Source organism: Hippoglossus stenolepis, chromosome 16 (genome assembly GCF_022539355.2).
Source record: "Hippoglossus stenolepis isolate QCI-W04-F060 chromosome 16, HSTE1.2, whole genome shotgun sequence".
NCBI lineage: Eukaryota > Metazoa > Chordata > Actinopteri > Pleuronectiformes > Pleuronectidae > Hippoglossus > Hippoglossus stenolepis.
The window spans coordinates 6,687,048-6,789,879 of record NC_061498.1 but is presented as its reverse complement, the minus strand read 5'-3'; the positions used below and the strand labels follow the sequence as shown (position 1 = coordinate 6,789,879).

Sequence of the window (102,832 nt, the reverse complement as noted above, 5' to 3'; positions counted from 1 at the left end):
CAGACTGGTTCAGTCAGTGGGACAGTGACACCCTCAGTTTGAAAGAAAAGAATAATGCCACAGTCACTTCCTGCAGGGGGATATTTTACAGCATTTTTGGCCACTTGGGGGCAGTGGAACCTGCAAACGCATGAAGCCATTATCACCTTTTAGGTTGAAGAGTCACGATTATTAGCGATTAGTTGCTTATTCACACATCCTCCACTTGCAAAGGATGAACCTTTGGAGGCTATGTCGTCATCTGTTAGTTTGTGTATTTGTTACTGCCATGAAACTTGGTGGACGGATGGGTCAGAGAGGAACCCATCAAATTTAGGCGTGGGTCCGGACAAGGGGCTCCAGAATTGTTTTTTTCTTGAGATCTTGATGAAAACAATCAGGCACATTTACATTTGTCATTGTGTTTCAGTTAACCCAACAAATCTATGTCCATTTATCTTGGTTTTTGGTCTTTATCAAATCCTGAGGGAAACATCTGACTCCGCTACACATCCAGCTAGTTGCTAAATGTGTCTAATGTTTGGTGTTGAGCTTTATCTGCTGCTGGAATAGGTCTAAATAACTCTCTGTAGTTTGATCACAATCATTACTTGATACAGTGTAATTTAAAAAATGCTTTAAAGGTGCAGTTTGATGGATTCAAAAGAGACAGATATTGGTTGGTTTTTCATGAATGTCTTCCTTTGTGTATGATCACCTGAATCTTAGATGGGTGCATTCAACACCTTAGAATATGCCCTTTATATCATTAATGGGAGAAGATCCTCAACTGTGTTTCTACAGATGTCCAGATAGGACAAACCAAACACTGGCTCCTGAAAAGGCCTTTCATGTTTAAATGGCCACCGTAGCTTCACTTACACACTGGGAAGAGAACAGCGAGGCCGAGGGTATTTAGTTGGTTGCAGTTTGCGAAGTTACTGCTCGATACTTTCCTGTTTTGCCAGTAAACCTAAGTTCCACAACATTTGTTTACCTCCCTGATCCATACTTTAGTCCTCGTGCTTTTCATTCTTTCTCACAGAGCGGTGAATATAATAAGAGGATTTCTTACGAATACCAAGGGGGAGTTTTGCCAACCTTTAAAATTGTTTTGAGGAGAGAAAGATTGTCCTAAAGTCAAACAAGGACGTGACAGCTTGAACTGGGATTTTATATCAGTCTGCTGAGAAAAAAAAATAAAATACAGCTGCAAAGCCGAAGCTGCACTTTGAATAAATCGTTCAAAGCATAAACCGGTGGCTCGATATTGTTAGTGTATTATTTTTCACCATAATCTTACAAAACAGCAGGCCAGGTGTTGGGAAAAGCAGTCAATCATTCATCATGATGAAAGCGCAGCCAGGCTGAGACTCGCAGCGTCAGCACTGCTCCCAATCTCATGGATTCAGCTGTCACAGCTTCTTTCTCTGCTGTTACGTTGCAGAGGTAAAGCAGGAGACACGGGGAGAAGAGGGGGAACACTGATATGCACAGGATGTTAAAAGTTCGTAAGCTGCCCATTTGAATTGATGCAGACAGGATGAAATGTGTTTACTGCGTCGGCTTAAATCATCCCCCGAAGTCAAAGAAGGAAGAAAGGGAAAGAAACCAGGCGTCTCTATGTGTGAGAGTGAGAGGGGGGAAGAGAGGGGGAGCAAACAACAAAGAAACACTTAAATCAGGAAAATAGTCCATGGAACCATATGAAATATCATCTGGAGATTGACAGACATTTTCCCCTAATAATATATGGTCGGCTCATTTCAGCAGCATCTCATTTATCCTTTTGTTGTGCCACATTCATAGCCCGCCTTTATCCGCCTCTCTGTCCCCGGGGGCCGGGATACAGTCGATGGGGCCTGGACACCTCCCTGGACATTTAGCCCTGACGGCTGACAGGAGCTGGAGTCCACACTGTGGCGGGGATGTACAGTATGTGTGTGTGAGGAGAGACTCAGGCATTTCATGGACTGAAATAAATGCAGGGGAGTGAAAGAAGATAAGCTAACATCCTCATTCTTACTGTTTTAACCCGTTAACATCAGAAAACCACTCATGAATCGTTCATTTCTAGTTCGTCCAAGTTCACTGACCTTTCGATTGGCTGTGTCCCAATTCAGGGTCCGCCTCCTTCAAATGCGGCTGACAAATGCGTCCTTTCATCCCCGGGCCACCAAGGCTCCAACGGGTGGATCCTTCATGGGATCAACCTATTCCATGAATCATGTGCTTCAGTGATGACCCGTTTTCAAAGAGGTAATGGCGGCGGCAAGCAACGAAACCAAACCATCACACGCTTAGACTTTTAAATGCAACTATCAGGCTTCAACTCAACCGCACAGCTCATGCTAAACGAGGGCGTTAAGACTTTCTCGAAGGCCGCCTACTCCGTGGGCCGCGATGACTGCAGCCTCCCTGAATTGGGACGCAGCTAATTTGTTTCCTCAGAGCGTGTTGCATCCACATCACGGGATCATGGCCCATGCTCCCTGCTCATAGCGGCACCCAGGCCACCTCTCCACACATCAAAGACACTCATTAGGTGACCAGGCGCCTGAAACAACTCGTGATTTACTCACTTTCCGACTACAAAGCTTCGCAGCTCCCTCAGGAAATGAAAAACTCATCCACAGTAAGAAAACAAGTTGTTGTTAAAAGTTTTCAGTTCCTCCCTTTTGGGCTCAGAGACAAACAGTAATGAGATGCATCTGTTTTTCCAGTTTGGACTTTTTTGACAAAACTCTACATTTAGCTTGATTTTCCAGACCTGACATTTGTGCCACATGAAGCTGCCCCATGAGGAATAATGACAATTTCAAATTTCTGTAGCTACTGGAAGTTGCAGGTAACAGTCAGATACAGAGGATTGTTGCGAACGGTTGTAACTTTAGAGTTTATATCAGCTCAATATGGATTGAGTTCAAATGCAGATAGTTTTATCTTGAAATTGTCACTTGACAGGTTCAGCACCCCACATGGGGCTCGAACCCATGACCTTGAGTTTAAAAGTCTACCATCTGAGCTTTTTTCACATAAACCATCACAGAGTAACAGCTGACATACGCATCCACTAACTAATTTCAATTGATCACATTGTCTATAGTCTTGTGATTGCTTTGTACCTTTAGGCTCCATAGGCTCAGGTGTATCCTCATGGTCCAGGTCAAATTCATCTGCAGATCCTCTTCTTGACTGATTCAAGCCCTTGTGTTCCACATTTTGGAATATCTCTCCTCTGAAACCTTACATTGTCCAACGCTTAGACCCTGAGACTAAGATTGTCATGCTTTACGCAGTGAGGCAGCCACATCACCTCTAAACAGAAAAACACTGCTCAGATGACACATTTATCGAAGTGAGTATGATGCTTTTCACCAGGACACAATCCAGGAGATCCATGATTCTAAAGAGAAAAAGGAGAGACTCAACTAAACAAAGCTCACAATTTCAATTGATCACATTGTCTGCTACTAATGTAGTGGTCTACAACCGGGATTAAAGAACACAGGGTGTGTCTTCTTACACATTGAGGACAACTGGAAGCAGCGAGTAACAGTTGCAGGAGCTCATTGCAATGTAATTGGCGTGTACCTTTAGATCTCATAGGCTCGTATGTGGATTACATTCGGATGCAAACACTCTGTGACTCTATAATCTTGCCTAAATCTCTAATTTAACTACCGACTGAGCTAGCTGGGCTTAAAAACAGTTAAATAATCAATCAGTGACAGGTGACATGCTTTTCAAACATCATTTATAATCGTACAGTGTGAAAACCAGCTCCTGTTAAAAGTTTTCAGTTTCTCCCTTTTGGGCCCAGAGATAAACATTAATGAGACACTAGACACATTAGTTTCGACTTTTGGACTTTTAACATTTCCCTAAATTTTCTGTGGCAGAGTAAAACAGACAAGATGAGGAATTATTTCTTGGAAATTAAGCCTAACCCACTTAGATTCAACTTATCCAACTTACCCTAATAAGGTTATAGCCGAGACAAAACAAGCAGATTTCCAGGTGAGATGAAAAAATGATCTAGTTACCCAAGAGGCTTTGGAGTCTGAGGACACTTTGTGCATTGCTATGGGGGCTAATCACTCAAATCATCACACGAGCCCCCAGAGGCTTATTGGACATTAACGTTTGGAGTTTATGTTGCAAGACCCAGATGTGGTGGAAGGGAAAGCAGAGGTAAAGCCCAACAATTTCAGACAACAGAACGCTTATATCCACTCACACATACTTGTTTGCATCAACCCTCGCACAAATGCACTCACATGCACGCTTAGCGCACACACCACACACACCTCCCGCCCCCCGTGGTGACAGTTGAGGGACGGCAGCCTGCAGGGAGAGCTGGTTTTTGAGAGGTTAGACGAGGTGGAGGGCTCTGCTGGTTTGGGGAGTGTGAGGTAAACAACACCTCCGAGTTCAGCGTGCATGCCTAATGTGCTCTCTCGCACTGATGGCTCTGCTGGGCAAGGCTGCCCGATGACAAGCTGTCTCAAGAAGTCTCCCGCTCCTGCAGCATCTCACCGCGGCAGCCTCTCACAATGCTGGCTTCACTCTGTCCAGCTGTCCGCGTCAACTCTGTGCACTTTCGGCTTTTTGTGTCCCTGTTGTGTCTCTGGCTTTCTTGTTCCCTGCTTTAAACTCGCCTGACTCAACCTCCTGCTGTCATATCAGATACGTATTCTAATATACATCACATGGCATCGAGATGAGAACTGAACCGCAGCCTCTTATGTCAACTAATGTGAAGGTTGTGCTGGAAGAAAAAAACTCTTCTTTTCCTTTTTTGGGGCTTGAACTGATTATTATTTTAGTGGTTTCAAATCATCAGTCAAAAAACACTGAATCATTCCCTTTAACTTTGTACAATTTTATGAAATGCATACTAATGATATAATCATGGTCACTGGCAGCAATGCATACATGCAGATCAGAATACAAAGATATGTACAAATGTGAATTGTACACCCTTAAGGTCTGTTCAGACCGAACACAAAGCAAATTTCAGAGGCAGCAAACACATTGCATACAAATTCAATGTGGGGGGTGCACACGGGTTTGCTCAAGGCAGCGTGACTTGAAGCATAAATGCGTCCGCACATGTTGAAAATACTGGACATAATGAGTTATCCCCAGCTGTTGAACTCCACTCCACAAAACTTACAGAGACAAGGCGGTTGGGGGGGTGGGGGTGGGGGTGGTGGAGGAAGTCAAATGATGGAAAAACAGCTTGAGCTCCCGGTCCGTTTTGTCAGAGCTACAGCACAATAACTGTACAAAGGCACGCTCTGCTCACACACCCAGTCGGTGCATTGTTAGCTAACATGTGGTGCGCTGGCTGTTCTCTGGCGTTCGAGTTCGGAGCACAGAAACACTCCAGCGGTCAAATTTGTGCGAATAAAAGCGAGGTGAACATTTGCTTTGCATTCCGTCTGAGCACACCTTTACAACTGTCTTAAAAACTTTAATAGTGGTTTTTACCCCCCGACCTGAGTTCAATAACCTAATTTGTTCATGCCGTCCAATTGCAACCCATCTCTCTACTGATTGGTCTCCGAGAGGGCACAAGTGCTTTTTCTCATTGGTTGTGAGTTCAGACGTGTAGAAGCAAAAGCAGACAGCAACGAATACTGTTGTATTCCGAGGAGATAAAAATCACATTGACATCATTTACTCAGGGCATACACATAGAACATTTATTGCTGTATAGTCAAGCTTTTGCCTTTGATGCCATATTCATTGACACAAGGATTTGTCTCGGAAAGATCGGAGGACACATCTTTGAAGCTAAAACAGCCCTTGGTTGCTCTGTGTTTTCCCTCTTCATCTTTTTAATCTCAGGTGTCTTTACCGACGCAACAGGACACTTCAGGGAAAGGCGTTCGCTTCACCTGAAGTCATGAACACACACGCACACATACGCACACGTAGCTGTCTTTAACCCACGCATCACTAACCCAACGTCTTGTGATAAAACATAGTCATTAAAGTGATTTTGCATGATAAAAAAGGTCAAACCCTTGGATTTTCTCACATCACCTCATTCTTATAGAGAAATAAAGAAAAAGTAAGGTAATGTTAAAAAATACGACGGGTACAACAGTCTACCTCTAGAAAATCAGGCTTGAACATGACCTTTTTTGGATGGAGCGATTAGTCAAGTGGCCGAAGCCAAAATAACTTTGCACTAAAAGATGCAAAAGTTTTGTTCTTTGTTACAGTGTCAGCTTTTGATATCAAACTATGGTGTGTGTTGCTACAACATACTGTGTGTGAGAGGAGATGGGGGAAGAGAAGATGAGTGCATTAGGAAAAAAAATCTGTATTGCAATCCCAGAACCATGCTCAAGGAACACAAATGTGTCCATAATCGATATGTTGTGGTGTAACACTCAAATTAAAGCTTTGACAGAGATGGTTTTCGCTATTCGTGGATTTTAGCAGAGGAGGCTGAAAAGCAAACAAAGCTCCCTGTGTGCAGCCGGTAATGTCTGTGAGCTAGAGCGATCCTCATGTGCTAAGTGAATATGGCTGTCCCCATCTCCGGTTGTCCTCTGGGACTCCCAACATCTGAAAAAAAAAAAAAACCTACAAGGAACCAATGTTCCCAAAGAGAAATGTGCTGGAGGGAACAATCACTTCAGCGCACAAAGTTCGTTTGAAATTTTTTGCTTCGTTGTTTATACACTGTCCAAACCTTTAAAAAATGGTATAAAACTGGAAGCCACTGGCAGACAAAAAGTCCTAGAAAACAAGTCAAAGACCAGATGGGTTAAATTAAGTTGGGACAAAGTAACGGCAACACTTGCACGTGCCTATTCTCTTTTTTTCTACAAAAATAGTGGAATAGAAATCACATGGTTATCACCCAACATTGACATCTTGATACACTTCTGTATATAGATAAAACTCTTGGTTAAATGCAAGTCCATCATGCAGTCAAGGTCCCTCGCGACTCTTGTGGTGTCGTCTGTTCATTTCAAATCCTTAAGCCTGTTGATAGGAGGTGCTGTCAAACGGGAGTGTGCTCAAAGTCCCACTTTATTAACCATGCGTTGGTGCACACAAGGCTGCCTCAAGGAATCCGTTATTGTTTCCCCGGATGGGGTTTGTAAAGCTCCATCTATCCACGCCATTTTTCACACTCACTTCTTCATGTCTGAGCGATTGAAAGAAAAATAACCAATTTCACGAACCAGTCCATGCAATCATTTCTTTTCATTTTTCCACTGCCACTCAAGACCAAGTTGACAGAGGCACAAAGCTTTGATCAGTCAATACCTATCCCCTTTTCCCAAAAAAATACAGAGGTATGGTGAGGTGATGATAAGGATTTAAGTCATGCCTTGGATACCTGAGGCAGTGCTCTCACACACAAGCACACACTGTGAGCACACACTCTTGAACTCTCCTCCACCTCACATATCTGAACCCAGCAGAAGGTCCTGTGCCGGAGTGAGTAGGACCTGTTGTTTCCGTCTGCCAGAGCAGATGGACATTAGATCCGCTTTCTGCTTTCCCAGCCAAACAAATGACCTGCCTTCTCCGTTCCCAGGCTTACTTCCACCTTTATATATTCCTCCATCTCTGAGCCTCCGCCCACTTGCATGCTGCACTGCCTCTGAGACATAAACGAATCAAAGCAGTCTCTGTTGGCGTTGATAGCTGTTTCAGTTTGGGTGCTTCTGTTTTTGCATTTTAAACCTCGGTGAACCGACATGGAGGAGAGGTAACTACAGTCGAGCAACAACAAGGCTCTTTCTTGCGTCTTCCAATGTGAGGCAGAACCTTCCACAGCCTCCTCCATAGGTACAGCCGCTAAGATGATATCAGGACCGATCTTCAGCGATTGGGCCTCAACTCCGCAGGCCACTTTCTCATCAGCAGATCGCAACCGAGGCCACTCCCCTAGGCAGCTCAAAATGGGACATGGGCTTGTCACAAATGTATAGAAAGGGGTTGAAGGGGCAGGATGAGGGTTGGGTTTTGGAACACGGGACATCATGTGTCATCGAGCCTCTCTCTCACTGAGGAGAGCAGAGAGAGTGAGAGGGACGGCAATGGGTTTAGATCCAAGGAATGGAGAGACAAAGGAGGAGCTTACAGCAGGTTTCATCTGTTTTTTCGACAAGGCCCCACGGTTGTTTGGCTTGAGCTCTTCCCTTTGAATCCTTCTTCTCCAACTCCTATTTCCACACTTCCGTCTCCTCTTCTTTTATCGACTAATGCCCCTGTCCAGGGATTGGCCAAGAAGCCCTGGGGGTCCATAAGCTCCAGGCCTAGAATCTCCCTGCGGCCATCCTTGCCCCGGGATGACAGCAACACCCCCCCTTGGTCCAGGCTGCCTGTGCTGTTGCACTTCTTCACTGCTCCTCCAGGGTACACCAGGGAGCTGGGGGACAGCAGTGATGTCAGTGACAAGCTGCTCAGTGTCTCTGACAAGTGTTCACTGTTGCCCGCTTGGCTGGAGCCACAACCACCAATTGACGATCCAATGCCTATACCTAGGTCTTCATCTGAAGGGTCAATGGAGTCGTCGCGGGTGTAGCATGGGCTGGTGCTACCTCGCCCGCTGCTCTGGCTCCGCTGGTGGCCCCTGGTGGCCTGAAGGGTTAAAGCTGACGAGGGACTGGACCTTGGTCTCAGGGTCTGGACCGGGGAGGAGAGGATAGTCCTATCTTCAGGCAATGGGAGAGGGCACACAAGTGGTAAGGGAGCTGTTGGCAGTGGCAGCTCCAAGTTCTGTGGCGGAGAGATGCTGAAGCTCAGTCCCTCTTCCAGGGTGGTCTGGAGGCTACCTTCAGAGCTGCCTGTAGCAAGGGACGAGTCACTGTGGGACGGGAACTGAAGAGACAAGGGAGAAAGGGGGTGAGACAAGAAAGAGAAGCACATTAATCCAACTCGTTTCATTTCAGTTCATCCTGTTTCATTTACACATATTATCATCTGTTGTTGGAGATCAAACTTCAGGCCATTTCTCATTCACATGAGTACAAATATAAATATCTTTCGCTTTAGTGATAACATCAAATTATGTAATTGTTCAAGCTCAAACCTCAATGAAACCTCATAACCATTTTTTTTGTTTCCACTGTAGATTGTGTTCTTCCCTGGCTCTCCCCTCCCCCTACCTGTGTACAGAGCATCTCTCTATGGGCTCCCGGGGAGCGGAGTGAAGCCCAGGAGGCTGGGGAAGTCAGCTTATGGCTCCTTGTCAACCTTAGGCTCCTACTGCGGGGAGGCGCTGGGATGATTACTCCTGCGGGGTGGAAGAACTCTGCAGGCAGATGGAAGAGAGGAGAAATGCCTCTGTCTCCTCCTGCTCCTTCTTTGTTTCTGTCCTTGTTGCTGCTCCTTGAAACGCCACCTTGAGGAGGGAGTACAGTCTTTCCATTTCTATCCTGATGTCAATTCATCTATTGTTTCTACTTCCCCATTGAAAATGACTTGTATGAGAGGGATATTTTTATCAAGTTATTCATGTTTATATATATATAAATACATTTTTTTATCATTTATATGAAGCAAAAGTAGTTAAGAAGCTACTATGACAGCAAGTCAAATGGGTGGATGTTGTGAGTGAATGATGATGCAGAACTAGCTGTTAATGCTAACATAGAAATAGCCCAAACTAGTCTACCTATGTTACTTCAATTCAACAGATTTTAGATACGTGTTGATACCATTTCGGCATTTGATGATGGAGTCTAATCAAATTAATTTGAAAAAATGAACAGTAATAGCTGGTTGCACCCGTACAACAACACAGATGCCATGTAAACACAATTTTGACAATCTATTGGTTGAGGTTCATGTGCTGCTTGTAGTCAACCAAGGTAGATTTTTATCTTATCTAATTCTTAATTTGACCCTTTCAATTGGTCGATTGGTTGGTTGATATGCTCTCGTCCAACCAAATTGTCATTGGTCGGACAATCTCTTGTGTTACTTTCATAGGGAGAAAAATGCTACTTTAGTCTAGGATGCGTACATTATTTGTCTTAGTAAAAACACAATTTTTAATCTTTACATTTTTGTTATTTTCTTTGAAAATGAACCTGGTTATAAAGAGAAATCAACTTTTCTAGATTTACTCACCGGGGCTGCAGTGAGGTGAACGCATGTGTGCTTGGTGTGTTTGCAGGTCCATCTCCTGAAGAGTGGTGTCCATCTCAGAACCAGTGCAGAGGGCCCTGCAGGGCTGACCCAGCCCCTGCACCTGACTCTGCACCACGGTTCGAGTCTGGTGGCCTCCACCTCCGGCCTCCTCAGAGTCACTGCTGCTACTTCCCTGGAAGAGAACAGAACGGAGAAGTTCTCTTATTCAGGATGGATGCATCTGTGATTTTCCCCACATTTAAAAAAGAAAATAAATTAAACATGTAGAGGTTGGTTAATTGAAAAAATGAAAAAAGGGTACCTCGCAGCAGGTGCTAGTTTATAGGAGCCTACAGCGAATATTTTAAATTAAGCCTATGTTGAAAAGTGACAATTCCTGGTTCAGAACAAGCCTGATAGAAAAGGATTGTTATATAAAATCAGACCCTCCGGCGTGCAGGAATCAAACATGGCCTCTAATTCACATCATCCCTCGGGCTTTCCATTTCAGTGAGAGTGTAAGGGTGAGAGCTGATCATGAGAAAAAAGAGCCTGCTATTGTCATGTTAATGTTATATATGGTAAAGATAAATGCTTGGTTATGAACGTGTTAGTGTGTGTGATGGCTGCTGGAGCAGGAGGCAGATTAAGGCTGGAGTTAAAGCTTTGTGAGCTCTTACCTTGTTCCGTTTAACTAACATCATGTTGGGACTGCACAATCATCTAGTGTGTGTATATGTGGCCACACTTTTTGATTCCTTCATTAGTGTACCTCATTCAGTCATTCAGGCCGAGCCCCTGAACAGCCAAACACCCAACCACCCACCCCCACACAGCCTTGCCACCCTCACTCACCAAACAACTCTTAAAATCCTTAACCTGAAATCCCTTCTCACCTTCTGTCTTCCCCTCTTTCTCTATCCCTCTCTTTTTCCCATCCACTAATGAGCAGGTTCTCAGCCATGCTCGGCGACTGCAGGCTTATCTGGCTATCCAGCTCCAAGGAGCATTACCCCCGTTACAGAGGAGAGATATCTAGGAAAGGACAGATGATAAGGGATGGAGATAGAGAGGGCCTGGAGGGAGGTGCAGAGAAGGTGTGCAATTACCAGAGGGGGTAACGGTGAGAGAGAGGAGAAGAACGAGCGATAAAGACGAAGAGGGGGAGAGCAGGTGCAGGGGAGGGAGGCATGAGGGCCACAGAGGGAGAGCCTGGTGGAAAGATTTATTCACGAGGTCCGTGGTGGATAGAGACTGTGGATTCTTCAAAGACAAGATAGTTGCCACTGATACACAGAGGGAAAGAAATAGAGCCGCATGTGGAACCCAAGGTTTATAACAGTAATTCACAAGAGGGCTTACAGCACGGCCGGGAAAAATGATTTTATTATGGTCATTTGTTTTTGAGCTTCCTGCAATGGATAGGAAAAAAAAATCATCAGTGAGCCTCTGGCATTGTTTGCTGGTTACTCTCTTGGGGCGCGTCAAGTGCAAAGAGGAGCGCGTACTGGAATCTAACCACTGAATTCCAGGTGCAATTGCTGCTGTAGTGCTCAGTGGGTTTTCTTTCTCTGCAGCTGTTTCCACACAGAATGTTGCAGAGGATCTGATCTGGGTTGAAACGCTGTGAGAGGAGGACACGCAGGTGTAAACTAAGTTCTCCTGGCACTGAATCAGGTGCGTTTTCTATCAAACACACACAGGCACACACTGTTCTGTGCACAGTGGGGAGTTAAGTCCAAGTAAAAACAATATCTTTGTATTTATACATTATTACCACTGATCAAGGCTCACATCCAACTTTTTCTACCAGTGCATGTACAGTACACGTGTGCAATGATCAGTGCTGTGCATGTTCTGCTCTATGAGGGGTGGAAGCAATAAAGTTTTAAATATAATTCCAATCAAATAAAATAACAATATATCACTCATTTTCATCACCTCCATTTTTTTGTTATCTTTTGTTACTTCCACCCTTGAGGCTACTTTTCCTAGATGATGAATCGTGTTTTGTGAAGGATAAATGATGAATGTAAAAAAAAATCATTCCATTCAAAACAGCTTTAAATTCATCAAATCACTTGATATAACATCCCTCAATTTATCATTTCGCCTTAATTTCTACCGCTCCATTTTTCACTGCACGTGCATTTTCATTACCTCCATTTGTATCAGTCAGTTTTTCTCTCCTCCACCCCTCACACTATACACTTGAGGCTGCACACCCACCTTGCCCCCTCGCGCCAGCAGCTGGTAGGAAGTGTTCTCGTCCAGGCTCAGGTCGTCTGGCAGCGCAGGGGACGAAGACTTGTCCGACAGCTGCTCTGATTTCAGAGACGCCTGCTCAATCTCTGCCATCCTGATCTGCTGCAAGGAAGTGACCTCAGTTATTCACATCTTACAACGACAGGTAGTGGGAACAGCGGCAGTTGAACACTTCCTGTGGTGCTGTCTCATTAACACTCAGGCTAATGATTCGTGATATTTTTCTACAGTTAATAACAATCATGACTTCAGTATCGCACATATTTGTACATATACATAAAGGTGACATTTATGAAGGATCTGCTCCGAGCACATCTTGCATTATTTATATAGAGCTGCATCACGGAGAGATGGGTAAAACCTCCACCAAGCCTCGATATGCTTCACCAGATGTTGCCAATTCAATGTGGCCATAATGCCGAGGCACCTGTCGGCAAAGAGAGCAGGGTGAGAGATTTCACAAAGTAATAAAATGATTTCGTCTGCATCAACTGGACGAATGTTTCCCCAGGGCCACAGTAATATGCGACGAGGGCGGCTGAATGAAAGGCAAACTGCAGATATCCAAGCGGTGCATATGCAGCAGGTACGGCGTGTGGGAATGGTTTTGTGTATGTGCATGCATCCGCAGAATCTGTATGTGTACGACACGGTGCTGTGGTGGCACCGGAAACCTCCCAATTCTGCAGCCAGAGGTGAAAGGTTGTTGCTGCATGTCTGCTGATGGTGTCGGTCGTACTCTCACACCAGCACAGCAAATACGAATGAGACAACATTACCGAGCACAGAATAATTGGGAAGTGAGAACACTTCACTACCTCCCTCTCACATTTGTTCAAACATCGGCTCCAGCTACGTTTGTTTCATCTGGGCTGCAGGTGCCTCTGCCCATATGGGCTATTGAGCTGGTTTTGAACCATCACTGCATGAGCCCCCCCTGTAAGCTCCAACCTCTCCTCTACCCCCTCTCTCCGCATGCAGCACAATTTCAAAAAAGATACAGCTGACGGCGAACTGGAGGGGGAATTTCAGAGGTCTGTGGGTGGTACAATGCGCTCAAGCAGTGTTTCTCTAAAGAGTCACAGCAATAAATGGCCAGAGAGAGAACACTTAAAGTGATATTCAATGGAGCGAGCCCTCGTAGAGATATATTAACACGTGCCTGTAGATGAGAAAGACAAAGAGGTGCATACAGGAAGATTCATGGCTGATATGCAGCAGTAAATTACCACTGCCGGGGGCCCCAAGGAGGGAGAGAGAGACAGAGAGAAAGAGAGAGAAACAGATATAGAGGTGGATTTAGGCAATGAGAGGAAGCGAAGCAGAAGCAGAGCAAATCTTTGATTTAAATCTGTTTTTCTCTTTTACCTCCATGCATCAACTCTCACTAACACTGCTACAGTATGTGACAGCACTATAGAAGCTGCCGGGCTCAGTGTCTCAGGGGTGGGCTGCAAATATCCTAAAAAAAAAGGTCCCTGCGAGTCATTGGTTGGTTAATTTATCGACAGGTAATGGAAACAGTGAAAAAGGTCGAATCGGCAGAGGGAGAGTTTCTACACTGCTGCTTCCGAGGCAACTTCCTCACTAAAAAGACAGAATCCGGTTAAAGAAGTCGTGGTTATTGAGCATCGCTGGGAGGCAATGAGAGGAGCAGATAGTGTAACTGAGCAAGAACATAAGCATGACGAGTATCTCATGGCCACATCACATGAATCATGCTTGTCTGGACACAGCGAGCGTAGGCAATGTAATTTATGCTACATACAAAGCGAGAGCAAGACAAGACAACAAGCGTACAGGCAGTCAGATGATCATTTTACACCAAACTTACATCTGCTAACTGAGAGGTGGGAGCCACCGGAGCCAAAAGTGTTACAATCACTCACATGAATCCTTCAAGTGATTTGAAGTATTTTAATGTTTTTTCATAACGGCATCCACAGAATTGTTTTTGCCAGGGTATTAAACATTTGGGCTTATCTTACGAAAAATGAAATGAGGTGTGAAAGATGCATCGTACCTTGACGCAGTATAAAAGTGATTGCACTTCTGACCAACAGAACCTGGTCTGAAGTCAGTCACTGTTGTTTTAAGGTTGTGGTATTAAGATACAGTAGTTTATAAGATAGTAGCCTTATATGCATCTATATCAGCAGGTGTTCAACTCGTGCATACTTCTACTGTCACACGCCCCTGCAGGGTCACGAGATGCTGAGGAGGGGCGACGACACGATCTCCAGAAAACAAATAGCATTTTTATTAAACACTTGTTTTTTAGTTACAAAAGATTACATTTAAATTTCAAATTAGAACCATTAATTTGTTCCCGCATGACCTCTGAGGTCAATGTGACTCACAGCAGGTGAGTGGCGACACCAACGGCTGCAGGAGAAAAATTACGTGACCAGATTTTAGGTTGATTTATTTTGTGGAGTAGTTTAAATCCGATGTTTCAAACCCGTAACTCATTTTCCTTCATTTTCAATCAAGTCTATGCTGAGTGTGCTTTGCTACAGTTTGGCACATTCATATTCAGGTAATTTACAGAATGATACTTTCAAGAAACCTTCTGAAACTCTGATGCCGCCTCTAAAGATGGTGCCCTTCCTAAAACCCTGTCGTGTAGATATTGTGTTCGTGAATGCTTGAGGATTTAGAGCAACTACATGACTGGCACAGGCCTTCACTGCTCCACTGAAGTGTTCTCGACAGACTAAGAACTCAAGTCCTTGTTAGGCAGCTACTTGTTGAATGTTTTGAATATTTCCACTGTCACACACACACACACACACACACACACACACACACACACACACACACACACACACACACACACACACACACACACTGCACGGAAAACACAACCATTCTGCACATAGCTCCCACCAGTCAAAGTCTCATCTGTCTGAAAGTTGCACACCCCCACACAAGCTCTCTCCCACACAAACAAACAGCCACAATGCACAAGTTTGATGGTCGCAGAACATGGGAAATTTGAAGGGGAACAACAGTGGATCAGATACAGTGAATCAGAGAGGGATCCAGCGAAAGCCGTCAGAGCACGGGGACAGACGGAGAGAAGAAGCAAGTAAAAGAGAGAGAGAGAGAGAAGATTGATGGTTTGACAGCATCTGCAGACAGGCAGAGAGCCAGACTGACAGGTGAGGAGGTGCAGAGCCCAGTTATTGCCTCCTCTGTGCTGACCCGCTGCACTTTGTCATTGTGATCGACAACACTGGCACATGACAGTAGATTTGTGAGCGTGTGTTTTGAGCAGTGAGTATCTGTGCACGATGCATGCATATCCGGAATGGTCGCATTCGAGTGTGTGTAGCCATGCAGGGGGCCTCATTAATCAACATGTCTGTGCATATGGAAAGTTGATGTCTTGTGTTGATATTGTGTTTAATTAAGAATCTCCATTATACTGTAACATAATGGCACATTTAGCAGTTGACACGCTTCACAAAGCATGAAACATTTTTCACTCAGACTCTTGGTGATGAATGAAGCCCAGTGTGTGTGTGTGTGTGTGTGTGTGTCTATTAAAGTGTGTTCCTATTGCAAATCCACATGCATGCATGCAATCTGGCTAACAACACCAGTTGTCTTTCTCCCTCTCTAATTATTTGTATCTGTGCACAAAGGCGTGTGTGTGCATGTGTATGTGTGTGCGTGTGTATGTGTGTGTGTGTATGTGTGTGTGTGTGTGTGTGTGTGTGTGTGTGTGTGTGTGTGTGTGTGTGTGTGTGTGTGTGTGTGTGTGTGTGTGTGTGTGTTTGTATCTAATATTTTGGGTTTTCTAATAACATTGAATCAGGCCAAACTTAGTTTTTCCACATCACACATATACTGGTGTATCCTGTTACATGTAGATTTTTGGACATGTCCACATATGTATGCTGAGGAAGGGCAGATTTTTATCGGTCTCATATTTTTGAATTCACAACTTTTGGATCTGTGAAGACTTAAACTACCACAGTGAGAAAAACCACAGCATTTTAAAATACTCTGGAGGTATTCTGATTCAGTTCGGCTGCAGATTTGACTCTCCTCAAAGTAAAGTATTACATTTGCTCTAAAGTTATTAGATTTGTTGTGAAGTTAGGTTAAAATAACCTGATGACATGTTGGATAAATATGGACCTTATTGGGTGCAGCCTGTCACTAACAATGTCCATTGTAATGTGTGTGTGTGTGTGTGTGTGTGTGTGTGTGTGTGTGTGTGTGTGTGTGTGTGTGTGTGTGTGTGTTACGTGTGTGCACGTGGTGTTCAGGGTGGTACCTCTTGCGGGTGGCTCTTGCAGTCTTTGCAGATGGGTGCAGGGGAGGAGTAGTGGTGGAAGACAGAGCCAGAGAGGTTGTCGATCATCAGCATCTCCCCCTCTAGCGTGTCCTTGATCAGGAGAGAAACGCTGTCCAGCCACTGGCTCTCCTGGAACACATACACATGCGCACACACAGACACACACACACACACACGGAGACACACACACGAGACGCAGGCCGGCAGACCAGTATTGCACGCAGGCACAAACATGTGCACATGCGGACATGCGAGGACAAAGAACACGCAGGGAAATGCATACACCATTGTAAGGGTTATAAAAATGTTCGAGTGCACACGCAGGTATGTTTTTACACTTTCATATGTTCTCACTCACAAAAGTCACATGTGCACATTCACTCACACACATATGTCGATTTCAAATAGAGTCACACTCTTTCTTTGAGAGAGCGCAGAGCAAATTAATCATAATTTTTTGGCCTTCAGGGCAAAAAACACTGTTCCTCAATATTATGACTCCAAACCTTCATTAACAAGTGACACAGAATGTTTCTATCAAAGCCCTGAGCAGCGAGAGTGGTGCAATTACATTTGATGTATCGCCTCAATTAGACTGTTCAATACCTTGTTGAAACAATTTAAGAGTTAAGCGTTTGCTTTGTGCGCTCGGTATTATTAGGATTAAAGCAATTTAGACTGAATCACTCAGGGCTTTTCTGCGACTTAAATGATCCCCCCCCTTGCTTGAATTTCAGATTGGTTTCTAGGAAAAACCAATCCGGCAGAAAAGGAGGAAACTATAGTGACAGGAAAAAGTGATTTCTGTGTGATTTCTTGGCAGGGTGCTGCACTTCACCGTGAATTGTATGCACTGTGCCTGCAGCACATTTATAACAGCCAAAATAACTGTATTACATCAGCAGATACAGCCCAGAAGACACTGTGAAACAGGGTCACTCCTCCTCAATCCCCACACAAGCCTATTTCCATCGCACATTTCCACAACATTGCTTATAGGACTAACATCAGTTATGCAAACGCACATTTTCTGACTCACACCGTTCTATTACCATCACTCACGGCTCATACTTTGAAAATGAGGGGGCTTCGAATTCAAGAAGCAGGTTACTGTACTGTACCCCCAGCGTTATAAATACTAATAAATAAACCTGCATCATGATGGTTTATGAAACAGTCCCACATTTTGGCCCAATGACAAACTGACTCTGCAGCTTCTTTTTATACACAAAAACGACACGTCCTCTCTTCTTTCTCTCACACCCTCACAGGCTGCCCAGTCCCAAGAGACTTCATTGTGTGTAGGTGGAGAGCTTGATATATAATGTATGATTGACTGCGTTGGCCTATGTGCTGCCCTCCATTTATAACTGTATTAGAGGACAACAATAGGGCCAGTCGACGGGGAATGGAAGTTTTTGAGAGAGAGGACAGCGCTGAAATTAATTACTGCCTCTATCTGACTGTCGCTGGCTCAGTTATTATCTCTCCTCTCTTATCCCTTTACTCTCTCTCCCTCTGTGTGTGCCGACTTTCTACAGCGTCTCCTCTGATCCCCGTGAAAGTCTTCACTAGTCTCTCGCTATACACTCAAACGGCACTTGTTAATTGTATAATATAGCACATTAGAGGACCGACGAGTTGTAGCTGCAGTCTTTTGAAACACAGTCTCTGTCTGAACACTATCATTTTTAAATCCGTCACGATTATGGGTGACATTTGAGATAATAAAAAAACTGTTTTTGTGTCTGTTAAAAAATACACAAAACCCCAAAAAAGAGAATTTAATTAACTGGAAAATCAATAGACTTTATATGAAGATGAATGAAGCGTCTCCACTTCCCATTCTCCAGAAAAGACTAAATATTTAATACGAACTCTGCTTTCTTCAATTGGTGTGTATTTTGACATTTTAGTTTGGCCCCTAACCCGTCCACCAACATGGAGAAGGTTTTACGCCCTGTAATGCACCCAGCCACCAGGGGGCGATCAAAATGCTTTGACTTCACTTCATATGCTGTCTATGGGAAAATCTATAAACTTGGAACGAAACTCATCAAAGGTGTCAAAGTGTTGTCACAAGGTGTTCTTCACACGAGCCTCATTCAAGTGCACACACACACACACACACACACACACACACACACACACACACACACACACACACACACACACACACACACACACACACACACACACACACACACCAGGACTTGTGTTGTGCAAATCCTTTATTGCGTCACTCTTTTTTTTTTTATGGCAGAGAATGAGAGAGAGGGATCTCGAGATAGATGGGAGATGGAGTGGGTGGTGGGGGAGGGGCTGCAGCCAGTGATTTCTCTCTGGTCTGCACCGACTTCCTTCGTCAGCCAACGCCGAACTGAAATATCTCTACAAAAGGTGAAAACCGGGCTTTGTTTAGCTGCGGTGATGATTTAACGGATTTGGTCATCGTCTCGCTGACTGTAACATCGACGCCTCTCCCTTTCCAACTCCTGCTCGAGGCGCGGCGACTCTGTGCAGTCTTCTCCTTGACATTAGGTGTCGCCACTGAGAAAAATACAACCAGGAAAAGACCGGCTCGTTTCCTCCGGTAGCTCCACTTTGGGCTCGTACGCGCTTCTTTGCCTTGTCAAAGAGTTCGTGGATGTTTTTCCTTAGTTTCCTGCAGCCTCATCTTTACCAACAGTCTCTGCAATAACCCTCATCTATATCCTACCTTCTTAATGACATGGGCTTTATGTAAAACAAGTATTTTCTGCCCCCACTCCCTTTCCACCATCTTTACCACGGACCCTGGGCTTTTCAACTCTGCTTTTACATTCAGAAAAGAGGAAAAACTGAAAAAGCATAATTTGTTTCTTTTAAAGTTGCCTGGCTCTCCTTGCTGACATCATGGGTTGCTATGACTACAGTAAAGAAAGAAAAAGACATGCTCTCAAAAGGTATAATCTAAATATATGACCGAGCCTTTACTACTTTATATTACTTTGGTAGATTTGTCTCATTTCGGAAAATATTTCCAGTCCCGTTTCCCCCCCATTTGCCGATTCGAACCAATTGCAGCAAAACTTTAAAAGCATCACAGACTTGAAAATTGAAGCTAAACCAATATTAAATTTTTCTTTTGGCCCAAACTATTTTCAATCCCTGGCTGGCACATCCCAGACTCTGCTGGCCACTGCCGATATCACTGCTGTTCACATGCTTACACTTCACTGTTTAAGGCAACGGTTCCAATGGTTTTAAAGAAGCATAACAGAGCATTACAGCTAAGCTGCAGTTAGGTTACAATAAAGATCAGAAATTGTTCTAGATCTTGATCGGCCTGATCCTGATCCCACTAATCTGGTTTGAGACACAATGCACACACCCTCCACACACACACACACACACACAAACACCAGTCATACAGGATAGGCCTCTCTCTCACCAGCATCACATCCACACACACATATATGCACATGCTTACTTGTGCTGGTGAGTAAAGGGTCCGACTGGAGCTGCGGGAGTTGTACAGTCCTTGGTGTGCAGTGGCTGCTGCATGCCTCATCTTCCTCCCTGCTTCTCCTCGGCCGTCTCCTCTCTCCCGGCCTCCTGCCGGGCCTCCGGGCCCTGATCCTGCGACGACCAGTCCCTTCTCCACCCCCCCACCCCCGCAACTGGGGGCGCCCATGCAACAGAGGGTGCCCTGGGCCAGCTCCAGCTCAATTTCTGCATCCATCTCCGCCTCCTCTTGGGCCTCCTTGTTGGAGTCGTCCAGGTGCTTCATCAGCACAGCCACCACCACATTGATGAGCACGAACTGGGCGGTGAGCACGAAGGAGACAAAATACATGGGCGAGATAAACTGAAGGCTCGGATTGCAGGCGTAGTCCATGTCGGTGCCGTGGTCGGGCGGGCACTCCCGCAATGTGTCCTGGCGTCACAGAGGCAGATTGTGAGGAGAGAGGAGAGGAGAGGGTTTGTCAGGAGGAGACGAAACAAGAAACAAAGACAGATTAATTGATGAATACTGCAACAATACAATAATTATATTTTGTAAAATTGATTCATTCAAATATGACATTATTCGATGGTGGGAAAAAATGCAATAAACTTGTCTCATCATCACACATTTAATTGTTTTGCTTCTTTGCAAAGCAACAGGGGCTTTTTTTTTCTTTCCTCCTTGATAATTTTTCCGGTGCGTTTCCTCTCCGGTTAACTCGTTCACAGCAGAGTTCAGTCAGAGCAGAACCAAAGTGACAAGTGTTTTCTGGAGGAAATACACATATCTCACCCAGGCAGTGACCACACATAACAATTTCATCCCTCTGAGCTGGAGCTGGTCTTTTATACCTAACTTGGCATGACATTCACACACTGTGCACCTTCACACAACATCTCCCTTTTCTGCCCTCACTCCCTTTCCACCGTATTTATTTACATAGTTTTGTTCTCTCCTCATCCAAATCTCCATTTTCGCACCCCCCCCCCTCTCTCCTGCTGCGTACTCCATTTTTGCTGTGCTTTCCTGGAAGAGAGGATAAAGCATAATGACTGGCCACTACTTTAAATCCTCTCCCTTCCCTTCATCCGTCTCGTAATACAATTCGATGCTGTTTGCTTTATTCCCCACTGCCCTATTACCCATCGTCCTCTGCCTCATTATTTCCTCTCGACTCTATCGTCACCGCACGACTAATTATCGCTCTGCCTTACCCGCTTCTTACCAAACCAAAGCAGGTCTCTCCCTCTCACAGCCCAGGCAGTAATTTAATGGCTAAAATGACAGAGATTTACTCTGAGAGGAAGCATCTGCCGCCCGCTGGCTCACTTCATGGCCCACTAGCAACCGGGCTGCCTGTATACCCAGTGTGTGTTTAATGGTCCACGCCAGACATGCTCCGGCGTAATCCCTATTCCCACGCACAGCCTAGGTGTGCGGAGGAGTGGTCCTAGCTGCCGGTGTGTAGTAGAAGTGTGTTCAGGGGAAATTGTTGCTTTGTGTGTGCTCGTGCATTGAGGCACAGGCAGTCCCTTTTCCCATCAGTACGGAAATCTGCACTCCCAGTGCTGAGCAAGCACAATTCCTTATCATCAGCGACTACCACTAGAGCGAGAGATGGGATGCATGGGAGGAATAAAGGAAAGTTTATCTCGTCTCTCCTGGAAATCTATTCAGTCAATGGTTTAATTTATTTTCGAACACAAACTCTTATCTGTATGAGGAATTATCTTACTTTAAACACCAGATTAGGGCAATGCACTGTTTTAGAAAACAATAATCTGAGTTTACCTGACTACATTCAATAATACATAGACTGTAAATAAAGAGGGATGACGTGTCTACACTTCCTCTCGCCATCCAGAAATGAAGCCAAAAATATCCTGGACACAAACGCAGCCATTTTGCATTTGGAATCAAAGTCTGCACATGAACCATGTTAGTGACGTCCTGCCGATACAAGTGCTCGACCAATCGTGAGTCAGTCTCAGTTGTCAATCATGATGTTTCACCCCAATATTATAGCATCAAATAACTAAATAAAAACAAACTTATAGAGAAAATGAACATTTGAACAAAAATCTGTGTGATTCAAACTAGCTACAATCACAGAAACCATCTTTGAGAAGAAAAGAAAAAAAGATGTGTACTTTGACATTTTGGGACTTTGGGGAATTTATGACCTTTACAGCAGCCAGCCACCAGGTGCTGATCAAGACGCGTTGGTTTCCCTTTAGGGAGCACTCATGTCGTCCATCTTCACATAAAGTCTGTGATTCACACATTCAATTCGCATTATATCCCAGCAAACGAACATCCAGTTGAGCTGTGTACCTTCATGATGCCATTCCAGTTGTCGCCCGTGGAGACTTGAAACAAGGTAAGGAAGGCCATGCCAAAGTTCTCAAAAGTAGCGTGACGACTCATACCCTCACATGGGTAGTCCGCATTGCAAACTGAGGAAGAGAGGAAGGGGGTGGGTGGAGGGAGAGGAGAAGTGGTTGGGTCACAGATAAGACAAGAGGTGAGGGGAGAAGAGAAATCGAAGGAATGTAAGATCTTAGGTTTAACAAGTCATTGCTTCCAAAGGTTGCAGAAGCATCAACCATTTGTGTCACTAAGCTGCTTGGATGATTGTCCAAACAAGCCAACTCCGTGTAGACACAGTTATCAAATGAGCAGCATTGGGACAAAACCCTATTTGTCTTTGAGCTTACATCCCAAGATAATCTCTGAAAACTGCCTCAAGAAAAGAGACACTTGCATTTGCCACTAATCCGTTCCAGGCTCCAATAGGAAGCAGCGCTGCAGCTGCAGCAAACAAGGGGAACGTGACAGCTTGGAAGACGCATCTTCCAAATTCAATGTGGGTATTTTAGGACAGTACTTATGTACCAGAATACTGCGGAGTGGGTAGATTCCCTAATGGCTGTCTGACTGCAGGAGAGAGAACTGATAACACACAGAAGACAGGATGGAAGGGAAATAAGGAGATTTTCATGGTAAAGACAATACAAGTCTGTGTACTTTTATCTGCACTAGTGTAGTAAAATTAGTGTACAAATACTTAAAGCCACACTTTTATTTACGTATTCATACCTGAATGGTCTGATGAGGATGGACATATCTCTTTTCCCTGAGGTTGAGAATATTCTTATACTGTTTCCTATTCTTATATTTATGCTTGTACTAACACATGACAGTTAATTCCTCGTCTTCACACACACCAGATCTCAACCGACAGGATTTGGAGCTGACGTGTCAGACAGCGCTCTCGACCTCATTCCCTCATCAAATAAGAGAATATATTTCAGAAGACAGTGTCTGCTCTGGTGTCACATTACTTCCTAAGACACTTACTGTAGGGTTTTTCCTTTGTCACCTGTCAGCAGGTTGACTTCCCACTGCTTTACACAGTGATGGTGTGTGGACATTAGGCTCTTGGACTACACTTGGTATAATCCTGTCATCACACTACTACATATATGTGATGGCAGGATTAATCCAAGTAGGGAATGAGATTATGTACATTATCACACATATGGTGCGTATTTAGTTCCGTGCCAGAAACGGGATAATACACATCTTCTTTAAGGTTTTCCGATTAGCATTGAGATCAAAGCCTAGCCCATCACATGTCAACACAGAAACTGTCCGAAAGTAAAAATCTTTGAAGTAATTCTTTTGAAGACAATTCCCCTTTGAAAGCCTCAAGCAAGCATTTTTTTTTTTTTTGTCGTTTGATATATGTAAAAACAACACCGCACATATCTTATATAACTCGCTTAACATAATTTATATTAGGTTTAATGTGAGATGGTTTTCCATTGTAGCATCCGACTTACCTAGTTCTCCGAAAAGCTCTACTCCTAAGGCGGCGTAGATGAAAAACAGCAGCATGAAGAGCAAGCCCAGGTTACCCACCTGCAGAACACACACACACACAAATGGAGACACACACCCACACACACACACACACAGAGAAAAACCTCTTACCAAGCATATGTCACAAACCATCTGACAGCATTCAAGCATCTGAGACATTAAACTGCTCCCTAAACAACTCAGTGACGAGGTTTCATGCACCGGTTCCATTATAAAGTCAAAATCTGACGTACAACACATTGGTGCTAGTTTCTTGTCTGTAAAAAAAATGAAGTTGAACACATCAGCAGGAAACATAATACAAATAATGAATGTGCACGAAAGTGGTCACACAGGATTACAACTTATTTACAGTGCGCGGCTGCTTGGCTCCGCAAACACCCGCAGAGACTTTGCTAAAACCGAACCCCCGGTGCCGTGGGGAATTTTCAAGTTTGGCTCCATTCCACCGCAAAACAGGACACTGTTCCCACAACTTAATGGTGATGATGATATTGCACGATAAACACTCAGGGCAAATTCTAATCCCATTACAGGGATACAGAGCCCAGTCTCCTATTCACTGTTTTTAATACTCTGCTAACAACACTGCTCCACTGGGAACGAGGACATGCACCGAGAAGTAGTTACTATAAATACACTCCATGTTTTCTGAGGAGAGGTTTAGATTAGGTCATCTGTTTTTCAGGGAAAACATTATTCAAAGAACATTTTAAGTTCAATTAAGGAAAAATTTATTAACTTTATGCCAGTTACAGAACTTGCTTAAAGAGGTTTTGTGATGCAAATAAAGTTTATTACAAGATGTTGAGGTATTTGCAGCAGAGGCTTTTTGGCTGTATTTGAATGGGGTTGGCAGAGCTATAAAGATCTAGCTGCAGGTAAACAGGAGACAAGTTACACGCTTGTGACCATGATTGAAGTTAAATGACATCAAACTGAACTACAACCATAATCCAGATTTAGTGAGAGAAAAAACGTTGCAGATATTTTTGCTTGTGTCTTACTCTCATTAAAATAATTAATTTCCCTCTGACCTATTAAGCTTATTTAGTGTAAGTATATGGATTGCTCATTACGTCTGTCACAGCCTATTAAATATATGAACTCCTTGTGGAGCTTGTTAAGTATTCACATCACGTTTGATATTATAAATTATTATTCGAGCAGAAATCTACCCCTGTGTGTTATGAAGTCATTATTTATATATTCCTGGCTTCTTTGTTCCTCCTCCTGAAGCCATTGTTGAAATGTCAATATTCAATGGGATGTAATGGGGAAAAAAAGTGTTGGCAGCTTGCCACTTCATTTTCACAGTGAAATGAAGAGTAATATCGCCTCAGATTAAATATCTCGGCAGGTGCAACAGTTGCCCGCTGTCGTTCTTTCCGTACCTGAATATGCACTCGCACACATATACACTGGCAGAGACCTCCTGAAACTGTTTAATTAGCCCGAGTTTTAATTACCTCGCCTGCTGCCCTCGGGATGGAGCAAAGGGCTCAGTGTTAATGAGAGGGGGATCAATAGAAAAGAAAAGACAAGGAATCTGTTCTCCCTCACCTCTGCCTGCACTCCTTTCTCCACACCACCTGTTTCCCTCTGTTTGCTTCGTCTTACTTTTCTTGGTCAATGGGTCAGACTATGTGTGTGTGTGTGTGTGTGTGTGTGTGTGTGTGTGTGTGTGTGTGTGTGTGTGTGTGTGTGTGTGTGTGTGTGTGTGTGCCTGCATGTCCATAAATAAAGCTGTGTGTTTGTCCTTGCACCTGCATGTCTAAAAGATTGCTTTTTGGCTTAGTTTTTATTCAAACAGAGTAGGTTTTGTACGGATTAAAACAAAACCACACAACCACGATGCCCACCATTCAGTGTCACACTCCTCAGTCCTCTCCCTGCCTGTGTTTCTTAAGCTAAGCTAACCAGCTGCTGCCTCCAGACACATAAATACAGATGTGGGAGTAGCATCGGCAAAACAGTAAATACGCATAATCCAAAAACCATCGCTTTAAGTTTTCACAGGTAAAACAATTTGCCAAAGTTTATAGATACACCTAAATATTACATATACAAAACAACTTTTTATCTTTGTCTCATTGTCAAATTGTTTCTATAGAATCAGTCTGAGTGTCTGAACCAGAGACGGTTTGAGGAGCAACTTCTGTTTCTAGCACACTGTGGTGGGAGTCCGAGTGCTCTCCATGGTCCTGAAAGCGAAAACACTTAAGATTCCCATCGAACACTACTGGAACTGAAAGGGCCATTTGGGTCGACATGAGCTGACATGTCACAGTAGGAGAAGCAAAGGTGTAAATGATAAAATGAATGATGTCTGGATTGCATTTTGCTGCTCAAGCAAGAGGGTAAAGGTATCGAACATTCTGGCTCGTTGTCTCACTGTCAGGTCTTATCTGAACTGAACGGGCCATTAAGTTTTGCTTTCTATGTCAAAATGTCTGTTGTATTTTGAGACTTTTGAGTTAAAGTTTAAAAGATGACTATCACACAAGTTTACAAGATTTACTTTGTGGTAATTAAATGTGGATTTCTTTGAACGCACGCAATTTTCAAACAACAAACGTGGAACATGTTCGACTGACTTCAGATTGATTATTAAAACAGCTCTGTCTACATGTCTTGTCTAGCTTTTTGTTAAAAGAGATAAACTAACATGATGACCAGAGAGTTGTGTAGGAGAAAAGCCATTTTGAGAAAAGAGAAACAAAATCGATCAGAGCCATTGCACAAACATTGGACGTAGCCAGACAATAATTTGGAATGTCCTGAAAAATAAAGAAACTGCTGGTGCACTGAGCATCTGACATCGAACAGGTCGGTCGAGGACAACAACAGCAGTTTAATGATAGAAACCTAGTTAGAGCTTTGAAGAAAAAACCCCCCAAACAACAGTCAGTGACACCACAGGGCAGCGGTGAACATATCACAATCCACTTAGAGCAGAAATAAAGAGGTAAGATTCTGAACTCTCGTCTCATATTAATCTGACAGACGTCTTCAAAGCCGTTCCACAGGTTTACAAAAGAGATTGTTTGTATATGCTCTAACACGGGTGTGTGTGTGTGTGTGTGTGTGTGTCAGTCCACCAGTTTGTGGTATGAATGAGTCGTCTTTATTAGAGCTGCCTAAGGGAGCTGAATATTGAGAGAGATCGGCCAACTCCCAGGTGGACATTGTGCGAGTGGTTGTGCATGTGTGTGTGTGTGTGTGTGTGTGTACCTGAGGCAGGGCTTGGACCACCGTATCCAACAGGGCCCTCATTCCTGTCGCCATCTTCAGCAGCTTTAGCACTGTGTGTGTGTGTGTGTGTGTGTGTGTGTGTGTGTGTGTGTGTGTGTGTGTGTGTGAACAAGAGAGAGAGAGAGAAACAGAGAGAGAGATATTTTAAGAGTGGGGATTTAGGGGGAAAATCCCTCAGGTTCAATTACAGACTAAATGAGAAACATTAAACTGTGGAAAGGTCAGTTCTTCATTTACACGCCATGTTACACACACACACACACACACACACACACACACACACACACACACACACACACACACACACACACACACACACACACACACACACACACACACACACACAGTAGACATGAGCTATGCTACAGCTAACAGATATGCAAAAGTTGTTTAAGGTTTCATTTCACTCATAAGACCAAATCAATATTCTCTGTTCCTAAAAAGGACGCACAGGAAGTTCAGCAGAATTCGTGAGCGAGTTTGTGTGAGTGTTTCTCACGAGTGGAGTTAACGTACCTCGTGCTATCCTCAGTACTCTCATGATTCTGATGATGGTGGGGTTGATGGGCAGAGCGGAGCTGATCTCAATCTCCTCCAGAATGATGCCCATCACGGACAGAAGCACAATGGCCAGGTCCAACTGGTTCCACCTGGCACACACACACACACACACACACACATACACACACTGTCAAAGTCACACTTAAAAAGCCGGAGCTGTTCCCTTGTTGGCACTTATTACATTAAATGCAGTTCTGCTGGTGGCACGTGTGTTTGTAAGCTACCTTCTACTCCGATAACCCAGTTGTAGAGCTGGCCTGAGAATCACCCCGGATTATAAATCACACTATGCACAATGACTGCTCGCGGCTTTGCTGACACTACATAAAAAGAGACAAAGTGCCAGCTGATAACAGTGTGATAAATTCTCTCTATATCCGTCCATCTCTTTCTCATTTCATCACTCTTTTATCCTGGTCTGTCTTTGTCTTTGATCAGTCCAGCTTCCCTTCCCATATATTTTACCATCTGTCTCTCTCCCTCTCTCCCCTTATCTGTCTCTCTCCCTCTCTCACCTTATCTGTCTCTCTCCCTCTCTCACCTGATCTGTCTCTCTCCCTCTCTCACCTTATCTGTCTCTCTCCCTCTCTCACCTTATCTGTCTCCCTCCCTCCTCTTTCACTTCACGGACTAAAATAGGTCAATGACATTAAACTACCATCAGTGTAATATAAGCTCCTAAATCTGTATCTGCCTTTAATAAGTCACTGCATATCCCTGAAAGAATAAGACGTCTCATCCCCGTGCACATTCAGGTGAGTGACAAATCAATTAGTCTGGGCTCTGAGTGAGGGATTGTGCTGAGGTGTGTGTCCTGCAGAGGTCACACAAAGTACAGTACAAGTTCAGTGGTATCACATGCAGAGAACTAATAAAGAACTAAGACACCTCTGGGCCAAACAGTCCCCTTATGAAACCACATTTAAAATTCACTCGATCCAGATTTTTATTTGAATCGGCACCAAATTGCACACACACGCATATAACAGTTCCCCTTAACATGCATGATTACTGTCATCAATATACATAAATTTTTCTCTGAGAAATCATTGAAAAATATTAAAAAAACACACAATCTTGCAATGTTAGAAAGTGGAAAAAGTTTAAACAAAATTAAATGGAAGTTTTGTTTTAATCAGTCGTTTCAGTGTAATCCTGCTAACTAACAGACCGAGAGACAGACAACTGCAGATGAAAACATGAACTCCACGGCGGAGGTAATTAGTTTTTGTTCAACCGAATAAAGTCTTTTTTTTCCATTTAGACCGAGGTCATTTAATTCAAACTAATATGATAAAATAAAACTCTCCTCATCAAAGGCTGTTACATTCACACGAAATGAAAGTTTGATTTAATCAATGTAATTAATTGTAAATTAATTAAAGTTTTTTTTTAAGCATCATAGGATGACTCAATGTAATAAGGGAAGTTATAAAAAAAAAAGAAAACCATAAACTTTGAACTTGCTTCTGAAAGAGGACACTTCTGTTTTCTTTCATAAAACTGCTGATGTGTGGTAATAGTCATGAAATCTGTATGAGCACCAGAGAACGGATTAGTCAACTTAACAACAGAACACATGAGAGCCAGCTCACATGCTCACAAGCATATTTCATAATCCTCTATAATATCATCATTCGGTCCATTTATAATGATCAAAGCAAAAGGCGGATTTGTTCAGCTATTACACTTTGAGCTAAATAACTGTTGTTGCGGCACTATTTATATTATATGTTCATTCAAGAGATTATGGCATGTGCCTGGAGCCGTGTTATTTATTTTAACGTCTAATTTTCCTCCACATCATATACAGGATAAGTGACTTCGCTAAACAGACAAAGGCATACTGTAATTTTAGTGACACTAAATCTCCAACTGTCTTGAAATATAAAGCTTATTTTTTTGCAGCAGCTAATCCAAGGGGGTGCTTGCGTTTTCAGGCAGGACATTAAAAAAAGGCCCAGAAGAGAAGCTGATACGTTCACTTACACGCAGACACACAGGGGGGGGGGACTCTCACACACAATCACACTGTCAACACGCCAGGTATAAACACACACTGTACCTTTCTTTGAAGAAGCGTCGAAAGCCGAAGGCGATGAGTTTGAGCACAGACTCCAAAACAAAAGTGGAGGTGAAGAAATAGTTGCAGTACTTCAGGGCGAGATCCAGAGACTGGAAAGAGAGGGTTTAAAAAGTGTGTGTTTTCGTGTGCGTTTGTGTGTGTGTGATGGTGCGGTGTGGCTTATCCACAGCATCGGCAGGGAGACACTGCAGTGTGCCTATTGTTTGCAGAGTGAAATCAAGCACGCCGGAGGCAAACACAGAGCATCCTCACATTATGTCGCCCAACAAACACATATTTTTTAAGCTAAACTGTTGTATTTGTCTTCAACGTTCAGTCCAGCTCCCTGTTACTGCAGAGGCTGGATCGTATTTCTAACTGCTCTCTACTCTAAAAGAGAAAAACAGACCTGTAGCCTGTAGCAAGGGGGAGGAGGCCAAATGTCAGGACCAACAGCTGACAAGTGCAGCCGAGACCTGAGATATTTATCTGATGCTCGGCCAGTTGTTGGAGGGAAGCTCGCTCCGCTTTAAAGGTCAAACTGGCATCTTATCTGAAGAATAATCACCTCACTCTCCCTCGCGAAAAATAAAAAATAAAACGCCATCAGGCTTTTCAGCGTCCATTCATCCCGACTGAATGGGCAGATACACGCACGGTGCGGCTAACACCTCTCTGACAGCGGCCCGCGTCAAATCAGCAGCGCAATCACGGCTCCTTTGTGGCGACTGCAGCTACTCACAACACGGGCTGCAGAGTCTGGACGCAGTTTCACGGTGGTGGAGCAGTCAGTGGTATCACTGTGTCTTTTTGGAGAGGAGGGGGATTTATCAGACTGCATGAAACCAGCATTAATTCCATTTACTGATGAGGAGCTTGAAGGAATCTGTTGAAGAAGCTTGGGTTTGTTTTCGTCAAGTCACTCAGTTTTTAACCACAGACTCTATATAAAGATGGATGACATGATAGATAAAGTGTCTCGATCATCGCCCCCTGGTGGTTGGCTGTAGCCCAGGTCATAAACTCCACTTCCTCAATGTTAGTGAATGGGACAATCCAAAGTATACATCAAAGAAACTGATGGTTTTGGTTACTTCAGCTAGTTCACACTTGTTTAAGTGCAATTTCTTCCAGTAAGTTTGGTTTGAATTAGTTATTTGTTGCTATACAAACGAGGTGAAATGTTATGATTGACAGCTGAGACTGACTCACGACTGGTGGCGTGCCTGTATCTACGTGACCTCGACCCTGGCTCCACATGCGCTAGATGGCAACATTCGTATCCAGGATATTTTGACTTCGCTAGTGGGAGGAAGTGGAGACGCATCGTCCATCTTTATACACATTCTATGATTTCAACGTATTTCCTTTTTTTCAAATGAACATATTTTGGAGTGGGGACTAGCGGCATCTCATGTGCATTTACCAACAGTCTACGTGTGAGGTGTTTAGGGGACAACTGTAAATTGTAGCTTCACAAAAATAACTTTGGGTCACACTCCCCCCTCTTCATGCACATCGGTCACGTGGCGACCCACGGACAAGTCAACGCTCAGCCTGTGGGAAACCCTGTCTTTGCACAGACAGGTAGACACTCCTTCTTACGTGAGGTTGATTGAAGTGCTCGAGGGACATGGTGATGACGTTGATGCAGATGATGAAGGTGATGATGAGGTCCAGGTAGTGGTTTGTGCACAGTGTGTGGATCATCAGGCGCACGTTGCAGTAGCTGGCGTAGTACGGCAGCTTGTGGGCTTCTGTTGGTGGAAAAATACACGAATGAAGCTTTGAAACATTACCAATTTGTACTTGTATTTTTTCGTTTCAGTTGAAGAAAGTAAATGTTACAATGTACAACAAGTAGATCTCACATTATATATAAGTTAGTTCAAAACAAACTGCTATGATCTCTATCGTGTGGAGCAGAGGATTTTTCCACAGAAGATCTGCTGTCTGTCACCACTTAGATCTGCATTTCTGAGGTACAATTTTATCATTTTTTACAAACTCTCTCTCTCTCTCTCTCTCTCTTACTCCTCCTCTTCTTTTCCATGCGCCGCTGACGCTTCTCCTCTCGCCTCTTGGCCTCCTCCACCTCCTGGTGCTGGCGGCACTTGTGGAAGTTCTCCACCACCACGCCGACAAACATGTTCAGGACGAAGAAGCTGACGATGAGCAGGAAGGAGATGAAATACAGCAGCATCCACGGGTTGTTGTTGGTCACCGGCTGGGGTTGGAGTGGTGAATTTGTTCACGTAGAATTATGTGACAGGAAATGAAGGAAGTGAGAAACAAACACAGAGATGAGAGGAAAGGAAAGAAGAGTTTGTCAGATCAAAAAATATAAGATTTACATTTTGGATTGTGAAGATTGTGCTGCAAGGTTTTTTATGAAATATAAGTTTTGTGCAGGTTATATGCGGGTACCTGTTGGTCCACAGCAACAGCATCCAGGCCGTGATACATGATGTTAACCCAGCCGTCTTTGGAGGCAAGGACAAACAGGGACATCAGAGCCTAGACAACAGAAGCCGGAGAAACAGAAAGGAAAACTGAAATTCTTATTTTATGGAGAAAAGTGTTTTTTTCTGCTTGCAGATAAAAAGCATAACGCTCACACAAATAGCAGAGAGCACTAACCTGTCCCAGGTTGTCAAAGTTGTACTTGTGGTGAACCCACTTGTAGTTGGCTTGCAGACAGTCAGACTTGTTGGTAATGTTCTTGACGTCGGGGCCGAAGCAGTAGAAGAACTTGCCTTTAAACAGCTGTCGGTAAAAGAACAGGGACATCTATCTGTTAATGCTGTTACTCATAAAGAAACAGAGGAATAAGCCTTCAAAGGGCCCGACGGAGACATGAAAAGATGCTCTTGAGTGAAATAATGAGCTGGTCAGAGATCAGCGCAGCTGACAATTTTCTGCAGTGATGAAAGAAGAGGGAAGACAATGAAAGTTAACTGAAAAGAGAGAGAGATGTAGAATAGCTTGTGCGCTTCAAAGAGACGGAAGAGAGGGAATTAGAGTTTTTCAAAAAAGCTCATAATGGGGAGAAAAACAGTGCACACAAATAGGTTATTTGGAAAAAGTTAACATGCAATTAATTTGCTTTCTACCTGTACACCGAGAATACCAAAGATGATGAAGAAAGCACAGCAGATGAGGACGATGTTGCCAATGGGCTTGAGGGAAGTGATGAGGGTCTCCACCACCAGCTTCAGACCCGGAGCTCTGCTGATCACCCTGCAGAAAGAAGACAACAAAAACAGAGATTAGAATCATTGTGTCTGTGCATTGTACGCACAGACTGTGAATAAAGATGGACGACACGCCTCGTCTAACATGTGTGTGGCTGCTCCATTTTAGCATCTATAAAATAGCACTGATGTTATTCCTGGGGGGAACATATTAGATTTTTTCTTTGACTTCTATATATTTAGTACAAACTGTGTGACCAGAAGGAAACTTGAGAAAGAGAATTTAAGTTCCCTGTCTGCTCTTGAAAAATAACAGTAAAAAAAAGTTGTTTAAAAAACAACCCTCGTCCAAACCTGAGAGGACGCAATGTCCTGAGCAACCTGAGGACTCGAAGCACCCCCAGGATCTTGGCCCCACCCGCCATGGACACAACGATGTCGATCAAAGACACAAACACCAGGAAGCCATCCAGGACGTTCCAGCTGCTCCGCAGGTAAGCCTGGTCACCCACATACAGACCCATGGAGACCACCTGAAGATGAGAGGAGACAGAGATGAAGAGCAGGGACTACACTTAGTTCACAGCTGCGTAAACACAATTAGAAGATATAAAGTATGTGTATTGTTAGTTTCTGAATCAACTCTGTAAAGTAAACTGTCAAATTTAAAACCCAAAAATCGAATATGTGGCACGAAATAAAAAAAGGTGAAACTAAATTATCTAGATGATCGGCAGAAGATTGGTGTTTGACAAAAAAAACGTGTGTAACATGTCTCGTTAGTATCAAACACAAACGCACTAAAAACATGTTCTTATCTGGCTGTTGAAACAACACACACACACACACACACACACACACACACACACACACACACACACACACACACACACACACACACACACACACACACACACACAGAACTCTTCAAACAACACCTGCTTTTTGAGAGCAGAGCCCCTAGAGCAGATGTTGACTTTATCTGACATACACATACAGTAGGGCACCCACACGCACGAGGGCACACACACACACACACACACACAAACACACCACTCATACAGATTAATAATAACATACACACCCTTGAAACACATGCAAACTGACACACTATCCAAAGGGAGTACACGGGTACCAGTGTGTTTGATATCTGGTGGTAGAGTAATAATGTTGCACTGCCTGTGAATCCATTTGTCACACGATGGTACTTAATTCTGCTGTGAGTTAAAACAGTGAGAGACACATGTGTCACAGGCACCGCGTTACTCATGCACAACCTGAGCAGTGGAAGCCTTGTGTCTGACATTTGAATCTGTTTGCCAAGTGTCCGGCGAGGCTTCAGGGGGATTGTGGGGGTTAGAGTACAAACATTTCAAGATGTTTGAAAGATCAGTGTCTGGCAAACATAGCGGGTCTGAATGCTAAAAAGTCAAGTGAATGTACAGCACAAGGCTGCGGTGTGTTTGCAGCTTGACCAATTCGTCAGTCCTGCTGTGCTGTGCTTTTTATTTAGTCTTGCACCCAACAACAAACTGTGTTGGAGTCCTAATGAGGGATGAAAGCTACACAATCAAACGCTCAACAAAACACACAATGGAGACACACAAGGCTCAGACAGAGACATGGAGGGAGACGTGTACGGCTCAGCCAGGGTTCTGACAAGCCTGTAGCTCATTGACGGGCTGTGATTGGTTAATAATTGATTGCGGGGGTGCATAATTGATGGTCCACTTGTCCCGGAGCCCTTTGCAGAGGGTGTAAAGACAATGGCAAAGAGAGGGAGAGCAAATAAATGAGAAGGAACTTGAAAGAGTCTGAAAAGGGACTGATGAGAACAGAGGGAGGTGAAAACCGACTTGAAGAAGAAGCAGCTGGAGACTGGCCGCATCCATAAGAGAAGACTTGCCACTAATTAATGACATTGTTTAATTGCACTATCCTCCAAAGGAACATGGAAACTGCAATGAGAGGAGGGAAAGCACTGAGGCGAAGTCAACTCAATGTGAGAGACAAAACACTGGAAGACAAGGGACAGACAGACAAAACTAAAAATACCCCATTGCAGTTTCATGCCTCCACCAACGAGAAGTGTTTCAGGCTCCATTCTATTTTGCAGAGTCATATCACCGTGACCTTTGACATTTAACTGCCCAAATCTTATCAGTAAATTTGTGAGTCTCAACATTTGTACCAAATTTTGAAAGAATTCCCTTGAGGTGTTTCTGAGAAATGTGTTTTGTGTTGTCGCAGTGACCTTGACCTTGAAACCATCTGAGCGTTTGGACCGAATTTGAAGAGACGGGCGGACGGACAACGCGTAAACAAAAAGCCTCCAGCGGCCGCTGGCTGTCGCCGGCGCGGAGGCATAAGGAGTGTGACTCTGTGTAGTACGGCCACACACGACTCTTTGGACTCATCGGCGGAGGGAGACAGGCTGTAAAATGTTACCTTGAGAGTCATCTCGCTCACGAAGATGGCCGTAAAGATGTAGTTGGAGATGGTGAGAAAGACTCTTTCCTGGATAGGGAGAGAGAGAGAGAGAGAGAGAGAGAGAGAGAGAGAGAGAGAGAGAGAGAGAGAGAGAGAGAGAGAGAAGATGGGGCAGTTAGGGCTAGTAAAAGTTTACTCACTGATCCTTTTAGATAGTAAAACTGAATTTATCCTCAGAGAATAGAAAAAGCAGCCGTGCAAAAACGGCACATGCACACAAACACTCACACACACACACACACACACACACACACACACACACACACACACACACACACACACACACACACACACACACACAGAGAGACAGACACACTGGCGATGGACTTACCAAGCTGCCCTGTAATATCTTGGGCCTCTCCAGAGCTACCGTGATGCAGTTGGAGAAGATGAAGGCCAGCACCACATAGTCAAACAGCTTATGGGCTATAATCGACTGGCATATCTGCCTGAACCTGGAGGGAGAGGAGAGGAGAGGAGAGGAGAGGAGAGGAGAGGAGGAGAAAGGAAATTAGACAGCGAAAAAGTTAAAATCCTCATTTCAAAAGTGCCTGAAAAATGGGGGGGGGACACTGCAGATGTCTGGCTACACTCTGTCCAAAACAAAATGCAACACTCTCTTCCATCCAATCAGAATGGGAGCCAAGTTCCCTCACAGCGTACGGGAGCTCCCTCGCATCTTGGCGAGTAAATAGCCTCATTCAGCCCCTGTTTACATTGCTCCTAATTCAAAACAAATTATATTAACAACACTCTCAGAGGCAACAGACTCCTGAGTGCGCTGCTCTGCTGGGATAACAGAAGAGGGAGATAAGAGAGGAACAAACGGAAAGAGAGATAGAGAGATGGGACACACAAATACTGAATATGTATTTCTAAAACTTCACATGTGACACTGCGTCCTGCCAAAAAGCAATTAACTACCTCCACTGCAGTGTTTACTGGAACAGATGAGAAGACACCGAATGAATCAAGTAATGGAGGCATCAAATTTATTCTAAACTATTTTGGAACACATGGACACATTTCAGTGTCTTTTATTTAAGACTCGACTGAGTGTCTTCCTCTGACGCGCTCCTGCCAAATTTAATGAATTGCCTATGGTAATGCGTATAACCCCCGGGGCACGTTTCGTTCTCTAACAGGAGGGGGCAGTGTTGAAAATATCCCTTCGTTATTAACAAGGTGGTGATCGATTCTCTTAATGTAGTCCTTCTCTGTGGAAGCCTGGCAACCTGTCCTTCGTATTGATGAGATGGGGAACAGGAGCTTCCCACCCATCCCTGATTATGCTCTGGTGAGACGCTGTATGACAACTGATAAAGTGTTTGTGTGTGTGTGTGTGTGTGTGTGTGTGTGTGTGTGTGTGTGTGTGTGTGTGTGTGTGTGTGTGTGTGTGTGTGTGTGTGTGTGTGTGTGTGTGTGTGAGGCAGTGGGTATAAGAGAGCATTTTAATTCAACGCACAGTCGATGCACTTGATAAATTAACATACCTGCCAACATTTGGCTGTGAAAAAGAGGGAGATTTTTCCACTTTTACCCGTAAAGACCACGTGATGGTTGATAACGTGGCTTGGGGTTAAGAAATTTAAGGTCTTGCTCCAATCTGACTGATATTTCGATGCGCATTTCTTCCTCTTCTGGAAGTGTGGTTGAAAAAATGCACATATGCCACACAGAAACCAAGAAACACCCATTTGATTTTACTAAGAAATCTGGAGATAACAGGAGAAATGATCAATCAGGAGCACAGCGGGAGAAAAGGTTATAAATAGGGAGACTCCTGCAAAAAATCAGGAGCGCTGGCAGATATGCAACAGGGGAAAAAGGACGATGGCGACTCACTTGTTCTGTGGGGAGAACAGGAAGACGGACCAGTCCTCTCTGCTCTCACACCAGTCCGGTCTGTACGCCTCTAACATCTTCTGGATGCGGAAGCACAAGCTCTGCAACAAACACATGTGTCAGCTCACAACGCGGCTCATACACCACGCACAGCAGTAAACACAAAAACACACCGAGAAACTTCCTGTTTGGACTCGCGTTCTGAATTATTTACAAAAGTGAAACACGTCCATAGCAACAGCTCGGAGCATCTTCCAACGCCGCCATCTGCAACGCTCTCTCCCCCGCTGTCTAAATAGTCCTTTCTAATTAACCTTGTTTCTCTTGTACACAGGCTTGTTTACAATGAAAACAATGGGGCTCCCATGAGTGCAGGCTTTACACAAAGTACTCGAAGATCCTACACGAGACAGCAGGAGATTATTGTATGTGTGAAATCCTGAGCTTGAACATAAAAGCTAATGATTCGGTTACTGGGAATCACAAGGATAGATTGTGTTTCTCTATCTGTTACATACTGGTATAGTGATGGTAGATGACTATAACATTACTTCACTTTCTCACCATCTTGTCCTAATGCTGTTACTGTTTGATTCCCTCCCTCCCTCCCTCGCTCACACAAACACAAAACAGGAACCTACATATTCGATGTCATCATCCAGGTCCTCCCGGTCCTTGCTGCGCGCGTTCACCTGGGGGAAGACGTCAGTCATCAGCTGGCTCTGGGGGTCCGCCCCTCCGGCCTGCTCGGTCTGGTGTCTAGTTGGGGGCTGGAGAAGCTGAGACAGCGGCGTCTTCCCGTTACAGTCCTGGTGGACCCCCCCTAACCCACCCAGACTGTCGAGGCCACCGCCACCACCTGCGCTGATTATCATCCCACCAGAGACGCTCTTCTTCCTGTGGAGTGCCATGGGGGGCGGTAGGTGGTGTGGCGGCGGCGGCAGTGGTGGAGGGTGTGGGGGTCCCGGCACCTGCAGCAGGTGGGGCAGCTCCAGTGATAGAGCTCTGCGGTCCCTCCTGGGTACAAAGTGACCTGGGAGCATAGGGTGGGGGAGGTGAAGAGAGTGGGAAGCAACAGCGGGAGGAGAGAGCAGAGCCTCCTCCTCGTCTGGGTGGACGCCATGGAAGTGTCGGTGCGGGGATGACGAGGCACGGGGACCACGGATACGCAGGCTCCCTCCAACCAACCCTCCCAGACCACCTAGGCCGTAGCCATAGAAGGGCCTTGCGGAAGTGGGAGTGAAGGATGGACTGGCGCAGGGAGATGAGGAAGAACAAGGCCGGCCGCCTCCCAGGCTGTTCCAGCTGGAACGACGGGCCCACAGGGCCTGAGGGTGGTGAGGCAGCGTGCGTCCCCAGTTGTGGTAACGCCGACAGGGATACTGAGGGAGAAAGAGACAGACAGAGAACCATGTCCAGACTGGATCAGCTTTGACCCTCTGGTTTACTAACAATAATAAATAGAGATCCACACATATCTGATAATAATAAAGAAGAATAAAGCAACATAATCATATGCTACTGATTACAAAAAATGTGTGAGAGCAGCCCATACTTAAATTTGTAGTCAATTAAGTAGCGTGGCATTTAATGAGAACTTGCTGATGCATAATATCGTCCTTCAAACCAATAAAGCATTAAAAAATGATTTGAAATACCCCTTAAAAATACAGACATGACCCAAAACGAAAGCAATCACCCACAATATTTCTCTCACACAGTTTCAGAGGAGTCAAAATGAAATGACCAGTCAACAACTAACAAACAGCAGCTATGTGTTTTCCAGCCTGTCTCTCATTACGGCCATTTCCACTCACCAAAGCCCTCTGCTCCAGGTTGGCCCTGCCAAGAGAAATAGCGCTATTCTTCCTGGAGCCAAGAGCAAAGGTCAACCTCTCTCCTGGAAACAGACCAGCAGGCAGGGAGGACAAGTCCATGTGCCCATTGGGGGTCAGCGTACAGATCTTTGGGTCTGAAGGACAGAGGGAGTGGAAAGAAGAAGACATAAGGGGAATAATGAGGAGGGAAAGAAAGAGGAGTGGTGGGAGGGATGGACAACACTCAGTAGAGAGCCTTCCTCCACAGTCCCCTTATGAAGAAGTCATCTCCCTTTGTTTGTTCTTCTCTGTTGCTGTCACACGAACAAAACTTTGTATTCTTCATCAGCCGGCACCATAAACATCCTGAAACAAGGTTACGCGCGGCTCAGAGAGACAGAGGAAGGATTCATTTACACTAAACCAACTCACAGGAGTCGGAGAGGAGAAGTGGTTCCCATTAATTACCAAGACTGTGGCGGCCCGCCATTGTCCAATTTGTCCTGCCACAGAGTCATAATGATCCACTCTTTTTTCCCAAACATTTCTCATAATAACACAAATGATCTGTTTTGTGCTGCGGCTTCATTGCAGCGCTCTTTGCCCCCTCTCTCGGGAAGGTATTTCTTTCGCTGTGCGCATTGCAGTCCTCAGCAGGCAAACACGCCAGCCCTCTCTGTGCACCGCGTGCGTGTAATAATGTACTGCATGCGTGTTCACAGGGCAATCATCAACCCCCCGCGCCTGCACCCCGCAACCCAGCAGCTACCGACATAGATTGAATCACATTCTGTGGGAAACACTGGAGGAGACTTGTAAGAAGTGTAAGAAGAACATCTGCCAGCGGTTTGTCCTTCCTCAACATATTCATAATGTGTTTGATTGTACTTGAATGGAACAAAGTAAACTGACATTTAAAAGGTATTTTTGGGTTCAGGAGAACAGCGAGCCCCCCCTGGAGTGCAGCTAAATGCTGCTCTACCCTACGCTGCTCAACAGCATGATGCTTTGGAGAGTTCACTTTTGTTATGCCCACAGGGAGAGTAGAGGAGGGGGATGGATGGAGAACTGGCATCAGGCATGCATTATTAAAAGTGTGAGCAGCTTACATTTCAGACTGTTGCTCGGCAATGTTTGTTGAAATCGGGCAACATGTCTGACGCCCGGGGCACAACAAAACAACCTGAATGCTGAAAGGTTGGAAGATTGGGTTCCTCTTTAGCCAATCAGATGTGACTATTTACTAAGGAAACAGTGTGAGATAATGATTAGTCTACAATAAATATTTAATGCAACAATTCTGTGTGTTTGTGTTTCTTTTATAATAGACCCCTTTTTTCACAGCTGCCACAATCTAATCAGTTCACGCTCGAGTCCTAATTTGAGGAAATTCCCTCGAGGCGTTTCCTGAGAAAAGAGGTGGACGGATGGACAAATCAAAAAACGCCTCCAGTCAGACCTGAGAGCTGCAGAGAGTCTTTCTGCTTTTCAGTCTCCTCAAAATTACAGGAGGACCTGTCATCTTCCGAGTAGGAGCGGTTTGCGTCGCCCTGTATCCAGGAAAGTGACAGAGAGAGAAAAAGAAGGAGAAAGAGATGCAGAGGGAGGCAGAGAAGGAGAGGGAGCCCATGGGAGGAGGTGAGGAAACAAAGAGTGGGAGAATAAGCAAGGGTAGAAAAGTCAAACAAATTTCAACGTTTGATTCATACTTTTTTATTTTGCTCACTGCTAATGCCCTAAATCTGAGGATAAGAAAAAAAGGTCTCACCTCAGCTTGGAAGCCCTCAACCAAGATGGCGACCAGTAAGTTGAAGAGCACATAGTTTCCAAACGTCATGAGAGCCACAAAATAGAGAGCAGCACAGGGGGAGGTGGAGGCCATGCCGTTGTAGAGCACCATGTTCCAGTCCTCCTGAGTCAGAATCTGCAGGAAATAGACACACAGTGTGGAGCAGGGACACACACACACACACACACACACACACGTGGATAGAGGTAGAAAGAATGTGCATGCCCTCACAAGCACATCTGTACAGGTTGTGATATGAAAGTGTGTGTGTGTCATTTGTACCTGAAAGACAGTGACAATGGCCCAGAGCAGGGAGTCAAAGTTCTTCCTGTCGGGCACCGTGTCTCCGGCCTCTGTCTTCAGACTGAACTTGCAGCCAAATATATGCATCCCCAGGATACTGCAACACACAGGAGAGATTTTAACATAATAGATTCAGCTGCACATCCTGTCGTAGGAATAAGAAGAGAGTGCATTCATGCTGTTAAGTTGCATGTCAGTGTTTCCCATTAATTACCAAGAGTAGGACGGCCTGCTTCTTTGATAATAAACCATTTTTTACACCTCTCCTAAAAACAAAACACAGCACGAAACTCTACATTAGAGATAAAAGATCGCTAATGTAGTGTTTTGTGCTGTTGCTTTTTTTTGCAGATCTGTCGGCAGCACATCACTTTAACTTATTCTTGCCCTACTTCCACTTTCAGTCTCACGAACACATACAGATCTGTCTGAGCAATCTGGATGAATCCAAGAGAGTTATTACCGTTTTTTTGCCATATCTCTGATTCTGTCAATCCAAACACTAACTTTATGCCTTTTAAGACAATATGCTTCAGACCATAAACTGAAGACAAACACAGAAACAGACAAACACACATCAAATCAGCATAACCAGGGCAATTGTCTCTTCAAGTTTTATTCTAGCATTTGTTTCCTTTCAGTGTCGACCATCAGTTTGCTGGTGTCACTGTGAAACCCAGTCGGCGCCGTTCATATTCTCATCCGTCACTTTCTCTGGAGTGATTATGAAGAGGTTTTAAATGTCGCAGCTGAGAGGTACTTTGCATTAACTGCCCCAAAAAGCACCAGTTGCTCAGGATGGCATTAGCAGACTAAAAAGCTCTGATGCCATCTGTCTGTACGTGTCAAGAGGCAGGTTTGCAGGGACGCGTATATACACACATACACACACACACATTCGCACTCTGTGTAACTAAGATTTTACTGGTATGGTTCTTTACTGGATTCAGGTAAAGCTAAAGCATTGCTAATGGTGTATTACTTCTAAAACAACATATATTCATGCTAAACTAAAATCATCACTGTGCAATTTGAGCCCAGTCTCTAGGTGTCACTTTGAGAGCTGCGGTTTATTCTTATCACTGTTCTTTGGCCCAAAGCCTATCTGTCATATTTAATGGAATTTCAAATGTTTCATGCACTGAAGTAATGTTGGAGAAGAAGACAGGTTAACGAGATAATCCCTGACATAGATGGGAAAGCAAGAATGTGTGTGTGTGAAGGGGGGAAGGGGGTTCAGCCATAGCTTTCAGCAGCCTGCGCAGAGTTCATCTATTGATAATCGATCGTCTTAGGCTATAAACTATCATTGCACTGTACCTCACAGTGCATACACAGTATTTACATACAGTACGTACAGCTACTAAACACCACAGTCTCTCTTCTCTCTCACTTTTTATCCACACTTCTCTGCCCTCTTATTTTTTTATTTCCTTTCTCTGAGTCACACTCCACATAAATCTGTGCCCCCCCCCCCGGTTACCTGAAGATGAAGATGAACAGCATGAGCAGCATACAGAAGGTGGCCACGTTGTCCATCGTCTTCATCAGCACCACCAGCTGCCGCCTCAGTGCAGGCATGAACCTCACCAGCTTAATGACCCTCAGCAGCCGGAAGGTCCTCAGCACTGACAGGCCGCCGTCTGCTTGGCCGATGATTTCACACACACTGGGATGTGTCATATGGGAGAAAGTGAGAAATTGGAGAATTGGAGAAGAATATGAAAATGGTAGAGAAAAACATGTGTATTGTTACAACCGGGGAGTTAGATTTAAAAAATGAAAATCAATGTAAAGGAGGGACAGACCAGATAAGAGAAGATTAAATAAGCGGACAAGGCGGTAACACTACTGCACATTCTAAAGAGGCAGAGAATCCATACTGGTGATAAGAAATATTTCTGACGTTAACATATTTTATCCCCATGCTGCAGGACATTTCCTATATTTATCATTTCAAAAGAACAGTGTAATGCAAAGCTTCATGTGGAATCATGAATATACGCATTGGAAGAAAGTTAACGTTCTCCACACGAGGGGAAATCTTCAAACTGCATTTGGATGCAATTTATTCAGTCAGTACACGTTGTGACAGCTGATGGTATTTTTTCAGAGAGGAGACATTTGAAGCTGCATACGACAGCTTTGAATTCGGTTTTGGGACTTTACTATAGAGTTGAAACAATAACTTGATCAGTTGATTGATTGAATATTAATCTGCGACTATTCTCCACATCCCAGCTTTGCTATAGAGATGATTTTCTATGTTTCTCAGTTTTGTATCATAGTAGATTAAACAGTATTAGTTTTGGAATTATAAATCGGACCATGCAGATGTTTATAACATCAATTTGATATTATAAAAGGAAATGCTCAATCTTTTCTGACGTTTTTGGGACAAAACATGCATTTAACTAATTCTAAAGCAGATTACAGACCTGATGATAACAATGATGCCATCAAATATGTTGTAGGGGTTCCTCAGGTACTCAAAGAAGCCGAACGCAGTCAGCTTGAGGATCATCTCCAGCGTGAACATGCTGGTGAAGACGATGTTGCAGATCTCCAGGACGTTGGTCAGCTCCTCGGGCTGGGTGGAGGTGGGTAAAGGGGTGGAGGGGGGTCAAAGAAACGGCAAAACAAAAATAAAACAGCAGGTGAGATGTGGGCTAGAGGTGTAAACTTTCTTAAAAGCAGAGAACTGAGAGAGACACAGACATAAACACATAGTCGATATTAAACCACTGCTTTGCAATCACAGCTACGGCAACAAAAGATGCGGGAGGACTGTGGAGAAAACGACTATGTACCCGTCACCTTCCTCCGCCTGTGTTTAAAAAAGCTGTCACTCAGACTGTCAGTCACTCACAAAGAGAAATCTCTTGTAACCTGGCAAATAGAATCAGCACACAGAGGAAATAGAGAGAGAGAGAGAGAGAGGCATGAGAGCGAACTATAAAGGTTAAAAATCTTGTTTTTTATAGAGTCAGACCGATATGGATTTTCGGTGGCCGATGCTGATATTGACGTGGATATATAAAATATCCAGTACTGATATATCCGCCGATAAAAAAACAATTGGCACTGATTCCTAAGGAGTTGCCATCAAAACTTTATAAAAAGGAAGGCTCAATATTTCACAGGTTAACCATAAACTTGATCATAAATGACTATAAATAAAAGTTGAGTCTTTATTTTACATAAAATAATATACCTATATATCAGTGAAAGGCTCATATCGGTTGCTTTTCATTGACCAGCCAATGGCTCCTGTTTTTTTTTTTTGTTTTATCACAGATGTTTAAGTGAAACTTAGAAGAAGAAAAAAAAACTCTCATTTGCAAATATGAACAGTAAAATGAGAAATAGGACGGAGAGGGTAGAGGGTCACACAACTTGGTGGCTGAATAGGAGGATGTTATCTGGAACCGGGAGAGGATACCCAAACACATAAAAACCACTCACACACAAAAGAAACACAAACTCATCCTCCGGTCAATCCCGGGTTTATTTCCATTTGTATGTGCGCGTGCGTGTGAGACTGAATGTGTGTGATGCACGATATGGATCAGATGCTTTCACTGATACCCCCTGTGAATTTCGGTTTCAAAGCCAGAGGAGAAATAGCCAGTTAGCCCTGCCAAAGTTAGCAAACCATGTCAGAGAAAAACCCACTCTCAATCCTCCCCTCCTCTAATCCGCTTTCTCTCTCAGTCTATCTCCACCAGCCCCCTGGATCCATCCATTTTTCTTTCTCTTTCGGAGTCTCATTATCAGGCAGGGCCATCTATTCCCAATCAATATCCTGCTGTCCATCAGGGGAGGGTGAACGGGATGGGAAGATCCCGGCCGACGGAGAAGGAAAAGTGGAGTAGGCGGAGGGATTATTTGGGAGGAGATGATGACATGATGGGAGAGGAGGAGAGGAGAGGAGAGGAGAGAATAATACTTGATCGGAGGTGAGAATGAGGAAGAATGTAAAAGGGACGGAAATGGAAATAATCTGACAAAACCAGCATAAATCTCTTGAGCTAGGTTTTAACTGGAAGATTTCAGTCTGAGACTCAGGAACTGGGAGCTGGACAGATCGGCAGACGACAGGTTGGTTTAGGTAATGACACGACATCTAGAATTAACACCTCATTGCTGTTTGCCTCCTCCACCACCAGTAACCTTGAACTTTGGTCTTTGTCGACCAAAGCAAATCTCCTTTGAGTCCAAGTGAGTGTTTCTGCCAAATTTCAAGAAATCCGCTCCAGGCTTTCGTGCACAGCATAAAAATCTATATGTCATCGAACTGATATTTAAAAAGGTGCTAACTGTGGTGGGGAATGCAGAGCGAAGGGATGAACGTGCACAGACACAAACAAGTTTCCTCCCTCCGCTGTTGGCTCTAACCTTGACCTATGTCCAGAGCTCTCTCACCAGTCGACAGGACAATCACAGGATATGAGATTTATTGCTATTGACAGAACCATCACATCCCCTGACATCACACTTTAACTCAGACAAAATACCATCATTCCACCCTCCCCTCGCTCTCTCCCTCCTCGCTGCTTCCCTTCTTCTTGCCCCATTACCTTTTATTCCCTCGCCGTGTTTCTCCTCATGTCCTCGCGCCTGCTTTCTCCCATGCTGCTTCAAAACCTGCTCCGTCACTATCCATCACCTGAATAGTATTTCATACTTTATCCGGCCAAACAAATGTCCTCCCTCGTATTCTCAGTGCCCGCAGCGAGTGCACGTTGCTCACATATGAAATATGAATGGATGAGCTTCAACTTTGCCAGCCCTGGATTCTAATGTGCCAATTTCTTTTCCACAAACAGACATGGACACAGTTAAAGTAATCTCAAATAGTTTGTCTTCAATGTTAGTGTGTTGCATCCAACGTGATTATGACCTTTCATCATCAAAGACAACAGTAAATAACTGCAACGTCATACCAACACAAAACAATAAGTTTGTTTCCCTCGGGCAGGTTGTGGTGCTCTGTGGTTCCTCATTTTTTTGTCAGGGAGAAGCACATCAGCTTCAGATTTCCTGTTTTAGAATAAAATCTGCTGCAGAACCGAAACACATACTGTTCCCTCTGTTTCTGTGCCAGCCTGGGGAAATTGTGGAGGGAGGAGGGCTCCAAAGAAAGACAGACAAAGCATCTGTGTGTGTGTGTGTGTGTGTGTGTGTGTGTGTGTGTGTGTGTGTGTGTGTGTGTGTGTGTGTGTGTGTGTGTGTGTGTGTTTGTGTGTGCATGCAAATGTATGTGTGTTTCTGAATACATGCCTACTTTCAAACGTACACACTCGCTCACACACAGAATCACACGGGGAATTGAGCTGAAAACTGCTGTGTAACCGGCATCTGCCTCGCTCTTCCCCATCTCACTCGTCGCCTCCTCTTCCTTGCCACCACCATCTCCCCCCCAACACAACCCCTCGTTTATTTTTAGAGTCTTCCGAGATGAGAGAAAGCAACTACTCTGTCAAAGAGTGTGTGGGTGGATATGAGAGACAGAGAGAGAGAGAGAGAGAGAGAGAGAGAGAGAGAGAGAGAGAGAGAGAGAGAGGTAAAACAGAGTCAGAGTAGATGAAACACTTGAAGTAAGGCAGGAAGGATGGATGGGAGGAAGGAAGGAAGACGGTACGGCACAAAGGAAGGAGTGGGGGAATGTGGAAAGGACGGGTGCACAGAGGGATTTATGGGGGAAATAAGGGGAGAGGGGTGGAACCAGCGAGGGAGAGAGCAGAGGAGATAGAGGGAAAAAAAAAAAGTGAGGAGAGAAATGAAGGCAAATGAAAAAGCTGTTTTATGTAACAGCTTGTGAGTGTGTGCGCCTGAATGTGTTCCTGTTTAAAACATATTTATTTATGTGCATACACACAGGATAAAAAAATAAATGTGTATTGTAATGTGTGCACACTTGGATGTACTTGTGTTTGCATGTTTGCGTGTGTGTGTGTGTGTGTGTGTGTGTGTGTGTGTGTGTGTGTGTGTGTGTGTGTGTGTGTGTGTGTGTGTGTGTGTGTTGAGAGAGCCTGTGCGTGTTCTTGGCAGACGTCTCTCACTCTCGCTTGCAGACACCTGCCTCGTCTGCCTCCGAGGAGCCGGGGCCGATGTTAAAAGCCAGCTCGGTTTTGTCTGCCGCAAGGCTAAATGTTTACACCTCTGTCAGGGAGCTGCATGGCAGAGTGATGCTCCACTCCCACACACATCCCTCTGAATGTCATCTGCTATTATGATAGTTGCAGCAGCGATGGCTCATCAGCGGCGATAGTGGCTTATGTGATGAGGCCATGGTGATTTGTGGGCGTGAGAGAGGAGACAGAAGTGATTACACTATTGACACTATAGTATGTCAGTGTAGATCACTCATATTGCTGCAATGATAGCAGGATGATAGAATGGCACTCAGTAGAGCGCATGCACCGAGGCCCAACGGTCCCTTTCTGAAACCACATTTAAATTCACCAGAGTTTTGAAACACGCCCGATCTCACAATGTCAAGTCCTGGATCTGCAGCCTGATCCAGATCCACGCCAAAATCTAACCCCTACACACAATTTGATGGAAATTGGGTTTTTTCTCAGTCTTGCTTACTAACAAACAAACACAGATGATAACATAACCTCCTAGATGGGGGATATTATTAAACGTCTTTATTGAGACCTTTAAGGTTTAAGGTTAAAAAAATGAAAGTTGAGTTTCCACCAATTAAACATCATCCTGCTATACTCACAAGCCTGATTGCCTCTTTTTTCCACAGCAATGTTGTGCTTCTCTTTCAATATTGATATATAATATGATATATAATATATAATATTAAATGATATTCTGCTTTTCTAGATTATTAGTCTGATGTCAAACGCAATTCTCTCCATACTTAAATTTCACAATAAAAGCAAGAGGATAACGGCTTCTGAATCACTCGTATGCTTTTAATGTGAAACACATGGAAGCACTATTGAATTTGCAGCCCACAGCAGCAACAGGAAATGGAAGCAGGTCAAATATATTTGTTAATAGAAATTATCACTGTAAAAAAAAATAGTTGGTGTGACAGGACTGATCGTAGAATCGTACCTGGTTATGATGCTCGATGCCCATACTGATGGTGTTGATGAGAATGGCGATCATGATGCCCCGGCTGAAGTACTTGCTCTCCACAATGCCCCAAAGTTTCCTCCTCATACCCTTCCAAAGGTCCCTACAGAGTCCGAAGCACGTCCTCCTCTTCTTCTTCTTCTTCTTCTTCTCCCCTTCTCCCCTCTCCTCTAAGTGGTTCTCTTCCTTGTCCGTTTCTTTCACAGCATCCTCCTCGTCCTCCTCGCGGTTGTCAGAGTCTCCCGCTGCCCTTGCCCCGTCTTTCAGCGACAGCGCACATATGGGGCAGTCCTCTGGATTTTGAGGGACAGACAGACTGATGGAGTTGGCTTCTGTCTGAGAGCCGTGGTCTTGCTTGCTCTGGTGTGGACAGTGGGATGCTAGAGATGCAGAGGCAGGAGTAAACAGAGTGAGGCTGGGTGCACTTTAAAGGTTTGAATATGAATGCAGAATATACAAGGCGTTTGAATTGTTGGAAAAGCTGCACACATTTATTATTTCAGTGAAAAGATAAACCAAGTATGCATATAGAAATTATACATAACCCCATCATCATGCTCTTTCAAGCAACTAAACCATATTCAGCTGTTTTTCCACATGTTGTGTGAAAAACACAAGGGTCAAATGTTACATAAATAAGACATATTCAGATGACACTTTCTGAGGCCCTCCCACTCACATTTTGGGTGTCTGGAGTGATGCCGCTCTCCGTTCATCTTCCCTCCGGCGCGCCTGTTACCCCTGCCTCCACCAGCTGGCGGGGGCTTGCCCCTCAGCGTGTAGTAGAGAGCTGTGGATCTCCTCTTAGCCTTGCGGAGGACGTGGCAGACCAGCTGGAAGATCTCCTCGTAGCAATCTCCCGGCTCAGCCATGCTGGCCAACGTGGAGGAGGACAGGCACTGAGCCCTTTGCTCCTGCATCAGCTGGTGCTCCCGCTGTTTGGTCTCAGAGAACTGGGTGGCGATGACCACCAGGCACAGGTTGATCATGAAGAACGAACCAATCTGGAAAGATGTGGAGCAGCAGGCAGTTATGAAACTTAATGGGTGAGTAAAGATGTACATGGAGGGAGATACAGGCGGTGAAACACATAGAAATCTACTACAGGGACTATGAGCTTATCTGGCATATAGACCCCATTCAGACCTGGTTTAACATCTGGCCTGAGTGATCTGATCACAATGATCTGTGATTGCACCACTCAGGACGGATGTGATACCAGGTCTGAACAGGACCATATTTAGGCCAAAGATAGTACTGCTCTGGAAACTGCAGAAATTCAGATTTACAAGACTAAACCGAGAAGGAACTATAAATAAAACAATAAGGAGGAGTGCAGCTTCTGTTTATTCATCCAAGAAACATGAAACAATGTGAAGAATTGTAATGTTGCCAGGCTGGTTTTTCATTAAGCTCACACTTGGACGCAGATTGTGATGACATGTGCCAATCCCCCTCCGGTAGAAATGTTAGGACTCATGCTAAAGGTCTCTGAGGGTTGGCTTCACAACAAAACCAAGGCTGATTGGACGAGACAGACAGAGCCAACAAAAACCCAAAGCACAGATCAGCAACTAGCTTGTCTTCTTTTTTATGACCTGACTCTGACTTGACTTCCGCTTCCACCCCTCCTCCAACTCAATATCCTGCTTTGCTTTTCTTACGCCCATGAACTTTAACTCATCAAAGGGATTTTCTTTTTAAATCTTTCACAAGAGCTTTTCTTATTTTTCCTATCGTGAGTCAATCTGAGGGTTGAGGAAGGAGGAGGAGGAGATGAGGCGCATTGTGAATAGAACGTGTTGGCTGACCCTTTTAGAGGCGGTAATGGGAATCACTACAGGACTGCTGAAATGGCTTTTATTGGACTGTACTCGGAGCTGGTTACGGAACAATGATTCGATCAATAATGGCTAATGCTGAACAACTCAGAAAGCAGACCGCTGCATGGAAGGAGCAGCTCGTGGCCGAGTGTCAATTCAGTTCATTACAAATCTGAACATGTGTTCCCCTCTTTCTCTCGGGACAAAAGCTCTGAGACCGGCACATGTTGAGAGCACACACAGACATCTCATAAATACATACAAGGCCAAAACACTGGGAGCAGCGTCACTCAATAAAACATCCACGGACATAAAAATTCAAACTTAATGACCTTTCACACATTGACTTTCATCCACAGTGATCAAAGATGCAGGTCAAGAAGGGAGAAGAGAAGCTGAGAGGAACAGAAAAGAGGAGAGTCCAGATATATACGGATTAGAGTGAGGATAAGAGGCCTGAGTTCGGACAAATGTTTTTATTTTATTTTGGTTTCGGGCCGGGTGCAATCATTTTGGCTGGGATATTATTTTTGCACCGCACGTGTCTGTAATAGGGGAAAATGTTAAGAAAGAAAATCAAAGCCCAAAACACACTCTAATACAGTATATGAGAGAGGGTGTGTGTGTGTGTGTGTGTGTGTGTGTGTGTGTGTGTGTGTGTGTGTGTGTGTGTGTGTGTGTGTGTGGGAAGGGGAGAGGGAGGAGAGATGCCCATCTGTGGCCTGTAGGTCAAAGCAGGTCCGCAGGTGTGTGGGGCTTTGATTTCCCTCCAGGTCTGCATCTGTATGTGTGTGTGTGTGTGGGTGTGTGTGTGTGTGTATTCTGTGCTTATGATCAGTGGACAGCTTTGTGCATAATCAGGAAGGGCAACCCAATATCACGCACTCAGATGATCACTGCATTATTCATGCGTACAAACAAACACACACAGACAAAAAAACATGTGTGATCGACACACTCGCACACAAACCGCACACACAGATTTAAATGGCAGGCTCGGCTTACCACTGATTACATGTGTCCCCGTGCCTCCGTGCAGCAGCTGTCATATATATTTATGTGTATAAATATCATATCTTTCTCTCGGAAACAGACATGCACTCACACAAACACTATCTCCTAATAACTTAGACTCCTTTGACTCCAAGACAAATCTCTTTGCTCGTAATGTGACACCAATACAACGCAGACAGAGATGAGGCCCAGTTTGACACTTTGGAGGTCAAACGTCTCCTTGTCTCTTAGTTTTATTTCCACAAACACACATGCAGGAACACACACTTAACAGCACTGCAACTTCACAAAACCTCTCATGCACACGCACACAGAAGAATGAAAGACAAAGGACCACTGAAGGAAAGATTGACAGTTAAGGTGACTGAATGTGTGAGCAGCACCTTTAGTGGCTGATGGAAGATCCTGACTGAAAACTTCTCACACTGTCAGCAACACTTGCAAAGCTTCCCTCCGGACCCTCCGACAAACAGACTGACGCCTCGCAGGGAAACCGCCAAATGGGCAGAACAATTATGGCGACCAGGAAAATGAGCTCTCTACATTTTGGAGCCTGTGGTCAGTGGAGCGGCATAAATCAGGCAAAAAGTGATTACGCTGCAGTGTGACACCATGTCAGCCACTGGAGCTATCTTCCAAAAAAAGGTGCTTACGCTGCCAACGCCAACCTCAGGTCAAATCTGCCAAAACAGGGATGTAATTTACAGCTGCCGTCACAATTCCAATTATCACCTCACCTCGCCAAAATAAGGCCAAGCTTGTGAGGATGAGGTGGGTGACAAAAATGTCTCGTCGGGCAGGTCCATCTCATTATACAGTAGTACAGATATTGTGTAGTGTGCTTGCGAATTAGTTGTGTGTTTGTTTTTTCTTTTTGTTTCTTTTCTCTCTCTCATCTTTTTACTCCTCTTGAATTTATTCATTTTCTCACATTTGTCTTTCTTTGACATCATTTTGCAGTGATCCTCTCTCGCCTCCGTCCGGCGTCTTTGTTGTTTCCTTGATCTCATTTCCCAGCTTTACAAAAAGGCTTCATGTCTGTTTCTCTATTGTGCTCTGCCAGTGGTGGCAAAGTGCAACATCTGGGACTTCTGTTGTTCGTCCGCTGCCGCACAGAGTGACTGAATGTCGTTTGACCGACAGCCAACGGCGCGTGAATGCGGAATTAAACACCTTTCATTGTGCCACCACCTGCTACTGCAGACAAAAGGCTGATCTAGGTTTTGCACACTCGTTTTTCTTCCTTTGGACAAAGCGCACACTTCCTAGCTCCTCATCTCCCCCTTTTCCTTCGTCACCCACCGAAGACACGTTCACTTAAGAGCCAACTTCCCTCTCTCCTGCAGACATCGATTGTGGACAGTCCTTTATGCTACTATTGATTTTCACAAGTCTATTAACACTCGAATCCGCCACTCAGGAAATATCCTCATTCAATTTATTGATGGCAAGAGACCGCTGATGTCCACACATATTGGAAATGTTATCAGGGCTTTTCTCCAGAGTGTATAACTAGACTTTTAATTCACTCTTCATTTATTCACTGTTTAGTCACCACATCGCACAATGGATGTGTCAGCTGGTAATGTAGACTACTGATGATTCAATAAACGTAGTAATATGCGGTACTTACAATGATGAGTAAGATGAAGTAGATGAAGTTGTAGAAGGAGTGAGCATCCATCACGTAGTACATGATCTCCACCCAGCCCTCCAGAGTGATCACCTGGGAGGAACCATTTGCCCGAGCGTTAACACAAGGTAATCAAGACATATTGGGCTTTCTCAACAGGACATAACTGGTAAAAAAAAAGCTTTGCTCGATCCAATATTTACTAGTGCTGCATAGTTTATATCAAACATTTAAATCCAATATACTGTTGTGAATACAATATTACAATATAGAGTCAAAAATACTGATTTAGTGCTTGAGTGTGCTCATAAGTAAAATAAATTAACTGGATTTGAATTGTTTAAAAATCATTGTTTAAACATCATATTTAAATAAATATGATTTATAATGCTCCTAAAAATGATTTATTGAGATTTGTCATATTAACCCTCTGGCATCTGCAGTCACTCCACTTACACTTACACTTAAAAAATTAATCTCAAATTATCCTTCATGTTTTATTTCAAATTTTCCACTGTGAACAAATCACGTGATGTGTAGTTTTGGGTCCAATATGTTGATACTATTTCAAAAATGATAAATTAACCCCCTGGCAATGAAAAACAAAAATTCAGATATTGGCAAGTTAAATATTTTACAAAGATAAAAATCAAAAGGACTCATAAGTGTTAAAGGATCAGAAATCCTCACTTCACACTGAAAAGGATTCTCACCTGAAAAATGACAATCCAGGCGTAGACGATGTTGTCAAAGTTGATGGCACTTTTGTGAGGGTTACTGTTCCCTGTGTGGCAGCGAGTGTAATACTGGTTCCAGTTGATACACAGACCCATCGCTTCACCTGCACCACTGCCGTTGGTCAGCGGCTCCAGACTCAGGCCCAGAGCTTGTCTGTGGAGCGCATCCTCCTTGTCCAGGCAGCAGGTGCGGCCTCCTTCGCGCCTCGCCGGCACATCGGTACACGACATGATGCCATTGTCAGACGGCAAGGAGCAGATGAAGGGGCGTTCATCGTCCTCCTCCGGCTGATAGTACGGAGTTGGAAGAGTCATACCTGACGACCTGGGGTACGGACAAGGTAAGAAACCAAGTAAATATGACATTAATACAAAATACAGTAGAAAAGGGATTCCTATTATCTTTCAATACTTCGTTTGGGGAGTTTCATGAGGATTTCAGTGAAAGACAGAGAGTCAAGAGGGAGCCAGGAATGAGGAATATGAAATGAGAGATGTTCTATAGCGCAGTCACCGAAGTTAATCTCCAGAAGTACTCAATCAAGCCTGTGGGATAAATGCATCAATGAAGGGAAGCAGGTGAATGAGGAAATGCAAATGATTCTGCATGTGCCGGGAGGATATACTGTCTCTCTTCCCTTCTCAGTCTCACATACACACACGAGTAAATACTTTTATTATCCAGCTTATGCTTTACACTACAGATCCTAGCTGGATGTCTGTTGCCTGTCTGGTGGGTTAAATCTGACTTACAGACACACACTGATGTTGATTTTTCTATTTTAACCTTTTTATCTCCAATCCAGTGTAATTGAGGCACGTATCCTTACTAGACTGATAAACAGACCAGTATATAGAGCTGTAAATAGTCTATACAGAATGTTTTTCAGTGGGGAAAGAAAAGCCTGAGTTAGCAGTGAACCAGCGATCAGCGCCTACAGCTAGTGCAGCGAACCAAAGGCGTGCTGACAAGTGTGGTAAACAGGGGGGAGGTCAGGAGTCTCCTGAGGTGAAACCATGCCTCACCTAAGACTTCACATCTAGTTACATTGAGCCCTTTGGTTATGATCGATTTACTAATCTGAGAAGAAAGGTGTCACCTTCACACTCTCAAGTTTGTTTGTGAGTTTCTAAACAAATCTCTTAAACTGTTTTCATCTGACTCAGTGAACCAGAGGATTAGAATAGGTTTTGTAGCAGCACCACTTATGATTTTATTTTGTCTGCACCTGAAATGGGTCTGGTGGTTTAAAACCGATCCATTATGAAAACCGGAAGGAGCCCAGGTGAAGCCATGGCTGCATTAAGGGACTTATTTTGCTCTATTTGTGTTTTAACCTTCAATGTCTCAGAACTACTCAAAAAAACTGCTTTCTTTTTGCAGCCATTCTCATAAAACGCTGCAAAGTTTCCTTTTCGTGATCAGTGCATGCAGCGGGCGAATCGGGGTCAGGTTTGTTTCATTTGGCAGCGATAAACACAAAAGGCCCCGCAGGTAAATAATTAGTGTGGACTTGACAAAGCAGAGGTAATAAGTGAGTTCTGCCATTTGAAACAGGGACGGCTCGGCGCTGCTGCCCTGATTACTCTGCCGAGCACATGGAACTACAGTAATTTGACTGGGACTGAGATAAGTGGAGATAATCATACATCACTCTAAGGTTTTTAATGAGCGCCGACAGGTCACTGAGGGCGGCTCTGAAACGAAAAACGTCCATACATCTTCCACCGGGGGCAACGCGTATCGTTATCTCATCATTGTGTTGTTGTTCTGTGAGAAATCAGGCTGTTCTCTCTTCACGTATATCAGGGTGTTGGTGGAATGTCCCGGTGCAGAGGCAGCTGGATAATTTTTTGTCAAAGAACACATGGCAGAAGAAAATGAAAGTGATCATTACTAAACTAAACTAACCAGGTGACAAGCACATCATTGGAGATGAGTGTGTTGGGCACCAGACAACAAATTGTTTAATCGTGCAAACTGAGTCACATGGAAAGTGTACGTGAGATTGAGCGAGTGATATCATAGGATACCACCCCTACCTCAACATCATATACATAAAACACACACAGATATGATTGTGTGAGAGTGTATGTTCATCTTTCAGTCAACCGGAACGTTTGGGTAAATTTGAAGTAATTCCCTCAAGGTGTTCTTGAGACGTTGCATTCACAAGATCCCAAAACCTGTTTTGACCAAAATCGATTCAGTTTGTCTTCGAGTCGAACTGAGATTTTGTAGAAAATTTGAAGAAATTCCCCCAAACACTTACACTGTATGTTCACAAGAAGACAACGCACGGACAGACAACCTGAAAACATGACGCCTATGGTCAATGGCAGAAAAATCGATCAGCGAGGCCGAATAAGTGCGTTCGTCTGAGTGCGTGTGTGTGCATGTAAATGTGTGAACGTGTGTGTGTGTGTGAGAGAGAGCTCTGACATGACTGTGGAGTCAGGTCTGGACCTGGGGTGGACAAAAATAGACCCTCTCCATCTCCAGGCCCATTACTGAACACACACATTCAGGGTCACTCGACCTACAGTATTTACTCATTGCTCTGTCTCTGTCCATCACTCTGCCTCAGCCCTTCTCTTTCTGGCTCTCCGGTGGTCTCACAACACGTTCTCTGTGTGCATCAGTCTGCTCTCACGTCTTCTTTCTTCTGCACCAGAAGAGTCTTATCAGGGAAAAGCTGGCTGAAGGCAAATCGTATGCAATGCACATACACCTCAGGAATATATATGCATAGAGTTCAAGATTGCCTTGCAGTGCATTTACCTCCTGAACTCTATATACTCCCTCTTTTTAATAGTTTATATCCTCAATGATTCTCTCTTCCTCCCGCCCCCCTTTGTTCTCCTTTTATTTTAGCCCCTCCTATCATTCTTCTTATTCTTTATTATGTCTTTAATATTGAGCCTACTCCTCATTCTTCTCATCTCCTCTCATTTCCCCCTTTCCTCTCCTCTCTAATTCTCCTGATCCTATCCTGTCTAGTCCAGTCAATACCGTAATAGATAGTGCTGACATACTGTATTAGTGGAATTTCTCCTTTACCTTGAGACCACTCACACAACACACAAGTGTATGCACGCCAGTTCCAGGATCGATAGCTGGGCCATATCAGGCTATACCACTTCCCGTCGAGAGTTGCTTGGGAACCATGCATTGATTTAGTGGCAGAACAAAGTTTGCAGGTGAGCACTGAGACACACTGAGCTTGCGATGACCTACAGAACAGTAGAGGTTACGAAATCCAATGGAGGACAGAAAGGCCGTCCAACAGAGATGGACATAAAGAGAATTCAGAGAGGTTGTCAGTGACATTCACATTTTCTACTTTACTAAGAGCGCGGAAATTAAGAAAGGGATTAAGACTAGACAGAAAAAAGCCGCCCTTGTCATAGTAGTGGAGCATGTGAATGAAGGCGGCTGCCCCCCTGCTGGTGACTTGGCAGTGCACAGCATAGCACTGCAAAACCTGGCATCACACTGAGAGAACACCTGCTGACAGAGAGCGAGACGCAGGGAAGGGATCAGGGCTGAACCGGTTCCCCGATGTTGTCGAGCGAGACTCTGGGAAAGTTGGAAAGGGAAGAACGGTTTGAAAGGGCATGGTGTGGCGCAACCTCCCATCTTTTTGTCATGGCCTGGAGCCGGTCATGAAAATGATAAAACAAGTAAGGCACAAACAGATCTGGGGATGCCATTCCCTTTGAACCAAAATGACCAAATAACCATCCCCCATAATAACTAACCCATCCCCTCTCAGCCGTTCCCCCACCCAAGATGAAGAGCTGTGTGTGCAGACAGAGAAATTGTGTGAGCAGGTAAACATCCTTTAGTTAGTGCTGCTAACTAAACCATGGGATCAGCAGTTTATTTTGAGACTGAATGGAACCGTGCTTTGCCTCTCTCTTCCTCTTGCTCCCACACAGACACACGGACCTGCTATCGCATTCAAACAGTGGCACCAGGAGAAATTCTACCCATGTCAGTGGCTTGTAGTTGGCGGCCATCCGTAAAGATTTAATCATCCTCCACAGCAAGGATTCAACATAAACTTTGTACGTAATATTTTCAAACTTGACTTGAAATGGAAAAGGTATGTAGTTAAAATAGTGAGGAGGGAAACAGACGGACCAACTGGAGATTTGCAGGACAAGAATCAAGTGGATTAAGACATGAAAAGAGAAAGGTAGAGATCAAAAGACGGAGGGTGAAAAATGTCAAACCGAATGCTGCACTTGACAGCGACACTCCACTCCATAATAACCTCTCAGTGAGTTAATGTTAGCCCTTTACTTAGCATAATAGTCCTCAAGCACTAACTCATTGGGACCTTCCTAATTAAGAACTCAAGCACCCTGGCTATAACTTGCATAATGTGTTAACACAATGGTTTAAAATGAATCGAACACAATACGTTGTTTCAATAATGAACCCTCAATGTAAGATCACCACTACAATGATGTTGCACACATCAGCAAACGTGTATGAGATTACAGTGTATTAACAGGAGTGACCTTAATACTATAGTTGTCAACTGATTCCTCGGATTATAATCAAATCAAAATGGAGTCCTTGATTTGTCCTGTTAATTACAATCAACCTTTATCCCGGTCAGGATACAGTAAAGTAAACTCATGAAGTGATTACTGCTGAGGTCGTCAGGGTAAATGTCAGCTCTCAAAGCGGGCAGGATGGCGCTGGCTGCCCGACACGTGTCCACTTTCATCTGGATATTAGATCTGTCATTAGTAACCGCTGTGTCAGCAGAACCAGAGACCGTGCACAGTGGCACTGAGGTGCATGTGCATGGTTTCTATACATAACACAGCAACGTCAGGGGCATGTGTCTTTCTAGCGAGCTGATGCCAACATAAAAAAAAAAAAAAGGAAACTGAGAGAATGGCGTGAAATCAAATTCTGAATACTTGTGAATGTCACTCACACACACACACAGACACACACAGACACACACAGACACAGTGGGTGATGCAGTCATGTAGGGTCATGAATATGGAGGCATGCAGCTGGAAACTAATCATGGTCTTAGTTGCAACCTGAAAAAAAAAAAATTACTGTTGCTGTGCAGCTTGTGAGAGAGAGAGAGAGAGAGAGAGAGAGAGAGAGAGAGAGAGATGGAAAGAGGAAGCGGCAGAGAAGTTGGACGGCAGAGTTTGCTAATGGATACTGAAGTCAAATATACTCATATGCAATATATATAAAAATCTTGTATGAACATTTTTCATTATGACATACTTGTACATTCATATTGGACTGCAGGAATTACATATTTTATAAACCGATACAACCCATATTGGATTTAATTCAATGACAGAAAACCATCTTTACATTAAAAAAAATGTGTTTGACGTGTAGCCTACTTCGACTTTTTATTTCCGTCCATGTCCCATCTACTAACATGGTAGAGGTGGGGTTTATGACCGATACTGCAACCAGTCACCAGGGGGCAATAGATATGCTGCGGCTTCACTTACGGGGACCAGGCATCGTCCATCTCTATTAACAGTATATGACACTAAGGCACTGGCACAACACAGACACCTTTAAAATGCAAACGCTGATGCAAGGCGTTTAACTTACAGAGTGAAGTTCTTCTCCGGGTAGCAGCGGTTCCTCAGTAGCCCCGCCCACAGCTGCACGCCGATGATGCCGAAGATGAAGAAGACGAAGAAGCAGAGCAACAGCACGTTGCCCAGCATGGGCAGAGTGTCGAGCAGCAGGTTCACCAGGATCCGCATACCTGTGTGTTTGAGCAGGTCAATCGATCAATAACAGATTATCACGGGTTCACACCATTGATTAAAGAAGGATTTACAGTTTGCATATAGATGGTTTCGGCTGTGGCCGATCGTGGTCATTTCTGTACAGATCTTGGAGGACCATAATATCACTGTCCTTTTAGAAATCAGACTTGAAAAAAGTTACGGGGGGAGACTATTTGATGCTCAGATTATGTACATTGCAATTAATTTTGCTTGAGTCCAGGACATGTTTTTAATTTTGTTCTTTTGCTCAGAAATCATAGAGAGACAGTCAGGGTGGAGGGCAGACTCACAAAATGCAGGATAGAAGTTTAAGATACTTTAATTCATGGTGAAAGTTAAAGAAACATCATGTTTTTGGTTAAATATAAGTAAATACTTCCTTTAGCTTCAGCAGCCCTGAGTTTTCCACCTTGTAAAAAAAACATTAACCACAGATCTGTCAGTGAACATTTTACAGTTATGTTTCAAACATTTTGCGACTTTCGCAGATTTATTTATGAAACTGTTTCCTCAGCAGTTTGCAGAAAATGCCATCTAAATGCTGTTTTAACCTTTCAAAGGTATTTCTTTTTGTGGTAATTCAATAGAAATGGAGCATCTAGAAGTCAAGAATTCCTTTTATTATTGGGACATTTCTATCTGACATCCTCTCCAGTAGAGTTCACATTCTGCTTTCGACAGCAAACCGACTTGAAAGCAAAATTCAGGAAATACAAGGAAGTGGGAAAAAAAAAAGACACAAGGATGTATTGAACATACACAGAAGCACAAAAGTTCAGAAGTGGAAGTGAACGGCCTCTCCAGCGGAGGCAGTATATAAGGCACATCACAGACAACAGCCAGAGACCAAAATAGCTACGTTGTACAAGAACCTTCCCAAAACAGATGAAGAGCTTTAAAGGTAGAATATAACCAAGACAACCACGCACGCACGCACGCACGCACGCACACACACACACACACACACACACACACACACACACACACGCACACACACTAACAACCGTCCACCCCAGGAACACAGAAGCGTAATTGGACTATATGAGGTCTGATTCAGGATTAGATGAGACCTAATTGCAGAAGCGCAAGCGTGTCCCCTGTCGAATAATGATGACCTCATCCCCCGTGGCTGGGCCTGTCCCGCTGAGATGACATATTGAGATGGTGATTAGTGAAACATGATGACAGCTGATTGGACTAACGAGAGAGAGAGAGGTGAGACCCACTGATGGGATCATGGCAACCTGGACACCGGAGAGGTGTGTGTGTGTGTGTGTGTGTGTGTGTGTGTGTGTGTGTGTGTGTGTGTGTGTGTGTGTGTGCGTGTGTGTGTGTGTGTGCGTGTGTGTGTGTGTGTGTCCCTGTTTTTCTGATGTGCATTATTTGTGTTCTTCAGTGACACACCAGGATTCGTGAATGACAACTCCCCAGTAGGTTAATATGTCGTAAACACATCTCCACTGCCAGCGTACTGAATGACAGGTGGGAAGCTGAGCGAGAGACACAGGAGAGGAGGAGGAAGAGAGAGAGAGTGAGGAAGATGATGCTCCCACATGTGGACAATTTGTGCAGCGGTGCAAACACCTGTTGTTCACTCACTACACAAACACAAAACCCCAAATGCCAAATGTCAAATTAATTAAAGAGGATTCTGCAATCATCTAAGTACTCGTCCCCCTTTGACTTTACAAAGCAAGTTCTGTTTACACCTGGTAGCGACATTGGTCCGGAGAGATTCGATCACAAGTCGTCAGCGTTACGTTAAATTTGTCTGTTTGTGCTATGAAGAAAGATTTTACCCATTTAAAATGTTTTAATCAATAAGCGGTGGTCAGTGTTGATATTGTGGCAGTGAAGGTTTTGAGTGATCGTATGTCAGGATGTGTTCACACGTGTACTTAACACAATATTTCTATTGATTTGTAGTTCAGTCCTGAATTTAGCAAAGCTCTTCATGGAGGAACAGGCTGAGAATTGCAGATTGTCAGGGAATTATGTTTGGATCTGATCTTTATCAGATTACAAAGTAACTAAATAAACAAAATTCTGGGAATTTATGGATTTTATTTTCTCCAGAACACAGAAGAAATACATTTTTTCCATAGTTTTTCCTCCTCTGGCTATTTTGCCTCATCAACTGGTATTAAATGGAAAGCGCTGCTGGTGTGTGCGTGTGTGTGTGTGTGTGTCTCGGGTGGCAGCTGGAGGCGAGTCTAAATGTGTTTGTTCCCCAGGGTCCTTGTCATTAGGCCACTGTTCCATTAGGCCTAATTGGATGAAGAGAGGGAGAAATGGATGGAGGGAGAGACAGGGCGAACGAGGATTGAGACAGGGCCCGAGGGCGCGCCGGAAAATAGGGAGAGCCAAAATAAGAATAATAATAAAGAAAGAAACCGCGATAAAGCAAAAACAATCATTGTCTCTTTAATTCTCGTCCTCTGTCCTCATCCTCCCTCCTTCTCTCTCCCCTCCTGATGACTGTACCTGTTTGCCGACAGCTCCTGCTGTTCCCAGATAAAGATGGATGCCTCCCCTTGCACCACAGTGGAAACACATTTACAGCTACCTGCCTGTGCTATTCACCGACGACCTGGAGACTCCTCTCCTCGTCAAACTTTCTACAGCTTTTGTTTGTCCTCACCATTTCTATTCTGTCTGGCACTTTCACACCAATTTCATTGCAAAGTTTAACACAACAGTCAACACACAGACACACATGGTACACGACTATTATCTGCCATTTTGTTGGAGGGTTACAGATTGAGGTTTATGAGGGGTCACGCCCAGGGTCACACCGGCTGCGGTTCAGCAGCCAAGCTGTTACTGCCAGCGTTATGTTTTTACATTAGGGTTGGTGTGAGACAGAGACAGAGAGAGAGAGAACCTAACATTTAATATAACTACAACCTGGTATATAACTGCAGTATTTCCTTATTTAATAGTCCTGTGTACTAAAATATATACCAGTACTACATAGTATGAAGCATCTTCCACTCCTGAAAATATTTAACGAAAAAAAAGAAACTCTGGAGTGCTTTTATCTTTAGAACAGTAGTCTACAGGAAGTATTGCACACATTTTAGTTTGTGACATATTGGACAGATAAACATTGAAACTGTGCTGAAAAATATTTTTCTCTGTCTATTTTGCTGTGAGCCGCATGCCGCACTTGGGAAAAAATCGGCGACACCTTGAATTCCAAGAAGAGCAGCGCGACTTCCAGCTCTAATCTGTTAACATTAAAATGAAAAGCAAGCCGCTCCGCAGCCGGTGGGCCCCTGGCGTCCGAGTGTGCTCATGCCGCCTGTGTATCTGTGGGCACAGCAGCGGCCCAACAGAACAAGGAACAAATAGCTTTATCCCCATGTTTCCTCACCTCTAATGGGGTCGGGGAGAGGGGACGGCGTCAGGCTGCCACACACTCATAACATCCAGCTGACTGATAACAACTTAAACAATGACACACACACACACACACATACACACAACTACTGTACAACACATACCGGCTCAGACGAAAGAACAGTAAGCACCTGTGCACATATTTTTACTACACACATACAAATATGCATGCATCTGCCGTATCAACTATAAATATGCAAAACAAACCCGTGCATGCATCTGGAGATTTGTGCTCTGACACATAATCACCTCCTGAAAAGCAGATTGCTTTACAATCTGTGCACTTGTGCCTGAAACACGATACACACTCTACCGCGCACAATATCTTCGAATCACACCACTTGAAGACTAATGCAGTTAACATCCATATTTTCTGAGCGCGGCTGTGGCAGTTTGGAATATTGGAGTGGATTGTTCCCTGGTGATGGAAACACCTGAAAGACAACTCGTCCTTTAAAATGTTTGGGAAATTGAATTCGATTCAGGCGCTGAGGACAAGATACTTTTTTCGGGTAAATGTCACAAGCCAAAAAAAGGATTAAATGAGGAGAATGAGCCATGATGCAACACAAAAATCTGTATGCACTCACTCAAGATTGAGGAATAGCTTTTAATTTGGATTTGTGTGCACGTATATGTCTTAAAAAGTCTGTTTAATAAATTATTTAAAATTGGAGAGGCTAAGATTAAGTCAGTAACGATAAAATAATGTCTGTGAACTCCTCACACTAGGATCATTTGGTCAGATAATCTATTCAGATCAGACTCAAACGCCCCCGCAATCGTCAGAATTCCAGCAGAATCTGACCCGAAATCTGGGCCGATAATACTCTAGTGTGCAGCAGGTATATGCTAAGTAAGAAAAAGGAGAAGATTTCAGCAGGTAATGTGTACATGTAGCCTGCAGTTAACTAAGCTACAGATTGAATCCTACACGTTATCTCTTCATCTCTCTTCCTCACCTTCCTCATCTGTAAAAATCCTCTCTATCTCTATCTTAATGTTTCTATAAGATCCATTATCTAGCTCTGAAATGAACCTTATTAACTGCTCTGCCCGACAGATTTATTCACAATTTCACCTGCGAGGGCACTTTTTTTTTTTGTCTTCTTCTCCACTGAGGGACTCTTCTCTTATTAAAAAAAAAACTTGAAAATTACTGCCCAGGTTTCTTTTCCTACAGTATCTGTCCCCAAGGTCCAAACCGAATTAGGCATCAGGGCTTTGGTGCGATCAGCTCCATCTGCTGCAGGCTCGTTTCAGGATTATTTAAAAGTTGAGGAGACAGTGTCTCTCAGATGAGTTGAAGACATTCAGGTTCAAGTTTCCAAGTTTATATGGTATGTTTATCCCAGATGTTCTGCAGGGACGAGGGACCGATGAGGACATTCCTGTTCATTCACTTTACTAAGAAGACCAACGTGTGTCCTCAGTCACTTAGTGCACATCTAAGAGGAAGTGGAAAACCGCTTTACCCTTCTTACAACCACAAGACATGCAAGTAGAAAATCGACTAAAATGAATTGTACTTATCCGAAACTTCATTAACAACAATTATCATTAGCTGCTAATACTTGGCTAACCCGTAAAGTGCTAGAACTAAGAGATGAGGCCGGCCTGAGCCTAGCTTTGACAGGATAATTGGTGCTTACGATGATTAAGAGCTGCCCGTTGGGGCAGGAGGACAAAGAAATCGATAGAAGTTAAAAAGTTTGGCCAAGAAGTGAGTTTTAGATGAAAAGAGCGGGGTTATGGTCACGGACCGATCAGTGACGCAGCATTAATGGATGGTCTCTAAATCCGATGAAGCTGTGACTCAGGGCCTTAATGGGCTGTGTGATGAAGCATAAGATATATACGTTTAATGATCGTCATGAGGAACAGGTGGCACGAAGAAAAGAGAGGTAAGACGTGTGCATGGATTTATATGGACTGAGAGATGCACTCGAAGAGAAGGCTCAGAGAGACATGACAACGTGACATGTCATGAAAGCATAAACTTACAAACGGGAATTGCACACACGCACAAAATTTTAAATGTTCTTACTTGGTACTCTGTTGATGGCTTTGAGCGGCCGAAGAACCCTCACCGTCCGAATGGCCGACAGGTTGATATTCTGCAGGTCCAGCGAGTATTCCACCATCCTGGAGAAGCAGGCAGAGGGAGAAGCTGGATGAGACTCATGATTCAACAACAGCTGCTATTTTCTAATCTGGTCTGATCTGTCTCAGTCTAGTTATTCCCAATGTACCAAATTTGGCTCAAATTCACCTAGAGAGCATTTGACAGGTGGTCCTCGACAAACTGGAGTGAATGGAGCTGAACGGCTCAAACAAATAAAGCAAATATAGTCTTGATTATGTACCAAAATTAAAATGAACAAATACCAGGTCCTGATTGCGACAGGTCACCTTTCGAATGCACTCAGAGTCTTAAGAAAGTTGATGAAGTTGAATGATCGGGGAAGATCGTGGTGTGCAACAGCCAAAAGTAAACTGGTAACTGGTCATGGTGGCGTTTAAAAGCTACTTTCTCTATGAGCCACACTCATGGAAATAGGTTGTGGTGAGACCAAAATGGAGTAAATGTCTTGAGGTAAATTTGAAATAAAAACCCTTTACTCTGTAAATTTTACATTTTTGGGGTTATGGGAAATGTTCCGCACAATGTTCAAAGTGGTGGGGGGGGATAGAGTGACAAAGCATCAAAAGGGGAGAATAACATGAAAGGGAGGTGAGGAAGAGATAGAGATAGAATGGAAAAGAGGAATTCATTCTATTCTAAGTGTTGCCTGCAGGATGTTGTAGCTTAGTCAGAGCCTGGCATCTGTTAGCAAGTCATTTCCACAGCGTGGCTAAGCTGTTTGTGCCCCTAAACCCGAACCACTTTCACAGGAGAATGCCCACGTTTTGCCATTTGTGAGTGTGAAAGCAGCATGTGTCTGAACGTGCCGCACTTATACTACAGTCGTCCCAGAGAAAGCTCACGTGCATTTTATATACTGTATATGTGTAGGAAACGTATACTTGTAGTAAATAGCAGTATTAATGCCAGTGTTTGCATGAAGAGTTTGGTAAATGGTGTAATACTAATTGTGTAAAGGGAGGTTGTTGAGGTCTGTGCCCGGGGCTAAAACAGTACGAGACAGCATGACACCAACAGCAGCAGCAGCAGCGCCGCGACCACCACAACAAGCTTATAACCACCACCGCGAGCTAATAATGCCCAAAGCAAAGCCACTAACTCTGACAGAACAAGCCAAGCTTCCACAGACTCGCACATAGACAGACTTATGAACCATGTCAATTACAATAATGTGGAAACTTTATTGATCCCACGGGGGGGAAGCTCTTTCCATTTGCCCTTCAACGCAGAGTAGCACCCCGGCTCACACTCGAGTGGGATTACTTGTTGTGACAAGGGTTTGAACTGCTGGACACTTTTAGTGAAATATTTAAAGCCACAGTAAATTAGTAGGCATGTGAGGGCGCTACATCACATTTGATGAAATTCCTTTGCACTAATTCCGCTGTTCTTGGGCTCATGGGTCCGACACTTGAAAGAGGGATGTATGGAAACATCGCACACCAATTTTCTCTTCCCGGTGCTGTTGAAAGTGCAGAAGTGCCACACGGCAGCTTAATGAAAATGTCACAGTATAGAGAGGAGCATAACAGCTGTTTTGGGGACAGTCTTTTTCCGGCTGGGCGCAGTGGTGTTATTACAACCTGCCTGTTCTAATGATGTGATGTGCTGCTGGGAGACTGAGCAGGAGGCTCAAATGTCAAAAGAGACTCTTGAAACAAGGAAAATGTGCATGCTCGCCTCTTAGGGCTTAACGTCGGATATGCATACGGAAATGGATCGAGCCTTCCGTCCGCACAGTTTACAGATATGGCCGAAACTGACGAAATGGAGCGGTACCATGAGAAACCGTGAGGGGGCAGTGTAGCCAACGGTTCAAGCGAGACGACCATAGGGCACGAGGAAGAAATTTAAATGGCAGAACATTTTAATGAGAGACTTTGCAAGTTGGCGGGAAACTACAGGCACTCACCCAGGCAGTGACGGTTACATCACATGAAACGGACATATCTCTTTTCATATGTAAAGGCAGCAAAAACAAGCCTTTAGTGAGTGCGAGGGATAAACTGCTGGAAAGAGGACAGATAAAAAAAAGCTTTGAAAGTTGCGTGGATACTGCACAGGTATTGTTTCCGTGAGTAATCCAGTTGTATACAGACAGACAGAGCAGCGGGTAAAATGAAAGAGAGAACACGAGATCACAGATTTGCCTGCATGTGTGTGGGTTGAATTCAGACATGTGAGTCTCTGCTAGTGTGTGTGCACGCAGTGTGTTTATGCATGTGAGCACTACACATCAATCAGGGTGCTGCGTTTGGGAGGGTAATTAGTGGATTGCCGCAAGCATCCTTTTATGATTGTTCTCTATTTTTCACATTCCCTTTTTGCTTGTGACGCACCTTCATCTTATTCATGCTTTCATGTTAGTGTGTGTGTGTGTGTGTGTGTGTGTGTGTGTGTGTGTGTGTGTGTGTGTGTGTGTGTGTGTGTGTTGTTAATATCATTATGACATGTCGAGGTAAGGAAGAGAGAAATCTAGGATATGAAATTTAGACCTAAAATGAGAGAGGTGGATCTAGACATGTAAAATCTGAAAGTTCTGCGTCGATAAATAACTTTGTCTACATCTTTTACATACAAAAAAACCCTTCTTCCATTTATAGTTGAAAAAGAAACTTAGTGCGCTCTTGTCCAGTCATGTTTAAATATGTATTATCTATGCCAAGAAAGGCTAGAAGGGCAAGTGCACCAACTGTGATCAGCTTTTTGTTTCTCAGCATCTGGAGAGATGCTCCGGTTGTCTCCACCAGGTTATGTCAAGATACTTGATATGCAAGATATACACAAAAAGCCTTGCGCAGTGGGAGTCTCGGGCATACATTAGAATACATATGAAAGGCAAGACTGACTTTCTGTAAAAAAAGGGGTCATGCTTCATCCCTGGATCGACACACACAGACACACACTGTGCATTTTCAGTAATTGCTGCAGATACCGGACAGGATGGAAAAAAATAAGCTTCAATGCAGTGGATTAGGCCAAAATAAAATATACAGCATGTAAGATATAACAGACTTCAGGAGGCGGTTTGTGTGTGTGTGTGTGTGTGTGGCGAGGTGATGGAGCAACACCCTTCAGAGCCTGTTCATCCTAGCATGTGAAGAAGAGAAGGAAAGAGAGATAGAGGGCAGAGGAGGGTGAGACAGCAAGGTGCTGCCCGTGGCTAACAGACATGGAGCTCATAGCAGACTGTCGGCTGTGATTTGGTCTGGCACTGCCCTCCGCAATTAGCCTCGACGCTAATCTAATGGAGGCTGCCAAGTGGAGAGAAGAAGACAGAGGCATTCGCACATAAAAACATGGACTCACACATACACAGATTAAACACACTCGGAATGCGTAAATTGACGGATAAGCTCTGTGTGTAGGTCTGTGCCACATACACACCCACACCCACACCCACACACACACACACACACACACACACACACAAACGATGAGCATCCACTGGGTATAAACTGATTCCGCTCAAATGAAGATAAATGTCCCTCCACCTTCCCTGGTAACTCTGTTGCTCTAGCTTTCTTTGTCTGCTATTATACCAGCAGCTCTCCCTGTTCATCTCTGTCTCTCTCTCTCTCTCTCTCAAACACACACACACACACACACACACACACACACACACACACACACACACACACACACACACACACACACACACACAGGCACTTGCTTGATCACCCATGTCTGAGCCTCTCATTTCACTTGCTTCCCAGCAGGTGTTTGAGCAGGTGTGTTTGCTTTGGTTGTGCATGTGCATCCATCTAGCGTGTGTGTATGTGTTTTCCACATTGGCAGCATGTGAGACGGAGACTTATCAAGATCAAGTAAAATTTGCACAACTCAATATGTGACGATAGAAGTGGAGGGTTTGTTGGGGGGTCAGGTGTTATGTGGGTCTCAGCAGTGGGTATCTCACACAAACCTACTTTGGGAGTCCCAGTTTCCATCTGTTGTCCCTTCCTTTCTTTTAAACAATGTTTCTATCACACCAAAGCACCAAATCCTCATTTGAACCCACCAAAATTACATTATATTTTGATCTTTATATTTTCTACTCTGCACACTTTTGTAATTTAATAATTTAATAATTTTTAAAGCATTCGTAAGTATCTTTTGATAGATTCACAAATTTAAAATAAGCAACTGCATGAACAGCAGAGACCTACATTCGTACCATATGGAGTCAGACATGCACTTTAATGGATGAAGACTGGAGGTGAATGACAGTGTGTTTTTTCCTTACTGTAGCTTAGCGTTTACACACATGCACAGTTTGAGAAACAAACCCTGAGCTGTAAACAGGAAGTCACATGGACTGACAGGTTACTTATACATGAGCCATTTTTTGACGATATGTCATCCTGCATCATCAAGCGTCACCAGGCGCGGGAAAAAAAAAGAAAATCCCAAAATGTCTAGAGTGAATAAAAAATTCTCGCTGCATGCTTAACAACAATTGACAGCTCCATTAATCTTCTTAGAGCTCAGGAATCCAGTGCACAAATAGATATAGTGTAAGCAGCAGTGGAGACTGGCTGGGAGTAACAGTGTCAGACTTCTACAAAGAAAGCGGGAAGACTACAAATCATGTGGTCACAGATAAGTTCCATACGAGCTAAACCCTTCGTATTACAGAATCCAGACTTTAAGTCAAAGTGAACAAAGTCAGTCATGAACACAAGTATCCCTGAAGTTAAAGTTCCCTACCCAGTCATGACGATGAAGAAGTCCAGCCTGTTCCAGGTGTCTCCCAGGTAACAGCGACGGCCAAAGATCCCAAGCGCCACCATCTTCACCACCATCTCCAACGCGAAGAAGATGTAGATGAACGCATCGAAGGCCTGTACGAGACGAGAGAGAGGGAGACAGGGTTGGTGGGAAGTGAGCAAAAGAAGGCGAAAAGATACATTCGCCGTGTTTTGATTGAACCAGACATCTGTTCTCTCTTGTGTGTTCGTGAAATTAGTCGGCTCAAGATGTTTTCAGCTTCAGAGTGAACGAGGAGCACGTGTCGTCTCTGGTGAGAACAAATTGTGTGGATTCAAAAAATCTAATCATTAGTTGATAACAACAGGGTTTTAGAAAAAAAAATGGAGGGACTGTAAAAAGAAACAGAACTATTTTTTGAGTTCTGAACATGTGTCAACTCTAGATGATCCATGATTTGCTGTATTTCACATTTCAAAGGCAGTTTTTACTCCGTGGCACATTCACACTCCACAGCAAGTGTCAAATTAGTTATGTTTCATCCAACTGTCCTTTGAAACAGCACACACTAATAGCACACTAACACAACAGGGCTTTATTGGGTTTGTGTGTGTGCTCATTAATGATGACTAGGAAAGCAACGATTGGCTGTTAACACTGTGATGAATGAATGGTTTGAAACACCTCAGTAACTGTGTGTACACTGCATACACTTTGACATATTGATATGAATAATAATAACTTCCTTTACATAGAACCTTTCCTACACAATTGATGTCAAATAAGATGGAAATAAAACCCAGTAAGTAAAACGTGCGATTAAATAATAGTCGGGTGAATAAGACCACTGGATAATGGGAGTGGATTGAGGTTAAGATGTCATACAAATGGAGTTAAAAGCTGTAAATGAAAACTAAATACAACAGAAAAAGGAAAAGAAATGCAGCTTTTCCTCTACCGGGAAAGTCAGAATATAGTATACGGTTCTCGATTTGAACGAACCCAAACTGTTATACTTGACTCAGAAGAGAAGTAAGAGGTTTACAGAAAAATAAGGAAAGTAACAGAGATCCAGGTCAAACCTTACAGAAAGAGAAACACAGAGGAAGAGCGATGTTAATGTGACATATGATCTCTGCCATGTCCTGCTTGCAATATTATGTCCAGATCACTAGCTAAACCTCTGATGATATTTTTGGAACAAAACTCCTTCCCAGTGTTTTGCCCTGGGCTGTACGACTGTTTGCTGCTGCACGCTGTAGCCTGTAACCCGGGCTGCTGCCTCTTGACCCGGAAATGTACAAGGCCTGGACGTTCAAATTAAATCATTGTTGTAATTTGGCTTCCTGATGATGGCGAAGGTTTTTTCTTTGTTCCAAAACTGTCAACCTGACATCCACGCACAAATACCGTGCCATATTACCAAATGGAATAATGTTTAAATGTTATACATACATTAATGTTTGATTTGTTTGTTTGACCTAAAATGTAAGAATGTTCACGCATTTTAAAACATCTGCAGATAGAAGATAATGGAAGTTGAATAAGTGAGTTAGAGACTAAAGGAAACAACAAACAATGAAAACATGCCAATGTGTCAAAAATTGAAATATTGCACTCCAGTTGTATTCCTCCGTCAGTCGGTGCTGTTTCACCCTACAAACGTTTTTTTTCCCAGACTCATGAGGTAATTGTGACCTTTGACCTTTGAAATCCAATAAGTTATTTCGTAAGGTCCCAGGGACCAACAAACCCTAATCAGTTAATCAATGAGTTCAAGATAATCTTTGTGCCACATCTGGATTGCCTGGACGTGTTGTGAAGATATTGCATTCACAAGGCAAAACATGTGTGTTGTGAGGTTACAGCAACATTGACCTTTGACTGTTGACCACCAAAATCAATGCAGTTCCTATTGGAGACCAACTGAACGTTTGTCCCAAAAGAAAATACCTCATGGCATTTCTTGAGATGCTGTGTTCACAAGAGTGGGACAGATGGACGCACAACCCAAACACATAGTGCCTCTGGCCTCTGGCCATCACTGTCCCGGAGGCATAAAAATAGAGGTTTTTATAGATCACAAGGACTCTCCAGCTGCATGCTGCACTAGGCTGCTACAGCTCAGTAACTATGCCCTGAGAATAGAGTCACTCAACAAATCACATGCCACAAACCAATACATGTGGTGCAATGGGAAAACTATTTTCCACAAGCACTTTAAGGTTATTACCTTTCGTGGGTTTCAGGCAAAAGTTAGATGTCAAACTAGGGACTCGACAACTCGCCCACAGCCGGCCAGAAAACACTGATCTGCAGAACATTTGGACAACCAGGGGTAATAAGCTTCAACCGGAGAAACGCACTGAGCACGACAAGTGGCGCTGGATGTGGAACACAGCATTTGTTATTTACAGGGATCAGATCTCGAGCTGTGCGATTTGCTCTCGTGTGACCATGGCTGTGTGTGTGTGCTGCATGTATGTGGGCTCGAGTCGGTGCTGTTTAACATGTGATCTATCCCTGCTCTTTCGCCCACAAAAACACAAGCATGAGTTCAACCCCAGGCAGCATTCAGAGCTGGCAGCTTCCAATGGGAAAGATGAGAAGATCAGTCTCATGCTGGTTAAATGATGTTTTCATAAATAATGCAGCCTGCACGCTTCACATGTAATCCGACATCGGCTGCGCAAGTCAGATCCCTGCCGTGCTCTGGGCTGAGTGAAAGGGGGACTGAATTCATCGTTGTTATGTGCCAGCACTGCCAGTTTCCTCTTCAGTCAGCCTATCAGGTTTCATCATCAACATGATTTGTAAAGAGGTTGAGGCTGTCTCCTGACGGCCCGCTTCATGATTTGAAATCGGAGCTGGACTGGAAACGACCTCATATGCTGTCACCGCGCGGCTTATTTGGCACGATGAGGAGAGGACGCGTTAAGTAGGTCATCACGATGGTAATGGTATCAGTTTAAGATAATATATGCGTCTCTTACTCCATATGTGGAGTCGGCGACTGACGAGATTAATCAGTGCATCAAACCAAAGGCACCATGAGGACAAATGTGACGCTGACAAACGGGAGAAGGAATAACTGACACAGTCATTCTACACAGTGTGGGAGTGAGTTTTCTCAACATGTGAAGCTCTGTCTCAAAGTAGGTGCAGATTTAAAGGCACATCCTCTAAAGGTATATCTTCAGGTATTACAACAACTTTGCATTTGCGCGGAATGACAATGCAAAGTCAGTTCAGCCAAATTCCACTAACCCTATTGCAGTCCCTGGCTTCGCAGATACTTCTGGTGATATGCAATGTTTTGTTATATCAGTCTCTCAGAGCGTTTTCACACCTGAAAGTGCGGAACAAGGTCTGAACAAAGGTCAGATTAGTTTTGGTTTCACATTGCAATTTAGGGAGCAAGTAATAATATATGATTTACATATATATGTCTTCATAACCTACATCGGCTGCATCTACCTTGAGAAAATAAATCAAGTGGTTTGTTTTGTTAAAGTTGTTGTCACGGTAATATCATAATGGTATTACTGCCAGGATCACCAACGAATGGGGCAAATTAAAACTCCTCTCTGCTCAAACATTACATCGCCTGAGGTGCTTCTTTTTCTTCATCTTTTATTCAATGTTGTCTCTACTTCCTGCAGTTGGTCTGAAAGTCAGATTGTCTAAACTCCAAAAAGAGACACGCAGCAAACAAGCGGAACAATTGTTTAGTTTGATCCGGAACGAGACCGCCTCTTTCGATCGGACAACATCTTGATCCGCTGGTCGGGGCCACCGCTGGTCTGCGACACCTTTCACATCTGTTATAAACTGAAAAGTCTGAAGGTCTGGACCAAACAAGGGAGGCGTGAAAGTGCTGCAACACAACACCTGTGCTGAGATTCAGAAACAGTAGATTCAAAAAACAATTTCACACTTAATAATTCCTTCTATTATCGTCTTTCACCGGAACTATTTCCCCGTCTTGACATCCTTCTCAGTGCAGTTATTATCTTGACTGACATGTATATTGATTGGCTGCATGAAAAATGATTATCAATCATAGCCCTGTCGTGTTTAAATCTGACTGTGTTTTTATTTGTTGACCCTTATTTGTCCCCTTTCACTCCCTGAGGCTTTCAACCCTTGAGGTCCTGGGCTTTAAATCCCAGTTTAACACATACAGTATCTGAACTGATCCTAAGGTAACGTGTCCATTGTTTGTGGCTATAACTGTGTCTCTTTCCTCCATGAAAGCGAGGTGGGGGACACTGTATTTCACAGAGGGCAAGGGAAGCATGTGAGGGCCACTCTAACTATCTGAGCCCTGTCAGCAAAATCCCTGCTGTTACCATTAGCAACCGCTGGAACAGGACCCCTCACACTACCTGGGGAGACAATGAGCTTGTTAGAGAGACAAAGGGTGGAGGAAGGGACATAGTGCAAGTGTGCAGGATGGGGGAATAGGATGGTTCTCGAAGGGAAGGTCGGATGAGGAAGAGAGACGATGAAGCAGGAAGATGTGTGACACGGTTTTAGAACAGCAAGGGATACTTTTTGAAATCTGTACAGTCGACGCAAGGAAGAAAACATCTGCACCTATTCACATAAAGCTGAAAATAATCAGAAAGTTAAAGATTTTGGGTTAACTTAGGTTTGCGAGGGGGGTTAATCTTAACTACGCCTCTAATCACCTGTCGAGACGACATATACCTGGTCAACCCATCACACTCTTTTGGTCCCTGATTTCTCGACACAGCCTTCATCCATTATCCTTCTACCTCAACCCTACTCACAGGCATTCAACCTCTTCTCCGCAAATAAGATTCTCAAAAACCTCTTCCTCCTTGGCTACCACCCTTCATCCTCTTCTCCCTCATCCTTATCCACATGTCTCTTCTTCCTACGTTTCCTCTTCGCTACTCATTACCTCTCCCATCTAATTCTAGGTACCGTCTGGGGGCCCCGTATTCAGCTCGGGTGAAATGATGCCTGAGACGGACCCCCCCACACTGACTCTCCCTCCGTCCAGTCTTCAGTGTGCTCTCCCGTGTCAACCTATCAGATGAATCTGTGCCTCAACGCTTCCCTCAACAACTTATCTTTCCTCTAAATCCAATACATAAAACCTTTATTAGACACTGTTGTGGCGTGACCCATGCTTGTGAAGTTATGTCATGTCAAATTAAGAGGATATATTTAAGACACTGCACTACTTCCAGCTCAGCAATCAAAGCAAAGTTTGGACACTGACCAACTTAACTTATATCCCATCCATTAAAGCACGTGTTCAGATGACACTCAGGTCGATTGGATTTACTAATAAGAGGCTTGTTCTCAAATTTGTGTTTTCACGCGGCTGTAACAGTGGAAAAATGGCAAATTAATTCAAATTCTAAGCAAAGAGGAGCTTTTCTCAGCATCAAAACATGGCTGCAGGTTTCTGAGGAGTCTGTGCAAACCACAAAAGTGCAAAAGTGACCACACCATCGTTAGAAAATAAGAATCGGAGACTTCATCACAGATGTGTAATTTGCCAAATAAAAAATGCAAGACTCTGATCAGCAAATTAATTAACATTAATTAATGTCTAAGGGTGTTTTGCCTTTTCTGGTGTTGGGCATCCCAACCAAGGAGGAGTACCAATCCTAACCTTTGCTTCACAGCTTTTTGAGAAGGATTCACGGTGTAGGAGGATAAAACACATTAAGACGTTGCAGGAACCAGACCAGGGAGTCACGGACTTTCCTCCACGGTCACCTGACCTTAACCCCCACTGAATATTTATGGGGACACTTAAAGACCGTGAAAGCCAAGACTTCTCTGACAAGATGCTCTGTTGGACGCTGTCAGATCCTGCTAGGATAACATGGGTCATCGGGTTTTCCACAAACCTGTGGAACTTGACAGCTTGAGCGGGAGACATTTCAAACACTACGAAATCTATATACACATATTTCAGACTTTCAACTTCTCACTCAAATTGCTAAATGGAGGAGTGATCTGTTGGCTGAATGGCTGCAGCCGCATAACTGTAGTTTTCATGGTTTGATTCTAGGTGTTGGCTGCACGTCAAACCACTTCTGTTGGCAGTTGACTTTAAAATAAGGCAAAATGTCACAAAAATGATTTTAGCATTTTATGATTTTTAAATAATAGTATTACATTCAAAAGCAAATGCAGAATAGAAGGACCTTTAGGACCTGGAGGCGAATGAGATATAGCTGCACATCATACAAAGCAAACTGGCGCCGGGAAGCTCAGATGCAGGTTTTTCTGCTGACAGATTTTCGCCGTCAACAGACATTAAAATTCGCCAACAGAAATCATGTAAGGCAGAATTAGGTCACTCTTGTCACACCTGAAATTGAGTCTGCCAAATTTGCTCCAGTGAAAAGCAATTACAATCCCTGAGGTGCACAACGAGTCCACAGCCAGTTGGCAAATTACCAAGTCAGCAACGAATAACCTGCATCAGCCCAACACGGCTTACAAACAGAAACAAAAGGGAAAGATTAGCTATTCGCCAAAAAACACGTGAATCTATAGTCAAACATAAGGATCAGGATTAATCGAGTCCAAAGGCAGTAACGAGAACATGAAAACACGATCCTACAAACATTTGTCTCTTTCTTCTCCTAAGAAACCCTCGATGATTTGGAGAACAATCACATTTCAATAGTCTTCATTGGGTCGGCTGTGCACAGAGGCTGCAGGTTTACCTCATTTAGATCCTCAACGTTCTCCAGATCCCATCAACCACCATCGGTATCTAGAACCCCGGGGGGTTTCCTTTACCATTCAGCCGCACCACGCCAAATAGACTCTCATTCATATCATATCACTTTCATTTATTGATTTACATGGCAAGTCTCTCCTGATTGGACTTATCTCATCTGGGCTAAGACTTAAAGATGATTTTGACAAAGCATTGCAGTAAAACTAAGAATAAAAGCCTGTAGCTGAAGCTTTAGCGTCTCTGTCCGTCCACAACCATATTTTCCACTGCTGCCATTTGTCGAGTGAATCCTCATCACAAAGTGATAAAATCACACGCGGCTCCACAAGACTTATATTAAAACAAACCAAAGTCCCTATTCCCCGTTCAGAGAGCAGGAGAAGATATGAACCTTCCAGGAGGGAAATATTTTTGTCTGCAGTGTCTGCGTCACAGTGTGAGAATCAGCGACAAGAAGAGGGGTGAGTCTCTCTGAGTTTTTGTCAAATAAGTGATCGTTTTGTCTTATATCTCTTCCTTTATGCGCCGACATGGTGATGTTGCACACGCACACGCACACGCACACGCACACACACACACACACACACACACACACACACACACACACACACACACACACACACACACACACAGGGGTCTGCCTTACCTGCAGAATCTGGCAGCGGTCCGAGTGCAGTCGATGTTCTCACAGGGCTGGTACATGCCCAGTGTCACACAGTTGAGCAGGATCACCATGATGCTAATCCTCTCGAACCACGTAAGAACAGGGCTGGGGTTAAGGAGCATTGCAGCAGAGAAGAATTACACAGTAATACACATACTATAGAGTAAAGGGGGGGACCCCTGTGGGCCGGGACAGATGTGATGATGGAGATATCAGTCAAACACAATATGTATGGTTTTAAATACACGTTGATATTTGTAAAGAAAAAGGAAGACAGAAAATGACGGATGTGGATTAAATGTGTTCAGAACTAAAACAGTTTGACGTGTGTGATGGAAAGATACTCATCATATTTATTTCACTGTAAATAGCCATATGAATAATTGCGTCCGGGGTTTTGATCCTGTTTCTCCACCACCTGCCTCCTGGGCTGGTCATGAATCAGTTTCTCTTTCCTTCACTTTTCTCCTTCATTTCTTTAAACCTTCATACTGCTGCCTTAAAGACGTGGGAATAGGTTATTTAAGCTCAAGCGGACGTGAAGGTATAAGCACTGTTTAACCAACACAGTAAAGTGCCTTTGTACAGACCGGTCTTTGTGGACTTTGTATTAACTCGACAGATAAAAGTGATTTAAGGCAGCTCATTTATTATGCTCTAAGCTCTGATGCATGTCTCTGCCCCATGAAGGCGTCTCCGGTCAGAGTTCATGTCGGTCTTTAGCTTGTGCACCAGGGGTGAGTTTGTTTTCACTTCTTCATAACCCGAGTGGGTGGCAGGTTGGCAGTGTTAACAGGATACAGCGGTGCACGTGAATCACTTCCCAGTACAGAGCGTGTAAACATGTGTATATGGACAATTGGCTAGATTCAAATAGGAAAAGATGAATTGACAAATACTATCTTTGACGTGTATTTGGACTTCTTGGTTTGGTCCATGTCCCATCCATGAACGTGGAGGAGGAAGGATTCATGACCTATACTGCAGCCAGGAAGCTACCAAGTGCTGATGGAGACGCTGTGGCCTCACTTTTAAGGGCCTGGCATGTCGTCCATCTTTATAATACAGTCTATGAGCCGTACAGTCATATTCAGCACCTTTACCTCTGCTCACCATTAAAAGTATGGAAAGGGACAGATTTATGTCACAGTCATCACGTTCAGTAACTGACTCGTTCACATCTGCATGTCGCACATCCTGCGAGCTGTTCACACAGCTGCCACTTTGCCGGCGAGTAATTTATCAATGAAAATGAAATCGAGGAGTAATTTACCAGCCAACCTGTTTTTGCTGCATGACAGAGTTTTCCAAGGCAAAGGATAGAAGTCTTTAATATTTATAGGAAAAAGATGAAAGATAAAGAAAAACAAAGCCAATGCAATTAAAGCTCAAGCCATTGTTTTACAAGCATATTGAACATTGTGTCGGATTTACAACCAGCTTAACTTTTTTAGTATTTTTCCTTCGAAATGCAAGTGTCATTAAGGGTTTGTATCTTTTCTAAAGTCCGATAAAATGTAAAAGATGGATATAATTTTTTAGAGTAATAATAGAGAGAGTTAAGTGGACTCTGAAGACAATCTGAACTGATGATACACACACACACACACACACACACACACACACACACACACACACACACACACACACACACACACACACACACACACACACACACACACACACACACACACACATTTTTCCTGAAGCAGTGAACCACGTAGCTTTTGGTACACCATATGGGTACACTATGTGTACCCATAGGTTGTCAATGACACACACACTCACACACCAACATATTCCCAATTTCCTCTCATCCAGGGATTATGTGATTGCACACATCTTAATTATACATTTTTTCAATATGTCTCACTCCTGCACACACACAGACACACACATGCACTTTAATCTGCGTGTCTCTCCTTCCTGCTAGCTCGCCTCTGCCGTCGCCGTAGCGCAGCTCTCTGGGGTAACTGAGTGAAATTGGGAGAAACAATATCACAACAATGTGTCTGTCTCTTCTCCCTTGTTTCCTCATCTAAACACAACCCCTACTTTTGAAATGACGCCCTAACACCATTTAAGTTACAGAATTTTTTTCCCCCTCTTTTCCTTTCGGCACATCTTCGTCCTCAATATCATTTCAATTTCCCATGTGTCCCTTCTCCTCTCTTTTCCTTCTATCTCTGCTTTTTCTCAGCTTTTCTATCCGTTCCCAGGTGTGACAGAGCAAACAATGGACGGTTTTGCCCTCCCAGCAAAAAACCTACGCAAACCCTTTGGGACATATTATACCACGACAGGCAATGAAAAATCAATCAGGCCTGCGTATGTGTATAAATTTATGTGCATGCATGAGTGTATGCATGAGTATGTGTGTGTGTGTGTGTGTGTGTGTGAGTGCAGCATTCCCATAGCGCAAATAACGAGCCTGCCCTGAGGTTCTGTATTAGCAAAGCAAGAGCCAAGAACAGAGGCATGGCATGAACTCGCAGACAAAGAGGGAGTAAGACAGTCTGAGAGATAAAGGAAAAGAAGGAGAACAAATACACATGTCTTCAGAAAGCATGGAGGAAGACTTGTTTGGGACTTAGCTACAAACAAACCCAACACACGACACAAAGGACAGAAGCCGTGGCGATGAACAGTGCTCGTTTTGCAACATTCTTAGCAACCCTTCATATCTCAGAGTCTAGAGTATAAAAGCCTTTGTGGAGCAGCTCGGGTGAGCACGCACAACTACCTCCACGCACACCTCATTACAGGAACAACGCCGCCCCTCTCACCCCTACGGACTCCATAGGGGCGCATCAAAGCTGACAGTATCAGCAGCATCTGCTTCGATGTGTGAAGTGAATCAGCGCAGGTTCGAGTTCGGTCTCTTTGTCGTACTGACCCCAAACCTCTTCCCCTCCCCGTGGGAGATGAAGCAGCGGGCGGCTGACTCACACCCAGCTGATTCCAGCACACAAGCTCCGTCTCGTCTCCCCCAAATCATGCTGGGAGGGCGCTAACTCAGTCTGACAGCGTGGACGCTTTGAGGAAGAAAGGAAGGGCGGCCTGCTGTTATAGAGCTTCAGCGTTTAATTTGATTGTTCTTTTGAAGCTATATTACCCTTAAAGTGCTCACGTATCGGGTTGCATCTTTCCGTCTCGGTCTTTTCCTCTCGTCAGCATCTCATTTTCTCTTCCTTTGCTTCGCTCTCCTTCTGATGCAGACAAGGGGCATCTCTCTGTATTTACCCTTTTCTTCTTCATCTCCCTCCTCTTCGCCTTGACGTCACTACTCATTTTTATGCCTGTCTCTCTGTGTCAATACAGATTTTGTTTGACACTCGCTCTCTTCTGTCATCCCGGGGTTTTTTTTTGGTTCTGTTCGGTGCTTTCCATCTATATCAACCTCCCTGTCTTCGATCATGACAAATGATTTAAGGATATTCACTTTGTGTCGCTGATTCTATCTGTTTGTCCGACTTTGTGATGCATTCATGAAAACAAAGGCAGGACGCTGGTGCTAAAACAAATTTATTACCTGTGTGCATTATTTATTTTGTCCATGTATTTCTGTTTTCCTCGCTGATCGCAGAATCTTAACTTTTTTCAGTAGCAGTCTAACAACTGGGATTAATTCAAATGTGCTAAATATTTAACCTCTGCACTCTTTCCCTGCCTCTTCTTTCAGGGCTTACATGCCATATGTGGCTGTGTCTTTTCTAAACTCCTATTCGCATGTTGTGAGGATTACTGGATAATCTACAAGGATTTATCCTATGAAAACAGCATGTTTGAACAATTTCACATCTTTTTTTGGGGCCTGGTTGCTAAACCACTGGTATTATCAAATGTGTGGACACAGGGAATTTCCATGTGCAGAGGGTATTATATTCCTTTATACTGTGGAAGAACTAATTATCTATAATGCTTATCCTTTGAGGGTCGTGGGGGGAGCTGCAGCCTATTCCTGCTGACATTGAGACAAACAGAGACAAACAACCCTGTGCGCTCACATTAACACCTGTGGTCAATTAACTTAAACCACACACACATGGGGAGAACATGCAAAGTCCACGGCTGAAATGGAATTAGAACCTTTTTGCTGTGAGGCACCAGTGCAAACCAGCAACACAGAATTGATTTATTGATTAAAAAAGTACTAATTATGTTATTAATGTTCTTTTGCCTTTAAATGTTCAGTGACAGTCAGAATGGTAAGATACATGTAGTGTTACTGACACAAACACATGGTGGCTAACACATTCTTGTAGGTTGAACTGATGTCTGCTGTAAAGTATTGACTTTTGATTTCCTTTCGGTCTCAGCTTCTGCTCATTTCTTTGCTGCGCATAGACTGAGACGCAGGACAAGACCAAGCTGCTGCATGACAATAATTTGGCTTCATATTGATGTAAATAATTAAAGAACCCAAATCTATTTCTGTGCGATTCTTTTCTCTTCTGTAAAACAGTAGGTTGTGTGTGTGTGTGTGTGTTTTGAGGGGTGGGGGGGGCATTCACATAATCCATAGAAAATGGATTATGAAGGAATGGCTCCATTAAACGCATGCACCAAATCAACAGCTGTGCGTGCATGTGTGTTTGTATCTGTGTGTGTGTGTTCACGTTTGTGCGTTTAAGAAGAGGATGACTCACGGCTGAGTGAGATCTCTGTAAATTACAATGAGGCTTTTGGACAGAGCTTTCTATATATATATATGTGTGTGTGTGTGTGTGTGTGTGCGTGCGTGTCTGCGTGTGCGTGCGTTGTGCGTTCCTGTGAAAACCCTCGGGATCAGTCTCATTGAGAGTGAATCAAAATGACGTTCTGCTTCTCACTGTGGCGCTGAAGCCTGTGCCTGTCTCTCCTCCCAGTGAGAACACAGCATGATAAGTCACACGCTGTTACACACTCACACCCACAAACGCACGCTCGCACACACAGTTCATGTGTAGTCCCAGTGAACCACTGCAGCAAACATGCACAAAAACACACACACTCACACACACACACACACACAGATATCCTCCCCCAACAGGACTTGTGTGTGACAACCTGTCCCATCTAGTCGGGTGTGTTTTCAGAATTCGCTGTCTCCAAATAAAGAAATCTGTGGTCGTGGCGCGTGCCACACTGTCAGCTGCTGTTGTGTGACCCGGCGAGAGAGGTCCCAGCTGCTGGAGGAACTCTGTCAGTGTGACTGAGTGATGTGCAGGTAGAAGCTGATCCAGAAGGTGTCTGTGCACAGTCCTCGGCTTCAGACACTCACACTTTGGTTTGGCCTGTAACTGCTCACTCCCTCTCTCCGTGACAAAGTAGGCAGGCAGACTGCCAGAAATCTCCACACCTCCCTCACTCCCCTCTCATCCCTCTTTTCATCTCACTTAATTTCCTGGTTCCTTGTGGCAAAATTGATCAATGAGTCCATCTATGTGTCCGACTGGGTGGCTCGAGCTCTTTTTTCTGTCTGACCCTCTGGCTGCTTGGCCTCGTTTCCTCTCGCCTGTTGTTCTGGAAGGTTCCTCTGTCCATCCTTTGTCTGCCAACTCTCATTTTCTGCCTAATATTTCTTGCTGATGATTCTGATCTCTTCCACTCAGGGCGGCACATACAAAATGAAAGAAATTTAATAACACAGGGAAAAAAGTAACAGTTTGTTACCTATATAAATATTACAATTTATTATATATATATTTATGATGTGTGTGTATGCATGTGTGTGCATATTTGTATATATATATTGGATTCTACTGAGATGAGGAGGTGATGTGCAGTCACTACAGGTAACGTACAACTGAGAACTTGTGCTCCAACTCAAATGTGCACACCCTTCACTATGCAAACAGTTGTGCAAGTGACTTACAGTGAACCTTAAAGAATGACAGAAGGCGATGCCAGAGAGAGAGAGAGAGAGAGAGAGAGAGAGAGAGAGAGAGAGAGAGAGAGAGAGAACGTCCATCATATTCTCATGAACCTTTCCCTCCCTGAAACCTCTGCAGCCAAAGCAGCACACACACAGCGGAGCGCTGAGTAGAACAAGTAAACCACCATCTTAAAAGCCTCAAGCAAACTGGGTTGTATGTTTTAAGTGCTGCTGGGCTTGTCTCAGCCAATGTAACCAGCTCCAAAGAACAAGTTTGCTCATGAGGCTATAATCACACTCGTACACACGCTCTTCCCCTCACATTAAACAAAACGATTTGAAATATGAGGGAGTAAATTTGCATCCTTCCCATCACACTAAAATCCTTCCGGAGTCTTTCAATATAAAGGAGTGTCTCAAATGTTCGAAGATCCACAAATTTCACTTCTAATGCCATGAAAAGAAAAATGCATTGTCACTCAGTAGAGCTCATATCTACACCAAGGCCCAACTCTCCCTGTGGGAAACCACATTGAAATTCATAAAAATCCAGATTTTGATATGGATCTGCACCAAACAAACCTAATGTTGTTAAAGAAAGTTCTTCCTTGGGTCTGAAGGAAGCTTCAATATGAATTCTACCAAAGTAAAGGTGATGGATGAATGTTCCTAAACTGTTCATGTTCTTGTTCGCAGCTCTGAAGTGATGTTGTCATTAGTATTGATTCTTCATTATCTACTCGATTCACTTATTTAAAACCTATTTGATTTTAACAAATGCGTTTGGTCACTCTTTGTGATGGTCATCAATCCTGTTAGCAGCCAATCAGTTGGTCACTCTATTGATCATTCGCCAATTCAGAACAGGAAAAGCTACGTGAAGACTTTGTGCATCACCTTTTTTGTATTAAGCAAAATTATGGCGCTGTGATGTAAAAACCTTTAATCCAATCAAGGCTGTTTTTATTAAATTCCGCCTTTATCAACATAGCTTTGATTTTATTAAATCTGCTTCACGCCGACAGAACAAGATTAAAGTTAAGAAAGTTACATAAACTTTACTTTAGTGTTTTCTTTAATCTAATTTCTGTGAGTTTCACCTGACGCACAGTGAAGTGGGAGATTAGCATAATTTTCCTCAAAGATAAAGTCTAAGCATTACTGGCTGCTGTATCCCTCTGTGATCACGCAGTTCAGGGAAGAAGTGCACATTGTCATGTCAGCATACGCTCAGCAATATGAAGACAAGCTGTGTTTTTGATCAGTTTATAAATAAAAGTGGAGACACAGGCAGGTTTAATCTAAACATTACAGGCCCGGTTTGCCCCGCTGATGAAGGTTTGAAAATGCAGAAAAATAGTGGTTCAAAGAAATCAAGCATGATATTAATTTGACCCGAATTAAAATGTGTAGATTGAATCTTGGTCTCACACTTTTCCTGTTGGACAATTTCAGTATCTGCTTGAATGTTTGTTGACGGCAAAATATACATATATTTTTTTTGTCATTTGATAATTGCAATACCCTTCACACTAGCACACAGATGCACACACAGACGCACACATATGGCCGAGACAGACGGACACACAGCGCCACAGCCCCACACGGCAGGCAGCGACCTGGAGCACCTCGCAAGACAAGCCTATGGCCTGTAACCAAGGCAACAGGAGCAGACGGGTTCCCTTTAGCCACCGAAACAACGCAAACTGTCTGTGTCAATACTTGTGTGTGTGAGTGTGTGTTTTATGTGTTGCGTGTTTTGCAGGTAAAATGTAAAACACATGACTTTGAAATTGTTTTTCGTTATGCACAGCATCTGCATTGTAAGACAGAGGGTGATTATGTTTTTCATCCATATCTGAGCATTTGAAAGCTCATGGTGTGTGTGTGTGTGTGTGTGTGTGTGTGTGTGTGTGTGTGTGTGTGTCTCACTGTATATGCATTTCACCTCATATCAGCTCAGCACAGCAGGTGCCTTGCTCCAGTACATTGCTGCCGCTAGTGAAGCTGAATGCATTGCAGACGCCATGGGAAATATAAGCCAATACTTTCTTTGTGTGTGTGTGTGTGTGTGTGTGTGTGTGTGTGTGTGTGTGTGTGTGTGTGTGTGTGTGTGTGTGTGTGTGTGTGTGTGTGTGTGTGTGTGTGGGAGATAGAGAAAGAGCGACATGACTCAGTGAGATGGAAAGAAGGAAACTGAAACACAGACAGAGGGAGACCAATATAAACTGAGTATAGTCGCGAGTCGGGGGTGAAAGAGGATGTCAGTGAGAGCACAAGACTGTGGGCAAAAAAAAAGTGAAAAAGGAAAGCGCAGGGGAAAAGGAGAAAGGTAAGAAGAGAAGGGGAGACATCAAAAACTTAGAGAGTTTTGTGGGTCGATGGATAGCGACACATGGAGTGTACTCACAAGCCATTAGTTTGGATTGGACACAGAGTCAGAGTATTGGGAACAGGCAGAGGGAGAGAGGAGAAGAAGAAAAAAAGAGATTTGTGATGACAGGACGATGCTGCTGACATCTGCAGGGACTAGTCAGACTGTGATGTGACAAGCGACCATCCTAACCAGCTCGCAACCTCCCTCCAGCCATCTGCCTCCCCCCATCCGTGATGTATTCTAACTCTCGTCACGGGTAGAAACCCTCGCATTAGCATTAAAAAGAGAGATATTCCTCATCGAGGGACACTACTGACAGTCATCTGTGCCTCCGAATGTTTGAACCCCTGAAGTCATGCGCCCAGTCATACAGCAACTTGGCTGGACACATGTGGTGACACCATCTGCTCTGTGATCTCTCCCCCAACTTCCCACCTCCTTGGAGCCACTATGACAGCAAGTCGATGCCAGAGGAGCAGGAGCTGGATATTGTTTGCTTCAGACTGGTACTGGTTCCTTTCAGTACTATTAACAATCACAGAAAGAATACGAAACAAAGCAAAAAAAGAGATGGTGATTCTGGGTGAGAGAGAAAAGTAGTTTTTGTGACGCTTGTAGCTGACGGAGTTCCTCAGGGCCACATGACGTGACAAAAGAATCAGTGTGGAGCTTTGTCCATATGGTCACATAACGTGTGCTCTCAGTTTTCAAAATTGTGATTAATGTACTGGTCCTTCAGTAGCTGCCTGCAGCATTTGTTATCATATCATTCAAGATGGACCAGAACTAGTATGTTGTGATTAAATAATCCAGGCTAGAATAATGCTGGCAAGTTAGACTATTCTGTTAAATTTGCCTCATCTAATGAAAGAAAAGACAATACTTTGAGGTCTTGATGGGAGATGCTCATATTGAGCTGGCACATCATCAAATTAATTAGACGATTCCTTGGGAGAATGTGTGCGATATGTGAACTATATTAAATTTCAGGTGGCTCCCCTGAGCAGCACACAAACAACACCCTCATCACTCTCTGAACTGACGGAGGGGAGTCAGGGTAACAGAGATCAGAAGGAGGAGAGGGGGATGAAGAGGATGTGGATGAGAAGGGGGAACTATAAGCTCTCATCGCTCTCATCGCTTCATCCATATTTCAACAGAGGTCTAATGGGCTGACATGATCCCTTGTTACAAACAGAGGGAGAAAAAGGCACGGGGGGGTCTGTGAGAGGAGGAGGACACAGGAGGCAAGGCAGCGAACACAAGAAAGTCCAAGTGTGGTCTTTTCAAGGTTAAATCGATTTGATATTGATTAAATATTCCATTACACAGGAATACCCATAAAAAGCTAAATCAAAGAGGATACAATTTTTTCGCAGAAGGCAGAATGAATAAAACCAAATGAGTCCGGTTATATTTATGCACAAGAAAGTCTGCAAGACTCTCGGAAGCTCGATTTGCCTGCTCCTCGAACCACAAGGGTGCACCTCCAACTTTCAGATTTTCCCCCTCACTTTGTGTCGGCCTTTTCTCTCCCTGGCAATCGATTTCCTCACGATCGGTGTGCGCCTCTTAATTGCAGGCATGGCGAGTGCTTCGCAGGTGTTTCATGAAAGAAGAACAAACACGGCGAGAGCAGCGCAGCAGATGAATGAGGCGACGCCGAGTGGTGGTGAGTGCGAGAGGAGTCAGTGAGACAGAGGGAGAGGAGAGGGAGAGAGGGAGAGAGAGAGAGAGAGAGAGAGAGAGAGAGAGAGAGAGAGAGAGAGAGAGAGACTTAAAAAGAATTATGAAAAGGCTGTGATCCGTCCATTTGTGATGCTAATTCCCCTGCAGAGCAGAGAGGTGAGAGGTGAAGGGTTCTCTGTCTCTATTTATTCCTTCCTCTCTCTCTCTTTCTGTCTCTCTCTCTTTCTCTTCCTCTCTGTTTACTGTCTTTTCAGTCAGTATTGCACAGTGTGTTGATGCATAAATAGCTTCTCTTGAAGGTCCCATATTTTTCATTTCCATGGGAAGATATATTTGTGGGTTTAAGTACTGGAAACAATGTCTACGTGAAACTCATCATAAATAATTTAATAAATGACTTGAAAACAGCTTTAAAAAAAGGAATCCAACAATCAGTAGTAGGTTAAAAAAAGATTAAAAGTTGAGAAGAAGATGTCTCTGATTGCAGGTTATGCATTTTTTGATTTATTTAGTGTTTTCCTACTTTTCTAGTATCTACTGTATACACTGTCTACTGCTTTATAATCAAATACTTTATCCAATGTGGGACCTTTAGTCTTGAGGGGATTTTGCATGTGTACTGCAATCAAATGTGTCAGAATGAAGCTCGGGTCACAATTTTCTGTCCGAACCCGACCGAGCCAAGAGGAGTTCTGTATTTTCTGTCTGAACCCGACCAAAACCAAAGGATTTCCCAGATTAAAGGCAAGCGCAGTGTAAACAAATCGGCCAATGAGACCAAACCCAAATATAATTTCAGAATTTTTGTGCAAACCTGATCAGAGCTCGTTGGCTCCCAAAGGGTTGGTATCCACACTCTAGTCCTCAATACAATATGATATGGATTCTGACGCCATTTGTAAACGTCTAATATCACTTTCTGCTATCAATCAATTAATCCTATTGAGTAAACAAACAACAAACATTTGCTGGCTGCAGATTTCCAAATCAAAGCTACACTGACCTTCCCTTTATCAAGTTTAAGTTATATTTTATCAGCGGATCAAATGAAAACCTGATTTCTGAACAACCCTATTGAATTCCCAACCACACAAGCCTCAGTCTGCCCGTGAGCGCATGTTGTACACATCTTTGGCGAGTTTCCTTATTGCCGTTAAATAATGCAACGTGTGTCTGGGGAGGATTGGGTGGAATCATTGCGTGTTTGACAGCCTGGCCCAGTTCTCAGTGGCATTGAGGAGATGTTCACGTTGTGCAAACATGCCCTGCTGCCAAAGCCACATTCCAGAGGCAGAGACTGATCATTCAGTTGGTTTATTTCCTACACGTATGTAGATAATGAGATCGTTTTATCAACGTTTTTTCTGTCGGGCTATGACAGCTCCTGAGAATTCTGCTATGTATTGTAGTCTATCCCTGAAAGCTATGTGACATTTGCTGTAACCCAAACTCTTAAAGGCGTATGTGTCTTAAAGCCTTCTCTCTTAACTCTGGGTTCATTTCATACATGTTTGTGCATGTTTTCTGAAACTTCATGGAGAAAATGGAGTCCTGCGAGAGGAAAATCGTGGGGTGCAGTGTAGCCAATAGTTCTTGCAAAACATGGCTACAGGACACAACGAAGAAATCTTTAAAAAATGGAGGATTTGTTTGGAGGAGACGCCGCCTTTACCAGTGCCTCTTTTTTTAACATTTAATCACGACATCCTCCACTGTCGCCATCTTTGTTGTCTTTGAGCTGCCTTCTCGCAGACATCCGCGCAAACATAAAAGCAGCATCTGAGTTTACTGTAAAACCAACTCCGGCTATACCGCGGACTTGAGCTGATGCCACAGGAAAAGAACTTCTATTGTGGCCTCAATGTTACCCCGCGCTCTATAGAGCTGCTGTGACAGCTCCCACTCGGCTCCTGTTCCTGCAGCAGTCTCTCTGCCAGCACCCAAAGCACCAAAGTAGTCAGTTCCATGTCCCAGAGTATAATCCACACACTGTGATACAGAATGACTGACAGCTAACATGACTGAGAGATTGAACATCTTCTTAGCTGGATGCATGTGGAGTAAAGCTTTTAAATCCTGGGTAAATGTAACTATTTATAAATCATTCATTTATATGTTCTGTGTTACACATCAGTTTTCTTATAATGAAGGCTACTGTGCTTTATTATTTGTATTTCTTTAAGTGCAGCCACTTAAAATGCTCTTGCCAAATTCAAATTGAACATTAAACAAGGAAGGAAGAGTAACGGAGGAAGGTGACACACACACACACACACACACACACACACACACACACACACACACACACACACACACACACACACACACACACACACACACACACACACACACACACACACACACACACACACACACACACACACACACACACACACACAGAGAGAAAAGATTCCAGCTCTTGAATTATTTACGGGAATATGAAGTCAAATTATTGTCATGCAGCAGCTTGTGATGGTCTTTTCTTCTTCCTGTGCAGCAGTCGTCGCTACACGTGACGGAAACAGAGATGAAGATTGCAGACTAAAGGACATCCAAAGTCACTACTTCAGAGCAGATATTAAACGTATAGAGTTCAAACTACGCTCGTTCTTGCCAAATTCAAATTAAACATTAAAAGCCCAGGCCAGACTAAGAGGGGAGGAAAAGCACGCACACGCACATACATGAAGGAACGACATAATTTCCATTTCCCACATCCTCGTTCTCTTTGACCTTGCTTTTCTTTTCTCCATCCCTCTCTCCCTTCTTTCTCTCCAGTTAAAAGGAGGTGACTTTTTTTTACCCTGTCTTCTGGCTTTAAAAAGAATTCTGTCAAGCTGATGGAGTTAGAAATCTGAAAAAATACATTGGTTTTCTCAGCCGCTTTATTCTTAAACCAGGAAAATAAAAGAAAAAAGTGGGCTGTGGAAATCAAAACACACATGAATACACTGACAATAATATGAAACTGATTAAAATTATTTGCTTTTATGCAACTAACCTACAACTAACTGGGAACTGTAATCTTTGTTTGTTTTCTTACTGTGAAATATTATATTATTGCTTCTGGCGCGTTTTGTTTTCCCCTCAGTTCACTACAATGGATTTTGTTTTAGTGAGAGCACCACACACACACACACACACACACACACACACACACACACACACACACACACACACACGCACACGCACACGTATAATTTTTCCTCAGCTAACCACAAACCATTATTTTCTATTATATTTTGTCTCTCAGTTGGATCACTTCAGAGAATTCTCATTGCCTCTGCAGCAGCGAGTGTGGAGAAAACCCTGCAGGTCCAGTGGTTAGTTTGCAGGGCGCGCTGAACCCTACGTTCCCACTAAGTGACTTCGCCCCGACTTGCCTTTTGTTATTTGTTTGCGAGTTAACTTTTTGGAGAACTTTGGTCTTTGTGAAGGGCTCGGAGGGGCGAACACTTCACAACTTCTCTGAGTCTACACACCCTGTTCCCTCGTTTCTCTACTCCAGTCCCTCAGTTGTTTTTGTCCTCATAAGACTACTACAATATTAATTCACTGAAAGACTAAAATGAAATAGAGGAATGGACTCAATAATGCATAGCACCCTCTTCTGTATTTTGCTACCTTCAGACGAAGCCCCTACAAAATTAGGACACTGAAATGAAGGGCAAGCTTGACTGGATTAATCAAGTCAAAGTTTACTTTTGAAATGGCTAAGAAAGTTTTTTTCTTCTTCGCTGCAGTTGGTTGGAATAAGTTAGTCTTTATTTCCAGCATGTGTGAGTGTTGGTGGCAAGTCCCTTGTAGGCATGTCAGCACCACAGGAAAGCCTGTCTTTACTAATTACTACCTGACACAGACACAGACACACACAGATACACACAGACACACACACACACACACATTTGTCTGCACATATATACCCAGACCTCCATTAAACGACTGCAAAGAACATACGCAATTACACTCAAACACACACCTGTCTACAACAACATCTCCGCCTTTATTTTTGAAGCAGCTCACATGTCACCAGACACACACACATACAGACACACACACACACACACACACACACACAGAAGCAACAGGAAGCTGGTAATTTGTCCCCTTTCTGCACTTCCACTCACTCATGCTTGGTCAGGCCAGTGAGAGCAGCGACGAAGCAGATGAAGCGGAATGACGAGCCAAGCTGCCGCCCTCAACTAGAGGCTGCTAGCATGACCCAGCAAAACCTCAGAGCGCTGGAAGCATGACATATCATATTCAAAGAGGTCAGCCTTTCCAGTGTGACACATAACAACGGTTCTGAGGCTAAAGAGCCGGCATGTCAAACTGTTTGTAGCTTTGCATTATTCATAATCTTATCTTAACAATGGCATTGCACGTTGTTCCCGGCTCATTTGCAAAGCTTCCAAGTCTCCCCACAGGACATTACTATCATTACAAGAGTCAAACGGCCATTCCCTCATATTAATGCGCCCAATAATGAGCCAGCAGCCAAATCTCTGTGCCAGAAAGGTAACTAAAACGAAATGTCAAAAGCATTGGGCAGGACGAAGGCCGGTGGGTTTATCTCCCAAAAATTGAGAGTAAACTTTACACAGAGGTACAATAAGAGTGAGTCATCTTAACATTTGTCAGCGAGTCCTTGAGGCGGGTAGGGGACAGCGTACACAGATAAAAGACTCTCTGCCGTCTCTCAACCGTCAAGGTGCCCTCGTACAAGTCATGTAAACCTCAACAGCTCCAGTGGTCCTGTTGGTTGTTGGCACATGAATGTGTGTGTGTGTGACTATGCAGCTGTCAAGCTAATGTTGAAAAATGCCTGCATGCTGGGAAAACCGCTCACCGTGTATTACAGTTGTAAAATAAGAAATGGGCCCACATGATTATTAATCATGAAACCGAGGCACAATCAGCTATAGTGGCCAAAAAGGACAATGACAGAACACGTCGATAATAACCATTCCACTGATGTCATTATTGACCCGTCTGATTTGAGAAGGATGGAAAAATCGAGGAACTGTAAGACGTGACAGAAACATGTTCAAAAATGTGTCCACCCTTTGCCAGCCAATTCAGTGGAAATAACAGGCTTCATCTTTAATCTCATATTACAACTTCAAATATGGCAGCGGTTGCAAAAAAAAGCCCATTGACGCTCACAATGCAGTGAGACAAAATGAAGACGGGGGAACAAAAGAACTGTTCTCCGATCATTCCATTTGTTTAAATAGGAGCAATTTCAGTCACGCTTTGGCTCCGTGTTGCTTTTCATGTCTCTTTTCTTTCAGGCGGTGTCGTCCTTCTCTCGCTGTGCTGGGGCTAAATATATTCCCCGGAGGTGATGTCAGGGTTTGTGAGGGGAGACAAGCTGTGTGTGTCTACTAATGCTAAAGTCATTTGTGACTATATTACACTATATTTTTCTGATCTTTTTTTACAGATAAATGTTCTGGTGACAACCGGCGAACACAGACCTGCTCTTACTGGGTTTAACGAATTAAAGTCGACTAATTATCACGTTTAAAAGAAATCATATAATAAAAGTAAGAATTGCTCACAAGCTGCAGAACAGATAGCACTGTCATACAGGCTGCATGAGCTCAGCGGCTTTAGCTAAAGCATAACCAAGGTCAGTCATTGCTGCTCAACTGGTTCCATTGATATTAATAGGCACTGGCAGTGACTGCACCCTGTGGGATCACATCTCCGCAGGTTGGCAGGCTCAGGTATGGCCATGCACAATAATGCACAAGCACACACACACACACACACACACATAATGGAGCAGACGTGCACCGATTTGAAAGCGTGCACACAGCCTCTGATACATGCTTTCACATGAACACACATTTCACTTTCACATGAGACACATGCAATGAAAAAATCCTTTGAGATTCAGGTAGAATATATTTCCAAATATTCCTGAACTCTTACTCTGTAGTTTACTTGAGATCCCCCACTATACCTTAACCAGTGGTGTTTCGTTGATACACAGCCCCACCACTAAACACACACTGCAGACACCATCATCCAAACCTGTCCTCTGAAGGAAAATAAAACAATGTAGAAATGTAATAAACAGAAGCATATGTTCCTATGTTTAAGAAGCTAAATATCTAAAATCTAAAAACCCTATTTTTACCATGAAAGACTAATTTACAGATTCATTTGGAGCTTTAAATGGACGAGGAGCTGCTTGTTAGTGTTCGTGTACACATCCAGTTTCTAATCTACATAAAACTTCAGTATTCCTGACAAAGTATCTTCACGTGACCTGGCGTGACCAATGGAATAGTAGACGATTAAACCCACTCAGTACCTGTGTTGTCTCGAGTTAACTTCACATCTGCTCGTTAACTCGCCAGTGGCTCTGTGAGTGATGGGACGTCGGTCATGGTGACACTCTTACCTTTGACTTACAGATCGCTGAGGCAACTGTAACTTAACGAAACAGAGGCCGAGCGTATGTAAGAGAAGAAGAGTGACAAAGGTGGGCAAGCGACAAAGAGAGAGAGAGAGAGGGATGGGAATCCTATTCATCACATGTGGCAAGGAGGCAAATTCAGCATATTCCGACAGAGTAACTCTATCCTCCCATTTCCGTCTTCCTGAAGCAATATCTCATGTACTGAATCCTCCTTTTTTATGTTTAGGCTATTTTCATTTCATCTATGCTGTAAGTGGTCCTGTTAAATTGAGAGAAATATCGTTTTATTCAACCCTGTTGAATCTTTTGTATCATGTGGTTAGGGAACTATGCATGTTAATCCTATTTAACCCTGCAGTTTTAGACTACATACATTTGACCACTCAATGCAGATGTGATCAGACGCCATAGAAAAGACTAGTGGGAGTAGTCTTTAGATACAGAGGAAACCTATTTGGATACGAGGATCACTGCAAACAGCATCAAAGAGAGGAACAATAATAAACCACCCAAGGGCATCAATTTTAGCACACCCTGACATACATATTGAATAGGAAACCCAATAAACCAGCATCCGTCACTGAGCTGTCTGGTCTCTGAACCAATAAAACAGGCGCTCACACACTAGCGCTGGCCTTGAGACTGTAGAACGTCCTGTAGTAGTCCTGATCAATAACGTAATGGGGAATTAAAAAGCAAAGGGGCATGGCCAGAAGGATGAGGAATGTGTGTGTGTGTGTCTGTGTGTGTGGTGGGTGAAGTATCCGTCACGTTTTCTTTCAAAAATCTGCATTAAATAACCGTAGACACGTATTCATATATCCACATGACACTCACCAGTCAGTTCAGTGCTGATTGTGACAAACTGAGCGGGGGGAAATGGAAGAGGGTGAGGGATGCAGAACTGAAACAGACGGAATGAAAGCAAATGTGTTGTGATAACATCATTTAAAGAGTGCTTGGCTCTCTGAAGGCCCTGGCTGTCTTTGCACTACCGCTCACACTCGTTTGACTGGGAAAATAGCCAAAAGGACACTCTCTTTCTCTCTCTCACATGCAAACACATACATTCACACACACACACACACACACACACACACACACACACACACACACACACACACACACACACACACACACACACACACACACACACACACACACACACACACACACACACACACACACACACACACACACACACACACATACATACACACAAACACACACACACACACACTCTCTCCAGTGCCAAGAGACTAAATTGTACAGAATTGTGCTGTCAAGTCTCATTTGTGAGATAAATAGTGCACTGGGTATGATTTTAAAACAGCAGGTTGTTGGTGAGTTCTGATGAATGATCTTATTTTGTGTGTGTGTGTGTAGGTTTAGGTAATAATGCACTGCATGTGGTCCAAAGGACGGAGGGAGAGTGTGTCTGTGTGTGTGTGTGTGTGTGTGTGTAGGTATGTGATCACCTAAAGAAAGTAAATGTGGAGGGATGTATCGAAATGCGTGGGCATATCTTCGCTTGTACACCCACACACACACACATGAAACCCACACATGAACACACACACAAATGGCCCTGCTACAAACCCTAAGTGGGGTTATCAGGGGTCTTCAGGGGAGAAGGGTGCAATTAGAAGAGATGACATGTCAGCCATTTTGCACAAACAGAAGTCAGAGCAGAGGTCGGCCCGGTGAACCGTCATGTGGGTGTGAAGGCTAACGCGATCTCATGGGATGGCGTAAAAATAGCATGCCACTGCAGGAACCTTTGCGCAGGTCATGTTTATACATTTTAACCTTTTCTGCAATGTTTATTTTAGGATTGTGAGGAACATTAGAAGAGAAAGTAGAGAAAGGAGAGTGAAATTAAACACTTAAAGCAGAAAAAGCACAGTGGTAACACGGGAAATGACTTCAGGAAACCGGTTTGTACTCCAATAGCACATATATCTGTCCTTTATTCTACGTGATGGAATTAGCTTAGGAGACAGGGTTGGACTAGCATGTCTGTCTTCATATGGAAGAACGATGGCACATACTTCCACCAAGGCCCCTCGGTCCCTTAAATTCAATCAAGCCACACCAATTTGCAAAAAAAACTCACAATCCCATAAATGTGCCTAATGATGTGTTGCCACATTGCTGCATTTATTTCTCCTCTACACCTCCTTTCACTCCCCTTCTCCCTCGTCCTCTCTCCTCCCCCACTGGGCAGTGTGTCCCTCTGTGGGCTCACATCACTGGAGCTTGTTGCAATAATGTCAGTGACTCAGGCGCTGATTCTGTTACATGACAGGCTCCAGAGTTTCAGAAGAAACTTACCAACTCAGCTACTTCGGGAGACCATCAAGAGCTGCACGGCCGTGTGTGTGTGTGTGTGTGTGTGTGTGTGTGTGTGTGTGTGTGTGTGTGTGTGTGTGTGTGTGTGTGTGTGTGTGTGTGTGTGTTGCTAAGTCGAAAGCTGATACTTAATGACCTAAGCCCCAAGGCTCATTTGAGCTACAGATACCAGCAGTCAACTTATGTCCAAACATCTGGAAACACACAGACACACACACACACCTACACACACATATACATGGGCACACACACTCACACACACACACACACACACAAGAGCTGAGCTTTCATCATTGGCCAGAGGAAGGGTTTTAGAATCCGCCCTGACAGATGCCGCCCACACATCATCAACACACACACACAAACACACACACAAACACACACAGGAATAGGATTTAGGCAGAGTAAGATCCATACGTGTGTAACATATATCTGACAGCTTGGATTATGTGTATATATGATACTAAGAAAAAAACAAGAGGGTGATTTGTACATGTTCGTGCATGCATGCGTGTGTGTGTGTGTGTGTGTGTGTGTGTGTGTGTGTGTGTGTGTGTGTGTGTGTGTGTGTGTGTGTGTGTGTGTGTGTGTGTGTGTGTGTGTGCGTGCGTGTGCGTGCGACAGTGACAAAGCAGGGCCATTTCAGTAGCTCCCTTGTGGTCACTAACTCTTCCTCACCTCTCTCTCTATTTTCTCTCTTTGATAGTCGCTCCATCTCAAGCCTCTGTCTCTTCTCTGCTCCCCCTCACCCCCGTCTGTCTCTCCTTCCAGAGCTGATGGAGCGATAAGCTGATTCGCCCAGGAGAGGCTAAGGGTCACTGGGCAGAAGTCGAGGGAAAGGTGGTGGGTCGGTGTGGAAAGCTCACGTTATAGATATATCATCATTCCACCGGGTCAAGGTGTGCGGATAAAATTACTAAATCACAGAAGCATGGCCTGAATCTGCCCCAGTCATCTGGATTCTTCCACTCCGCATATAAAATGCGACATCCGCCTGCCCTCTATATATAACACACATCTCACCATCAGGAAATATGAAGATAAAGATGGAGTGATACTGCAGTGGAAACATCTTTAACCTTCAAGTTTACTTGCCGAGCATTTTTGCACATTTCATCACAGTAGTTTTTGCTTTGGCATTGCACTGCAACTCTGTTTCTGCACATTCCTGCAAAGTTTCGTCAGGTACCTTTTACACCTTACATTAAAATACATCTTTGGTGATTGGATTGCAATCAGTGAGAGCTTGACTCCATGGAAGTACAGTTGTAAATGCACCCAAAGACGCACGGAGAACTGATTGCATGCGATCAGATCAGCCAAACTACCACATTGAACAGAAGAGTCCATCTAAATATGCTGTCAATTCACATACAACCACCACGGGGCGGAAATTATAATCGCACATGACTATTTCACACCAGCGAGGAAGCAGCAGCTAGCAGACACAAGCCAGACCCGACGGTTCCTCTCCACAGTCTGTAGGTTTACACACAGAAAGGACTTGGCTTGGTTTTGAGGAGGATCATGGTTTTCGGGTTCGAATAAGTTTTTAGATAATGCTATAGGGAATCATTGTGGTCACGGAAAATAGAAACAGAAACTCCTCACTGCAGACTTTTCGACCTCATGCTCCCTCTTCGCACTTCTCGTAATTACAAATAACTGGTCACTTGAAAATGTGGTTTTGGTGGGACCTGGTTCCTCGGAGGACAATCATTTTCTGCCTCGGTCCCTGATCTTGTGTGTAATCTGTTATTTGTTTGTTTGAAGATTTCCCGCTCCTCTATAACTTCACTTAGTCCCTCTTCCTGTTACGGGCACCTTTTGTCTTTTTTCTTCCAGATCTCCGTGTTACTCTGCTCTCCCTCCCACTCTGTCTCTCTCTCTCTCTTTCACTGTGGGAGAGGTCTGAAGTTGCAGTCACCAGAGCAATTACAGACTTCATGTACCTCCTCACTGTCAAGAAGAGGAGAGGATACACACACACACACACACACACACACACACACACACACACACACACACACACACACACACACACACACACACACACACACATGCATGTCCTCTGCTGTACTCAGTGCTGACAGGCGCTGGGCAAAAGTTCACTTTGCCACTGTGCTAACTATCTCCCTCTCTCTTTTCCTCCTTCACACTGTCGACTTATCACGCCTTGCCTTTTCAAGAAAAGTGCTAACCAGCAATCTCTCACTCCTTCCCCCTTCTCTCCCTGTGCCCGCCTCTCCAAGGGGCTGTGATCCTCCTCTTTTGTCTCCGTCTTTTCTTGTCCTCTTTCATCCGTCTCTCAGAGAGAAGTTACAAGCTTGTCCTTCACTCGGTATCGTGCTTTTGGGGCTCTCGCTAACTCCCTGTCCCCTCCGTGAGTGTATCTGCAAGATGATTACCTCCCTCTCATCCACCAGCTCCGTCTTTCTCTCCCCTCGTCCCATTCGTTTACCTTTCCCTACTCAAATCAAATCAATCAAATCACTCAATTCATTTTCAGTCTGTTATATATGTTTGCAATAACAATAAATAAATCTGCTTTTGAAATGCTGGTTTGGCCACATTCACAAATCACCTGAGAACAAATATTGCAGAACCTCATTTGACTTGACTTTGTCCATCGTGTCGATTTCAGTTCTGAATAAAATTAACAGAAAGGAGCATGAACCCAAAAGCATTTTTTTTATTTTAATCAAGTCACATATAACAATGAGCATCCTAAAAAAACTCCCGTATTTCCAAACTTCTAGGCAGACTTGAAACGATTGGCACATTGTGATATTCGAGCGCCTTGAAGAAATTCAATTACTCCATCCGTCAGCCCAGGGAAACTCAGTGTGATCTCTCGCAGGTGAACACCGGCTTGGCCATAAGCCTCCTCCTCCCTTCTCCTCCTCCTCCTCTTTTATCAGGGGAGATGTCAAATGGCAAAGTTATAACACAACCGTTGTGGCCTTGCAGGAGAGGGTACCGCTACACATCACAGCCGGGGGGGAAAGTGAATCACCATCCACTTTATGCAAATCGTGTGCACCGATGCAGCTGGTTTCAATCACCCAGCGCGGCTTCGGTGACGAACCCGCTCGAGGTTCCTGCGACTTTTCCTCCGACACGTGAAGGATGCGTTTGTGACAGACTCGTCCAACCTCGGCATTATAGCGAGCGATGGATGACGCTCGTGCCTCATATAGCACGGACGCAGACGGATGGGAGCTAAAAGGCCACGTGATCTCCTGGTCTCCTCGATATTGGTATGAGCCTTTCTCGGTCGGCTAACGTGCTCGTAAGTATTCATTACGGACCTCGACTGCAAGTGGGCAAATGGCTCATGCTGAAACATACTGATGATCAATGAAAAAGCAGAATATTCATAAACATCCCTCGGTGACGCACGCTATCCCTCACACTTCCCTGCAAACCTACAGAACTTGACCTGAAGTGCTCCAAGGGTTCATAAGAGCTGGTTGCTCCCTGATTGTGAAACATTATGTTGTTTGACGCCATTTCTACTGAGCCAAATTCATAATTACCTTAAGTTTATAATTCTATCCTCTAAAGCGCCGTTTTGCTAAAGCTGCCCATGCACTGTTAAAAAGTACCATCGCTTCGTCAGTTGTTATGAATCATAGGGTTAGAGGCTTTGCTGTAGCTCCACAGACCCTGAATATCTTATTTATGAATTAATATTTTACTCCCATATTTTAATTACAAATAAGGGAGATATTAATTCATAAATGCATATATACTATATATACACAGGGATACATTATATGGTGCAGCACGTTTTAGCATGCAAGTGGAGTTTGCAATCCATTTTTATTTTATAGCATAAACCATAGGCAAGACACAGCACAATCTATTCTGAAAAGACTAAATTTATTCTAGAAAATAAGAACAGACTGTGAGCTGTCACATTTGATTTATTAGTAATTCTGTCTGCTGGCAGTTTAGCTTCCTAGTGTAACAAGACAAGAATATTTCGATTAGAATAATTATTACTTCGCTTATCTGGAGCTGTCTTTACAGCCGCCTCTGGTTATAGCCGTAGAATTAATATGCAAACTACTAACATGTAAGCTTTTGCTGCTTTTGTTCTCATCCTTCTACTTTAAGGACGAGTCGCCCTTCTGTTCTGAAGGGAGTAAAAGGAGCAAAATACGAGTCGGAGTGCTTATTACATATTTTATGTTAAGACGTGAAGTGTCTTTAACTCCAGGCAAAGCTCTGGCCTGCAACTCATTTATTCCCATATTGCAATTAGTAAATTCTAGCCTTGTTTAAATCAGAGGAAAACCAATGGGAAGCACTTTCCAGAGGGTATAAAAGATAGTGGTTCCTGTTTTTTGTGGGAGTGATTATTGTAAAGAGGAGGAAAGAAAAAGAGAAGTTAGGGAGTAAATCTGCAGTCATGACTGAAAAGGACAAGTTATTTCAAGAGTATGAAACTTTTGTCCTCCCATTTTTCTGACTCCATTTGCAAAGCTACTTTTTCCAACCAGACTATGTTCATCCATCAGGACATGTGGCCACAACTGTGTGTACCCGTGGCATCATGCAGCTGCAGTCTTCACTTGAAAAGAAGGGATAACGAAGTGCGTACGGTGACAAGTTCTCGTCCTCACATCGAGCTCTAATATCTTCCACAAACATGTAATTCATAAGACGGGTCACTGTAACTCTCCCCAATTGTGTTACCCGTGTTTTTGAGTAAAAAACTGTGTCTGAAGATTTCATATCTGCAGGAGAGTTTTTCGGGAGGTCGGAGGCAAAAGAACAGACTCGCTGCAGTGAAGAATGACTCATACAATTTATATAGCACTTTGTGGATAATAGATGAGAAATAGCAAACTACAAAGCACTCACTTGGATAAAATGTACCCTGCAGTTAGTGGTGATGGAGACATTAAATAACTTATTAAATTCTCCCAGTTTGTGTAAAGCAATACTTCTGAGTTGAGCTGACATTGAAAGGAAGACAGTTTTTTCTTTTTACAAGTTAAAAAATAAGGCAGCGAGAATCTAATGATGACGGGAGAAAATAAAAAGCTAAAAAAAAGCATTCGTGTGTGATTGAGTGCATGTGTTTGCATGTGTGTCTACATGCGTGTCTATGTGTGTACCGCTGACATGTATCTGTGCAGTTTATCCAAAAGCAATCTGCTGGGCTGTTGCTGAGTTCAGACAAATGGGGGCGCCGCTGTTAAGAAGTATTGCGGCAATACTCTGCATAGAGTGTGACACAACACCAGAGCAGTGGGTGGCTGATGTCAGTCAGCCAGCGAAAGGTAGTTATCTTCAAAGAATGTGACATTGAACCCATAACACAATTATAGCTGCAATTCAAGAGCTGTGTCCACATAAACCAAAAGCCAATAGCGATGGATTGAGATAACACACACACACACACACACACACACACACACACACACACACACACACACACACACACACACACACCGCAGGCAAAAGGGACCTGGGAGGGCCTCACATTTCACCAAAACGACGCCCCCACACACACACCACATCCCCCCCCCAAAAAAGAAACACATGATAAAAGATAAACATTCTAGTCTTCAATCCAACCTCTAAAATTATGAATGCTTTCGGCAGAAAGCTTGTGGCCTCGTTGGGGTTTTCTAGTACATATTCCAATCATAGAATTTATGGGGGTTCTAACAAGATGTTTTTTGTTGTCATTCAGCCGTTCAAGCCATCAAGATCAATTTATTTATCCCTGAGAAAACCATAGAAATATTGTAAAACTCCTGATGTGAAAGAAAGTGAAAAAACTCTGATCCGGATCCACGCCAAAATATTATGGATTCTTTCCTGACTAATACTAAATAATCCTCCTCATTAAGATACAGACAGACAAACAAACAGAGGAAAACAAAACCTCCTCTGCTGATCAATATGCACATGTAAGACACAGACCATTTTGTTTTTAAGTTACTCTGCTGTCCTTCACAATATGAAAAACCAGACCAAATGAGATGCCAAACATAATGTGGCGTTACATGTCTTCTGTTAACATTCCTCTTCATCTTTAACATTTAAAAAAAACATCAACTTCAATCTACAATCACATAAAAAGCACATGGTTGATGCAACGTAACCACGATGTAAGAGTAACGCATGTGAAGGAGGTCACACAGAGTGTGTGTGCGCCAAAGCTTCGTACTACAGCAGTCATTAGAGTCACTTTAAGCCCTTCATCTTTTCCCTGCTCTTTCGCCTCTCATCTCCTCTTCCTCTTTTGGTACAGGCACTAATGGAGTTTAGACTAGACCTGAGGGGGAAGAGAAAGGGAGGAGGGGAAGGAAAAGAAGAACGGAGGAAAGACGAAGTGATAAGGAGTGATGAGAGCGCGGGGATCGTTACAATCAGTATTGGTACTTGTATTAGCGGTGGGATTTGTTTTGGGAGCATAAGCATTAGTATTCTAATAAGTTTTATTCAGCCTTAACAGAGGTTTGTCTCATTAATGTTTGCACATCTTTCATAAAAAAGACTTTCCCGCAGGTAAAAGGACAACAGTTCACACTCGAAGCAGGGGCTCATTAAAATAAGTGGAGCACTCACATTATTGCACAAGTTCCAGGCATAAATGGAAATTTGGGATAAGACGGCATCTGAGGGAAGAGGGGAAGAGGGAGTGGAGTGAATGAATCTGTGAGAGAGCAGAGAGCAGAAAGTAAAGCAAAGAGACAATAAGGAATGACAGAGAACGGACGGGAGAATGAGGAAAAGATAAAAGACACAAACACGGTGTCACATTGAACCAAAGACTCAGTTTTGATTTTCTTTGATAATACATTCGTCAAAACTTAGGAAACAACAATTCAACATCCACACACAAATCCATCAAGTTGCACGCCAGCACAGCCAGTGACATTGCGTAAGAGAAGACATAAATCTATCATGTAGCCCAGCAGCAACTTCTCCAACTACAACCGCAGAGAGCAGAAAAACAAAACAAAAAATCTG

At 43.8% G+C, this 102,832-nt stretch overlaps 1 protein-coding gene across 1 annotated transcript; it reads right to left on the bottom strand.

Moving 5' to 3' along the window:
* Positions 1–4,848: 4,848 nt before the first annotated feature.
* Positions 4,849–77,214, bottom strand: LOC118123791 (voltage-dependent T-type calcium channel subunit alpha-1I). Its single transcript, XM_035181392.2, is given in 36 exon segments — positions 4,849–8,838; positions 9,126–9,361; positions 10,093–10,285; positions 12,322–12,459; positions 16,646–16,795; positions 20,139–20,585; positions 22,491–22,612; positions 24,002–24,080; positions 27,276–27,346; positions 27,813–27,946; positions 29,923–30,032; positions 31,528–31,679; positions 31,957–32,149; positions 32,350–32,439; positions 32,563–32,688; positions 33,036–33,162; positions 33,471–33,649; positions 35,565–35,633; positions 35,938–36,061; positions 37,452–37,552; positions 38,093–38,833; positions 39,269–39,423; positions 40,728–40,818; positions 41,037–41,192; positions 41,340–41,457; positions 42,844–43,029; positions 43,799–43,950; positions 48,441–48,841; positions 49,141–49,465; positions 52,932–53,024; positions 53,645–53,993; positions 59,283–59,442; positions 64,917–65,014; positions 69,726–69,859; positions 77,111–77,136; positions 77,139–77,214. Coding segments are annotated over 36 exon segments (6,819 nt in total). The 5' UTR covers positions 77,200–77,214; the 3' UTR covers positions 4,849–8,106.
* Positions 77,215–102,832: the final 25,618 nt, after the last annotated feature.